The 144,179-nt window shown below is 42.0% G+C and overlaps 2 protein-coding genes and 1 long non-coding RNA gene across 5 annotated transcripts; 2 read left to right on the forward strand and 1 right to left on the reverse strand.

Moving 5' to 3' along the window:
- Positions 1 to 1,175: 1,175 nt before the first annotated feature.
- Positions 1,176 to 69,263, forward strand: NPHP1 (nephrocystin 1). Of its 3 annotated transcripts, XR_008379718.1 has the most exons (21): positions 1,176 to 1,403; positions 4,857 to 4,930; positions 12,826 to 12,886; positions 13,945 to 14,069; positions 16,927 to 17,137; positions 18,556 to 18,657; positions 30,777 to 30,880; positions 31,197 to 31,239; positions 32,399 to 32,486; positions 33,145 to 33,239; positions 35,587 to 35,715; positions 44,573 to 44,647; positions 46,453 to 46,563; positions 47,683 to 47,765; positions 49,545 to 49,621; positions 50,442 to 50,541; positions 60,139 to 60,251; positions 63,347 to 63,420; positions 66,534 to 66,649; positions 67,021 to 67,065; positions 67,904 to 68,801. XR_008379718.1 is itself a non-coding variant. In XM_053589879.1 (20 exons), exons 1-20 carry the CDS (start codon positions 1,335 to 1,337, stop codon positions 69,090 to 69,092), a joined length of 2,052 nt encoding a protein of 683 aa, XP_053445854.1. In that variant the 5' UTR covers positions 1,176 to 1,334; the 3' UTR covers positions 69,093 to 69,263. The 3 variants fall into 3 exon arrangements, 2 of the variants coding, with proteins under 2 accessions (XP_053445854.1, XP_053445855.1); XM_053589879.1 differs by lacking the exons at positions 66,534 to 66,649; positions 67,904 to 68,801 and adding an exon at positions 68,820 to 69,263; XM_053589880.1 differs by lacking the exons at positions 66,534 to 66,649; positions 67,904 to 68,801 and adding an exon at positions 68,820 to 69,263 and having other exon boundaries at positions 32,402 to 32,486.
- LOC128584742 (uncharacterized) lies at positions 61,560 to 84,735 on the reverse strand. The gene is made up of 4 exons (XR_008379719.1): positions 84,650 to 84,735; positions 65,526 to 65,640; positions 62,069 to 62,116; positions 61,560 to 61,670 (listed from the first exon to the last, which is right to left on the reverse strand). It is a non-coding gene; the product is annotated as an uncharacterized LOC128584742 (long non-coding RNA).
- A 10,795-nt stretch (positions 84,736 to 95,530) lies between these two features.
- On the forward strand, positions 95,531 to 118,673 carry MALL (mal, T cell differentiation protein like). The gene is made up of 4 exons (XM_053589562.1): positions 95,531 to 95,715; positions 113,929 to 114,096; positions 115,080 to 115,202; positions 117,116 to 118,673. The coding sequence occupies exons 1-4, from the start codon at positions 95,611 to 95,613 to the stop codon at positions 117,176 to 117,178; spliced, it is 459 nt and encodes a 152-aa protein (XP_053445537.1). The 5' UTR covers positions 95,531 to 95,610; the 3' UTR covers positions 117,179 to 118,673.
- Positions 118,674 to 144,179: the final 25,506 nt, after the last annotated feature.

The raw sequence follows: 144,179 nt of genomic DNA on the forward strand, positions 1-144,179 counted from the left end.
TTTATTGTTACAAACTTTTTCAAACTTTTTTTTTTTTTTAATGACAACTTTGTTGCCCTTGGTAGTGTGCTATGGTGTCATAACTCACAGCAACTTCAAAGTCTTGGGCTCCAGCAGTCCTCTTGCCTCAGCCTCTGAAGTAGCTGGGACTACAGGCCCCAACCACAAGACCGGGCTATTTTTACAGAAGGGGTCTAGCTGTGGCTCAAGCTGTCCCCAAAACTCCTGAACTCAAGCAATCCACGCGCCTCAACCTCCCAGAGTGCTAGGATTACAGTTGTGAGCCTCTGCGCCAGCCTCAATTTATATTGAGAACAATCATTTATATTAATGAGGTTCATCATTTAGAAGGTTAGCTTGGATCATCATCATTCTTATTCAAATCCAGTTTAGGTGTTGTGGAGCTTGGGAATCGGATTTATAGGACATAATCCCGCATGGGAAAATATTACAACCTCCCTGAGAGTAGATGTAAACTGGCAATCATAATGAGAACTCATTAGTTGTTTAGACTTGCTGTAGAACAGACAGACTCACCATCCCCACAGAATTCGGGATGGACAAAGTGCAAAATTAGAATGAAATGAAATTTCAGCAATACTCCAAATGGCAAAGAATTGAAAACTGCCTTTTGAAGTGAGAGTATGCCACATCCGTTCCATGAAGGCAATCTAAGAAACCTGTCCTTGGGTGGCGCCTGTGGCTCAATGAGTAGGGCGCCAGATCCATATACCAAAGGTGGCAGGTTCAGCCTCAGTCAAAAACTGCAAAAAAAAAAAAAAAAAAAAAGTTTGAAAAAGTGTACAGTTAATAAGACTTCTCTTCAAACTGTTTTGCAAGAGGGACTTTACCTAACAAATGCAATCAGTGTAACCTGGTTTATTGTACCCTCAATGAATCCCCAATAATAAAAAAAAAAGAAAGAAAGCTGTCCTTTCGGTTAATGAAAAGATTTGAGAAGCTCAGATTTTGTCTTAAGATTACTTAGCAAAACTGCTATCATAAAACAAATGCCATAAGAGTACCCAACAGGAACGTCGTGGTAACACCGGTGCGTTGTGGGACATGTAGTTTCGGGAGTAGCCAGGCGTTCCCTAATTCTTAGGGATTGGCCAGGAAGAACGACTCCCTGGCCAGGACCTGCGGGGGACAACCGGGGGGTGCCGAGTGTGTGTACCTGTGTGACGACTCGAAGTCACACCCATCCTCTCTTCGCGACAGACCTGGGGACTGTAGCGACTCCGAGGAGGGCGCGCAGCGATGGCGTCACCATCCGGCGCCGCCGCCTTGGTTTCCTTGGCGACCGGCGGTCGCTGGGTGCCGCGGCTGGGAAGATGCTGCCTAGGCGGCCTCGCGACCCGCTCCAGGCCCTGAGGCGCCGCAGTCAGGAGCTGAAGCAACAGGTACGGTCAGGCTGTGAGGTAGGGGCCTGGGCACAGCGAGGGGGCCTGGGCTCCCTGCGAGCGCCAGGCCGGGCGCAACTGCGTGCGCCGCGCTTTCTTCACCCCGACTCCACCCCGATCCTCGGAGCCCGCCCCCACCCTCCTACCTTCCCGAGTTGTACCGCTCGCCTACTCCTCCATATCCTAGGGCCAAACTTGATTCTAACCCTTCCTGCTCCCAGCCCCGGGTCGTGAAGACCAACTAACTCCCTCCACTCCTGGCCAACCTCCTGCCCTAACAAAAACTCCCTCAACTCACCTCATCTTTCAGTCTATAAACTTTTATCACCAACCGTTTCCAGCCCAACTCTGGGCCCAGCTCCTTCCCTCCACTTTCCAAGCCGCTTCCTTTGAGCCTTCTTCCGGTGGAGGCTGCTGTTGCTTCCAAGAACCCAAGTGAAGTAGTCTTATAATGTAAGAACATTAAGATCCCATAAATGAGCAGAGGACGTGAACTAAAGAGGAAATACAAGTAACTCATAAACATACGGAAAAAAAATAACTTCTGGGCAGCGCCTGTGGCTCAACGGAGTAGGGCGCCAGCCCCACATGCCGGAGGTGGCGGGTTCAAACCCAGCCCCAGCCAAAAACTGCAAAAAAAAAAAAAATAAATAACTTCAAAGATAAGTAATTGCACAGGGAATAAAAAATCACGACACTCAGTTTTTGAGCAGATCTGATGAAGCAAGCATTTGCATTCACTGATGAAGTGTATAAAGTGCCCATACAGTACAGGGTCTTCCAAAGTCACCCTGAAAGTTTCCATACATAGGGAAAATGGGAAATTGTAGCTAAATGTACTTTTAGTTACAAAGTATTCATTACAAAATTTTATGAAATATTTACAAAATGTTCTGTGCGTGTTGGCCACCTCTTTGTAAAGTTTTGTAATGAATATTTTGCAACTAAAAGTATATTTAGCTACAATTTCCCATTTTCCCTATGTATGGCAACTTTCGGGGTGACTTTTGGGACACTTTGTATTTCTGGAAAGCAGCATGACAGGCTGTAGCAAATATGCATGCTCTTACCCTGGATAATTACATTTCCAGGAATCTGCCTTTTGTAATAATTAGAAATCAGGGCAGAAATTTATGTATAAAAGTATTCATCAACATTACTTAAAATAGAACAAAATGGACACAATTTAATAATGGGAAATGGATAAATTATAATGGGATGTAATACTGTGAGAAAAATTCTATTAAAGAGATCTTAATGTTAGAGAAAATATTTGTGATAAAATGTCAACTTAGAAAAGGAATATAGGGCAGCGCTGGTAGCTCAGTGGGTAGGGCGCTAGCCACATACACCCAGGCTGATGGGTTGGAACCAGCTCTGGGCCAGCTAAACAACAATGACAACTGCAACAAAAAAATAGCCGGGCGTTGTGGTGGGCTCCTGTATGTAGTCCCAGCTCCTTGGGAGGCTGAAGCAAGAGAATCTCTTAAGCCCAAGAGTTTGAGGTTGCTGTGAGCTGTGATGCAATGGCACTCTACCCAGGGCGACAGCTTGAGCTCAGTCTCAAAAAAGAAAAAAGAAAAGAAAAGGAATATAAAATAGAATATATGCTATTTCCATATGTGTTTAAATATACAAAATACATAGAAAAATATAGAAGTCAGCATGCTAAAATGATATCTGTGTGGTAAAATTTGATTATTATGTTTTTCTTCATAATTTTATGTTAAAAATGTTTAATTCACTAAATGTATATTACTTTTAAAAATAAGAAAAAAGGACCATATACTATTACAACTGTAATTCCAGCACTTTAGGAGGTCAAGGCAGAAGATTGCTTGAGGCTGGAAATTTGAGCCTGGGCTGGACAATGTAGTGATTTATCTCATTTCTACAAAAAATAATAAAATTAGCTGGGCCTAGTAGTTGTGCGTGTAGTCCCAGCTACTAGTGAGGCTGAGGCAGAATAGCTTGAGCCCAGGAATGATCATGGGGAGATAGAACAAGACCTTGTCTCAAAAAAAAAAAAAAAAAAAAAAATTAAAAAAGAAAAAAGTAAATAGCAATTAAAAAGTTATTTTCTGAAGTTCTTATTTTACTAATTTTATATTTTATGTGATCTATTACAGAATCTTTTTACACAAAATTAAATTATTTTATGATCATTGGCAGATGAGAGATTTACAGATGCTCATATTTTGTCCAGTTTTTGACCTTTATTTTAACCTAATTTTAAATTTAGTGAGAAATTAGGAGAACCAAGAAAAGTTTTAAAAGTAAACTATAAAAATGATTATTAAAACACTGTGGCTCCTGCCTGAAATCTAGCACTCTAAGAGGCAGAGATGGGTGAATTGTGTAAGCTCAGGAGTTCGAGACCAGCCTGAGCAAGGGTGAGACCCCGACGCTACTAAAAGTAGAAAAGCTAGCCAGGGCAGAGTGGCAGGTGCCTGTAGTTCCAGCTACTTGGGAGACTGAGGTAGAAGGATCTCTTGAGCCCAAGAATTTGAAGTTGCTGTGAGCTGTAACACCATGGCACTCTACCCAAGGCAACAAAGTGAGACTCTGTCTCAACCTCACCCCCCAAAAAATCCAAAATAAAAACCAAAACACCTAAACTATTGCAAAGATTATTTAACCAGGAGGCTGAGGCAAGAGAATTGCTTAAGCCCAAGAGTTTGAGGTTGCTGTGAGCTGTGATGCCACAGCACTCTACGAAGGGTGACATAGTGAGACTGTCTCAAAAAAAAAAAAAGTAATAATAAGGAATAAATGAATGATACAACAATATGGGAGTATCTCAAAAATACGCTGTGTGTAAAGTTACATGAGAGTACATATTCTGTGTGCAACTATGATATGAATTTAAAAATACAAAAAAGATATGAAAACTTTAAAATGCAAAAAGAGTACATATTATATGAATACAATTGTATAAAAGTTCAAGAGCAAAAAACCTGACTTATGGTGGAAAAAATCAAAACAAATTTTATCTGGAAGTATGGGGTTGGGATTTACTGGAAAAGGCATGAGGAAGCATTTTAGGGTGATTGTAATTTTCTGTATCTTGGTAGGGATCTGAGTTACACAGGTATGTGCGTTTGTTAAAAATAAATGTACATTTCAGGATAGTGCATTTCTCTGTATGTAAATTTTATATTAAATGATTTACCCATAGTACATTAGGGAGAAATGTACTGATGACTGCAATTTACTTTGAAATGCATAAAAAGCAAGATGGATTGCTACATAATTCAAATAAGTATGGTAAGATGTTAATGGGAGAACTTAGATAGTGGGTGTATTGAATATTCAACTGTAAATATCTTTCAATTTTGATGTTTGTTTAAAAATATTCGTTAGAAAATATTGGAAAAAGAATTAAATGTTTTTTCCCTGACGTGATGTGGTATTTAACAATGTGATATTTTAAACTGTCTCTGTTTGTTGTAGGTTGACAGTTTGCTTTCTGAGGGCCAATTGAAAGGAGCTCTAGAACCCAATAAAAGGCGAGATATTTACCAAAGGTAAAATATGCTAAGTTATATAAGTTTCCTAGGAGCTACACGTATTGTTTGAGACTGGTGTTCTTTCTTTTTATTAATATAATTTCCAAGAAGACAATATAATACTGTAATGGGAAATAGTATTAAGGTAACATTGAGGCCGGGTGCGGTGGCTCATGTCTGTAATGCCAGCACTTAGGAGGCCGAGGTGGGTGGATTACCTGAGCTCACAGGTTCGAGACTGGTCTGAGCCAGAGCAAGATGTCATCTCTAAAATGAGCCAGGCCTTGTGGTGGGCACCTATAGTCCCAGCTACTTGGGAGGCTGAGGCAAAAGAATTGCTTCAGACCAGGAGTTTAAGGTTGCTGTGAGCTATGATGCCACAGCCCTCTACCGAGGGTGACAAAATTAAGACTCTGTTTCAAAAAAAAAAAAGTAACAATGAATTAAATTTTGTAAAATGTACTCAAAAATATTTCTTAGTTATCCTTATCTATCAGGTCTAGATAATGTAAAGGTCAGATTAAATGAGGAATTGTAAATGTTGAGGAGGAAGACAACTTACAGTCCTTTTGTACTCTATGTGCCAAGCATTGTGCTCTGTACTCTATAACCTTTTACTTAATTAATCTTCGCAGTAACACTGTGAAACACTTACTAAGACAGATGAGAAAAATTAAGTTTCACATAGTCAATAAGTCTAATATTACTGTAAGAAAAAGTGAAAGACAATACAAGTGTCTTAAGACAGCTAAGAAATGCAAAATCAGTCAAGTAGGGGAAGGCACTTAACTATAATCTCAAAGGGGGTATAGGCTTTGGACCTTTGGAATCATGTAGAACAATTATATAGTGACTAACTTGAATTTAGAAGGAACCAGTCTAGACACTCTAAATATGATAGTTGTTGTTGCGATGGCATCTATATAAACTGCTTAGTGTGAACATCATAGATTAGGCAGAATGACCCTACGTCCTTGGCTCAGATCCAGTGGTCTGATCACAATTATGTCTATAAACTATTGGCCCTTGCTTGTAATGGTGACTTTAACTTCCTTGAGATGACAATACTATTCTTTAGGTGGGTAAGAGTTTTTGTTTTTCCTTTATTTATGTGGAAATAAAGAGTTTATTGGGAGAGTTCAAAATTAAATAGACATGGGCTTGGCGCCATAGCACAGTGGTTATGGCATCAGCCACATACACCGAGGGTGGCGGATTTGAATCCGTCCCAGGCTAGCCAAACAACAATGACAACTTCAACAAAAAAATAGCCAGGCATTGTGGTGGGCTCCTGTAGTCCCAGCTACTTGGGAGGCTGAGTCAAGAGAATCGCTTAAGCCCAAGAGTTTGAGGTTGCTGTGAGTTGGACGCCACAGCACTCTACCAAGGGTGACATAGTGAGACTCTGTCTCCAAAAAAAAAAAAAGAAAAGAAATGAAAATTAAATAGACATGAACTAAATTTAATTGAACTATTAATACATTTAGGACATCATTAAGAATCTGTGTGTTTGAGATATTTGAAGAGTTTATAGCATTCAAAAGAACATGAGAGTTGTTCTATTAGTTTAAACAATTCATTAGAATTGTTCGGAAAAATTTTACTTAAGTCAGGCATTCAAAGTGCTTAAAAGCAAAATTGACTTTTAAATGACTTTTAAAATATCAAATGAGATTTAAGTTATAATTATTAGTAGGACTGTTTAAGAAATTTAGCTTAAGTTGGATTAATCAATGACTTTAATAAAGGTGAAAGTGATGGTACTTGCTTTACTGGATTTAAAAACAGAGTAAGATTTATGGAATAAATTTGAAGTCCCAGGGAAAACTAAGTTTTTAAGTTTTATTTTAGCAACTATTTTTAAGCCCAAGGAACCATAAGTAGTCTTCTCTGTGCCTAAAAAGGTGCCCTCACAGTCATTTAACAACTCATGTTGAGGCTGGGCATGGTGGCTCACTCCTGTAATCCTAGCATTCTGGGAGGCTGAGGCAGGTAGTCTGCTTGAGCTCACGAGATCAAGATGAACCTGAGGAAAAAAAAAAAAGTGAGATTCCCATCTCCACTAAAAATAGAAAAACAGGCAAGAGGATCACTTGAGCCAAAGTTGGAGGTTTCTGTGAGCTATGACACCACGGTACTCTACCCAGGGCAATAGCTTGAGACTGTGTCTCAAAAACAACAACAACAAAAACTCATATTGATATTTGCATGTCTGAAAATGTTGTGTCATCCTTTCATTTGATTATTAGCTGGTTATAGGACTCAAAATAATTTCTGCTTAAATTCTTGAAGACATTGTTCTATTTTCTTTGTAGGCAATGATGCTGATAAGTCTGATTATCATTTCTTTACTGTGCGTCATTGACCTGGTTTGGATTTTCTCTTTGGCCTTAGTGTTTTAAAAGGTCATCATGATATATTTAGGTGTATTTTTTTCTCTTCAACACTCAGTATGTCTTTCAGTTTGAAAACTTACGTCTCATGAGCTTTGGGAGGGTTTATTCTACAAAAGATAATTTCTTTTTTTTTTTTTTTTTAACAATGGGTATTTTTTTTCTTTTTTTTTTTTTTTTTATTGTTGGGGATTCATTGAGGGTACAATAAGCCAGTTACACTGATTGCAATTGTTAGGTAAAGTCCCCCTTGCAATCATGTCCTGCCCCCATAAAGTGTGACACACACTAAGGCCCCACCCCCCTCCCTCCATCCCTCTTTCTGCTTCCCCCCCCCCGCCATAACCTTAATTGTCATTAATTGTCCTCATATCAAGATTGAGTACATAGGATTCATGCTTCTCCATTCTTGTGATGCTTTACTAAGAATAATGTCTTCCACTTCCATCCAGGTTAATACAAAGGATGTAAAGTCTCCATTTTTTTTAATGGCTGAATAGTATTCCATGGTATACATATACCCTTCTTTTTGTTGTTTTCTTCCTGAAATATCTTTGAATCAGGTGTTGAACATCCTGGACTGTTCCTCTAGCTCTCTCTCTCTCTCTTTTTTTTTTTGAGATGGAGTCTCTCCCTTGTCCTCCTGACTAGAGTGCAGTGGCATCATTATAGCTCACTGAAACTTCAAACTCCTGGGCTCAACCAATCCTTCTCTCTCAGCCTCCTGGGTAGCTGGGACTACAGACATGCATCACCATGCCTCGCCAATTTTTTAAATTTTGATAGAGAGTCTTGTGAGTCTTTGGCTGGTCTTGTGAGTCTTTCTTTCTTTTTTTTTTGAGACAGAGTCTCACTCTGTCACCCTGGGTCGAGTGCCAGGACATCATAGCTCACAGCAACCTCAGTCTCCTGGGCTCAAGAGATCCTCTTGCTTCAGTCTTCCAAGTAGCTGGGACTACAGACATGCACCACTACACCTCATTAATCTTTCTATTTTTTAGTAGAAACAGGATCTCACTCCTGCTTAGGCTGGTCTCGAACTCCTGCGTTCAAGCAGTCCACCCACATCTGCCTCCCAGAGTGTTAGGATTACAGGCGTGAGCCACTATGCTCAGTCTGGGCTCAGATTCTTTTAATTAATTAATTTTTGGTTAGTCTTAAATTTTATCTTTCATGTTGCTGGTTTTCTTTATAATTTTTGATGGTCCTTGTTATCCATTTGTGGTTAAGAATGAGGAACTAGGTTGATTATCCTAGGAGCTTTCCTAAGTTCTTACATTATTATATGTATAGGTGTCTTTCCTCATCCCCTGAATGAGAATGGAATTCTTTATGTGTGGGCAGGGCTCAGTGTGGGCTGGGAACCAGCTTTTAGTCTTAGGAGCTTCTAATCTCAGAATGGGATGGATTTTAACCCCAGTGTACAGGAAACGTCTTCAGCCACCATGATTCTTTCCAGGTCATTAATTTTTTCTTAGAGAAGAATCCTCTGGTAAGGACAGAAAACAGAGAGTTAAGGTAAGAGAAAAAGGGGGCTAACTGTCAGATTTTTAAAAAAATCACAACAATTATTATAAAAGGGTCTTAACTAAATCTAAATGTAAATCAGTGTCTTTACTCTTCCTCCCATCTGCTGAAACATCTTGGTATCCACCATTAGTGACATGGATGATGGAAGAGAAGAGTCAGTAGCTCATCTGAGAAGGGTCACGTTCCTCCTCTGGTGATGGATAAAAGCAGTTTCTTTGTTAGCAGCAACCCTCCCTTATTGTCATGCAAGTCCTGCAGTGGGAGCCAACTGTGTTTTTTTTTCCAGTTTGCTCAAGTACAGTGACACATCCATTCCACCCGTGATAGATTGCTGCAGGAACGACTCCCTGTCCCTAAAAATTGTATTTCAATGTGTGTTGTAGAATCTTCTTCATGCCACCTTTGACTGGGTTTAAAGATTGACTTTCCTTAAAAGCCTAGAAAGTATTTTAAATTCCTAAATTGGAAGGGAGGAGAACTGGATTCTAGCTGTGTGAGTCTCTAGACAACTAGGTAATTTTGTAAAAGCAATTTGGTCACTGTATGGCTCTGTCTCCTCAGATACTTATTTTAAGGGCTTTAAAAATACATTTACTATATATATGCATTATATATATAGTACATCACATGTGAAGGTGTGGGAAATGAAACAAAAATAAAAAGTTGTTGCTGTTTCAGCTTATAAAAATGTAAAAGAGTGTCCAAACCAATCTTGGAAAATAGCCATATGTGACTGAACTGAAACTATCAAAACTGGCAGCTTCAAAGGAAGGAATGGACACTGCTAAGGAGCCCCATGATATGCCAAACAAAGACTTTGGATTTGCATACTGCCTTATCTAATACATCTCTGATATTATCTCACCTTAATACACTAAAATAACTATTTTATTATGCTACTTTATTTCCAAAAATCTGTTACACAGAAAAGACCTACAGAAATTCTACAAGAGGGTCTACGGTCTAGTAACTTCAACTGATTTGCTCCTGTGTTATACCCACTCAGTACTCCAACAAGACTAACCAAGAGACTTCACTAAGAAACTCACTTCCATCTAGAACTTTATGAAACATATGCTTCTCTTTCTTCTTTTTTGCTTCATAGACTGATAAGATCCTGACCAAGAACCACTTTATCCTCAAGTATGTAAGAGGTGGCCCAAAGTCCCAGTGACTGCTTCCTCGGTAATATAACTGGTCTGGCCACTGTGGAGTATCCATATATAAGAAAATATATGTACAATAAAGACAGAGGTCTTACAGGTAGCATGACACTCTGTAAAAAGAGAACAGAACTAGAAGGTCACCCTAATAAGGGAACCTCAGGACTAGATGTGGAAACATAAGTTGATTAAAATTGATCATAAGTGAGAAGAAATGTATGTGAAGATATCAACTAAGACATTAGTTTGCAATGAATAGCATGTTTTCCTTCTGTGATTTTTTATTATTTACTCTCTGATTCTTTATTATTTACCCTTTCCCATATTTTGCTTAACTTTTGAATATCTGAAAATTAGAAAACATATTAAAATATGAGTAAAAGTCTATAATGTGCCTAAAACAATGCCCAATGAACGGGGCCAGAGGGGATAGAGAAAGAATGATAAGGCATTATAAGTTATTTATAAATTAACTTTAAGCCATTTTGCAAAATCATGGCAAGCATTCTAGAACACATTTCTTTAGTTCCTTTTACTCTACATCTCTTTTAATGAATACTAAAATCTTAGTCATCTCCCCTTACTTTTGACTCTAACCAGTATTTAAAATCACTGTCTCAAGGCAATTACTGGTGCAATTTTATTCTAACAATTGCTATGACTTTTTACCTATTATAACTACATGTAGGCTACATCAGTGGGATGTAGTAAGGTGATTTATTACACAAGTATTTTTCCTTCCTCACACAGTATTCATAAAACAACATAAATACCATTTCATTGCCAAGGAACTTGAGTGATGATTTTCCCTATCTGCAAAGCTTATATTAAATAACCTGACTCATGTTATTTCTAAATTGTAAATGATAATTAGATTAACATTACATCTGTCATAGTATAAGTCATTCATTCTCTCATCTTTTTTCTCAGATCTGTAGCTGTTCTGTTACAGAAGAATGTGGTTCTAGCTTTTAACTATGCAGGAGAAATTAGTTGAAATCTCTTTCTGGATAGTCATCCCTCTTCTCAGTGTTCAGAGTTTATTACCTTTTAAAATGTTTTAATCATTTTTGTGGTATTTCAGGAGGCAGTGAAGATGAATATGTGCCTAGTTCTTATCCTGAACCAGAAGTCTTAAAATATCTGAACTGTTTCAGGGCTTCAGTGATTTTATAGATAAATAGGGGATAATTCTAATACATAATTTAAAAAAATTGTGTACTATATAAAAATAGCTTTCCACTCCTGCCCTTAAGTGAAATTTCTGAGTCTACACTTCAGTAAAGATTTCTTTTTTGGTCAAGTAACAAGACACCTGTGAAAATAAGTGGGTTATACTGTCAGTCTCATTTGGTAAGAGCCTGAAGCTAGGTTCTCCCAGGGTGGCTCAGTGGCTTCTGATATCCTCAAAGACCAGCCCTTGCTGTCATTCTGCTGTGCCATGCTTGGCTTGTGATGTCTCTTCTTACAGTTACAAAGTCCTTGGGCTTCAGTATCTAAGGGCAAAAAGGGAGGGAATCTTTTCATGCTTGGTAGGGGAGAATAAAATGGGAGGCAATCCTTAGCATTCTTTCTTATGTTTCCTTGGCTAGCCCTGGGCCCCGTGCCCATCTTAGCTGCAGTGGGGCTGAGAACAGAGATGCCAGTGGGAAGCCAGCAAAGAAAAAGGGTGGGAGAGGGACTTTTGCAGAGGCGGCTAGCAGGATCATCCTCAGTTTGGTTCTCTTTTTCTGCCCTCTTCAGAAAAGCTGTTATCCTCCATTTTTCTGCATATTTCATTTAACATTCATGACTCAAATGGTATAAAAAGTACTGACTTTTGTAGTTTATTGTTTGATAAGAAATTTTTTTTTTTTTTTTTTTTTGTAGAGACAGAGTCTCACTGTACCGCCCTCGGTAGAGTGCCGTGGCGTCACACAGCTCACAGCAACCTCTAACTCTTGGGCTTACGCGATTCTCTTGCCTCAGCCTCCCGAGCAGCTGGGACTACAGGCGCCCGCCACAACGCCCGGCTATTTTTTTATTGCAGTTTGGCCGGGGCTGGGTTTGAACCCGCTACCCTCGGTATATGGGGCCGGCGCCTTACTCACTGAGCCACAGGCGCCGCCCAGAAATTTTATTTGTTTAATGATCTCTCGTCATTAACTGTAGCCCATTTTTGTTGACTTTTTTACTTCTCATTTGGGTATTTAAGGCTTAAGCTAAATTACATGATTTGTCTATGGAATAACTAAAACATTGCACCTGCATGGACAAGCCAAGTTCAAAAGGGCAATGCTGTGGTGGGAAAACACCAGCTATGGAATCCTAAGCTGCCCTCATATTGTTACTCTACTGTTGGCTAGTTATGTGAACTTGGACGCTTTATAGAATTTTACTTTGAACTGGAGTGAAGGTTGTTACACTTAAATGGGGTGATGCTTATAAAATGCTTAACATTATGGTTGCCACACAATAATTTTAGCTATTATTATCAATGTCTCTGTAGCTAGTTCCTAGGTTTATGGAATTTTAGAGCTGGAGAAGCATTTTAAAGTCCAGTGTTCTTCCTTATTTTAGAGGAAACACGCCCAGAGGCACAGAAGATTTCTGAGCCTTAGTTATCATGTCTGTGTACTTTAGATCTTGGCTATGAAAATCATCTGTGCTAAAGAGTGGAGAAGCATTGACATGTGAATTTTTTTTAATATTGTCACTGGGATATTGACGTGCGATGGCTAATTGCCTTGCCTGCTCAAAAATTGTAAACTGGGAATGATTTCTAAAGTAGCTTTCTGGTTCTGACAATAGAAAAATCAATATATTTTCTTTCTTTTTGAAAATTTAGATGTATCCAGATAAAACAGGCAATAGATGAAAATAAAAATGCTCTTCAAAAATTAAGTAAAGTAAGTATTATGGTTAATCATATTAGAAAAATCTTTTTATACAAATATATTCATTAAGTGGGAATTAATTTAAGTTGGTAAGTTCCTGGGTTTGCCTTAATGACAAAGTCTACCTGCAATCAGTGCTGACTTCTCAAACAGGCTTGCGTCAGAGTCTGTGTGTCAGAGCAAAAATGCCAGGACTCCAAATACTGAAAAGTATTTGGTGAACTCTCCCACTCCATTGAGGACTCAGTCCTGGATGGAAGGAGCTATCTTTTATTTTTGCACTTTGTAAGTTTTATATTTTACAGTTTAGAATTGTTTTTAAATTCACTGTGGGAAAAGAATAATGTGGTCCTGAGGGTAAGTGGTAAAGAAACTTCTTATATCACACAGACAGGGCAGCTCTGATATCAATGACTGCAGAAATAAGAAGAAAGAGAATTTATCCTTGGCAATCCTTTCAGTATCTTTTTTTTTTTTTAAATGTCATGAGCCTTGCCCTAGGAGACCAGGGCCAAGATTCCGTTTAAAGTGGAAGACTCCTGGCAGCTCCCTGGCCGTTTATTAACCCCCTTCACTGCATCTTAGGACACTTGGTCCCTGAGCATCTCTTTTGAATTTCTCCAGTGACTCAAGACTTTTCAGCATAGTAGACCCTACGTTTGAAAACCTAATTATTCTTTTTTTACTAATGAGGAAACTGAGGCTCTCAGTGATGAAGCAACCTTATCTCTAGTGTCAGTAAGTGGCAGAAGATGCGTTTGGTGCCTTTGCCTCTAAAGCCAGTGTCTTATCAAAACCTGTCTCTTGCACTCTATGGAAAGTCTTCAAAACTTAGCAAGAAAACAAAACAAAAACCAAAAACAACTGAGATAATTTTATTTCTTTCTTGGTTTTCATTCCAGCTTAATAATCTTTATTTCTTTTATAAATTTTATTTATTTCCCTAAGGTAGGTATAATCTCACAATGATATTTACTTTGTCTTATAGCACTTATGGGAATTTTTGTTACTCTTTTAAATAGGAAAGTGAAAATAATTTTTCAATGAAATAGGTCTGTATTCTCTCATAGGCTGATGAAGTTGCACCTGTTGGAAACTATAATGAGAGAAAAGAAGAGGAGTATAATCTTTTGGATAAGCTTACCCTCCAGCTACAGGAACTTGCTATAGCCATAAATAGAGAAGAGATAACTAAGTAAGTTTCGTTCCTTCCTTCCTTCCATCTTTCCTTCCTTCCTTCCCTCTTTCCCTTCCTCCCTCCTTTTCTTTCTTTCTTCCTTCCTTTTTAAAAAGATACTATGTCACCAATAGTTTTTATGTTTCACTCAAAATAAGGGCATATAACAGTATAGATATAAAAAATGACTCTAATATTATAATCTGCCACCTTGTATCTATAATGTCTAATGTAAAATGTTCAATCCTAGACCAGGCACAGTGGCTCAGGCCTGTAATCCTAGCATTCTGGGAAGCCAAGTTGGGAGTATCACTCAAGCCCAGGAATCAAAATCAGCCTGAGTAAGAATGAGACTCCATTTATATTAAAAATAGAAAAATTGGCCTTGGGAAGCTGAGGCAGGAGGATTACTTAAATCCAGGAGTTTGAGGTTTCTGTGAGCTAGGCTGATGCCATGACACTCTATCCTGGGCAACAGAGCCAGACTTCATCTCAAAAAAAAGTATTCAATCCTATGAAAGATGTAAAGAAAAGTAATTTGTAGTTTCTGCTCTCAGGTACTTTATAATGTAGTTGGGGGAACAAAACAGAGATCTGAAAAGGTAAATGAACAACTGTTAGAAAATAAGGATGATTCCTTTATGTCAGTGGTGATGTGTAAAAGGAAAATGATTTAGATTGTCTGTTTGTATAGTTCCTCCTTTTATAAATATCCTTGAAAGATTTCAAGCAGAAACATGCATTATTTTTTCTGTTGGGGTGAATGCTAATAATACACAAAGAAAATTACAAAGAAGACTTGCAGATACAGAGTATCCCTTATCCAAAATGCATTTTAGAATATTTACATTATACTTACTGGTTGAGCACTCCTAATCTGAGAATCTGAAATTAGAAATGCTCCAATGAATGTTCCCTTTAAGAATCATGTTGACACTCAGAAAGTTTTAGATTTTGGAGTATTGTGGAGTATTTCAGATTTTTGATTTTCAAATCAGGTATGTTTAACCTATATGAATGCATCCAATTTGTGGGAAGCAAAAGAAAAAAGTCAATTATTTAGACTCTTCAAATTCTGTTCCTTAAATCTTATACTGTATTTAAAGGATGCTGAAGGATGTAGATGCAAGCATTCTGGAATATCCTCTGATTTCCAATACTGAGAATGACAGAATTGCTGGTATCAGACTTAATGTCTATCATAAATAACCATAAAGTCTGGACAGAATATCCAAAACAGCTGTTTGAAGGCACCGAATAGCAACTGAGCAGGGCTAATATTCTTGATAGAGGAAGACACATGCAGTAAGTCCTACATTCACCCAAACTTTCTCCCTGGGGATAATTTGTGGGCTAGGACATAGGATAGTGGATCCTAGGCTGGGAACAACAGTCTCACTAGACTGAGGACTCAGAGATCACACTTTGAAGTTGCTGAGCCCACTGGGACTTGTGGAGCATGGTGCCATAGAGAGAAGGAAGTAGTAGAGAGACAGCTCCAGAAATTTGAAGGGGATATGTAGGGCATGATTCTGGAAGGTGTAGCCAAAAGTGCCTGCTGAGAGCCCCATAGATTCTGGAGGTCTGCTGTCTCACATCTGTGATGCAGTCCTGGAAAAACATTGGAGTTTATACCTACTTAGAATAAAGACACCTTGGTGAATGCTTCAGGAATTTAGTGGGGATCGTAGAAGACCCATGCCCTAAGAGTAAAAAAAACACCCTAAGAATAACCGTGATCTAGGAATAATGACAAACCAAAGTAGATTTTTTCCAACAAAGCCTAAAGGAAGACCTGACCAGGAACAAAATAATTTAACTGTGTACCATTAAAAAAATCAAAACTTTTTAGAGGAAAGTAAAAGTATTCAAAGCCTCTAAATGTGTTCAGTAATATGTCCATCACAATGTCCTGTAATAAAAAAAATTATTAAAAATGGAGAAAAAGCCCAAGTGGGCTGGGTCACCTAGGCAAGATGGTGGACTACAGTGTGTAAGACCACATCGAGGTGTCTGACGATGAGGGTAAGGCACACCCCCACACTGACATGGCCAGCTTCTTCCACTGACAGCACCAGACCCAAGTGAAGCGCATGGAGCAGTTCCACAAGGAAAACGAAGAACTGGACGGGAGCTGCCTCGAGGGCAAGTGCGAGATGGGGCGAGAGGAGCTGGAGGCGGTCAAGGTCAGCAAGGTGAAGCTGGAAAGGCTACAGGGTGAAGCCCAGCAGCTGCAAAAAGAGGAGCAGAGCTGGGAGCAAAAGCTGGAGGAGATGCACAAGAAAGAGCACTTTTGTATTCACTGTGTCTGATATGGAGCCTGATAGACAGTGTCATTGTCATCATCTTAACTGACTTGTGGGAAACTTGGTATGGGGAGGCACTTTTCCAAACACTTTGCAAGCAGTAACTCTTCTTAATCCTATGACAACCTTAGGAGGAAGAGCCTATTATTATCTCCACTTTACCAAAGAGGAATGGAGAGCTTAAAAGAAACCTACGCAAAGTCACCCAATCAAGAGGGGATAGGACCAGAATTTAAACCCAGAGCCTGTGCTCTGAGCACTTGGTAATGCTGAAGCAGCATTTGCTGAACGGATGAGTTCAGGACCTGAATACAAGTCTCCTGGTCTCCAGTCCAGTGTAGGAGCTGCTGTCTCACATCTGTAATGCAGCTCCTCCTTCCTTCTTCACCGTTGGTCTCTCCACTTCTGTATTCCCAGCTAGGTGATAGAAGCTGTTAGTTGTACTTTCCCTTATTTCTTTTATTGCCAGCTCCATATATGGTATGGGACAGCTCTATAGATAAAATTATACTCAGTCTGTTCTTGTATGTTATTTTAAGTGATCCTAGTCATAGAAATGTTTTCTTTAGAGTTGAGGCCTTTTCTGAAAGAGAAGAATGTGACAATCCTGCTGAAGAAGAAGAAGAAAGTGAAAGTGGAGAAAGTGGTGTGGAGGAAGAAGATTCAGAAGAGGAAGAAGAAGACAAGCAGGAAAATGAATCTCACAAACAGGCAACAAGTAACAAATACATTGCGATTGGAGATTTTACTGCCCAGCAAGTTGGAGATCTCACATTTAAGGTACGTAGAATAAGACTGCAACCTAATCGGAGGATAAATGTGCGTACCTGACGGAATAAGAAAACTCTGCATGTACTACTGTATTACATATTCCTGAAATTAAACCTTTTAAGACTCAGTCTACTTAAATAAAATAAGTAATCATGATTTACAAGCAGTAATAATGTGATCTTCTGTTTTACAATTACCTCTTCTAAAGATTTTTTGAAAATAACTTTAATGTTAGTAATTCCTAATGTCAGGGTAATATTTTATAATTTCTTTTCGAATGTCTAGATATAAATTTATTCAGGTGAGTTAGGCAGTGTACATAGCCAGAGATAGGAGGAAATACTTTCTGCTGTTATGCACAAAATGTTTCTGTCGACTCAGAGGTGAAGGGGGCTTGCATCTGTGCTAGTTTGGCCTGGGCGTAAATAAATGGCAGCTGGGATGAAAGAACAAAGTTGTGGGGTCAGCACCTGTGGCTCAGTCAGTAGGACGCCAGCCCCATATACTGAGGGTGGCTGGTTTGAACCCCGCACCAGCCAAACTGCAACAAAAAAATAGCCGGGTGTTGTGGCCGGAGCCTGTAGTCCCAGCTACTTGGGACGCTGAGACAAGAGAATTGCCTAAGCCCAAGAGCTGGAGGCTGTTGTGAGCTGTGATGCTACAGCTCTCTACCAAGGGCAACAAAGTAAGACTTTGTCTCAAAAAAAAAAAAAAAAAGAAGAAGAAAGAACAAAGTTGTGGTTTTTAAAGGAATATGAAACTGTTCTTTCTCCTAGAGATATTAACCAAGAAATGTTAGTAAATATAACCAGTTATGTGGTTTAATTTATAGAATTTTTCAAATTCCCTGGAAAACACTATCAATATTAGACAATAATATGTATTTTAAGAAAATGTTTGCTTTTGAATGTCCTCAGCAGTGGAAATTATTTGTTCTTTAAAAATGGGTTATATTTTTATATTAACATAATTGAGTGTTATCCAAAATATACCTGGTGAGTTAGGTGAGTAACTAATTATATCCAGAAAATTCTGGTTTTGCTTCCAAAGAGTATTTAATAGAATTGATTTTCCTTGGGAATTAATATGCTGCTTCTCAAAAACATTTTCTAGAGAGATGAAAACATTCAAAAATATTGTATACAATAATTAAATTGCTAGAAGAATTATGGGTCCCTGAAAATGACTGTAAAAAATGATTTACATTGGAATATATGGTTCAAATGTAAGGTGACCAGAAAGAATGATTCATTATGGTCATATTTATGGTCACATAGGTTTAGAGGTAGGGAAGCTTTTGATAAAAATTAGGATAAATAATGGATTAAGAAAAGACTTTACCTTTTTCAGCATATATTTTGGAGGATTAGTAATGAAATATACTCATGATTATTTAAAAAAATTTTTTTACTGTGTTTTGCTTTAAGAAAGGGGAAATTCTGCTTATAATTGAAAAAAAACCTGATGGCTGGTGGATAGCTAAAGATGCCAAAGGAAATGAAGGTCTCATTCCCAGAACTTATCTGGAGGTTAGTTTTTGTTGTTTATGCTTTCCTTTTCTTTCAAAATATGTTTTTCATTATTTATATTTGTCAGATACTTTATTTTTTTATTTTTCTGTTAATTATTTTTAACATAAATTTTACTGTGTCTGTTTAAGGTATACAGCATGATGTTATGGGATGCTTATACACTGTAAAATCGTTAGTATAGTGAAGCAAGTTAACATAGTTGTCATCTCACATGGTGTTTTGTATGGCAAAAGCATCTAAACTCTACTCACTCAGAAGTCCTGAATGCAGTATAATATTACTAACTATAGTCCTCATGTTGTGCATTAGACTTCTAGACTTGTTCGTCCTGTGTATCTGCTGCTTTATCCTTTGACCTGCATCTCCTCATTTCTTCCCTTTTTCTCCCTAGCCCCTGGTAACCACTATTTCATTTTCTATCTCTGTATATTTGACTTTATTTTACATTCCCCATACAAGTGATGTTATGCAATATTTTTCTTTTTTTCTTCCTGTGTTTGATTTATTTCACTTAGTATGATGTCCTCCAGATTCGCCCATGCTATGGCAAATGGCAGGGTCTTCTTTTTTACAGCTGATAACATCCCATTGTATATACACATGCACACACACACATATAATATATATATATATATATATATATATATCTCCCATATTATTTATTCAAATACTTAGGTTGTTTTCTTTACATATTTTTGCTGTTGTGAATAATGCTGCAATGAACATGGGAATGCAGACATTTTTATGAGGTGGTAATGGTTTCATTTACTTCAGTTATATACCCAGAAGACGGATTTCTAGGTAACATGGTAGTTCTATCTTTAATTTATCTAGGAACTTTCTTTTTCGTTATTATTATTATTAAATCATAGCTGTGTACATTAAAGTGATCAGGGGGTACCATACACTAGTTTTATAAACAGTTCGACACATTTTCATCACACTGGTTAACATGGCCTCCCTGGCATTTTCTTAGTTATTGCGTTAAGACATTTATATTCTACATTTACTAAGTTTCACATGTACCCTTGTAAGATGCACCACAGGTATAATCCCACCAATCACCGTCCCTCCGTTCATCCTCCCCCCTCCCTCTCCTCCCTTTGCCCCTTCCCCCTATTCTTAGGATATAACTGGGTTATAGCTTTCATGTAAAAGCCATAACTTAGTTTCAGGTAGGGCTGAGTACATTGGATACTTTTTCTTCCATTATTGAGATACTTTACTAAGAAGAATATGTTCCAGCTCCATCCATGTAAACATGAGAGAGGTAAAGTCTCCATCTTTCTTTAAGGCTGCGTAATACTCCATGGTATACATATACCACAATTATTAATCCATTTGTGGATCGATGGGCACTTGGGCTTTTTCCATGACTTAGCAATTATGAATTGGGCTGTAGTAAACATTCTGGTACAAATATCTTTGTTATAATGTGTTTTTTTGTCTTCTGGGTATATATAGTAGAGGAATTATAGGATTGCATGGCAGAACTATTTTCAGATCTCTAAGTGTTCTCCAAACATCTTTTCAAAAGGAATGTATTAATTTGCATTTCCACCAGCAGTGTAGAAGTGATCCCTTTTCTCCACATCCATGCCAACATCTCTGGTCTTGGACTTTGTGATTTGGGCTAAGCTTACTGGAGTTAGATGGTATCTCAAGGTAGTTTTGATTTGCATTTCTCTGATGATTAAAGATGTTGAGCACTTTTTCATATGTCTGTAGGCCATGCGCCTGTCTTTTTCAGAGAAGTTTCTCTTCAGGTCCCTTGCCCAGCCTGCCAGGGATCACTTGTTCTTTTCTTGCTTATACATTTGAGTTCTCTGTGGATTCTGGTTATTAAACCTTTGTCAGAGACGTAATCTGCAAATATCTTCTCCCATTCTGAGAGCTGTCTGCTTGCTTTATTTACTGTGTTCTTGGCTGTGCAGAAGCTTTTTAGTTTGATCAGGTCCCAGTAGTGTATTTTTGAAGCTGCTTCAATTGCCTGGTGGGTCCTCTTCATGAAATACTCGCCCAGACCGATTTCTTCAAGGGTTTTCCCTGCACGCTCCTCTAGTATTTTTATAGTTTCATGTCTTAAGTTTAAATCTTTAATCCAGTGAGAGTCTATCTTAGTTAATGGTGAAAGGTGTGGGTCCAGTTTCAGTCTTCTGCAGGTTGCCAGCCAGTTCACCCAGCACCATTTGTTAAATAGGGAATCTTTTCCCCACTGAATGTTTTTAATTGTCTTGTCAAAGATCAAATAACGGTAAGTAGCTGGACTCATCTCTTGGTTCTCTATTCTGTTCTAGACACCTACTTCTCTGTTTTTGTGCCAGTACCATGCTGTTTTGATCACTATCAATTTATAGTATAGTCTGAGGTCAGGTAGCATGAATCCTCCTGCTTTGCTTTTATTTCTGAGTAATGTCTTGGCTATTTGAGGTTTTTTCTGATTCCATATAAAACGAAGTATTATTTTTTCAAGATCTTTAAAGTATGACAGTGGAGCTTTAATAGGGATTGCATTAAAATTGTATATTGCCTTGGGTAGTATGGACATTTTAACAATGTTGATTCTTCTCAGCCATGAGCATGGTATGTTTTTCCATTTGTTAACATTTTCAGCTATTTCTTTTCTTAGAGTTTCATAGTTCTCTTTATAGAGATCTTTCACGTCCTTTGTTAGGTATACTCCCAAATATTTCATCTTCTTTCGCACTACTGTAACGGAATAGTGTTCTTAACTGTTTTTCAGCTTGACTATTGTTGGTATATATTAAGGCTACCGACTTATGAATGTTGATTTTGTAACCTGAGATGCTGCTGTATTCTTAATCACTTCTAAGAGTTTTATAGTAGAATCCCTGGTGTTTTCCAGATATACAATCGTATCATCTCAGAAGAGTGAAAGTTTGATCTCTTCTGACCCTATATGGATACCCTTGATCGCCTTTTCTTCCCTAACTGTGATGGCTAAAACTTCCATTACAATGTTAAAGAGCAGTGGGGACAATGGGCAGCCTTGTCTGGTTCCTGATCTGAGTGGAAATGATTTCAATTTAACTCCATTCAATACGATATTGGCTGTGGGTTTGCTGTAAATGGCCTCTATCAGTTTAAGAAATGTCTCTTCTATACCAGTTTTCTTAAGTGTTCTGATCATGAAGGGGTAATGGATATTATCAAAAGCTTTTTCTGCATCAATTGAGAGAATCATATGGTCTTTGTTTTTTAATTTGTTTATGTGCTGAATTATACTTATAGATTTACGTATATTGAACCAGCCTTGAGACCCTGGGATAAAACTGACTTGGTCATGATGTATAATTTGTTTGATGTGTTGCTGGATTCTGTTTGTTAGGATCTTGTTGAATATTTTTGCATCTATATTCATTAGTGATATTGGTCTATAATTTTCTTTTCTTGTTGGGTCTTTGCCTGGTTTGGGGATCAGGGTGATGTTTGCTTCATAGAACATGTTGGGAAGTCTTCCTTCCTTTTCTACATTTGGAACAGGTTGAGTAATATAGGTACTAGTTCTTCTTTAAAGGTTTGGTAGAATTCTGACGTGAAGCCATCTGGTCCCGGGCTTTTCTTTTTAGGGAGAATTTGTATGGTTGATGCTATTTCCGAACTTGATATTGGCCTGTTCAACATTTCCACTTGATTCTGGTTAAGTCTTGGAAAGTGTCGTGCTTCCAAGTATTGGTCAGTTTCCTTCAGATTTTCGTATTTCTGAGAATAAAGTTTCTTGTAATATTCATTAAGGATTTTTTGAATTTCTGAGGAGTCTATTGTTATTTTGTCTTTGTCATTTCTGATTGACGAAATTAGAGATTTTACTCTTTTTTTTTTCTGATTAGGTAAGCCAAAGGTTTATCTCTTTTATTGACCTTTTCAAAAAACCAACTTTCGGATTTATTGATCTGTTGTATTATTCTTTTGTTTTCAATTTCATTTAATTCTGCTCTAATTTTGGTTCTTTTCTTCTACTGGGTTTGGGGTTGGAATGTTCTTCCTTTTCCAGTTGCGTGAGATGTCCCATTAAGTTGTTAACTTCCTCTCTTTCTATTCTCTTGAAGAAGGCTTGCAGTGCTATAAATTTCCCTCTTAGGACTGCCTTTGTGGTATTCCAGAGGTTCTGATAATTCGTGTCTTCATTGTCATTTTGTTCCAGAAAGTTGGCAATTTCCTTCTTAATCTCATCTCTGACCCAGCTATCATTCAACATAAGGTTATTTAACTTCCATGTTTTTGTATGAGTAGGCAGATTCCTATTGTTACTGAGTTCAACTTTTAGTCCATGGTGGTCCGACAAGAGGCAAGGAATAATTTCTATTCCTTTAAATTTACTGAGGTTAGACTCGTGACCTAAGTTGTGATCGATTTTGGAGTATATTCTGTGAGCTGATGAGAAGTATATGTATTCAATTTTGTTGGGATGAAATGTTCTGTAGATGTCTGCTAAATCCAAATGTTGGATGGTTAGGTTTAAATCTAAAATTTCTTTGCTCAGCTACTTATTGGAGGATCTATCCAATACTGCCAAAGGAGTGTTGAAATCTCTGACTATTATGGAGCTGGAGGAAATCAAGTTGCTCATGTCTGTTAGAATTTCTCTTATAGATTGAGGCACATTCTGGTTGGGTGCATAAATATTAATAATTGAAATCTCATCATATTGAGTATTACCCTTAACAAATATGAAGTGACCATTCTTATCCTTCCTTACTTTTGTTGGTTTAAAGCCTATTGTATCTGCAAATAAAATTGCAACACTTGCTTTTTTCTGATTACCATTTGACTGAAATATGGACGACCTTCCTTTTACCTTGAGTCTATATTTATCTTTTAAGGTAAGATGTGACTCTTGTATGCAGCAAATATCAGGCCTGAGTTTTTGTAGCCAGTCAGCTAACCTGTGCCTCTTTAGAGGAAGTTTAAGCCATTCATATTAATGGAGAATATTGATAAATCTGGTAAAATGTTGGGTACCAAGTTTTTCGAAAGTCCAGTGGACATTTTTAATCCTTTCATCATTGTGGAAGTTGGAGTTTTATCCAAAGTTTCTGAGTGAGTTTACTTTTGTGGTAGAGGATTGGGCTGGTCATTTTGGAGGATAGGTGTGAGAATATCCTGAAGAGCTGGTTTGGTTATGGCAAATTTCTTCAACATATGAATGTCATTAAAGTATTTAATTTCTCCATCATAGATGAAACTGGATACAGGATCCGGGGTTGAAAGTTATTTTTTTTAGGAGATTGAAAGTCAATAACCACCCTCTTCTGGCTTGAAAAGTTTCAGCAGAGAGATCTGCAGTCATTCTAATATTCTTCCCTTTGTAGGTAATGGATTTCTTACCATTAGAAAGTAAGAAAGTCTTACCAAAGTCTGGCTGCTTTCAGAATTTTCTACTTCATATTAACTTTAGTGAAGTTACTTATGGTATGCCTGAGGGATGTCTTATTTGTATTGAGTCATGCTGGGGTTCTGAATCTGTCTGCTATCTGAATTTCAGAATCTCTTGGCATGTCTGGAAAATTCTTTCATAATTTCATGGAGAAAGGCCTCTGTGCCTTGCGAGGCCACTTCATCACTTTCAGGGATTCCAATGAGGCGGATATTAGCCTTCTTTGAATTATCCCAGAGCTCTCTGAGAGAATGATCTGTTTTTGTTCTCTATTTCTCTTCCACTTTGAGAGTTTGGGAGCATTCAAGAGCTTTGTCTTCAATGTCAGAGATCCTTTCTTCCAATTACTTCACTCTATTACTGAGGGATTCTACTATATTTTTCAGATATTTGAGGGCTGCAAATTCTTGCTTCAGTGCATCAAAATCTTTGGTGGTTTTGTCTTTAAAGTTGTTAAATTCTTGAGACAACTTTTGAATTTCTCCTCGAATTTCTAATTCTGACTTTTGATTTGCTGCTTGAATTTCTAATTTAAAATTTTCCTCCATTCTATTAATCTTCTTTGCAATCCAAATTCTGAATTCGATTTCTGACATCTCGGCCAGCTGTTAATGAATGGGATCTTCACTTACATCTACCATATCTTTCCTTTGGGGGGGGGGTTGATCTATTCTCATTATTCATGTTACTAGAGTTTTTCCGCTGATTCCACCCCATATTATTTTACACCGTTTGACTTTTCCCCTGGAGCTTTGTCGAGGACCTGTACAATGCTACGGCCTGAGAAACTGGGGACCTGTTTTGTTTGGTGGGGCTAAGTGCTTCTGTCTTGTTTTCAGTTGATCTCTGTCCGACCCTAGTGAAACAGTTACTCTGGGTTGAAGTCTCAGCTGTGGAGAAATACCAGCAATTAAGTCACCCCGCCCCCCACAGGCAACAATTGGAAAAGGAAAATCAAACCTTCCTGCAACCACATACCCAGGGCACCACTTGAAATGTCCTTGGGCGATTGGCTCAGTCAAAAGGTCCGAATCAGTTGTCTCAGTCAGCACCTGTCTCAGGTGGGAGAGCTTAAAATGTCTCTGGCTACTGAATGGCAGGGGTCTGTTGACAACTCAAATATGACTTTCTCTGGTGCTCTGTGAAGTCAGGAGGACCCACCCAGCAAATAGATTAGTCTGGGAAGTTTGATGTCTTCTTCCCCACCTTGCACCTCTGTCACATCCAGTCACTGATAGCCCCGCAGGGCTGTGACCCAGTTGTCTCCACTGAGCAGATACTCCAGGAGTTTGCACCTGCCTGAATCACAAGAAAATCTATGTCTGCTCAGCCAGGCTGCTGCTCTCTGTCTCTATCCAGCAGGGAGAGGTGAGGCCTGACAATCTCGGGCGCTTGATGGAGGCTGGGGGCTGTTCACTCAGTTCCAGCCCCGCCCCTGATTGATGTTACTGACAGAACAGAACAACTTTGTGGGAGTTTGTTTCTGTCCCTGCTAAATTCTCCTGCAGAAGAGAAGCTGTTTTGAGTTCCCAGAACCTGTGCCTCAGGCCCTGTCTTTACTCCTGCAGGTTTGTATTTGCAGCATAGTTAGCTGTCAGCTCTAGCCTCCTGCTTGTTCTTGTTGGATGTGAAAATTGGAGTTAGGGAAAATAGCCAACCTGAGGATTTAGCAAAATGCCAAACTCATTGAGGCCAAATGAGCAAATAGACAGATAAAAAGGCTACCAGACACACAAGCCCACAGATGCACAAACAATCAGAAACACATAGACATACAGACAACAATAACAAAAACAACTACAATAAAAATAATGATAATCGTAAGATAATTTAAAAATTGGTAAAAAACAAAACGAACAAACAAGAATACCTCTAAAAATCTGATATAAGCACTCTCAGAAACCATAAGAAGGGAAAAAGAGGAAGAGAGAAGGGAAAAAGGGGGGGGGGAAGTGGTGTTCATAAAGAAGTTAAAAAAGAAGAAAGAAAAAATTAAAAATAGAAACAAAAATAAAAAATATATAAAATAATAATAGTAATAAAACATTAATAATAGCTCCTCCAAGAAAGTGATGAGGAAAAGAAATAAAAAAGGCACCAACCACAAAAATATTATTCTTGTATATATAGAAATATACATCTATATGTATGATGTAAGGATCAACTTTTGTAGGAATATATTTATAATGCAATACACTTTTTGGAAACCAGGTGGTGCTGTGGGTGGTTCCCAGGCTTATACCTGGTTCACAGTTTACACTGTTACCATGGTAGCCACCCTACTTGGCCGATTGCCATTTTGCAGTTTCTGTAAATGTTTATTTCATAATTATTGTCCAGCGTCAGCTGCTCTGTTCCAGACAGCACTCCTATCCGACCTCCCAACTCGGTGCAGGTGTCCATGCTTCACAAATCTTTCCACTCTGCTCCCACGTTCTCCTGTAAACTGGCAACTGCAATCAGCTGTGGGGGAGGGTGCTTTCTGCCACCTGCTTTAGCTGCTGCCGGCTCCCGCTGCTGCAGTGCATGGAGACCTTATCCTCAGTTTTTGTGGCTCGGAGTCTCACTTTTGAATCTGGAATTTTGAGTCCAGCCACCCACCAGTTCACCACATAGCCTGAACTGCCATCCCACACCAATATTCCACACCAGGAATACTCCAGTCTGTTTAATCACTCCTGTTGTTCTTGGGGAAGGTGTCCGCTATTTCGGACAATTCAAGATGTCTGTTTCCCAGGCGGGATCCCTTCCCTTCAATTTTCCATCAGGTTACCTAGTCCCTTGTGGCTCTGAGTGGGACACCTTTCGGGTCGTTAAACTCAGCTCAGGAATAAATTTTCTTCAATTGGTTTTGCCAGAAATTGCAAGCTGCTGTCCTCCGTGAGGGAGGGGCCTGCTGGCCAGCACAACTAAACAGGGAAAACCTCTACAACAGAGTCCGTGGTTTTAAATTACACCTCATATACAGCGATCTGCCAATTCACTGCGCATCTCCAGCTGTCTGTCCACACCAGCAATCCACGCAGGGTAAAGGTCCAGACCCCCTTTCCTCTCACCTGATGACCTGGGAGTGGTGGGCTACATGTCCTTCCCGTCCGCCATCATGCTCCGCCTCTATCTCTAGGAACTTTCATACTGTTTTCCATGATGGCTATATCTTGTGATATATTTTGTATACAGTTTGCAATAATGTTTGATCAATTGACTAGTGAGTGATTTGAGATACAGAATTTGCTTTAATTTTAGAGGGACAAGGTGTGGGGAAAGCATTGTATATTAATGGTACGGGGGACCTGTGAAAGTACTCTTATGACTAGAGGTTATCTCACAATAAGGGTGCTTCGTGGATTAATGCTGGTCATAACTATTAGTAGGTGTCTATTGTTCATTGTGAAATCTAACCACAGTTAACTTTATGTTAGCTTCCACAAATATATAATTCCCTTACTAAAATTTGAACATGCTGTACATGCCTGTTTGTAACCCATTTTTTCTTATTTCATGAGATAGTATGGTCATTTTCTTTGCCAAGAAATGTAGATATGTGTCTGGATTGGCACCATGCATCAGGAATATGATGCAAGCAACACATGCAATTTAAATTTTCCAGTAACACATTGACATGTCTTTTTTCTGATACCACTTATGACACCAAGTGTATGGTTTTTCTTTGACACCAGATATGTGTCATTTTCTACATCAGTTCTCCAACACCAACCAGGTATACAATCATTCAGTTCAATTCTGATACTAACTCCTGGAGTTGACACAGACCCTACAAATTAAAGGTGCAGTCTCACAGGGCTGCTCCACTTCAGACATCAGCCACAGATGCCACCAGTACTTCTGACTAGCTATAAATTCAGAAGTTCTCATAGCCCGTCCTCAGGGGTTCAGTAATTTACTAGGGTGGGTCATAGAACTCAGGAAAACATCACCTGCATTTACCAAGTTATTATAAAGGATACCACCACTCAGGGATAGCCAAATGGAAGAGATATCTAAGGCAAGGTACTGGTGGGGAGTGGCTTGCGTGCTCTTTCTGGGCATGCTAGCCTCCCAACACCTCAATGTGTTTACCAACCTAGAAGTTCTCCAAACCCTGCCAGATGGGGGCTTTTGTTCATTTCATTAGCTAAATCATTGGCCAATAGTGGTTAACTTGATCTTCAGCTCCTCTCCCATCCCCAAAGGTTGGAAAGTGGAGCTGATAATTCCAACCTCTAACCACAAAAGGTTGGTGGTTCTGGCAAATAGTCCCCTTCCTAAAACGGTCTTGGGGTCCACCTAGACTTGTCTCATTAGCATAAATTCTGGAATAGTTGAAAGGGACTCATTATGAATAAGAAAACACACTTCTAACATTTAGGAAATTATAAGGGGTTAGGAGTGCTGTGCCAGGAACCAGGAACAAAAAACAAATATAAACTTTTTTTTTTTTTTGCAGTTTTGGCCGGGGCTGGGCTTGAACCTGCCACCCCTGGTGTATGGGGCCGGCGCCCTACTCCTTGAGCCACAGGCACCGCCTAAATATAAATTTTTTGTTACACATATTTTTAAAAAGTAAAAAGAAACAGGTAGAATTATTTTTAATAATATATTTTATATTAACCAATCTATCAAAAATATCATTTCAATGTATAATCAATATTTTTAAATTGAGCTGTTTTACTTCCTTTTTTTATATTACAGTCAACATCCAAGATGTAATTTGGTCTAATTTCAAAAGCTTACTGGCCATATGTGACAAGGGGCTGCTGTATTCACAGGACAGCCCTAGATCAGTAGGCTCCAGTCAACCTTTTTGGCACCAGGGACTGGTTTCATCAGCATTACCACTGACTAGGGGTGAAGGGTGGTATTCGATTCTCATAGGTGCATGCAACCTAGATCCCTGTGAGAATCTAATGCCACCACTGACGTGATAGGAGATGGAGTGCAAACCATGAGGGGAGTAACGGGGAGCAGCTGTAAATACAGATGAAGCTTTGCTTCACTTGCCCATCACCCACCTCCTGCTGTGCAGCCCTGTTTCTAACAGGCCACAGCTGGTACACTGGAGGTCCAGATGTTGGGGACTGCAGCTCTAGATCATCTTTTTCACTGGCAGCAAATCTCATGTAGATTGACATTTAGCTTGTTTTCAACCTATAATCGCCATCAATTATGTTGTGAAGAATATAGGATTAGCTTTCCTTATAAGTTACAAAAGATTAGTATGACTTAAATAAAATGAAAGCACATTTCTCTCGAGTGTGGAAGAGTATAGAGAAAAACGAGGCTTTATCTAATATTACACTCTGTAGTTAGATGTGAAGCTGCTGTTTCTAGAGTTAACTCTTTAGTTTTAGGATGGCTACTATTTATTTTAATGATTCCAAGCCCCAAAAAGGGAAAGGGAAAAAAGGAATCAAAAGCTGCTGCCTTTTTAAGAAAATTTCCTGGAAAAGTTACACAAACAACTTTTAATTATAGCCTGTTGACCAGCATTTAGTTCTCTGGCAACACCTAGTTGCAAGGAAGGCTTGGTGTTAAAATCAGGGCTCTTGTTAGGAAAGAAGTGGAAAATAGGTGGTAGCCAACCAGCAACCTCTGTTGTGATCAAGCTGTACCTACAACTTTGCAGACATTCCTGATTATTCCACTGAGATAAATTCATAGATGTCCATCACTGGTTTAAAGGGTTTACATCTTATTCTGATTTACCAATCTGCCTCTCAGAAAAGTACCAACTTATACTCCCACCCCCAACATATGACGGTGCTTTGTTTTTCCCCACACTTGCCAATGTTTTCCACACACTTACGGCTCTTATTGGTATTTTATATTTTTGCCAATGTGACCAGCAAAAAGATGTCATTGTTGTTTTGATTTGCAATTGTTGTACTCCTAATGAGGCTGAGCAGCATTTCAGTAGTATGATCAGTATTGCCATCTTAGTGACTTGACTTTTTTAGTTTTTGGGACATTTTTTTCTGAGGGATTTTTTTTCTTTTTTTTTGAGACAGAGTCTCAAGCTATTGCCCTGGGTAGAGTGCTATGGTATCATAGCTCACGGCAACCTCCAACTCTTGGGCTGAAGTGATCCTCGTCTCAGTTTTTCTGTTTTTGTTTTTTTTTTAGTAGAGATGCTATCTTGCTTTTGCTCAGGTTGGTCTCGAACTTGTGAGCTCAAGCTGTCCACCCCCCTTGGCATCCCAGAGTGCTAGGATTGCAGGCATAAGCCACCGTGCATGGCCCTTCTGAGGGAATTTTAAAACATTTTTCTCTTTTTGATTTATAAGAACTTTTATAATACTTTAATAATAAAGATAATAACCCTTAGAAACTTATGTTAGATATTTTCTTTGTTGACTTTTACCTGTACTTATTTTTTTATAGCTAAATCTATCAATGTTTCTACTCACAGCGTTTGCCTTTCATATAATAGGAAAGGGCTTTCGTATCTCAAGATTGTTTTTTTCTAATACTTTAATATTTCTAATATTTCTATCTTCTTTTTTATTTGAAAAAAATTCTCCATTTGGAATTTATTTTTGATTAGACCTACTGTCTACCTCATTTCTTGTCATTTTCTTCAAATTGTGAAATTATCGACCGTGTGTTGAAAAATTTTTTCCACACATATGCTAAATTCCTATTTATGCTTGAGTCTTTCTGAAATTACTGATTGATATTTTGCAGTAGTTAAGAAGTATGTATTTTAATGATTTTTCAGCCTTGTGATAAAGAAGAAGGAGGCCAAGAATCCAGTGAGGAGGGAACTGAAGAAGATGTCGAGGTAATGGATGAAACAGCAGATGGAGCAAAAGTCAAGCAAAGGTACAGAGGTGTGGGAAGATTTACCAAAGTAGGTTTAGGAAACTATCTTTTTTTTCCATTATAAGTAATTCAAGAATGTCTTAAAACGGGGACAATGTGCACCTTGAGAGCTTTTCATGTTATTGTTTGCTTAAATATCATTATTAATTTAATATTTTTAGTGTTATTTAGTTCTATATTAGTTTCATCTAAAGACCATTAGATTTTCAGAATTTATTGACAATTACGAACTTTGTTCTTTCATAAGTGAAGTTCTCTAATTGAGTGAATGGGTGTAACCTGCTCTCTCACTTACCTTGCTATTTTGTCTCCCCAGAACTGATTCCCACTGGAGTGCTGTACAGAAAGCTATCTCAGAAGTTAGTATCTTCTGTCTTGCTAATGACGTCTGGTTTTGTTACCTAAGAGTTTTGACTGAGCTCAGATGCAGAACCAGGAGATAGATATGGAAGGTTGCAGTGGATTTTTTTTTTTTTTTTTGAGACAGAGTCTCACTATGTTGTCCTTGGTAGAGCGCTATGCATCACAGCTCACAACAACCTTAAACTCTTGGATTTAAGCAATTCTCTTGCCTCAGCTTCCCAAGTAGCTGGAACTACAGGTGCCCACCACAATGTCCAGCTATTTTTTATTGTTGTTGTTGTTGTTTAGCAGGCCTGGGCCAGGTTCAAACCCACCAGCCCTGGTGCATGTGGCCGGCACCCTAACCATTGAGCTATAGGCACCGAACCATAGCAGTGGATCTTAAACAGGGTGTAGAGCATAGAAAATACGGAGTAGAAGAGATGTATTTCTGGTTTAGTAAGCCTGTGCTCCAAGTAACATTTCTTTTAGGCCTTTTGTAGAAAAAAAGTAGATAATCTCATTCATGTATGATTTGAGGGTTTGGATATATTCTCATTGATCCTACCTGAAATTTTTGTCATTTGGATGAAAAATGGTATTAAATTTCAGTTACTATTATCTGTAATCTTATAATTTAAAAAATTGCATAGGATGGCAAATTTTGTTACATAAAATGAAAATTCTTTCCTTCACTCTTGTAATCATTATTTAGCAGTTTAGAAAGTATCCTTCTTAACCGTTTTCTCTCCTTATTACTTACAAGAATGTGTGTGTGAGAGTGTACATGTACATATACATTAAAAAATTCATTACTTCTTTAGTGCATATCAGTTATTAGCATATCAGCTACGAACTTAAAATGGAAGCACTTTGTGGAGTAACACAAGAAAGAGCAGGGACATTTTGGTTTCAGCTGTACCTGATACAGCTGGTTTGAAACACACAACTCTGCACTTTGGGGCACTGTGTAGAGCTTAGGTCTTTGGGAGAGGCCAGGATTTGGTGACAGCATCTTTTCAGGAATTTGGGATTAAATTGTAGTGTTTTTCCACTAAAGTCTGTACATTGGGATTTTCCTTATTTAGATTATAGTTGCTCTACTGATAAAGAAAAAGTATCACAGAGGTGAAGAAACATGAGTGAAAACATCCATTTTGTTTTTATTATCTTCAGCAGATAAGTACTGTTGATGTGTTAACTTCAATGGGAGCTATTCCTGCAGGGTTCAGGCCTTCCACACTCTACCAGCTTCTGGAAGAAGGTAACATGTGCTTATCAGCCACTACACTCTTAGTTAAGCAGTCAAGGAGAGCATCTAATTGCTCTATTGTAGGCAAAACAGGTTGTCCACAAAGGTGTTGAATCAGGCATGTCTTTGATGCTCATATTTTCTTTGTCCTTCCTGTGACAATAAGGAAGGATCCCTGATCCTATCAGAGGCCAGACCTTTTATGTGCTCTGAGTTTCAGCCCCTTTCTTTTTTCAAACCAACTTCTTTGATTATCAGCGTTTTTCTGTATTTTTAGCTGGTGCCTTTCCCCACACAGGTTCATTCCCCCATCTATAGTACCAGCCCTAATACCTCCCACCCTGAAGAACTAGCCCCTCCAACCCTATCCTACTCTAGCCAAAGCCACCTTTTCTCTGCTTCCCTTCTTAGCACAATTTTTCCAAAAAGTTACCTCCATTTGGCCTGTTTCTTTATTCATTCTTAGATTTTCCTGTACTTGGCAATTTTTGTCTATGAGCTCATCTTATAGAGGAATTGCCTTGGGAAGGTCCAAGTTCTCTTGTACCTGAGTTGTTGATTATTTGTGGAAGGGCTGCTTCTGTTTTTTTAGTATGTCTGTTTTTTGGTTTTGAATTCCATTCTTTTTTTTTTTTTTTGTAAGAAAATAAAAGAAAAACTATTTCTGCAGGTAATCAATTTCGAGCAAATTACTTCTTACAACCAGAGCTCACACCTTCACAACTGGCCTTCAGAGATCTGACATGGGATGCTAAAGCAGGCACTGTAAGTGTAAAACTGTAACTTTTCCAGATTTTGTCATGGTTGCAAGTAGGCAAATAACATGTCAATTGATAAATTGTAGAAAAGAAAACTTTATTTATGTGTTATAATTTTGCACTAGTGGTATTTTCAGAACTAAGGGACCACTTGGACTTGGACTTGTTACCTTCACTTTGTCTTCTCTAAGGCCATTGCTCTTTTATCCATTGTTACAAAGAAAATAATACTAAGTTTCTATCTTAATCATTTGCCTCAATTTCTTCATCTTTAAAAAGGGAATAATAATAATAATAATAATACTTCTAAGATAGAATTATTGTGAGAATTCCATTATATGTGTGAATGGCTTAGAATAATGCCTGACAGGTGATAAGAACTCAGTAAATGTTAGCCAGTATCATCATCATTGTTATTAACAGGAGTACTATTATATTCTAATTAGACAGGAATAAGGAAGTGGGAAGTGCTTTATCTTTAGTAAACCTTTTTCTATAGTGCTAAAAGGATTCCTGGTATCCCAAAAAGTTAGGAACTTTTGATATTTAATTCTACTGTCCTCCTTTTTAGACAGACATAAACTACATGAGAGCACATCAGCCCCCTTCTTTTTTGTTTTTTTGAGACAGAGTCTCACTATGTCACCCTTGGTAGAGTGCGTCACAGCTCACAGCACCTCAAACTCTTGGGCTTAAGCAGTTCTCTCGCCTCAGCCTCCCAAGTAGCTGGGACTACAGGAGCCTGCCACAATGCCTGGCTATTTTTTGTTGCAGTTGTCATTATTGTTTAGTTGGCCTGGGCCAAGTTCGAACCCACCAGCCTCTGTGTATGTGGCTGGCGCCCTACTTGCTGTGCTACAGGTGCCCAGCCAGCTCCCTTCTTATTTACTTCCTACTTTTTCTCCCTCCCTTCTCTATAACCTCAAGGCAATGATAAGAGGACAGCGTGATCAAGTTTGGTGGGATGTGGTGTAGAATTTTAGTACTCTTTTCCCTTTTAACCTGAGCATTGCCTGCGACCATCTTAGTGTTACATAAATCTCAAAAATTGTTTTTTAAATGTTTTTATGATAATGATTATTATTACTATTATTAGAGATATAGGCTCACTCTATCACCCCAAGTAGAGTGCTGTGGTGTTAGCCTAGCTCACTAGGATCTCAAACTCCTGACCTTAAGCAACCCTCCAGCTTCAGCCTCCCAGAGTGCTAGGATTACAGGTTTGAGCCACTGCAGTAGCCTAGTGTTAGGTATCTTTTATTGTGAGTGAACAAATATGTTGTGTTTGGTCTGTTTAGTGTACTAGTAATTGAATAAATGGCATTTAATTTTATGAACTTGTGCCCAGAGAGCTCTCAAATTGAAAAGATGACAGACTTTTTGATATTGTTTTACTTTTTTGCTACCATATAAGGTACTTAAATCTAAAAGCTTGTGACCATAAAATAGAATGTGATTAAAGCTGTTCTTAAAAAAGTAACAGCTGGCCAGGCGTGGTAGCTCATGCCTGTAGTCCCAGCGCTTTAGGAGGCCAAGGCAGGTGGATTTCCTGAGCTTGGAGGTTTGAGACCAGTATGAGAAGGAGTGATCCAGAATGAAACCCAATCTCTACCCACCCCCCCCAAAAGAAAAGCCAGGCATTGTGGCAGGCACCTGTAATCCCAACTACTTGGGAGGCAAAGGGCAAGAGAATCACTAAAGGAAGAATGGGGAAAAAAACAAAACAAAACAAAACAAAACTTCGAACTAAGAAGAATGAAAGCCAGCTGAAAGTGAAAGCAAAAAAAAAAGAAAGAAAGAAAGAAATAGCTATTCGTAATATGAGCTACACCTGTGAAGGAGATTTGAATAATCCCATCAAACAGTACATTCTCTCTGTCAAATCATCTATATAAGAAACCAAGGAACACTGCAAATAATTGCTTGGAATAAAAACAAGGAGGAGTTAGCTAAATAATATTAATACCAGATGTCACTGGTTTATTTTGCTGGAGTAACCTACACTTACCCACTTCTGTAGACATGAACCCAAGGACAGAAATACAGTGATTCTGTGATCAAGTTATACAATTGACTGATAGTACTAGCTATTTTTATGTATTTAAGAAAAAATGCAAATATTTCAAATGTAATTTTATGAAAAATTTACTTGCACTGGCTGGTTTTGATTTTAAATGAACAAGATATTGAATCCTTTCCTGTGTCTGTGTATTTGTGAAAAGTTTTTCTTTTTCCTCTTTTTTTCTTAACTCTATATACATTTTATTAAGTTTTATTTGTAAAAGGTGTTTTGGAAAATAGATTTGTGTTATAAGTCAGAGAAATGAACTTTTTTATAACTAATTTTCTTTCAGATTAGGTCAAGACCTAGTCGTGTTTCATTGATTTTGACCCTATGGAGCTGCAAAATGATTCCTCTTCCAGGAACAAGCATACAGGTTCTCAGCAGACATGTACGCCTCTGTCTTTTTGATGGTAATAAGGTGAGATTATTGGGGAATTAAATCAATTCACACCAAGATGATAGAAAAATGTTTTGTTAATGCCACATATTAAATATGTACTGCATTAAACACATACTGTCTGTCACTTGTTCTTTCTCTCTCTGTGTATTCACGTACACATGTATATGTTTGCACATGTATATGAATATATAAAAAAATAACATGTGGTAGAGTGGAAAGCACACTGGTTCTGACAATATAGGCTTAATCCCTGGCTCTTTCAGTTGTCAAGTGTGTGATGTTGGTACATGACAATTAACTCCTCCGAGCCTTATATATTTTTTTGCTTATGAGAAGGTACCTATCTTACAGTGTTATATACAGTTCAGATCATAGGTATAGAATGTTGCATTTTTGACAAATGTATGCACCTGTGTAACCAATGCCCCAGTCATGGTATGGAACATTGCCATCACCTTACAGAGTTTCCTTTGTATCCTTTTTCATTCACTCCTCCCTGATCTCAGTTCTAAACAATAGTTTGAATGGACTCTTAAATAAAACTTTACTTTTTATGAAATATAACCTAAACAGGGCGGTGCCTGTGGCTCAGTCGGTAAGGCGCCGGCCCCATATACCGAGGGTGGCGGGTTCAAACCCAGCCCCGGCTGAACTGCAACCAAAAAATAGCTGGGCGTTGTGGTTACAGAGAGCTAGAATCATACCATGGCATTCAAAAATAAAAAAACAGGGCAGTGCCTGTGGCTCAAAGGAGTAGGGCACCGGTCCCATATGCCGGAGGTTGGGTTCAAACCCAGCCTGGCCAAAAGATTTAAAATCAGTAATCTAAGCTACCAGTTCAACAGGTTAGAAGAACGGTGAGTTAAACCTGATAAAAGCGGAAATGAGATAATAAAGATAAGAGTAGAATTTAATGAAATGAAAAACAGATGAACAAAAGAGAAAATTTAAAAAAGGCAGAATCCAACTCAGTGCCAGTGAGTAGGGCATCAGCCATATACACTGAGGCTGGTGATTTGAGCCTGGCCTGGGCCTGCTAAACAACAATGACAACTGCAACCAAAATATAGCCGGGCATTGTGGCCGGTGCCTGTAGTCCCAGCTACTCGGGAGGCTGAGGCAAGAGAATCACTTAAGCCCAAGAGTTTGAGGTTGCTGGAGCTGTGACTCTATATCACTCTACCGAGGGTGACATAGTTAGACTCTGTCTCAAACAAACAAACAAAAACCCCAAAACAGAATCTTACTATTTGAAGTCATTAATAAAATTGAAAGATGCCTAGTACGACTGACCAAGAAATTTTAAAAAGAACAAAAGAAAAACAAATTATCAATATCTGAAATGGAAATATAGACATTATCATAGCTCCTGCAGCATTAAGAGGACAAAAAAGGGATATTATAAACAACCCTATGCTAGTAAATTTGACAACATTGAAGAAAGGTAAATTCCTAGAAAACCATAATTTATAGAAACTGGCATAAGAAGAAATTGAAAATTTGAATAACATCTGTTAAAGAAATTAAAGCTCTCATAAAAAGTCTTTCTACAAAAAAATCCTTTAGACCTAGATGGCTTGACTACTGAACTCCTCCAGATAAGTGAAGGAAGAAATAATACCAATTTTATACAAACTCTTCCAAAGAATAGATAAAGAGAAAATGCTTCTCAACTCATTTCATAAGGCTAAGAAAAGCATGATACTAAGATATAATAAGACATTACAAGAAAGAGAAGTTACAAGACCAGTATCTCTGATGCATATAGAAGCTAAAATCCTAAACAAAATATTATCAAATTAAATCTAGCAATATATAAACAGGACAATATATCATGACCAATTGGAATTTATTTCAGGAATTCAAATGTACACAGCTGTGTAACCAACATTTAACATTTGAAAACTAATCATTGTAATTTGTCATATATAACAAAGAAGAAAAATCATGATCATCTCAATAGATATAAGAACATTTGATAAACACCCATTTATGATTTTTTAAAAATTCTCTACAAACTAGGAATAGAAACAAACTTCCTCAAATTGGTGAAATGCACTAAGAAAAAACTAAAACTAGTATCATCATACTTTATGGTAAACTATTGAACACTTTTTTCCCTAACATTAGGAAGAAGTCAAGGATGTCCAAAAAAGAAAAAGGTAACTCAGTCTTTTTAAATGAGCAAAAGACAAATAAGTACATCAAAAGAGAAAATATATGAAAAACTAATAGAAGTTAAAAAAAGATATTCAACATTAAAGTAAGTTACCAACGCAATGCAAATTAAAACCTATACTGAGTGAGACCCCACTACAATAGAACCTCCATAGTTGACCACCTCCCGGCACTGACCACCTCCTTAAGTTGATTTAATTTTCACAGATGGACATTTACCACTCCTACATATCAATATACTGGGCCTAGTGCCTGATGTTGAACACCTCTGTATGTTGACCAGTTTGTTATAGTCCCTTGGGCTGTCAACTTAAAGAGTTTCCACTGTATATGTTATGCATAAGAAGCCCACCCTAAATATAATAATATGGGTTGGTTAAAATAGAAGAATGAAAAAAGTACACCATCTAAAAAAATTAGTATCAGACAAGGTAGACTTCAAATATTACCTGATGATAAAGGGATAGTTCACCTATAAGACATAATAGTCCTAACTGTGTGCATATCTAACATCAGGGGTTTAACCTTCATGAATAAAAACTGGTAGAAGTGAAAACAGAAACAGATAATACCACAATTATAGTTGGAATAATGTAAAACAAGCAGACAGAAAATTAGTAACATGTAAAAAACCTGAATAACATATCAACAAATTAGATCTAATTGATATTTTTATACCACTTTACCAGAAAAATGGTAAAATACACATTCTTTTAAATGTGTATAGCGTAGAATGCTTGCCAAGATAGATGGTCTTAAGTCAGAAAACAAACCTAAATAAATTTAAAAGAATTAAAATCAAGAAGGGAATGGTGGTTAACTGGGGATTGATTTGGGGCCCTTTACCATTCTGTCATAGCAGAGACCAGTCTAATAAGTCATTTAATGTACACTAGTGGAAGGTTGTTTGCCTAGAATCTTTTGAGATGATAAGAAGTGGGAAGTCAGGTTTAGTATCCCCTCCCCGCAGAGCACAAAATAAAATTACTTTAAAAATACAAATAAAAGAATTAAAATTATACAACATATGGTCCTTGATCACATAGAACTAAATTAGAAATCAGTAACAGAAAAATAAGTGGAAAAAACATGGAAATTAAACAATAGACTTCTAAATAATCAATAGGTTAAAAGGAAATTTCAAGAGAAATAAAATATTTTGAGCTGAAAAAATGAAAATGTAACATAATTGGTGGGGTGTTAGTAGCTAAAGCACTGTTTAGAGGGGAATTTGTAGCATTAGATGTTTACATTAGAAAAGAATCCTCAAATCAGTAATGGAAGCTGCCTCCTCCGGAGCTGAGATCTGAGGCCTGAACAGGCCTTACCAAAGTAGATAAAACGGAAGTCTGTACCTGGCTGAAGGCGTGGCACAGGCAAAGGTCCCATTGAGAGAGGACTTGAGAAGTGGGAGGCCAGTGTGCCTGTCACCTGGGTAGAGTGCAGTGGCATCATCATAGCTCATTGCAACTTCAAACTCCTGGGCTCAAGCAATCCTTCTGCCTCAGCCTCCTGAATAGCTGGGAGACTATAGGCATGTATCATGACACCAGCTAAGTTTTCTATTTTTAGTAGAGACATTAAAACACTCTTGCTCAGGCTAGTCTCAAACTCCTGAGCTTGTGTTCTCCCACTTCAGCCTCCCAGAGTGTGAGGATTACAGGCATGAGCCACCACACCTGGCCAGGAGTTTTGTCATTATCCTAAAAGCAATAAAAGTCATCGATGGAGATGACATGATTAGATTGATGTCTGGGGACGATTTCTTGTTCCTTTCTGAAGAGAATGGATTAGAGGGGGGCCAGAGAGAGCATGAGCAAGCCACTGGAGGAGCTATGCCATAGCATCGTGGTCAAAAGATAGCCAAGTGTCATCTTCAAGAGAACAAAATCTAGAGCCAGCTTGTTTAAGATTTACCCCATCTCCACCATTACTTTACCTTACTCTTTCTCACTTTCCTCATCTGATATACATCTCTTAGGGTCAACATGAGGATTAAATGAGTTAAATATGTGGAGTACTTAAAATAGTACATGGAACTTTTAGAGTGACTGGTGATAACTTAGAGAGGTGGAGGTACAGATGAGAGATGTGGATAGAGACATATTTTGGAGGTAAGAATCAACATATTTTAGTGATGGATTGGATATGGAGGATAGAGGAAGAATGGAGGATCCAGCATGTCACTAATTCTCTGACTTCTATATCTGCATGGATCGTGGCAACATTCAGTGAGATAGAGAACACTGGAAGTGGATAAGGTTTGGAGGAGTTGATGTGGGTTTCATTTTGCTCATGCTGAGTATACTTCTCATGCCCAGCATGAAGAAAGTGCCTTTCTTTCGTCTGAACTTGGAGTAAGTGAACTTGTGGTACAGTGATCCTCCCTCACGTCTACGTTTTCTGCACAAAACCACTTCCATAAATAAGCCAGTAGGTGTCATCAGTGACACAAGAAGAGCTGAGTTGCCTTTTCTCTTAAACTTGTTTTGATACTTACCTCCTACCTCTCCCTGTTCTCATATGTGAGAATATAAAACAAAAACTGGAATTTAATTTTAAATAACATGTCAAAATAATATAAACTTATTTCATATCAAAATAAAGAAGTTAATTTATGAAATGAGTTTATATTGAATTCCCAAATTGTGAAGTTAAAGAACATATTTAGTAGCTATACAAATACTCATGCTGTTTACTTAAGAGTGCTGAGTGCTTATTTAATAAATCTAAGCCTGGTTACAAATGAAAAGTATTGCTATTAAAACTGATTAATGAGATACCACTTCCAGTAATGGCTGATTAGGTTCCTCTTGGGCCAAACCGCCCAGAGTTTACAGCTGTAAGCTCTCAGGCGTCCTCAAACTTTTTAAACAGGGGGTCAATTCACTGTCCCTCAGACCGTTGGAGGGCTGGACTATAGTTTAAAAAAAAAACAAAACTATGAACAAATTCCTATGCACTCTGCACATATCTTATTTTGAAGTAAAAAAACAAAACGGGAACAAATACAATCACACGGCCTCATGTGGCCCACGGGCCGCAGTTTGAAGACCCCTGCATAGAAAACAGCCCCCTGGAGGCCCTGCCCAGCATCCAGAAGCAGCAGACACTGGAGAGGAGCCTCTTCTGCTGCTTAAGTTTTTGCTTTCTTTGTTCCCTCTCTTTCTCTTTGTTTTCTTTTCTTGCCTTCTTATGAGTTGCTTGTTTTTAGAACTCGTTCTGAATGATCTGTAGTGTACAGATCTTGTACATCTTTTTGGCTAGCTTTCCTAGTGGTTATAGATCTTATTTTACATGTACAGCACTTAGCATAGTCTATTAGTATCAATATTCCAGCTGGGGTGATGTATAAGACCTTTCCTTCCTTTAAGTCTCTTTATCCTACCTTGTTTATAATGTAATTATCTTAAATATTTACCTCCATACATTGAGAACCATATTATACAGTATTATAATTTTTTTATTAAATCATAGCTGTGTACATTAATGCAATTATGGGGCACCATACACTGGTTTTATATACCATTTGACATTTTCATCACACTGGTTAACATAGCCTTCCTGGCATTTTCTTAGTTATTGTGTTAAGACATTTATATTCTACATTTAGTAAGTTTCACGTGTACCCTTGTAAGATGCACTGTAGGTGTGGTCCCACCAATTACCCTCCCTCCACCCATCTTCCCTCCCCTCCCCTCCCTTTCCCCTTTCCCCATATTCTTAGGTTATAATTGGGTTATAGCTATCATAGGAAAGCTATAAATTAGTTTCATGGTTGGGCTGAGTACACTGGATACTTTTTCTCCCTATAATTTTTATTTCAACCATTACATATAATTTAGGAAAACTCACGAGAAATTCAATAATATTTACTTATACTTTTACTATTTCCTTTGTTCTTTCTTCCTGTCTGACATTCTAAGATTCTGTCTTTTATTGTGTCCTTTCTGTCTAGGGAATTTCCTTTAGCTATTATTTTAGGGTAGGTTTGCTGGTAATAAATTCTCTTAGACTTTATCTGAGAATGTCTCTGTTTCCCCTTCATTCCTGAAGGATATTTTCACTAGATACAGAATTCTAGGTTAACAGTTATTTTTCTTCAGCACTTGAAAAATATTGTGCCATTTCCTTCTGTCCTGAATGGTTTCTGATGATATTCACTGTCATTTAAATTGTTTTCCCCATAGTGGTTAACCTAGGTATTATTTCTCTCTCATAGCTTTCAAGATATTTTCTTTGAGTTTAGTTTCCAGAAGTGTATGGTGTATCTGGCACAGATTTTTTTGGTTTGTCCTGTTTGGGGTTTGTTCAGCTTCTTAAATCTGTAGGTTTATGTCTTTTGCCCAATTTGGGGATTTTTCAGCCATTTCTTCAAATACCTTTTCAACTTTAGTTATTTCCTTCAAAACTTTATCCCTGTATCTGGTAGTGTTGTGGTTGCTATCACACTGTCACCAACAAAGGACCCCCACAAACCCAGTCCAGGACCAGATCTTATGGAGGTTAGAGTTCTTAGTCTCAGATGACATCAGAGATATCACTGATTCATCAAAAGGCCCATTCACTTATTGACCTGATTCTGATCCTGGTGTCATGGCTAATGTCTTTGTCCTTTTACCTGCTTAGGCTCACAATAGTTGGCAACATTTTTTTTTCTTTTTTTTTTTTTTTACCCTACTAGCTTCAAGCAGTAAGGCTATCTCTAGTCCTGTATTCCTTTTAAGTAACTTTAGTCTGTGACATACAAATCCATCTCCTTGCCACTACATGTTCTGCTAGACTCAGAGCCCAGGAGACCCCTGGTTTCTTGCTTACCGTCTTCTTTGTTTTTCTCTTCCCCTGGTTTCTTGCTCACCGTCTTCTTTGTTTTTCTCTTCCCCTGGTTTCTTGCTCACCGTCTTCTTTGTTTTTCTCTTTTGTTTGTGCTCAATTGATGTAGTCATCTAACTTTTAAATCGAGCTCTTTCTTTTTAACTATTAATGCTTCACTGCTTTATATCTAGAGCAGATAGTTGTTTGAAGCATACACTAGTTCAGCAGAAGTTCTTGTGTGTTCCTTTTTATTTATTTAAATGGAGATGGGCTCTTGCTTTGGTCTTGAATTGCTATGCTCAAGAGGTCCCCCCACCTCCACCTCCCAAGTAGCTGGGTTCTAGGTGGCGCCACCACACCTAGTTCTCCAGTTCTTTATGCATTCTGAATGTAGGTTGCAGAATGACATAGCTCTGATTTTTTTTTTTTTTGAATCTTTGATAACTTCATTCTTGGCATCTGGTTTTATGCTGTATGCACAGTATGATTCTGAGCCAGTCATTCACCTTCTCGGGTTTCAGTTTGCTCAAATACACCGTGAGATGGTTGGACTAAGTCTTTTTTAGCAATCGGAATCTGTACATCAAGAAAGATATAAAATTATAAGCAGTAGAACTTAACACTGAATCTAAACTTCAAAATCAGGATTCTCCAAGTTAAAAAGATAAAAGAAATAGTATGGGATTCAGTTTCAGTGATACAAAGGACATCTTCCTACTAGAAGTAGGAAACATTCCTTGAAAAACCAGAAGGATCTTAGAATAAATAAAACACAGTCTTACAGAAGTCACCAGGTAGTAATCAGAAGGATTTTGTAAGAGTCCAGATTGAGAGTATATATTATTTTAGTAAAAGTTTAAATAATATTAATTAATTAATATTAAGTATAAGTTGTTGAAGCAAATGAGGTTTTGTTAATGTGGACAATTTGGCTGCCCATCAAAGACACCTGGGTGCCAACTAAGAGGGAATAGAGGACAGTGAGTTGAATTTGACCTAATTTGACACATTTAGGATTATTTTTAAGCTTGATTTTAATAATGTTGTAATAAGATATTTTCATCTAAAATAAAAATTACGTATTTTTCATTCCTTTGGAAGATGTCCATTTTGGTCAAAAGTTTACAGAATTTGAACTCTTCCTGACATAAAGTTTTTGCTTTGTGTGTCGTTGTTTTATGTAAGATAAATTACAGGGAAAATATGATTTATGAGCCTAGACATCTTTTTTAAAATTTCAGATTAATATGAGTGTACAAATGATTAAGTACAGTGTGTCCATTTGGTAGGTAAGGTCCCTGTTGTACTTGTGCCCCTCACCCGGCAGATGCACCATATACCCTCACATTGTCCCCATTAAGTGAGAGCACACCCACCCTGCTTTCTTCCCTTTCTCCTCTCCCTCCTCCCACCTCTCCCCAGCTTGAATTAAATTGAATTTTTCTCTTGGGTGGCCTTGTATTAGTGCTAGGCCTAGACACCTTGAGAAAAATATTAGTGTATCTAAATTGTTAGTATTGTCTGCCTCAGTGACAGGACGAGAGGGCTGTTTTTACCCGAAACTACTTACTTTCTGGTAAACCTATCCCTGATATTAAAGATTTCAAAGAATATGATTTATTACTAGCATAAGGGTCCAAGTCTCATTCATTTTATCAGTTCTTTGATTGTTTTATTAATAAGTACTGGAACACATGTTTTTCACTAATTATTTTTAAAGTGATATCATATTCTATTTAAAAAGGAAAACATTACAGTATTGCATGAAGTAAAAAGTGGAAGTTTCCCACACCCTATTTGCCCTACCTGATACAGCCACTGTTAACTCCTTCAAAGAGCCGCTACAACATGATCTCAACAGGGAAAATCTATCTCATTTCAGGTTCTGAGCAACATTCATACAGTCAGAGCCACATGGCAATCTAAAAAGCCCAAAACATGGACCTTTTCTCCCCAAGTAAGTAATCTGCTGAGTGACTGGAATGAGGAATGAACTTAAGTGTTAAGCAATTAATTTCTAAGACAAAGCTGTCAAAGTGTAACATTTATTTTTATAAATGCTATTTATATTCAGCACAGAATATGTGAAGCTAGATTTAAATTGTATTCTTTGGTGTTCCTTGAGGACTTTGATAAAAATTACTCATGTTTCTGACTCACCAAAGTTATAATTCCTGTGAATCATCTCATTCAATGGATTTGAGGGTTCAATTTTAGAAAATGTTCATGTGGTTAAAAAAAAAAAACAAAAGATAAAATTTAGGAAGTGCAGTGTTTTTAAAAAATGAAGTTTTCCAACTGTGTTAATGAGAGCTGTGCTTTCTTCAGATAGAGTCAAGGGTGACACCTAGGGGACTATACGTTACACCCAGGTACTGTTAAGAGTGGATTGAGGTTAGGTGGGTTCAGATCACCGAGTCAGTATTACTGAGTCAATATGGATGATAGTGAAGATGTCTTTATGTTCTTTTTATACAATAAATTGTCTATAGTTTATTTTACATACTTTTTTCTACCTCCAAGTTTTCATTACTGTAGTATTTACTTCCCTCCCACAGCTAACTCCCTTATATACCTCTAAAAACCCTTAATTGCCCTTCCTTCTATTATATTAAAAGGTCTTAAAACAAGATAGATATTCCATGAGAGGGCTTAGGCTGTGGGTGAGGCCCAGCCCCTCACTTGTGGACTCTGTGTGTCCACACTCGGTCTGAGCACAGTTCAGAAAAGGCCAGCTAGCTTCATTGAGCACTCTGCTCCCAGTGAGAAACATGGCTTGTCTTTTGGTACAGCACTTCACGATTCTGCTGTTGGATCTCTGCATATGCAAGGTGCTTAGGTAGAATTTTCTAGTGTTTTCTCAGGGTCTAAAGATGTTGGGGAGGATAAATAATAAGTATGTTTTACTTTGTTGAATGAAATTAAGCATCTGTTATGTGCAGTGTACAAGGCATTCTTCCTAGGTATGTGGGAACTTACATGTTAGTAGGAAAAACACATATGCACGTATGTGAATAATGATATCCTCTATTTATAGAGCTCTAAATAGGTGCCATGCCCTCTGTCCAGTCCTGATGTGCATTGTCTTGTGCATTCCTTAGACTAGCCTGTTGATAAGTATTCAGGCAGATTGTAATGGCTATGGGGCTCTAAGTGCTTTGAAGCATAAAGGAGAGGGAAGTTGATTCTAGTCCTTTGACTCAGGGAATGTTTTGTAGAAGAGAGACTGGACCTTGAAGGATGGATAAGATTTTACAGACAAGAAAGAGGGATGTAGTTGTCTAGGGAGAGGGAATGGAATGAACACAAGGGAAGTGAAAGGAACATTTACAAGGCTCACATTAGGAAAATTGAGCAAATATGTGTACTCAGTCTTTAATTTTAGCTCTGTTTATGAAGAGCAGTGAATAATATAAATGTATTTTATGCAAACTATTTTTAATACACCTCTGAGGAACTAGGTACAGTGCTTATATTAGCCTCTACTCTAAGCAAAGAGTAAATGAAGGTAAAAATGTTTCCCTTAAACAGAGAACTTATTTTTGTTTTAAATCATTGGTATAGATGAATCCAATCCATCTGATTTTTATTTTCCTTAAAATATTTTTATTATAATATAATGCAAAGGTAAAAACCATTTACTAATGAATAGGGCTAAAACCCTCCTCCCATTTTTAAAATTTTACTTACTTTATTTTAATTTGTTATTTTATTTTATTTTTAAAATTACTGATGAGTAACATTAATTTCTTATCATTTCAGGTTACTGGCATTTTGCCATGCTTACTCGATGGTGATTGTTTTATCAGGTCTAATTCTTCATCTCCAGATCTTGGAATATTATTTGAACTTGGAATTTCTTATATTCGCAATGTATGTCATCAGTTGAAAGATAAGGCTTTCTAATGTATAAGTTAAAAAGGAAGATGAAAAAATGTGTCTGTATTTACAAGGAAAATAATTAAGGTTTTATGTCTAATAGAATTTTAATCCCTTGAGGAATAGAATGGCAATATTTCTAATTTTACATGTAGTTCTGCTTTTTAGGTAGCGTTTAAAATAAAAGGGTATTTATTTACATTTACATTTATAGCTTATATTTACAGCTTGCTTGAAGTCCAGTGCTTTTAAAACAATGAAAATTTGGGACTTTGCAGAAAGTGAGAAAGGGTCCTCAGTGACATTCCAGTACTGTGGTCTACCTCTCTCTCTGTTCTCCAGAGGCTGAGTACATTAAGCCTTATAAGTGAGGAGTATAATTAAGGGACCTGACAAAGTGGTAATTTTTATAAGAAAACACCAGAGACTTGGGTTAATTTATGCCATATAAACTGTTGAACCAATGGCTCAAGTCTGGGGCTCAATAGCTATTAGCTATTCTACTAATAGCTTGAGAGGTGTAACATATATACCTGGCCTCCAGGTAACCCAGAGATCCATTACAAAGAGGTTACGTCAATAGTATTACACCACTTCTTCATTTCTTTAATACAAATTTATCCATATATATTATAGGTAGGTAGGACAGGGAGAGATATAGGCCTCCCACAAGCTCTGGGAGCTGGCAAAAACAATTAATAGTGCAGGTAAAATTCCAAGCAAAAAGGCCCTTAAATGAGTAATATCTGTATTCCATCTCTTAATGTAACAAAGCTTCATGATCTATGTAGTATTGATGTGATTTGAGATCACTCTGCAAAATGTTTATACACATATATCACTCCTGAGATAATAGCAACAGTTGCCACATATCCAGTTTAAGGAATTTTCAAGAGCAGTTTTGACAAAATATGATAGTTGCTTGACATACTACCTTTAACATCTAACCTGCAAGTAAAATGGGAATCTAATATGTTCCATTTTATTTTCTTGTGGAGAACTTTTTATTTCTACAGGTGAATACTAATTTTATTCCTTTAAAAGGACTGGGTATGTGCTTATAAATTTGATTAATACAGACATTAAACTTCATATATTTGTTTTATTTCCTAGTCAACTGGTGAAAGAGGAGAGCTAAGTTGTGGCTGGGTGTTTCTTAAACTTTTTGATGCCAGTGGAGTTCCTATCCCAACAAAGTAAGTTGGCTTTCCTTACAAATGAATAATTTTATAGAAATTCATTTTTTAGAATCTAGACACCTCAGGTTTGTCCTATTATCATTTAAATAACTTTGGGGGAAAGGGCTTTTAATATTGATTTTAGGGTTTAAAGTAATATGTGAAAGCAGCATGCATAGTCTCATCCTATGGAGGAAGTAGGGACACATTTAGAAGAGGTAATTTAAAAGATGTTTGCACCGGCTATCTGCTGAGAATACTCTTTCAATTATTTTCTATGGTATTATTACATTTCACCATAATGAAAACAGAATCTAATTCTTTCCAAAGAGTGGGAAAGCTAAGTCTGGGGTCTCAAGCTAAGTCTGACTGTCTCTGTCTTCTGTAAATGGGGCGTTGAAATTATAGTGGCAACCACTGTAAACAACTTTAACCTTAAGATCAAAAAACCGACTGTAAGCAAATATTTGTAATATATACAGAAGAATGCAAAGATTGTTATATCTGATATAAAAAGAACTCTCAAAATTAATAAGACAAAGATGATCCCAGCTTTAAAATGGGGGGGGGATAAAAGATTCAAGTATAGGATATGAAAAGAAGTTCACAGAATGGACACAAATAGGCTAGCAGTAGGATTACTGATTAAGATCCCAAGATTGGAATTATAAAATTAAGGGCTCTAATTCCAGCTCTGCCTGAGTAACTAAAGGTGGGTTCCTTAAGGTCTACAAACCTGAATTTCCCCCATCTTTAATCTGGAGGATTGTAATAATTCCTACCCCACAGGTTTGTTGCAAGGACTAATTTAGATAACACTCCCTGCATGGCCTTCTTACCATTGGGCAGAGAGGCAAGTCCTGATTCCACTAGTCCTCTAACGCACCCCAGTGGGAGGGGAGGACACCTCATTACTGTGCATGGATGTAGAAACCTAGGTTTCTCATGATCGTTTTTTGTTTTTTAATATATTCTGGGTTTTTAGTAGTGCATAGTAGAAGTAGGGAAAAGTACATCTACTCCATCTTTCTGAAAGTGAAGTCACAGCTACAGAAACATTTTCAGTGTATATAATTATATGAAAAAAATAAGTTGCTATGACTCCACTTTTGTTCATTAAAAGCTATTTGTTAGCCTACGTGGGTGGGTCTAGGTAACCTGTTCCCAGAGGTTGCCTCTGAGGAGCAGAATTGGGAAGGTAGTACAGTGGGATTTTACTGTTTCATACACTTAGTATGTAACTTCAAGAGAAAAGCATGTTATCTTTGAAATTCACTGTGTTTATGCATGAATATATGTTTGCATCTGTATGGGAAAAAATAGGGCAGAAGACACACTAAACTAGAGGGGAAGGGATGGGGAGGGAACTTTTTACTTATCGTTTCTATGCCATTCAAACTTTTTATAATAATCTACATGTAACTTTTACATTTTAAAAAGAAGATAAATTCATAATGGCTTTATTTCAAATAATGATTCAACACTTTGAAAACTACATCAAAAAACAGTTATTACTTGTCATTAACACTAGTCATTAAAGTCAAAACACTTTAATGACTTAAGTTAACCTTTCTCATTTTGGTGTGGAAAAATGTATCTTTTACCTTAGATAGGGAACAGAGAGACTGAGATGGTACCTCACAGGGGGATCAACAGCTATCATTGTCATTTGTAATGAAATATAAATAAAATATCTGTGACTATATGTATTTGTGCTAAAGGATATTACACTACTGACTCCAGTGTTTATAAACTACTCACAACATACATCCATCATGGCATGTGATTCTCTTATAGGACTTATGAACTCTTTTTGAATGGTGGTACTCCTTATGAAAAAGGTGTTGAAGTGGACCCATCAATACCCAGGAGAGGTACATCTCTTATGTGCTGTCTTCCTTTTCTTAAAGATTAAACCGATAGCAGATGCATCAGAGAAGATAGCTGTATTCTAGTAAACAACATTTTTACTTAGGTTCACATTTTAAAAATGCCATTTGAAACTAAAATCCTAATATTTTTATCTAAGTGTTTACTTTTTTAGTAGTGTACATGTGACTTAAGAAGTGATAAAGAATGAGGACATTGTATTAGTTCCTTTTCATTAAATACTGGATCAGCTTGGGCTGATGCAGAATTAATAGAATAGACTAATTTAGAGATTGCTTATTGCCAGGGTAAAGGGTACAGATGTTTGAAATGGTGATATGCCTGCTGCATTTGCCCTCCCAAAATACTGAGTGTCTTTTAATATGTTCACTGACCAGGCCTTATGCTAGATAATGGGAAAATGGAGAACAAGACAGATGTGGTCAGTGCCTCGTGGAGCTCAGAGTGGGACAGATTTGGAACTCCATTTTCACTCCTCAGCCATCCATCTCTTTGTTTGGTTGATTCAGGACACATACCATTGCTGCTGCCCCCACAATACCAGTTCTGTCTTCTTGGGACAGGAAGGAGTTTGGGGCCTGGAATGCACATCCTTTTAAGTTCCCTTTTTTTCCTATGTAACGTAGCAGCAGTAATGCTATAGAGCATCTGATGTGGTGGCCAATCAACTCATTCAGGGTGTGGGTGACTCCTGGCTTTCAATTCAGCACCACTAGTGGTATATGTTCATAAAATATTTGTTTTATTATACTACTGTCCTAAAGCACTTCACGTTTTGAGATGTATTTTCAATTTTTTTTAAAGCACACGGAAGTGTTTTCTATCAGATCATGACAATGAGAAGGCAGCCTCAACTTCTAGTAAAACTGAGATCCTTGAACAGAAGTTCAAGAAACTTATTAAGGTTGGTACCTCCTTCCCATGAACTTGGAATCATTTAGCATTTATAGGTCATCTCTCCTTTTGGCTTCTCCTCTTGCTTGGTCATCTTTGGTTGGTTATTGTTTTCCCCATCAACTCTTCTACCAAAGATCAGTAAGGAAATGAAACTGTAGTAAAGCTTGTATCAGCTTACTCTTCTATTTATTAGTTAGCTCAAATGATAAGTTTGGTCAGACTAAAAATTTAGACACTTTTGACTAAATGGGGCTGACAGCTGCATGATCCTACCTTTAGGGAACTATTTTTTAATGTCGAGTTTATTGAGATATAATTTACATGCAGTAAATCATACCCTTTTTAGTCTACAGTTCTTTGTATTTTGACAAATGGATATGGTCATGGAACTACCACCACTATCAAGATAGGGAATATTTCCTCTACTCTCATTTGCCCCTTTGTACTCAACTCCCTAGCCCCAGGCTCAGGCAACTATTCATCTATTTTCTTTCCCAACAGTCTTGCCTTTTCCATAATGTCATGTAAATGGAATTATGTACTGCATAACCTTTTGAATCTGGCTTCTTAGCATAATGCATTTGAGGTTCACCCAGGCCACTGGATGTATTAGTAATATGTTTGCTTTTGTTCTAAATAGTACAGATGGCCTCTGACTTATGATGGTTTGGTTTAAGACTTTTCAATCTTAGCATGAAACAGAAGCAATACGTATTCAGTAGAAACCATATAGTACAGTATTCAATAAATTACATGAGTTATTCACTTTATTATAAAATAGGCTTTGTGTTAGGTTTTGCCCAAGTGTAGGCTAATGTAAGTGTTCTGAGCATATTTCAGGTAGGCTAGGCTAAGCCACGATGTATGGTAGATTAGGTATATTAAATACATCTTCAACTGATATTTTCAACTTACTGTAGTTTTTTCAGGAAGTAACCCTACCATAAGTTGAGATGTATCTGTATTCCATTTGACAGATATAACACAATTTGTTTATTCATTCACCAGTTGATGGGCATTTGGGGGTCTTTGTAGATTTGGATAGCTATGAGCGAAGCTGCTTTAAGTATCTGCATCCAAGTTTTCTGTGTGTGGATAAAGGTCTTCCTTTCACATGGCTATCTGGAAGTGGGCTTGCTGGATCTTCTGGTATTTGTTTAACTTTATAAGAAACTGCTAAAGTGTTTTCCCAAATGACTATACCATTGTATACTCTCATTAGGAATATATGAGAGAATTCCAATTATTCCATGTTCTTGACAGACTTCGTATTATCAGTTTTTCGTTTTGGCCATTCTACATGAGAGTTGTGGCTTCTCATGGTGGTTTTAATTTTCATTTTCCTCAGGGGGTTTTTACACTAGTAGAATCTCAATCTGTCAAGTTCTCACTCAGTGCTGTCTTAGACAAGTAAATTATCCATTTCTGTCAGGGTCTCAGTGTCTATATCTTTAAGATGGACATCATGATAATAAGTACCAACCCTATAAAGCTGTAAAGAGATTTAATGGAAAGAAAGCATATAGAACACTTAGCCAATATTTATAGTGGCACATAGTAACTAACACTGTAATGTTTGCTATCATTATTACCTATCATAATTATTTATATATAGACAAATGTAAATATAATGCCATGTAAATTGTGCTATGTCATCAAATGTTCAAATGTGAAGACCCCATGGGCAACTGAAGCAACACCAAAAATAAATAAATGGAATGTGATCAAGTTAAAAGGCTTTTGTACAACTAAGGGCACAATGGCTAAAGCAAACAGACACCCTTCAGAATGGGAGAAGATATTTGCATGCTAGTACTCTGACAAAGGGCTGATAACTAGAATCTACAGAGAACTCAAACTAATCAATAAGAAGAGAGTAAACAATCCCATTTATCACTGGGCAAGAGACATGAGCAGAACCTTCTCCAAAGAAGACAGATAAATGGCCAGCAAACACATGAAAAAATGCTCATCATCCCAATTCATCAGAGAAATGCAAATTAAAACCCCCTTGACATGTAACCTAACCCCAGTAAAAACAGCCCACTTCTTAAAGTCCCAAAGTTGCAGATGCTGGCACGGATATGGAGAGAAGGGAACACTTCTATACTGTTGGTAGGATTGCAAACTAATACAGCCTCTATGGAAAGAAGTATGGAGAATCCTCAAAGAACTAAAAGTAGACCTTCCATTTAATCATTCAGTCCCATTACTAGATATCTACCCAGAAGTAAAAAAAAAAACCATTTAACCATAAGGACATTGGCAATAGAAATTGTAGCTCAATTCATAATCTTGAAGATGCGAAACCAACCCAAGTCAACCATAAATGGATTAATAAACTGTGGTACAGTTTGAGATTTATTTTCATTTTTTTTTTTATTCCTTGTATACCAAGGAATACTATTCAGCCATAAAAAGATGGAGACTTTATATCTTTTGTATTAACCTGGATGTAGTTCTAGAACATTCTCCCTAGTAAAGTATCACAAAAATGGAAAAGTGAGTATCCAATACACTCAATACTAATATGAAACTAGTAGATGAACACCTATATGCTCACACAAGAGAAAAACTGCATTAAACTCAGGTCGGGGAGAGTACAGAGTGGGGAGCAGGGAGTGGGATTGGTGTGCTCTCACCTAATGGGCACAATGTAGTGGTATATGGCACACCTCCTGGGTGAGGGGCACAGCTACTACTTGGACTTTACCTAACAGATACAAACAATGTAACCTAATCATTTATACTCTCATAATAATCTGAAATTTAAAACAGATTTATCATTTGCTCAAATGAAAATATGATGTGTATGTAGCTGATAAGGTGGAGGAAGGATTTGAAATAGGCTTTGAAGGATTGGAAGAGTGTGGCCAGGGGAAGATGTGGAGGGAAGGAACTCCACAGAGGGCACAGGGGGACAAAAAGAGGGGTCAGAAAAGCATCACAGGGAACAGAGATTAATAGGATTGAATTGGCCCATCACAGCCTGCCCATGGCTCACAGATTACCAAGAAGTAGGGAAATAAATGAAGACTGGGCACACCCCTTTGAGTGGCTGCTTTTCTCAATTCAGATCATGGTCTTAGCTTAAATATCCCTTGTTCTCATCTCTAGTACTGAAATGTAGTTTATAATTATAGTATTAACAGTTAAATCTGTCAATAGCCCTTAATAACTTGTTCATGGGTATCATTTACCTTTGACTTTTTCTCCCTGGATGTTCATAGAACCTGTAAATTCCTTTTTTGGCCAATCTTTCCTTGGAATGTTGTTATTTTTCAAGATTAGGAAAAAAGTAGCATAGTAGCAGTCTTTATAAAAGAAAAGCTAAAACTTGTTTGGCTTCATTCTTCCTACTTCTTTGGCTTCCCCATTACTCATCTCGTTTGATAAGCCTCTGAGAGTCCTAGTGCACTCCCAAGAGTGTCTTTCAACTATAGCTCCTAATAGTGTTTCTTGGCCCCAAATACTGGTTTTCAGATTCTTTGTATATCAAGATCAAATTTGACTGCATGCTGCAGAGGTCATTCTTCTTAAGCAGTGAATGTTGTTCTATGCTCTGGATTCTTTTTTTTTGAGACAGAGTCTCACTTTGTCTCCCTCTGTAGAGTGCTGTGGCATCATGGCTCACAGCAACCTCAAACTCTTGGAATCAAGCAGTTCTCTTGCCTCAACTTCCTGAGTAGCTGGGACTATAGGTGCCCACCACAATGCCCAGCTATTTTTAGAGACGGGGTCTCACTGTACTGAGGCTGGTCTTGAACTGGTAAGCTTAGAAGATCCACCCACCTTGGCCTCCCAGAGTGCTGGGATTGCAGGTGTGAGCCACCATACCCAGCTATGCATGGGCCCTTGAAGGTCCTGAGTCGTCATCCTTTAGATTTCAGGAACTGAGGCACTTGTTTGATTACAGTACACATTAGGCACCAGAAAAACATTTGCGAAATAATTGCTAAGTGAAAATCTCCCTCCTAGCATAAAACTACTTCTCAGGAGCTCTACTTGGCCTCTGCTGTTCCTGGCACCTCCCTGCCTTGTCTTGGTGAGTACTCTTCTGTCTTTCCAGAGTCCACAGAGAGACGTGAGCACTGTCTTGAAATTGCCTCTCTACTTTGCATGATTCTGAAATGTACACTCATGGGAATGTCATGTGTGGGTTGGGGCACACTGCTGTTGCCAGACATAGCCTGGCTGTCATAGAAGCGAGGCTATGGACGCAGTGAAGCCAGAGGCCCTGGCTTACAAATTTCCCTCTCTTAGAAATTTCACCTTTGCTTATCCAAACTTCTCTGCTGAAAGGAGATAGGATAGGGCCTCTTTTCTTTATGCCAAGTGACATATAACAATGGAGACAAGGCCAAGGATGGAAGTTTACATCAGTGCCCATTGTTACACTGTACCCTGGCTGGTTGGCTTTACACTACCCTTTCACCCAGCCATAGGTACGTAGTATGTGTATCTCCTATGGGTGTCAGGAGAATTATCATTTGCCTTTCTGATGCATTCCATCTTTTTTGTCTTTACTTTCATTTTATTGTTACTAAAAATACATAATAGTGTTACTTGCCTGAAGCCCTTTCATTGTTTTTCTGCCACCAGAGTTTGCTGGTCTGTGTGTAAAGTAAGGAAGTATATTTTTACTTATTCAGCTCAGCTAACCTTTAGCAGCCCAGAACTTTTTAGTCATCTTGGGCTTGAGAAAATCAGAGGATTTCCCTAAATAAAATGTAATAAAGTACAAGTAGCATTGCTTCATGTTTGGGAATGTGCCAGAAGGAAAGGAGTGCTCACACTATGGGAGGACCAGTGTCTGCTTGACAGATAGGGTGGGCAGGTCTGTGAAAAAGGAGAGGGCCAAATGGAAGGAAGGAAGGTTCCACCCCTTCCTCTGCAAAAATCAATGACTGTTAGTCAGTGTGAGCCCTAAGTTTGGGCATGCAGCTGACACTGCCCACAGGGGCCATGGTCCAGAGGGCAGGATGTAGAACACCCTTGGGAATCATAACATGAGCCTTGACAAGGCATGTGGTAGCACTGAGAAAGCTAAATGGTTCCCTGTATCTAGCGTTTGAAATCTAGGTCAGGTAGATGGACGGTCCAGATTTTAGCAGGGTTGGAAAGACACCTTCTGGATTTGTATTATCAAATGCTGTATGTGAACATAAATGTAGTAGGAGAACTTGTCTTACATTTTTGGATGTTTCTAGAAATACAGGGTTTAGGGAGTGGTCAAGGTTACTTATCTAAATTCCATGAAACTAAGTATCCATGGAACCCATTGCTCTTATACCATCATAGGGGTCACTTTCATTCTGTTCTTTTCCAACAGGCTCTTTTTTAACCTTTGGTGGTTTTTCTTAGCCCAAAATCATCTTCCTCTTTGATAGAGGACATCATATCATTTGCAAGGTTTTCAAGATTTTCTGTATGGTAATTCTTCATGCTTAGTGACAGAGTTCATGTATTTCTAAACACAGTATTTGGAAGATACATATTTAGAGATAGCCAGAAGAGAGCACGGAGTGGGGGGAAGGAAAAACATAGAAAAAATACATGTAGAATGATCTAAGACATTTTCTTGAGTATTTTCTAAGGTTAACTCTTCTGCTTAACATATTCCCAGTAAGTATTTAGTGTATGTCATTTGTGACATTCACTTTTCATGTTTGCAGACTGTCATTTTGAAATGTAATCATTGAAATTTTTTAAAAAATTTATTCCTACGTATTTTATTCTTTTTGATGTTATTGTAAATGGAATTATTTTCTTAATTTCCTTTTCAAGTAATTCATTGTTACCATGTAAAAATGCAATTGATTTTGCATGTTGATTTTGTTTCCTGCAAATTTGCTAAAGTCAATCGTTAGTTCTAACAGTGTTTTGTGGAATCTTTAGGGTTTTCTACATATTTCTTCATCATGTTGCAGGCAAACAAAGATAATTTTACTTCTTCCCCCCGCCCTCATATTTCCATTACTATATTGAATAAAAGTGGTGAGAGCAGGATCCCTGTCTTGTTTCTTATTTTAGAAGAGAAGCTTTCAGCGTTTCACTGTTGGGTATGTTAGCTGTGGGCTTTTCATATCTGGCATTTATTATGTTACAGTAGTTTCTTTGTATTCCATCTTAGTCGAATGTTTTTATCATGAAAGAGTGTTGAATTTTCTGCTTACACAACATCGTTTAAAAAAATTATATTGTTTTTTTCCCTTAATTCTGTTAATATGGTGTACAACATTGATTTTTATACATTGAACCATCTTTAGAATCCATAAATAAATCTTCCTGGGTCATGAGGTATAAAAGCTTTTTAATGTGTGGTTGAATTCAGTTTGCTGGTATTTTATTGAGGATTTTTGCATCAATATTTATTGGGGATATTGGCCTATAGTTTTGTGAAGTTTTTTTTTTTTTTCTTACAGGGTCTTGGCTTTGGTATCAGGATAATGCTGCCTCCATAAAATAAATTCGGTAGTGTTCCCTCCTCTTCAATTTTTTAGAAAAGTTTTTGGCGTCAGTTCTTTTCTTTTTTTTCTTCAAGACAGAGTCTCACTTTGTCACCCTTGGTAGAGTGCCATGGCGTCATAGCTCAAAGCAACTTCAAACTGTTGGGCTCAAGCAATTCACTTCCCTCAGCTTCCCAAGTAGCTGGGACTATAGGCACCCACCACAATGCCCAGCTACTTTTTAGAGACGAGGTCTCGCTCTGGCTCAGGCTAGTCTCAAACCCGGGAGCTCAGGAATCCACCACCTCGGCCTTCCAACTGCTATGATTACAGGCATGAGCCACCGCGCCTGGTGCGTTCTTTTTTAAATGTTTCATAGAATTTTCCAATAAAGCCATCTTGGAAAATCTGGGCTTTTCTTTATTAGGAGATTTCTGATTACTAATCCATCACTTTATTATCACTCTGTTCAGATTTTCAATTTCTTTATGATTTAGTCTTGATACATTCTGTTTTTCTAGAAATTTAGGGTTATCCAATTTGTTGATACACAATTATTTATAGTAATCTCTTATAAACCTTTTTACTTCTATAAAATCAGTAGTGATGTCCCCTCTTTTATTTCTCATTTTAGTTATTTGAGCCTTTTCTCTTTTTTCCTTAGACATTCTCACAAAAAGTCAGTTTTGTTCATTTTTTTAAAGAATCAACTCCTGCTTTCATTAATTTTCTCTGATTTTTCTGTTTTTTATTTTGTCGGTCTCTGTTCTAGTTTGTTCTTTTCTAGTTTTATTTTTGTTTTTTTTTGTAGAGACAGAGTCTCACTGTACTGCCCTCGGGTAGAGTGCCGTGGCGTCACACGGCTCACAGCAACCTCTAACTCTTGGGCTTACGCGATTCTCTTGCCTCAGCCTCCCGAGCAGCTGGGACTACAGGCGCCCGCCACAACGCCCAGCTATTTTTCTGTTGCAGTTTGGCCGGGGCTGGGTCCAAACCCGCCACCCTCAGCATATGGGGCCGGCGCCCTGCTCACTGAGCCACAGGCGCTAAGAGATAAAGTTAGGTTGTTGATTTGAGCTCTTTTTTCATTCTTTTCTTTTTTTTTTTCTTTGTGAGATCAAGTCTTACTCTGTTGCCCTGGGTATAGTGCTATGGCATGCTATGAAGCTCACAGCAACCTCAACCTCTTAGGCTCAAGAGATCCTCTTGCCTCAGCCTGCCAAGCAGCTGGGACTACAGGTCCCTGCCACAACGCTTGGCTAGTTTTTCTATTTGTAGGAAAGATGGGAGTCTGGCCCTTGCTCAGCTGGTCTCAAACTCCTGAGCTCTGGTGATTAACCCACCTCGGCCTTCCAGAGTGCTAGGATTATAGGCGTGAGCCCCCATGCTTGGCCTGAGCTCTTCTTTTTTAATGAAGGTATTTAAGCTCTAAATTTCCCTCTTAGCACTGTTTTCACTGTCTCTTATAAGTTTTGGTATATTGTGTTTTCATTTTCATTTGGCTCAAGATATTTTCTAATTTCCCTTGAGATTTCTTCTTTTAAGTCATTGGTTATTTGTATGTATGGTTTAATTTCCACACATTTGTGTATTTTCCAGTTTTATTTCTGCTTTTGATTTCTAGTTTCATTCCATTATAATTGGAAAAGATACTTTGTATGATTTCAGTCATTTTAAATTTACTATGACTTGTTTTGTGACTTAACATATGGTTTGTCCTAAAGAATATTCTGTGTATACTTGAGGAAAATGTTACCTGTGTCATTAAGTAGAGTGTTCTGTATTTGACTGTTTGGTCCACTTGGTCTATGGTGTTATGATCATCTGTTCAGTTACTCTAAGTTACTCTGGTGGAATATCTAAGTCTCTACTATTATTGTAGATTTGTGTATTTCTCTTTTCAATTCCATTAATATTTATTTCCCATATATAGGAATTCTGATGTTTGATGCATTTATGTTTATAATGTTATATGTTCTCAGTGAACTGTTTTATCATTACAAAATATCTTTCTTTGTCTCTTAACAGTTTTATGGCTTAAAGTCTATTTTGTCTGATGTTATTATAGCTAACTATACTCTCCGTGATTACTGTTTGCATGAAATGTCTTTTTATGGTTGGCCCTTCCTTCAAGTGTCCTGGGTCTTAATTGATCTCTTATAGATAGCATATGGTTGAATCTTGTTTTTTTTCCTAATACATTTCTGCCAATCTATAACTTTTAATTGAGGAATTTAATGTATTTACATTTAAAGTAATTATTATAGTGAAGGACTTACTTTTTCCATTTCGTTACTTGTTTTCTGTATGTCTTACAGATTTTTTTGGTCCTTTTATTTCCTCCCTCCTTACTTTCCTTTGTGTTTAATTGATATTTTAATAGTAATACATTTTGATTTCCCTTTTCATTTCCATTTGGGTTTATTTTATAGATATTTTCTTTGTTACTATCCTGGGAATTACATAACAACCTAGTAACAAAATCTATTTTAAACTGATACCAACTTAACTTTAATATTGAATTTTTTTTCTATTTTTAAGCCCTTACTATATACTAGGCACTGCATTAAGCACTCTATACTTACCTCATTTTAATCCTTTTGGTAACCTTCTGAAATTCAGGCATACTATTCTACAAATGAGGAAACCAAAACACGTGGAGATTAAGTAATTTAAAGTCACATAGCTAGGAAGGAGCAAAGTCAGGATTTATTCCAAGTTTGTCATGCCCTGCCCTCCCCTTATTCCATCCAGCACTATGAACAGTCTGAACTTGTATTTCCTCTGTGTTCACCATATCAGGCTTGGCAGACACATGCTTTTGTTAAAACTTATAGCTGACTAGTCCCTTTCTTTCTAAAACATGTAATTGATGACTTCTCTTTTTTATTTCATATATAACATAGATGTATATGCTAAAATGGAAGAACAGCAATGGCTACACTGAGTTCAGATTTGAAAGTGTACACAAAAAAATCTAAGTGACTTGAAGTTTAATGTAGTGTAAACTTTTCTTTAAATTGTTAAAATTATTTTCAATAATGAAGCAAAACTTGGACCTGTTCATTAATGTAATATCATAGAAAACACTGTAGGTTGGATTGTAGGGGATTGTCTGAAGACTGTCATGAATGCATTGTTTTCTTCTTTAATAGTCTACTTCCAGAAACATTAATTGGAAGTATGTGTACTGTTCACTTGTTGATATTTTATCGACAAATTCTTGGAGATGTGCTCCTAAAAGACAGGACGAGCTTGCAAAGTGCTGGTAAGAAGTCTTTTTCATTTCTTATATGCAGTAACACGTCATGTTTTGAGTAAAGGCAGCCTATGTTAGCCTATATCTTCTGCTTCTGAATGTAACATTTGGAGTCACATATTTAAAATAGCATTGATGTCAGTGTTATGAGACACCTTTAGACGCAAGGCATTGAGCTTTGTGAGCTCAATACACATTCAGTTCTTTCAAATATACACATTTTCACATTTCAAAATCTGTAGAGTTGAGATCCTAAATCTCAGATATAATCATATATTCCCTTAATGTCTCTGAAAAATCTGTTTTTTCTGTGTGTTTCATGTGCATATCATTTTGGGGGGAAGAAATTAAAATTGACCAAAATAGCTGCTTCTTAACGTATGAAGTATAAGTATTAATAGATGAGTTAAAATTAATGAATCTAGATAAGGAGTATTTAGGCATTCTGCATACTGTTTTTATTCTTGCAACTGTTTTATAAGTTTGAGATTTTTACCATGTTAAAAAATAATTTTGAAAATCAATGAATCATACATGATTGAACTTACAAGGAGAAATTCAAATAAAAAAAATAGTTTAAGTTTACTGGCTGTCTTTGAATTCAGTGAATCAATAAGCAGATATGTGCCGAGTGCCTGCTTGTGCCAGACATTGTGCCAGGCCCAGTGATGAATAAGAGAAGCACAGGCATCCCTGTGCTTGTAGAGCAACAGACCTCAAACACATAGTTGTCTGAATAATCCATAATCCTTTCCAACCTTTTAGAATAAGTGCTCCAGGAAGACCTGAATTAATGGATAGGCCAAGGAAAGGCTTGTTTGAGCAAGTAATAGTTAAGATAATACCTGAGGGAGCAATCAGACCTTATGGGGAAGGATCCTTTCTGGGTGGAGGGACCAGCATGTCCCTCCTGAAGATCCAAGGCAGGGAAATGTGCATGTGGGAGGGCTTCAAAAGGAAGGCAGCACAGTATGGATGGAGCAGAGTGAGTGAGATGGCTTAACGCTTGTGAACATAGTCCTCTCCCAGGGACTTACCACCAGGATAGGTAGATAGAAATAGAGCTTAAAGTCAGACACACACAGACATTTCTCAAAGAATAATTATTATTCTGAGGGGAGGACAGTTAAACTTTTAAATTACTTTTTGCCTTTGAATGTATGTTTAATGACTAGGAAAACCTCATGAATGATAGGATTTCTTAAAGAGGATAGTCCTTCTGTGATGGTTCAGGCCTATAATCCCAGCACTTTGGGAGGCCGAGGCAGGAGAATCATTTGAGCCCAAAAAATAAAAGCCAGGTATAGTGGTGTGCACCTGTAGTCCCAGCCACTTGAGAGGTGAACACAGGAGGATTGCTTGAGCCCAGGAGGGTAAGGACCATTGAGCGATGATCATGCTACTGCACTTCAGCCTGTGAGTGAGTCTCTAAAATGGAGGGCAGGAAGACAGAGAGGGAAAGAGGGAAAGGAGGGAGGGAGGGAGGAATTGAATTTAATCATCACAATAAAAAGTCCTAAGAATATCTAGAGAGGATTTTTCTCTACTGAGGACTCAAGATTATAGAATATATTGCCTTTGATGTTTTAAAAATGTCTGCTGATTTGATTGTGTTTCTTCCAAAATTCAGCTGTTGCTAATGTGATGGTATTAAGAGGTTGGGCCTTTGAGAGATGATTAGGCCATAAGGGCTCCTCCCTTGTGAATGGCATTAGGGACCTTGTACAAGGGGTTGATGAAGGAATTGTCTCACTTGCCCTTTTGCCTTCTGTCAGGTGAGAACAGTGTTCCTCCCCTCCAGAGAACATAACAAAGAAAGCTCTCACCAGATGCTCAATGCCAGCACTTGATCTTGGTCTTCCCACACTCTAGAACTATGAGAAATAAATTATTTGTTTATTAATTATCCACTCTCAGGTATCTTCTTCTTCTTTTTTTTTTTTTTTTTTTGTAGAGACAGAGTCTCACCTTATCACCCTTGGTAGAGTGCCATGGCATCACACAGCTCACAGAAACCTCCTACTCCTGGGCTTAGGTGATTCTCTTGCCTCAGCCTCCCGAGTAGCTGGGACTACAGGCACTCACCACAACACCCAGCTATTTTTTTGTTGCAGTTCGGCTGAGGCCGGGTTTGAACCCACCACCCTCGGTATATGGGGCCGGCGCCCTACTCACTGAGCCACAGGTGCCGCTCTCAGGTATCTTCTTATAGCACACGGACAAAGGCACATCACATTCTTCCTTGTATACTTTGCAAAGGTATTTCATGTGCTATTATTTATTGTGAAATACTAATATTCTCCTACACAGTAGTTATATGGTCAGAACCCCAGTTTCTAATTATTTCCAATTTCATCCACCACTGTCTGCTGGCTCCAGATATAAGTCTGGGTCCTTCCTGAGCATTGGAAGATGAATCAGACCTGAGCAGCCTGCCCTCTGCCTCCTTTTCCTGGTGCTTCCTGGTTCCTACTCAATTTTCTGAGACCAGGCTACTTTATAATCGTAAAATTTCTTTTCTCCTAAATTCCCAGCACTATGGGAGACCAAGGCCAGTGGATCGCTTTAACTCAGGAGTTTGAGACCAACCTGAGCAACAGTGAGACCCTCTCTCTAAATATAGAAAAATAGCTAGGTGTCATAGTGGGAGCCTATAATCCCAGCTACTTGGGAGGCTGAGGCATGAGGATCACTTGAGCCCAAAAGTTTGAGGTTGCTGTGAGCTATGATGTCATGGCATTCTACCCAGGGTAACAGAGTGAGACTCTGTTTAAAAAAAAAAAGATTTCTTTTACCCACACCACAGTCATAAGAAGGAAAAAGAGCTTAGACAAAATACAGAGCACAATTTTCTAGTCTTATTCTGTTCAGAGCCACTTCACGTCTCACCCTAAAAGTGCCATCTATTTCAGATAGGGGTGTAAGAGCAGATGAAGGATGAGGGGACAGCTTTGAGTTCTCCTAGAGGTTATGATGTGTAAATGTGTTACCAAGAAATCATTTGAGATGGTAATTTTAATCTGAATGAATACATTTATATCTATTGTGGTAAAATTGATTAGGTGAAGTTTGCATAAAGTCCCTTCTGTTCTTTTGCATTTCAGATTTAATTAGTCATCCAATGCTGGCCACCTTCCCCATGCTCTTAGAGCAGCCGGACGTGATGGATGCTCTCAGGGTGGGTAGCATGTATCATGATGGGAGCGCTTGCTTTGAAACTTGTTACACACAACTGTGTTAATGAGTTCTGTCCTGGGCTCTAGACCTGCATTTTTCCTACTAGGATGATGTCTCCCCACTCTTGTCTGCTGTCTAGTTAAATCAGTCTCATCCTTCTGATCTTAGTATGGATATTACTTTCCAGAGGCTGCCTTACCTGACCCAATAGGCAGATGGAGTGTCTGCTGTGTGCACTGTTGCAATCTTTGTTTCTTCCTTGACTTAAGATGGCTCTGCTTAAGTCCAGAGAGCAAAAATCCAAAATGGTCTGTTAGGTAAATTAACTGAGTTTTGGGGGGAGAGTCATGGCATGCATATCCTTTTTAATTTAACTCAACATATATTTCCTGCTGTCTGAAATAGCAGCTGGGTATTAGATTGAACCATATGAAATCTCCAATTTTCCACCATTTTTTGCCTTTAAAAATGGCAGTTTCACATGGTTTAATCTAATACATCAGGGTTAACAAGTATAAGAAGACCTAGGCAGGCAGATACACAGATAATATGACTAGTGCCATGGGGGAAGTAGAGCCTAGGACCTTAAAGGTTTAAAGAAAGCAGCAAAGGATGATTAGAGCTCAGTTTCCTTGGAGAGATTCTGGTGGAGATAGGCCTTATAAGAGTCTGGGATCTAGAAGATTTTGATATGGTGAGTTGGAAGTTAAGATATTTCAGGTGGAGGAGCTACATGAGCACACGTTTGGGGACAGCAGGGAATAGAGTGTGTTGCTGAGAAGAGCAAATGATCCAGTTTGGCACATCAGATACATCTAAGGGAGTGGTTGTTAGATGGGCAAGGGTAGTCTGAGTCCCGATGTGGGGTGAGGACTGTGGTAGTGGGCGGATAACCTGGGAAGGTTTTGCTTTAGGCAGACTCCTCTGTCAGCACAGAGAGGGAGAACGGCACACGTGCAGGAGGGGTGAGCCTGTTAGGGGGTAACTCCTGCTGATAAGAGGGAGCCTTCTGTGCTCCCTCAGCCTTCTTCTGATAGTAGAATTGGAAGGAGGAAGGGGTCATCTACAACACTTTTTTTTGGCTTTGAAACTCATTAATGTGCTGGCTGGGCTGGGGTAGGGGATGTCAATCGTAAAACTGAGTTTTTGGTGAGGAAGTTTAAGAAAATGTTCGTAGTGCATATGATCACCTATAATTCTAGATAAGTTCATCTGGCACCAAAGCTAGGTAATATAGGATTTTTTTTCTTCTCCTATAAAGTCATTAGTATCATATTTATTCATTACACAGAACATACATACATTGATTCATTTAACAAAAATTTTTTAAGAGCCCACTATGAATAAGGCACTGTGTTGGACACAGGAATATTATCATAGGTGTGCAATAGTCATGGAATCTGGATGTTGGTCTTAACCTTAGAACCCTAGTCCAGTCTAAAATCTTCATTTCCCTGATGAGCAGATGGCTCAGAGATGTGTAGTGACCTGGCTGCCTTGGACCTCATCAGGGCCACACCAGGACAGTCCCTGCAGGCCATCTCTGGGTGCTTTCAAATATGCCACAGGATCTTCAAGAAAAGGGTCATGGGCTCAGCACCCATAGCTCAGTGGTTAGGGTGCCAGTCACATACACTGGGAGCTGGCAGGTTCGAACCCAGCCCAGGCCTGCTGAACAATAACAACTACTACAACAAACCAGTGCCTTGGGAGGCTGAGACAAGAGAATCACTTAAGCCCAAGAGTTTGCAGTTGCTGTGAGCTGTGATGCCACGGCACTGTACTGAAGGCAACATAGTAAGACTCTGTCTCAAAAAAAGAAAAAAAAGAAAGAAAGAAAAGGTACATGGGTAATGTCCATGTAGATTAAATATATATATTTATATTTGTATATCTGCCTGTGAAAAGATCTGGAAGAAATACTCCAGAAAGGTATCAGTGAATAATACCTCTGGAGCATGGGTTTATTTTACCTGTATTTTCTTAATTGTTCCACAGTGAATTTTTTGTACTCTTGAGCCTTCTCTCCATGGCATGCTGTATTAGGATGAGCTTGGCTGTGCTGTGGCAGCTAACAGAGGTGTATTTCTCACCCATGGTACATACCCAGCATGGATCAGTGGAAGACTCTGCTCCATAGTCACCAGGGGGTGCAGGCTAGAGCCTCCGCTCTTTCATAGCATCATCTGAAACAAGTTACATCCACTGTCGGCAAGTGTCTCTATAAGAAAAGAGGAAAATTGTCCCTGGGCTTTGTATTGTCTTTGCCCCAAAGAGGCCGGGACACTTCGGCTCACATGGCATAGCTAGAACCAGTCATGTGGTTCACTTAACATCAAGGGAGCTCCAGAAATGAAGTGGGTTGTAGTGCAGCAGCAGTGACCCCACACATGTGCTCTTCCTGGATGAGTCACTCTTAATGAAACATCCTACTTCTTTCTGGTGACTCAATGAAAACTTAAGTGTGACCTTGACATGTAATTAACCAATAACAATAGGCAAATCTTACCAGACAGTAAGTCCAAAGTTGCTAAGTGATATTCACATTAAGCCATATTCATATTTAAAATTTGTGGTATGAAAGCATGTGAACCTCCAGCTGTTTATTTAGCTAAAAGTTCAGTTTGTGGTTGGTATTTAATAATAACTATTGGCACCTAGACTGTTTAGTAAAACACTCTGGTTCTTGAAGTGTCCTCTTCAACCTCTCAAGGACACACAGGTGCAGCAGTTGATAGGGAGGAGAACCACAACCCCATGAGTACTAGAAGTATGTAATAAGTACTAAGTATGAACACTCCGAGACATTCTCATCAGTGGCAGAGAAGCGCTATTTCAGTACATTCTTTATTTCATGAAAAGTCTCTTTCTTGCTGCTAGAAAGAGACTCACATTCACCCAGGGCCCCTTTTCTGAGAAAGATCTAATGCTTCAAGTTACCCATGATCTCAGGAGCCAACAGGAGGACACCTACACACATGCACAAAACCTAGGCCCTGAATGGGCTTGATGGCATTCTACCCAAGCTCAGTTTGCCAGGAACTGGCACTGTGAAGGTCTCAGCGCACACTTCTGTGGGACTAATTGGACCCTGGGTTTTTTATTTCTTTAAAGAAGTTTTTGTGAAGCCTTATGGACAGCTTGGAAATATTCACTTACAAAGCTGTACTTCAGTCTATCTCATTATGACCATTACATCATCATGGAAGACAGAATTGTAGAGAAATATGGTATTTGGAAGTGTTTTCTCTTTTTCACTACTGTGAATCCTTAAAAGCTTAATACTATTTTATTTTGGGGTGCTGTGTTTGTGTGGCTTGCATGCATGCCTTAGTGTTCCACTGATTCTGCTCTTAAATTAGTTTTGGTTTATAATAATCATGGGTTTCTAAGGTATTTCTCACTGACGTATCTGCCTAGTTAGTCTGGTACTGGGTCATTAGCAATAGTTACCTAATTACAGCTTTACTTCTTGCATGTGTAGAATCTATACAACATTTTTAACCCTGTCAGTTAAGTTTAAATACCGAGTAAAGTTGCAGGAATGTTACAAGGACTTATGAATACTTGGACTAATGTAATATTTCCATTTGCTTCTTAGAGTTCATGGACTGAAAAAGAAAGTACATTAAAAAGATCTGAGAAGGTAATGTGATCTTTCTGCTGAACTTAGTATTTGTAGTGCTCTGTGTTTGCTTGGCCGTTCTATTTCCTTTTTTTTTTTTTTTTTTGAGACAGTCTCACTCTGTCCCCTCGGGGAAGAGTGTTGTGGCATCATAGCTCACAGCAACCTCAAACTCTTAGGCTCAAGTGATCCTCTTGTCTCAGCCTCTCAAGTAGCTGAGACTACAATACCTGTCTAATTTTTATATTTTTAGAGATGGGGTCTCCCTCTTGCTCAGGCTGCTCTCTAACTCCTGAGCTCAGGCAGTCCTCCTGCCTCAGACTCTTCAAAGTGCTAGGATTACAGGCGTGAGCCAGTGAGCCCAGTCTGCTTGCCCATTGTAATAATGTCTCCTTTTTTAGCTGAAGTAGCCATAGTTGTAATCACTTTTAACCAGATAAACTGTGTCTTTATGGTTGCAAAGTCTCATTCCAAGAAGGGTATGCATAACTGTTCTCTAATGTGAAAGGGAACCATTGGTCAAGATTGTTATTTCGGATCACTGAGTTTTATGTAAATGGAGGGAATTTTCTAAACCATAGTCTGCCAGTTGGCTATCAAATTTCTCTTAAAAAAAATAAAATTCTGTAGTGCTCAAAGTGCAAATCAGGCTAAGAGAGGAAAAAGGGAATTGACCTGATCTATATATAACCCATATTGAAAAAAAAAAAAAGCATATATTGGCTCATGCTTGTATTGCCATGATAATTACCAAACAGAACTTGCTTTAATCAGTGTTTGGTAACTGGACTGCTGTAATCCAGGATTTGGCAAATTTTTCCTTTATGGGGCCAGATGGTAAATATTTTTGGCTTTGCAGGCTTTATGGTCTCTGTCACACTGCTCAGCTCTGCTGTTGTGATGCAAAAACAGCCACAGACAATTTTGGAGTAAAAATGTATGGATAATGTATCCTTATTCGAGCTTCTGTATCATCTACACATAGGTTTAGTGCCTTCTAGTATAGCAATTGGCAAGGTGCAAGGCCTTAGGCCTGTGGACATCGCCCCCAGGCATGTGTGGTTGGAGGGCGATGTCTTTGTGTAGACGGTTGTGTGTAGGTATCTCTGCCCTCAGCCTGCTATTCTCTCTGAGATCCCCACCGCACCCTGCTGGCGTCAGGGCTTGATGGATATTGTTGAGATTGCACCAGTTATCTGGAAAGGGTCTGGCACCCTTTGGACCCAAGAGTCCCTCATGCATCACCAAAAGCATTGCTGGGGATAAGCCAACCATTCTTACTCCTTAGATCTCCTGTCTCTGGATCCACTGCAGAACGTTTATTGCCCTTCTCTTAGAAAACACGACGGTTGTCCCTGATATATTTTAATTGAATTAAGTAGATATATAGTCAGCTTTACACTGTATTTTAGTTAGATTGACACAGCAATATCACCAGAATTAGACTGCTACTGCAACCCTTTTGTCTCCTTGACAGAAAGTGTGAGATACTCTCAGTAGAGCTTAGCAGATACCTCAGGCTCAAGCAGCCTCTTAGAAACTCTCTGAGGGAGAACCACTCGGCCCTGCTCCGTGCTGACTCCTGCTTGCTCCCACCTCCCAGGTGCTGTGTCCTGACCGAGCTCCGGCTCAGAGGTGATTCCTGCCACGCATCAGTGGCACCCTCCATCCTGCTCCTTAGATGGCTTTTAGTTAACCGAATTCATAGAATTTAACACGTTAAAATAATGACCTAGATCTATTCCTGGTTATTTGTGGTGATGGTATTTTTCCAGAGAGACAAAGAGTTCCTGAAGGCCACGTTCCTCCTGGTGTACCATGATTCCGTGTTCCCTCTCCTGCATTCTACACTCCTCCCCCCATTCAGATGGGCAGAAGAAGAGACGGAGGCAGCACGATGGAAGGTTATCGCAGACTTCCTTAAGCACAACCGAGAAAACGGGGGTGCACTACAAGATCTGCTGTCACCAGACAAAATTCATGAACCTTTTGACATTTCAGAGCAGACCTATGACTTCTTGGGTGAAATAAGAAAGAATGTGACCTGACAGGGGCAGCTGTAGGCCTCAGCTTCCTGCTGAAACTGGTGGATTCTCCTTGATGAATAAAATAACAGAACCAAAAGTCACTGTCACAATATAAGTTAGGTTTTGCTTTTTGGGGGGTACAGACCATATTTTTAAAGATGTATTTATGTATTAATTTGAATATGTTTTAAAACCATAAAATAAATTTTTATAAAGAATATTGTTATATCTATTATAAACTTAAAGATAATTTTTTTTCTAAAAACCAACTGAGTTTTAAGTTCACAAATAGATTTATATAAAAGTAAAATTTTATCAAAAGCTAAATTTATGGTTCTCAAGAAATGAAGAGACGGGGGGCGGAGCAAGATGGCAGCCGAGTAACAGCTTCCTTGCATCTGGGCACCGTGAGTCTGGGGAGATAGGACTCCAGGCATCTCTGGCTGGTGGGATCTCCCTATCATCACCCCTGAGAGGATACAGGGAGTCAGCGAGAGACTTCTGGACCCCAAGAGGAGGACTAAAACAGTGGAAAACCGGCAAGTGGTCGCGTGTGTTCAATCCATCTAAACCCGCCCGCAACTGTAAGTTCAGTAGCAGCGAGACTGCAAACCAGAAAGGCCTTACCTGTGAACTGTTTTGGTGTCTTTGGACTTGGCACTCAGCTGAACTGCCTTGGGGAGAGCCTGAGCGGGAGTGCGGAGAACTTGGCCTTTGTCTAGGGCCCCAGTCTGAGCCGCTGAGCCAGACGGAGCTAATAGTGTTTGGCTCTGGGTCACAGGCAGACATTGTGAGCGATCTGCCCCAGCAAGCTCCGCCCTCAGGGTCGCAGAGCTGGAATTGGGTGGGAGCTGGTAACCCAGTGACCAAGTAGCCTAAGGGCGGGGTCTGAGCCGCCTTGCAGCCCTAACCCTCGGGGGCAGAGGGAGACCAGTTTTGACACACGGGGTAAGTGGATAGCCACTTCAGCAGTGATTCCAGCGACAAGCACTTCCCTGAGAAAGCTTCTGCTCAGTAAGTGAACAAGTTCAAAGTGCCTTTTAAGTGGGCTGAAGAGAGATTTAGGGTGTCTACCTGCTGGGGTTTGAGAAACTAGCAGCCTCCAGTCGTATCAGAACTGTGATTAACATCTCATACGCCAGAAGACCACGTGTTGCCCAGACAGTATTCAATAACATATACATACTGCTCTGTTTTTGGTTGTGTTTTTTTTTTTTTTTTTTTTGGTTTGGTTGTTTTCTTTGTTTATTTTGATGTTGTGGATAGTTGTTTTGTTTTTTAAGTTCAACCTTTTCCATAAAGATCCTTTTTCTTTCTCAATTTTTCTAGTTTAATTATAATTTCCCATTGCTGCCTATTTCAATAATTAGAACTTCATTTTTGTTCGTGTTTCTACCGCTATTATTTGGTTTTTCCAGCCAATTTTATCCCGTAAAGTTTTCTGTTTGCTTGTTTTGGTTTGATTTCTAGCATTTTTGTCTTTCCTCTCTACTTGGTGGAGGTGGGGTACTGTGTCTGATCAGGTTAGCAAAGACCTGCTGACCTCAAGGGAACCACCCAACTGGGCACCCACAGAAGGTGGTTTTTCTTTTAAGGTTGTATCAAAGTACCCTACTGTACACCTATATTGCTCTGTCTCCCTCTCTCTGTGCCTCTCTTCTTTTTGTCAATAGTCCTTTTACCCACCCCCTCTCCTTTCTCTATTTTTCTTTTTTTTTTTCTTATCACTCGGTCCTCCTTTCTTTCATCCCTTTTTTGCTCCTCAACCTTCTCACCCTTCTGGTCCTGTAACCCTTAGTCCACAGGCACGAGAACTTAAAGAGCAAGAGGAAGTGAAAGGAAAATTAGGGCAAGGAAACAGATAAAAGAAATCACCCATGAGGAAGAATCAGCAGAAAACTCCAGGCAACATGAAGAACCAGTCCAGAACAACCCCGCCAAGGGACCATGAGGTAGCTACTGCAGAGGATTCCACCTATACAGAAATGTTAGGAATGACAGAAAGGAAATTTAGAATACACATGTTGAAAACAATGAAAGAAATGATGGAAACAATGAAGGAAACTGCTAATAAAGTGGAAAATAACCAAAAGGAAATCCAAAAACAGAATCAAATCAGAGATGAACAATATGAAGAATATAAAAAGGATATAGCAGAGCTGAAAGAAATGAAACAGTCAATCAGGGAACTTAAAGATGCAATGGAAAGTATCAGCAACAGGTTAGACCATGCAGAAGAAAGAATTTCAGAGGTAGAAGACAAAGTTTTTTAGATAACTCAGATAGTAAAAGAGGCAGAAAAGAAGAGAGAGAAAGCAGAACGTTCACTGTCAGAATTATGGGACTTTATGAAGCGTTCCAACATACAAGTTATAGGAATTCCAGAAGGGGAAGAAGAATGCCCCAGAGGAATGGAAGCCATACTAGAGAATATTATAAAAGAAAATTTCCCAAATATCACCAAAGATTCTGACACACTGCTTTCAGAGGGCTATCAGACCCCAGGTCACCTCAACTCTAACCGAGCTTCTCCAAGACACATTGTGATGAACCTGTCCAAAGTCAAGACAAAAGAAAAGATTCTGCAAGCTGCCAGGAGTAAGCGACAGTTGACCTACAGGGGCAAATCCATCAGATTGACGGCAGACTTCTCTAATGAAACTTTCCAAGCAAGAAGACAATGGTCATCTACCTTTAATCTACTTAAACAGAACAATTTCCAGCCCAGAATTCTGTACCCTGCTAAGCTAAGCTTCAAAATTGACGGAGAAATCAAATCATTTACGGATATACAAACATTGAGGAAATTCACCACAACAAGACCAGCTCTACAGGAAATATTTCAACCTGTTCTACACACTGACCACCACAATGGATCAGCAGCAAAGTAAGAACTCAGAAATTAAAGGACAGAACCAAACCTCAACACTGATGCAAAAGATAAAACTAAGCAATGGACTCTCACCAAATAAGACGAATAGAATACTACCACACTTATCAATTATCTCAATAAATGTTAATGGCTTGAATTCCCCACTGAAGAGACATAGATTGGTTGACTGGATTAAAAAACACAAGCCATCCATTTGCTGTCTACAAGAAACACACCTTGCTTCAAAAGACAAATTAAAGCTCCGAGTCAAGGGTTGGAAGACAATTTTTCAGGCAAATGGAATTCAGAAGAAAAGAGGAGTTGCAATCTTATTTTCAGATACATGTGGATTTAAAGCAACTAAAGTCAAAAAAGACAAAGATGGTCACTTTATATTGGTCAAGGGAAAAATACAACAAGAAGACATTTCAATTCTAAATATCTATGCACCCAATTTAAATGCTCCCAGATTCTTGAAACAGACCTTACTCAGTCTGAGCAATATGATATCTGATAATACCATAATAACAGGGGACCTTAACACTCCTCTTACAGAGCTGGACAGATCCTCTAAACAGAAATTAAACAAGGATATAAGAGACTTAAATGAGACCCTAGAGCAACTGTGCTTGATAGACGCATATAGAACACTCTATCCCAAAGGTAAAGAATATACATTCTTCTTATCACCCCATGGAACACTCTCCAAAATTGATCATATCCTGGGACACAAAACAAATACCAACAGAATCAAAAGAATTGAAATTTTACCTTGTATCTTCTCAGACCATAAGGCACTAAAGGTGGAACTCAACTCTAACAAAAATGCTCGATCCCACCCAAAGGCATGGAAACTAAACAATCTTCTGTTGAATAACAGATGGGTGAAGGAAGAAATAAAACAGGAAATCATTAACTTCCTTGAGCATAACAACAATAAAGACACAAGCTACCAAAACCTGTGGGATACTGCAAAAGCAGTTTTGAGAGGAAAATTCATCGCTTTAGATGCCTACATTCGAAAAACAGAAAGAGAGCACATCAACAATCTCACAAGAGATCTTATGGAATTGGAAAAAGAAGAACAATGTAAGCCTAAACTCAGTAGAAGAAAAGAAATATCCAAAATCAAATCAGAGATCAATGAAATTGAAAACAAAAGAATCATTCAGAAAATTAATGAAACAAGGAGTTGGTTTTTTGAAAAAATAAATAAAATAGATAAACCATTGGCCAGACTAACGAGGAATAGAAAAGTAAAATCTCTAGTAACCTCAATCAGAAATGATAAAGGGGAAATAACAACTGATCTCACAGAGATACAAGAGATCATCTCTGAATACTACCAGAAAGTCTATGCCCAGAAATTTGACAGTGCGAAAGAAATGGATCAATGTTTGGAATCACACCCTCTCCCTAGACTCAGCCAGGAAGAAATAGAGCTCCTGAACAGACGAATTTCAAACACTGAGATCAAAGAGACAATAAAAAATCTTCCAACCAAAAAATGCCATGGTCCAGATGGCTTCACTCCAGAATTCTATCAAACCTTCAAGGAAGAGCTTATTCCTGTACTGCAGAAATTATTCCAAAAAATTGAGGAAGAAGGAATCTTCCCCAACACATTCTATGAAGCAAACATCACCCTGATACCAAAACCAGGAAAAGACCCAAACAAAAAGGAGAATTTCAGACCAATCTCACTCATGAACATAGACACAAAAATTCTCAACAAAATCCTAGCCAATAGATTACAGCTTATCATCAAAAAAGTCATTCATCATGATCAAGTAGGCTTCATCCCAGGGTTGCAAGGCTGGTTTAACATACGCAAGTCCATAAACGTTATCCACCATATTAACAGAGGCAAAAATAAAGATCACATGATCGTCTCAATAGATGCAGAAAAAGCATTTGATAAAATCCAGCATCCTTTTCTAATTAGAACACTGAAGAGTATAGGCATAGGTGGCACATTTCTAAAACTGATTGAAGCTATCTATGACAAACCCACAGCCAATATTTTACTGAATGGAGTAAAACTGAAAGCTTTTCCTCTTAGAAGTGGAACCAGACAAGGTTGTCCTCTGTCACCTTTACTATTCAACGTAGTGCTGGAAGTTCTAGCCAATATAATTAGGCAAGACAAGGAAAGAAAGGGAATCCAAATGGGAGCAGAAGAGGTCAAACTCTCCCTCTTTGCTGACGACATGATCTTATACTTAGAGAACCCCAAAGACTCAACCACAAGACTCCTAGAAGTCATCAAAAAATACAGTAATGTTTCAGGATATAAAATCAATGTCCACAAGTCAGTAGCCTTTGTGTACAGCAATAACAGTCAAGATGAGAAGCTAATTAAGGACACAACTCCCTTCACCATAGTCTCAAAGAAAATGAAATACCTAGGAATATACCTAACGAAGGAGGTGAAGGACCTCTATAAAGAAAACTATGAAATCCCCAAAAGGAAATAGCAGAGGACATTAACAAATGGAAGAACATACCATGCTCCTGGATGGGAAGAATCAACATTGTTAAAATGTCTATACTTCCCAAAGCAATCTACCTATTCAATGCCATTCCTATCAAAATACCAACATCGTACTTTCAAGATTTGGAAAAAATGATTCTGCGTTTTGTATGGAACCAGAAAAAAACCCCGTATAGCTAAGGCAGTTCTCTGTAACAAAAATAAAGCTGGGGGCATCATCATACCAGATTTTAGTCTGTACTACAAAGCCATAGTGCTCAAGACAGCATGGTACTGGCACAAAAACAGAGACATAGACACTTGGAATCGAATTGAAAACCAAGAAATGAAACTAACATCTTACAACCACCTAATCTTTGATAAACCAAACAAGAACATACCTTGGGGGAAAGACTCCCTATTCAATAAATGGTGTTGGGAGAACTGGATGTCTACATGTAAAAGACTGAAACTGGACCCACACCTTTCCCCACTCACAAAAATTGATTCAAGATGGATAAAGGACTTAAATTTAAGGCATGAAACAATAAAAACCCTCAAAGAAAGCATAGGAAAAACACTGGAAGATATTGGCCTGGGGAAAGACTTCATGAAGAAGACTGCCATGGCAATTGCAACAACAACAAAAATAAACAAATGGGACTTCATTAAACTGAAAAGCTTCTGTACAGCTAAGGAGACAATAACCAAAGCAAAGAGACAACCTACACAATGGGAAAGGATATTTGCATATTTTCAATCAGACAAAAGCTTGATAACTAGGATCTATAGAGAACTCAAATTAATCCACTTGAAAAAAGCCAACAATCCCTTATATCAATGGGCAAGAGACATGAATAGAACTTTCTCTAAAGACGACAGACGAATGGCTAACAAACACATGAAAAAATGTTCATCATCTCTATATATTAGAGAAATGCAAATCAAAACAACCCTGAGATATCATCTAACCCCAGTGAGAATGGCCCACATCACAAAATCTCAAAACTGCAGATGCTGGCGTGGATGTGGAGAGAAGGGAACACTTTTACATTGCTGGTGGGACTGCAAACTAGTACAACCTTTCTGGAAGGAAGTATGGAGAAACCTCAAAGCACTCAAGCTAGACCTCCCATTTGATCCTGCAATCCCATTACTGGGCATCTACCCAGAAGGAAAGAAATCCTTTTATCATAAGTACACTTGTACTAGACTGTTTATTGCAGCTCAATTTACAATCGCCAAAATGTGGAAACAGCCTAAATGCCCACCAACCCAGGAATGGATTAACAAGCTGTGGTATATGTATACCATGGAATACTATTCAGCCATTTAAAAAAATGGAGACTTTACATCCTTTGTATTAACCTGGATGGACGTGGAAGACATTATGCTTAGTAAAGCATCACAAGAATGGAGAAGCATGAATCCTATGTACTCAATTTTGATATGAGGACAATTAATGACAATTATGGTTATGGGGGGGGAACAGAAAGCGGGAAGGAGGGAGGTGGGTGGGGCCTTGGTGTGTGTCACACTTTATGGGGGCAAATCATGATTGCAAGAGGGACTTTACCTAACAATTGCAATCAGTGTAACCTGGCTTATTGTACCGTCAATGAATCCCCAACCATAAAAAAAAAAAAAAAAAAGAAATGAAGAGACAACCCATAGAATGAGAGAAGATATTTTCAAATCATATAACTGATAAGGGTCTGATATATAAAATATTTAAATTTATGAATGTTGGTAATAAAATTTATCTTGTGAAATGAAGGAGAAATCAGAGTGATCCATTTCAGAAAGTTGTTAATTGCTAATTTAGTCTGATATTTGAATGTGCTTTAACCCATAGTTAGGTACAAAAACAATCATTTTTGCTTTTTCAAATCAATATATTAGTAATAAGTGCTCTGACACACACACACCAAAAAGCAAACTTTCAGGTAGGGGAGACTAGGGTTGACTCACCCTCTCAGAGAACAAAGATGAGCTAATCAGGTTTTGTTGCATTTCAAATAAACTTGTGACTGCTAAGATGTCCAGGCCTTTACTGTTAATAGTAAGTTTAGCCCTGCTGTTAACTCAGTCCCTAGTGTGTCTGGCAGTGTTCTCAGTTAATCAGGTTCCTCACCACAACTACTGTAGGAAGCAGGCACTGGGTTTGGGGTTTTTAAAAAATATTTTACTATGGAAGAAACAGGCCAAGCAGGTTAAGTAATTTGCCTAAGGTCAGAGCTAGTGTCACAGCTAACATACGAGGGTGCCAAAAAAAAAAAGTATAAATGTTTTAAGAAAGGAAAAAAACGGTATTAAAATTGTAATACTCAATATATACCAATAACAAAACATGAGCACAAGTTATGTTGAACACCTCCTGTAATTGCAGAAGTCAAATGTGACTCGAGTATTATAATTTGAATATAGTTTTTTTCCTTTCTTAACATGCATATACATTTTTTTGGCACCCTCTGTAGTTAATACAAATATACCATGTGTGATTTTCTAGACTCTAGGATGTTCTATCTTACCAGTGCAAGCCTATTAAGAATTACATGTGAAAATAAAATATGAAAAGGCTGTTTGAAGAAAAATCTGAGTGAATTAGAAGACAGTTTAAGCAAAATAATTAGAGTCCTCTGAGAGATACTTTTTTTTGATAGTAAACTGCCTTAAAAGAGGTCTTTATTTTTAGAGATCTATCATAAAATTGCATCTTACTTATCTTAGATCCTTAACATAAACTTAACTTGAGCCTCAATTTTATAAATTAACATGGCATGAAAGGGCTCACAGCTATAAATATGACAAGAACTTGGACTTGGAAGAGATTTCCAAAAAAGAGCTTTCTGGTTTTGAGAGGTGCTCTTTCCTTTTTTTTTGAGACAGAGCCTCAAGCTGTCACCCTGGGTAGAGTGCTATGGCATCACAGCTCACAGCAACCTCCAACTCCTGGGCTCAAGCGATTCTCCTGCTTCCGCCTCCCAAGTAGCTGGGACTACAGACGCCCGCCACAATGCCCGGCTATTTTTTGGTTGCAGCTGTCATTGTTTTTGGCAGGCCTGGGCTGGATTTGAACCTGCCAGCTAGCACCTTAGCCACAGGCACCAAGCCAGCCCTGTACTTTCTTTTGCCCCTCAGCATGCAGCTGCCTAGACATACTTCCAGGTGGTACCACCCCTTCTTCAGGACCCTGGCTCCCGCCAGCTCCTGCTCCCAGGGAGAGGGCTTCTGCCTTTTTATATGGAGGTGGCAGGTGTGTTCAGGGGCATTTTCCTACTCTGTTCTTGAGTTGTCTCTTAGTCCTCCGCAGTCCTGGTTTTTTATTTATTTATTTATTTATTTTTTGTTTTGGGGGTTTTGTTGAGACAGAGTTGTACTCTGTCACCTTGAGTAGAGTGCCGTGGCATCATAATTCACAGCAACCTCAAACTCTTCGGCTCAAGTTATCCTTCTGTCTAGCTAGTACTATAGGTGCCCACCACAACACCTATTTTTTCTATTTTTAGTAGAGACTCGATCTTGCTCTTGCTCAGGCTGGTCTTGAACTCCTATGCTCAGGTGATCAATCCACCTTGGCCTCCCCGAATGCTAGGATCACAGGCGTGAGCCACCACACCCAGCCTACAGTCCTGGTTTTTTTGTTTGTTTTGTTTCTGAGACAGAGTCTCAAGCTGTGGGTTGTGGCATCACAGCTCACAGCAACCTCCAACTCCTGGGCTTAAGCAATTCTCCATATTGTTTTGTTGTTTTTTTTTTTTTTTGTAGAGACAAGAGTCTCACTTTATGGCCCTCGGTAGAGTGCCATGGCATCACACAGCTCATAGCAACCTCCAACTCCTGGGCTTAAGTGATTCTCTTGCCTCAGCCTCCCGAGTAGCTGGGACTACAGGTGCCCGCCACAACGCCCGGCTATTTTTTGGTTGCAGTTCAGCCGGGGCCAGGTTTGAACCCGCCACCCTCGGTATATGGGGCCGGCGCCTTACCGACTGAGCCACAGGCACCGCCTGGGGCTTAAGCAATTCTCTTGCCTCAGCCTCCCAAGTAACTAGGACTACAGCGCCTGCCACAACGCCAGGCTGTTTTCTTTTTGGTTATAGTTGTCATTGTTGTTTGGCAGGCCCAAGCTGGATTCGAACCCACCAGCTCCAGTGTATGTGGCTGGCGCACTTAGCTGCTGAGCTACAGACCTGTTTTTGAAGGAATATGAAACCATGTCACTCCCCACAATAAGTCATTATTCTGTAAAATCTTTAATTCCTAAGTTCTACCTTTTAATTTTTTTAGTTATTTTTTATTAAATTATATCTTTGTACATTGATGCATTTATGGGGTTTAGGGTACTGCTTCAATATACAATGTGAAATGCTTACATTGAACTAAGTAACACATTCATCACAATTATACTCATTTCTTGATAGTTTTGAAATGTACCATTGCATCATGCACATTAGGTGAGGTCCCCCCAAATACCCTCCCTCCTACCATGTCCTCCCTCCTCTCCCCTCTCTCTCTTCCCTTCTATTTTCTGGACTATAGTTATGTTTTACCGTGTGTATGAGTGTGTAGGTGGTTATATATTGATTTCATAGTAGTATTGAGCACATTGGATACTTTGTTTTCCATTCTTGAGATGCTTTACTAGGAAGAATACGTTCCACCTTCTTCCAGGTAAACATAAAAGATGTGAAGTCTCCACCTTTTTATGACTGCATAGTATTCCATATGTACATATACCACAATTTGTTAATCCATTCATGGGTCGATGGGCACTTGGGCTGTTTCCATGTCTTGGCTATTATGAATTGGGCTGCAATAAACATTCTGGTGCAAATGTCTTTGTTGTAAAATAATTTTTGATCATCTGGGTATATACCTAGTAGAGGAATTGCAGCATTAAACGGTAGGTCTACTTTTAATTCTTTGAGTGTTCTCCAAACTTCTTTCCAAAAAGGTTGTATTCGTTTGCATTCCCACCAGCAGTGTAGAAGCATCTACACTGCACTTCTCTCTGCATCCACGCCAACATCTGTAGTTTTGAGATTTTGTGATGTGGGCTAATCTTACTGGAGTTAGATGATATCTCAAAGTGGTTTTTGATTTGCATTTCTCGGATGATTAAGGATGATGAGCATTTTTTCATGTGTTTGTAGGCCATGCGCCTGTCATCATCAGAGAAGTTTCTGTTCAAGTCACTTGCCCACATAGAAATGGGGTTATTCTTTTCTCATTGATTAGTTTGAGTTCTCTGTAGATTCTAGTTATCAGACCTTTGTCAGAAGCATAACCTGCAAAAATCTTCTCCCATTCTGAAGGGTGTCTATTTGCTTTACTTACTATGCTCTTGGCTGTGCAAAAGCTTTTTAGTTTGATCAGATCCCAGTAATGTATTTTTGGTGTTGCTTCAGTATTCTCCCAGGCCAATTTCTTCAAGTGTTTTTCTGCACTCTCTTCTAGTATTTTTATCGTTTTGTGTCTTGAGTTTAAATCTTTTATCCAGTGAGAATCAATTTTTGTTAATGGTGAAAGGTGGGGATCCAGTTTCAGTCTTCTACAGGTCACCAGCCAGTTCACCCAGCACCATTTGTTAAATAGGGAGTCTTTCCCCCCACTGAATATTTTTGATAGGCTTGTCGAAGATCAAATGGCGATAAGTAGCTGGGTTCATCTCCTGGTTCTCTATTCTGTTCCATAACTCTACCACTCTGTTTTTCTGCCAGTATCATGCTGTTTTGATCACTATAGATTTATAGTATAGCCTGAAATCCGGTAATGTGATAACTCCTGATTTATTCTTATTTCTGAGTAATCTATTTGCTATTCGAGGTTTTCTCTGATTCCATATAAAACGAAGTATTATTTTTTCAAGTTCTTTAAAGTCTGACAATGGTGCTTTAATAGGAATTGCATTAAATCTGTAGATTGCTTTGGGTAGTATGGACATTTTAACAATGCTGATTCCTCCCAGCCATGAGCATGGTATGTTTTTCCATTTGTTAACATCTTCAGTTATCTCTTTTCTTAGAATTTCATAGTTCTCTTTATAGAGATCTTTCACGTCTTTTGTTAGGTAAATTCCCAGATATTTCATCTTTTTGGTACTATTGTAAAAAGAATAGTCCTTGATTATTTTTTCAGCTTAACTATTGTTGGCATATATAAAAGCTACTGACTTGTAAGTATTGATTTTGTATCCTGAAACACTGCTGTATTCCTTGATCACTTCTAAGAGTTTTGAAATTGAGTCCCTGGGATTTTCCAGGTATAGGATCATATCATCAGCAAAGAGTGAGAGTTTGATCTCTTCTGACCCTATTTGGATATGCTTGATCATCTTCTCTTGCCTGATTGCAATAGCTAAGACTTCCATTACTATGTTGGATAGCAGTGGAGACAGTGGGCATCCTTGCCTCATTTCTGATCTGGGTGGAAATGTTTTCAATTTTATACCATTCAATATGATATTGGCTGTGGGTTTGCTGTAGATGGCCTCTATCAGTTTAAGAAATGTCCCTTCTATACCTGTTTTCTTAAGAATTCTGATCATGAAAGGATGCTGGATATTATCAAAGGCTTTTTCTGCAATTGAGAGAATCATATGGTCTTTGTTTTTTATTTTATTGATGTTATGTTATTTATAGATTTGTGTATGTTGAACCAACCCCGTAATCCTAGAATAAAACCAGCTTGATCATGGTGTATAATTTTTTTGATGTGTTGTTGAATTCTGTTTGCTAAGATCTTACTAAATATTTTTACATCAATATTCATTAATGATATTGTTCTATAATTTTCTTTCTTTCTTGGCTCCTTTCCCAGTTTGTGGATAAGGGTGATATTCATAGAATGTATTATGAAGTATTCCTTCTTTCTCTATGCTTTGGAAAACGTTGTATAATATAGGTACTAGTTTCTCTTGAAAGGTTTGATAGAATCTGGATGTGATACAAGCTTGTATCTGGTCCCAGGTATTCTTTTTTGGGAGATTTCATATTATTGATGCTATTTCAGTGATTGATATAGGTCTATTGAAGATTTCTAATTCTTCCTGGTTGAGTCTAGGAAGGTCGCATGCTTCCAGGTATTGGTCCATTTCCTTCAGATTTTTGTATTTCCAGGAATAGAGATTTTTGTAGTAATCATTGAGGATTTTTGAATTTCTGAAGTATCTGTTGTTATTTCTCCTTTTTCGTTTCTGATACATGATATTAGAAATTTTACTTTTCTATTTCTGGTTAGGTTAACCAAAGGTTTATCAATTTTGTTAATCTTTTCGAAAAACCAACTTTTTGTTTCGCTGATCTTCTGAATGATTCTTTCGTTTTCAATTTCATTTAATTCTGCCCTAATTTTGGTTATTTCTTTTCTTCTGCTGGGTTTGAGGTTGCAATTTTCTTCCTTTTCCCATTGCTTGAGATGATCCATTAAGTTGTTGGCTTCCTCCCTTTCTGTTTTCTTGATGAAGGCTTTCAGTGATATAAATTTCCCTCTTAGGACTGCCTTTGCAGTATCCCACAGGTTTTGATAATTTGTGTCTTCGTTATCATTTTGTTCCAAAAATTTGGTGATTTCCATTTTAATCTCATCTTTGACCCAGCTATCATTCAGCCTAATATTATTTAGCTTCCATTACTTTGTTTGAGTATGAAGATTCCTGTTGCTGTTGAGTTCAACTTTCTTTCCACAATGGTCTGAGAAGATAAGGAATAATTTTCTACACTTTTAAATTTGCTGAGGTTGGACTTGCGTCCTAGAATATGATCTGTTTTGGAGGATGACCCATGGACTGATGAGAAGAATGTATGTTCAATTTTATTAGGGTGAAATGTTCTGTAGAGGTCTGTAAAGTCCATTTGTTCTAGGGTCAGGTTTAAGTCTAATATTTCTTTGTTTAGTTTCTTCTTGGAGGACCTTATCAAAACTGTCAAAGGGGTGTTAAAATCTCCAACTATTATAGTGTAGGAAGATATCAAGTTGTTCAGATCCATTAGGGTCTGCTTTATGAATTGAGGAACATTCTGGGAGGGTGCATAAATGTTAATTATCGAAATCTCTTCATGTTGGGTGTTTCCCTTGACAAATATGTAGTGACCTTCCTTATCTTTCTGTATCTTTGTTGGTTTAAAGCCAATTGTACCTGCTACTAAAATTGAAACCCCTGCTTTTTTCTGGTTTCCATTTGCCTGTAATATGCAAGTCCATCCCTTCACCCTGAGTCTATTTTTATCCTTTAAGGTAAGGTGAGATTCTTGGATACAGCAGATATCCAGTCTGAGTTTATGTATCCAGTCAGCCAGCCTGTGCCTCTTTAGAGGACAATTTAAACCATTCACATTAATTGAGAAAATTGATAAGCCTACTTGTGTTTTGGGTGTCATGATTTTTGGATGTCCGGTGGACATTTTTAATCCTCTTACCACTGTGGAAGTTGGGTTTTGTTCAAAAATTTCTAGGTGACTTTACTTTGGAGGTAGAGCATTACACTGGTTGTTGTGGAGGATGGGTCTGAGAATATCCTGGACTGCTGGTTAGTTATGGCAAATTTCCTCAACATGTCTATGTCATTAAGGTATTTGATTTTTCCGTCACAAGTGAAACTCCATTTGGCTGGATAGAGGATCCTGGGCTGGAAGTTGTTTTGTTTTAGGAGACTGAAGGTCGATGACCATATTCTTCTGGCTTGAAACGTTTCGGCTGAGACATCTGCAATTATTCTAATATTTCTCCCTTTGTAGGTGATGCTTTTCTTATGTCTGTCTGCTTTCAGAATTTTCTCCTATGTCTTAACTTTGGCAAAGTTAATCACAATGTGTCTAGGAGATGGTTTATTTGGATTGAGTCTTGATGGGGTTCTGAAACTATCTGCTATCTGAAGTTCTGTATCTCTTGCAATGCTTGGGAAATTCTCCCCCAAAATCTCTTGAAGTAGAGCATCTGTACCTTTAGGACCATCCTCTTCTCCTTTGGGAATTCCTATAAGAGGAACGTTTGATCTTTTGGAGTGATCCCACAACTCTCTCAGGGAATGATTAGTTTTTGCTTTCCATTTGTCTGTCTCTTTGAGTGTTTGGGAACATTCAAAAGCTTTGTCTTCAGTTTCAGAGATTCTTTCTTCTGCCTTGGCAACTCTATTACTGAGGGATTCTCCTCAACTAACTTTTTTGTTTCCTTGAGCTCTGCTATCTCTTTTCTCATTATGTCCATATCTTTGGTGACTTGGGCTTTGGATTCATTAATTTCTTGAGAGAACTTTAGAACTTCTCTTTGGAATTCAATGTCTATCTTTTCTTCCATTCTATTTATCTTATTTGCAATCTATATTCTGAATTTGATTTCTGACATTGCTGCCATTTGTCTATGCATGGCATCTTCAGTTGTATCTCCTTTGTCATTTCTTGGGCGGGGGGGGAGGGTTGTTCTACTCTGGTTATTCATGTTGCCAGAGTTCTTCTGTTGGGTCTGCACCATGTTTATTTTCCACCATTTGGTTATTAGAACTGGTAGGGTGAGATTGAATTGGTGTTCCCAGGTAGTAGAGATAGCATAGCCCCTTACCAAAGTGCTAGGCTTTGCAATTGTGGCTTATCTCCTACAACCTTATAAAGGCCCCTTCCAGAGTTTTAGCCAGAGACCCTGAGGACCTACTTGGTGAGAAAGCACAAGCTAGCTCTGTTTTGATATCAGCCAACCTCCACCCTATCCTAAAAAAACACTGTATTAGGTTTAAATCTCAACTATGAAGAGATACAAACAGCTGCAGCACCCAGCCCCCACCCTTCAGTTCTTTTCCACTACAGAACTTCAAAGGTCAACCTCAGAATGTCCCCAGTGGACAGTCCCAAACATGGGCTCCAACCAACTGTCTCAGGCAGTGCAAACATTCCCCAACAGAGAGGGATTCAAGGGTCTCCAACAGCACAATTGGAGCCAGGGATCCATGCCCCCACCCATCAGACTCAGTCCACACTGTTGTCCACTTCTCTGCTCACAGGCCCAGCTAGAGCCAGGGGCCACGCCCCACTCACCAGTCTCAGTCCACACGCAGCTAGCCTCTGCTTGCCAGACCATTTGGAGTCAGGGGACCACTCCCCCGCCTGCCAGTCTCATTCCACTGCCTGGCAAGCCGCTATTTGCAGGCTCTGTTGGAGTCAGAGCCCCACCCTCTGGTCTCAGTTCACACACAGCTAGCCTCTGCTTGCCAGACCAGTTGAAGTCAGGGAACCATGCTCCCACCTTGCCAGTCTCAGTCCACTGCCTGGTAAGCCTCTGTTCACAGGCTCTGTTAGAGTTAGGGCACCACACTCCACCCGCAGGTCTCAGTCCTCATCTGGTAAGCCTCTGCTCCGCCTGGAGACATTGGACCACACCCTAGCCCTCAGGTCTTGATTCACACCCTGTAAGCCACTGCTTTAGGGTTCTGTTGGAATCAGCGGACCACGCCCTTGCTCTCAGGTCATAGTCCATGCCTATTAAACCTCTGCTCCCAGGCCCAGCAGGGGCTGGGGACCTGCCCTGTCTGCCAAACTCAATCCACACAGGGCAACCCCTCTCCCACTGTGGGTGCCATCAGAGCTGGGGGTTCTGAACCCTGACCCACCAGACACATCCCAAACCGAGGGTCAACACTACCACTGGCCGGGCATAGTCATAACCAGGGGACTGCTCCTCCCCCTGCCAAGTGTCCCTTTCTTCCCACACCCTCTTTCTTCCCCATCAGTCACAGATTCCATCTTGATGGTTGGTAGTCCACACTATGCCCAGTTCTCTCAGGACAAGGCCAAACACTCTGTGCTCTGCCGGGGGCAGAACTTCAGATCGCCATGTGAGGAGGAAGCCTGGACTGAGAATTTGGACTTGTGGGGGAAAATATAGGTTCAATTTTATGCCTGGCAGAGTGGTGTCTAGGTTTGTAAGTGGGACCTCCCTGGAGAAACAGACCTGGAGTTTAGTGGCTCTCTCCAGCGAGGTAAAATGAGAGGTCTTTTTTTCCCTGCTCCTTCACAGATAGCCTGCGGCAGGCCCCCTGCTTGGGGGAGGGGCCTCCCATCCTCTAGTCCATAGGCTTTGTACCTGTAATTTGTTTTCTTGAATGCTCTTCCTTGGAGTTACAGCTTGCTGAACTTCTTTCTTGGCTCATCTCCCCATCTTTGACTTCATAGAGTCCGATTCCGTCCAGTTTTTCTTCTTCTGCTCAGGAGCCTCTGCCAAGGGTTGCTACCAGTCAGCCATCTTCCCAGAATTCCTCATTCAAAATAGTAATCTTCAGTCTCTAGAATCCATGAAAAGAACATGGTAATGCTGTACCAACCATGGAGAGATAACTTGCCTTTCCTTAAAATAACTCACAAATAAAAATATTTCTATGAGCTGAAAGTAAAAGAGGATGGCAAAGGTCATTTAACACCTGTGGAGTTTTCACCATAAATCAACACCTTCGCAGGGGTTGCTTTCTGATACTTCTTGACACTTCCTGGACCTTGAAATCAAAACTGCCTGGCAGAAGACATGGAAGCGACCCAAGGGCCAATCAACTCATAAACTGATTAATGAACTGTCCTTTTAATTTTTTTTTTTTTTTTTAATTTCAGTGTGCTTGTTCATGTTTGTTTGAAGTACTCCTTTTTTGTTGATTTTCTTCTTTCTCCTGCGGTGCTGGCTGTTTTTGATGTTGTTGGTAGAGACGGGGTCTTACTCTGGCTGACTGCTGCTCATATGGGTTTTGAACCTCTGAGCTCAGGCAGTCCACCCGCCTCGGCCTCCTACAGCGCTGGGACTACAGGCGTGAGCCACCACTCCCGGCCCCTTTTAATTTTTTTAACCATTTGGCTTATTCTTAACATTAAGCCAGGATGAGACATTTTGAATGAAAGAAGATGCTAGTGAGTTTTTTCAATGGTTGTACAGCATGAAGGAAGAGGGAAAGCTTCTTTTCAGAGTGTGTTTTCAAAGACTGTCTTCATTATTAATTTGAGAACACGTCATGAGTTGACAAATGTGAATGACTTCGTAGTTCCTGACACATGAGAAAAGTATAAGGACATGAGAAAAAACAGCTTCAGTGACACTTAGGCCAGAACGTGAGGGTGTATGGAAGAGAGAGACTCACAGGGGTGGGGACATCTCTGCCATTAAGAGACTCCACCTTTAGTCAGTGGAAGCTTTTTTTTTTTTTTTTTCAAACAGAAAAACCTCTATAACTTTTTAAATGTGACTTTCTAGCTTCCAAAACAGGAAGAGGTTGTCAAGTAGCCAGAAACATCCTGGAAATGAGTCCTGGGGTGGAGGATGTCGTCTATGGCAAGGATTGTGTCTTAGCACTGAATTGTGAGAGCTGTAGTGGGTGTGGGGAGGGAAGCAGTGGCAGGGTGATCAGTGGGCCTTTGCCAAGTGACCCTTGAGGCCAAGGGGACTCATCGGAGCCATGGGGAGAGGGCAGGACAGGGCTCCCTGCACTGTTAGCTCTATGGCTCCCTTCTCCCTGCCTTCCTGACCTCTGAAAGTCATTGTGAGTCATATACATCCAGTCCACCAGAGGAGAGAAATATTGCAATTCCCTCGCCTTGGGATGTATGGTCACATCAGAGGCGCATAATTAAAGAGCAGGTACAATCTCAGTCTTCGGTGGTTTTATGGTCTAATGTGTGAGGCCCGAGCAACTCAGATGGAACCGGCCAAGACATAAAACGCCACGTACAAAGAGAGCAGGTTTGACTTGCCAACCCGTTAGCAGTTGGGAAACCCATCAGTTTAACAAAAGAGGGAACCAGAAGTGTCCTTTGTCAGTGGAGGGCTTTGTCTTGCAGCATTATATGATATCCTTTGCTATGGACTGACTCAGCTTCCTCTTGTGTGAAGCATTTCAAGTTGAGAGGTTTTCTCGGGGCATGGAGGTGATCAGAACTAGCTGTCACCCAGCTACTGAGTGTTCTGTTTTCTCAAAACAAAGAGGCAGAGACTGAACCCTACTTAATTACGGCACAGTACATGTAAGGGTTGTAACTGCCCATTCACTGATTCACTTACTCACCATGTGTTCATTGAACACCTACTATACCCCAGGCACACCTAAGGATTTCAAGATACAGTGGATGCAGCCCTGACATGCTCTCTGTCCTAACTTACAAATTGTGAGCTGGACAGTAATCACACACAACAAGGGAGGGAAAGGTACAGATGGCTCTGAGAACACATCAATGCATCTTTTTACAGTTGTCACAACATCCCGTGGCCTGGGATGTTAGCATCCCTGTGGCATCACAGTCGGCAGTGAGTTCATGGGTGTTCCTCCTGCCTAGCCTCACTTTCCCTTTACAAACTCCACTATCTGACATTGGGGACCAGCTAGATTCAGATGAATTTTAGGATGAACCCCCTCACTATCTGAACTCTCATAGCCACTGTCTGAAACCCAGGAACACATGGATTTGATAACACTGTATCCCTCAAAACACAGAACTGCTGTCTGAGCAGCCAATATTTGGATGCAGTAACCAAGTCAGTTCGGACAGGGAGGGCTGGGCATAGGGATAAGTGAACGGTGAGTGCAGGCTGTACCATCTCGTTGGCAGGAAATTGGAGGCCTCTGGTTTTCTGACTCAGTGATGACCAATACTGAAAGAGGGAATGCAGGTTGGCATGAGCAATATAAAGTGGAAATCATTAATGGAATACAGCTCACATGCAGGACTTTGGCAGTGTGTCTATTGTTCAGTACATTTCTCGTACTCTGGAGACTGGACCTTAACCTGCTCATTTGTGTCTGATTTTGCCAGCAAAGATTAACTTTGCAGAACTTTGTTCTTTCAAAGAGGCCACTTTGGGGGATGAAAAATGGCTCCGAGTTTTCTGAGTTCTTCTCCAGGTGGGTACGTTGGGATGGCCTAAACGTTATCCCATTGAGTTCTCTTTCCTGGCAGCCGTGCTGAACCTACCCAGACTCCAGAGAGTAAGAGCCTGCCTCCTCCTGGCCTCCTATGGCTGCAAACATGACATAATCACACCTCTTCCCCAAACTATCAGTACATACATTCTATCTACCTCATTTGAGAACTGACATGGCCTTGCTTGTTGAGACAGTAGCTGAAATCTACTTGCATCTTAAATAGCAGGCTAGAGCCAGTGGGGCAGTAAAAAAGGGAGAGTGCCATGTTCCTGTTTCTGTTACACAGTGGGAACCTACCGTAGTGGGCATCTGGTGTTTCTGCTGCTCAGCATCCATGCTCATCTCCCCTGGTAACCTCACCCTGCCTTGGGTGGCATTGTTTGAGTCACTGGTTCAAGTCTTACCTGAAGCCATCAGGATCTCTGAATTTCTACTTAAATGAGCCAATAAATTCCCTTCATTATTAAACCCAGTTGGAATGGGTTTTTGTAACATTTGCTATTGAAAGAAGCCTAATGGAAACAACCGCCTATTCTTTCCCCCAGGTATCTCTGATTTCTTCTGGCCTACCGCCTATTTGTCAGACAGCCAGTAAATTGTTTCCAAAATATACATAAAGCAATTTATTGGTGAGTAAAGAGTTCAGAAAAAGAGATAAGCTGTTGCCTCCAGAGTCTTTAGGACTGAGAGCATGGATTCCATCATTTGATAACATTTATTGAGGACTTTCTGTGTACTAGGCAAGTATTCAAGACAGTGGAGATGACTGTGGTTCACCACATGAACATAGTTATTGCTCTCCTGAAGCCCACATCCCAGAGAGGAGCAGGGGCAGGGAGATAAACTACAGGGAAATGAATCAATAAACAAGAAATATTAAGTAGCGATAAGTATTTGCAGAGAATTAAAGCAGGCTGGTGTCATTTTGGCTCTGGTCAAGTAGAGAATGATGTTTCACCTCTTCCTCCTACTGAATGAAACTAAAAGTCTTGGACAGAATACATAGAGCAGCTATCTGAAGACTCTAAAAAAAAAAAAAACAAATGGGAGAAGGAAGATTTGGAAGGAAATGAGAATTCACAATACTACACAGGTCAGGTACTACATGGGCTCACATCTATATAATCCCAGCACTTTGGGTTACTGAAGTGGGAGGCCAGGAGTTTGAAATACGTCTGGGCAACAAGTGAGAGCCTTTCTTTTCACTTAAAAAATTATCCAAGCATGAGCCTGTAGTCTTAACTACTCAGGAGGCTGGTGAGGGAAGATCACTTGAGCCCAGGAGTTCAAGGCTGCAGGGAGTTTTGATGGCACCACTGCGCTCCAATCTGGGTGACACAGCAAGACCCTGTCTCTCAATAAAAAACAGCAGTGATCACTAAAACACTACCCAGCTAGTCTGACTCTCCCATTTTCTTCCCTCTGATAGTGTCAGCCTGGGCTCAGCGGCCACCTAAAACCTGGCACCATACACAGGATGCAAAGACATTTCCAAAAGAAGACCTCTGTTTCTGGTCTAAGGAATGGGAAAGAGAGCCCCTCTGGTCATACAGAGTATAGAAACCCCTATTTATTTTTATTTTTTCCATTCTTTTCTGCCCCAGCCCCTGGGACATCTAGTGGTTGTGGTGGTGGCAATGGGAGTGGCAGCCGGGTAGGGAAACCCTTCCCTCTGACCAAAGGAATTATGCTCCTGCAAGCCTGGGGGGAATCACTGTTTCTATGTCTGTTGCTCAGTCTCTTTCTCATTGCTTTTCAGCTCTGAAGATAGACACAGTCAAAGGTAGTGCACAGTGGAGCAGGGGAAAGGAAAATCCAGGGAACCAAGGAAGCAGTGAAAAGAGAAGAGTCTCCTGGGATCTAGAAAGTGTTGAGGACATCATGGTCCTGGCAAGAAGGGAGCTCAAGAAAGTGAACTATGAAATAGTATATGAATGACTGATCTTACCCCAAAGCTGTCCTAAATAGAATACCAAAGCTATTTGGTTACTGAATAGTAACCAAAGTTACTTCAGAACTGAGTAACAGGGACCCAGACTGGTCTCATGTCCAAGACTAGTACACACATCAAATAAATCCAAATAGCACTGCAAAGCCTGAAAAATGAAACTGACATTGGAACCACAGCTCAGAAAAGGCAGATAGGAACATGCATCCTGAACCCAATCAGGCTGATGGCCTGCTAAAAGGAATACAAAATTCAACATTCTCCACAGGATTTAATTAAGACCTATACTCCCATAACCCAATATTGATAATATCCAGGATACAATCTAGCATTATGTGGTATTTCAAGATCCAGGAAAATCTCAACATTTCTAAAGACAAAAAAAAAAAAAAGACAATCAAGAGAAAATACTCCAAGAACACACAGTTGTTGGAATTGAGACATTTAAGCAGCTATTATAATAATCATGCTCTAAGAAGTAAGGGCAATGCCCTCTAGAAATCAATAGAAAAAAAAGTCTTAACAGAGAAATAGATAATACAAAGAATGTGAAATTTTAGAAATAAAAAATAAAATGAAAAAGTTCAGTAACAGACTCAATATATTGATGGATTCAATAACAGGATGGAGACAGAGGAAAAAGAGAACTCAAAGATAGACCAGTATAAGTTATTCAGCCTGAACAACAGAAAGGAAATAGACTGAAAAAATAAATAAGATCCTCAGGAACTTGTAGGATAATACCAAAAGGTCTAACGTTCTTGTCATCAATGTCTTAGAAGGAAGAAAGAAAGAATGTAGTTGAAAAAAATTCTTTTGAAGAAAGAATGACTGAAAACTTCCCAAATGTGGCAAAAGATATAAAGTTACAGATTCAAGAAGCTCAGTCAACACCAAACAAGACATGCCCAGAAAAATTCATGGCCAGTCTTATCATAATCAAACTACTAAAACTAAAGAAAATTAAGGCACTAAATATAGGAACAAGAATTTGAATGACTGCAAATTTCTTATCAGAAACCATATATGAGAACATGCTTAAAGTACTGAAAGAAAAAAACCTGTTAACCTAGAATTCTATTTTCCATAAAAGTATCCTTTTGGAATGAAAGTGAACTAAAGACATTCTCAAATGGAAGGGAACAAACTAAGAAAATTCATCGCCAGCAAATTTACTTTAAAAGAAATTTACTCTAAAGAAATACTACAGGAAGTTCTTCAGAGGAAAATTATACTGGAAGGAAGCTTGGACCATTAGGAGGGAAGGAACAGCCAAAGAAATGGCAAATATATTGGTAAAGATGATGTTTTTCTCTTAGGCCCTTAAAACATGTACAGTGATTGAAAGCAAGAAACATAGCATGGTCTGTTAGGGTTTTCAGTTTCTGTTTTTTTAATATGTATGACAACTACTGTGAAAGGCAAAAAGGTAAAGGAACCCATATGATGGTAAGGTTTCTATGTTTCATTTGAAGTGGTAAGACACTAAATCAGAGTAGACTGAAAAGTTAACTTGTTTTTGTCTGTTGGTTTTTCCTCATAGCTCACTACAACCTCAAACTCATAAGCTCAAGTGATCCTCCTGCCTCACCCTTCTGAGTAGCTGGGACTACAGGTGCATGCCACAATGCCCACCTAATTTTTCTATTTTTAGTAGAGAGGGGGTCTTGCTCTTGCTTAGGCTGGTCTTGAACTACCAACCTCAAGACATCCTCCTACCTCAGCCTCCCAAAGTGCTAGGATTATAGGTGTGAGCAACAGTGCCCAGCCTAACTATGTATATTGAACCTTTCATAGCATCTTCTAAACAAATAACACAAAGAGACAGAGTCAAAACTTAATGAATGTGCTAACATGGAATATTTTTAAAAGTCCCCCAAAATCCCAAAAGGTGCAGAAAACAGGAAACGGAGGAATGAAACACAGAATAAACATACCAAAAAATGAAATAGTCTACCTAAATCCCAAAATATCAGTTTATATCAAGTGTAAATGACACCAATTAAAGTTAGCACATTTCAGAATGGATTTTTTTAAAGGCCCAACTATATCACAGCTACAAAAAAGGCCCCAACCCCTTCATTTGTAAATATAGTGACATAGGTAAGTTAAAAGTAAAAGGATACAAAAAATGCCATGTAGGGTGGCACCTGCGGATCAGTGGGTAGGGTGCTGGCCCCATATACCGAGGGTGGCGGGTTCAAACGCGGCCCTGGCCAAACTGCAACAAGAAAATAGCCGGGCACTGTGGCGAGTGCCTGTAGTCCCAGCTACTCAGAAGGCTGAGGCAAGAGAATCATCTAAGCCCAGGAGCTGGAGGTTGCTGTGAGTTGTGACGCCTCAAACAAACAAACAAAAAATAAAACAAAAAAACAAAGAAAGTTTCTACAAAACAAAAGAAACAAAAACAAAGAAACAAAGTTTTTTGTTTTTCTAAAACAAAGAAAAAGAATACCATGCAAACTCCAAGTGTATTATAATATACATGCAAACACTAATTGGAAGCAACTGTAACTTGTGTACATTCTTAGTGGAGAAAGAAATGATTCAGCCACTTTGGAAAATAGCCTGAGATTATCTGCTAAAAACACATACCAAATGACCCACAGTACCACCCCTAAGATATTCCCAAGGGATTGTATACATCCAATAGACATGTTCTAGAATGTTCATATTTGTGTTATAAATAAGCCCAAATTGAAAGAACCCAGTGTGCATGAACAATAGAATAAAGGGTAGTACGTTCATGCAATGGGATACTACCCAGTAGTGAATGAACTACAGCAACATAGAACAACGTGGATGATTCTCACAGACATAATGTTGACTGAAAGAAGCCAAACACAAAGGAGTCCATTCAAAAATGGGCAAAACCGATCTGAGGGGTTCAAAGTCATTAGAGTAGTTATTTTGAGAGGAAGAAGGAAGAAAAGGATGGACAGTAGCCTGGCAATGTTCTATGTCCTGCTGGGGTGGCAGTTTCATGGCCTGCACGTTTTATACACCTTTTCTGCAAGTGTATTTTATATCAATAAAAACTATTTTAGAATAGTTTTAGAATCAGTATTCTAAATTGATAAGTACTTGTTTACCTAAATCTAATACCAAAATGGCTTTTCTTCCGGCTCTCTTTCCTTTCCACAATGAGACCAGCTGGAAAGGAAAGAAAGCCAGGAGAAAAGCCATTTCAGGATTAGATTTAGATAAACAAGTACTTATTAAGCATCTTTTGTGTACCCGAACTGTCCTAGATATTTTCATGTCTATTCTCATTTAATCCTCCCCAACTAACAAATGAGAAAACAGATCCCACAATCATAATAATCAATAAGTATTGTTTGCATGGTTTTCAGGATTAATTCACCTAATCCTTAGTCCCACGAGGTGCAAACCGGTAGGCCCTTTGCAGAAGAGTTCAGAAGGCTCATCTTCTGGATCACACCAGACTTTTGAGCTTGTGTTCAATCCACAGCCCTAAAGGTATATTGGCTGGATGGTAAGGTGAAGATGTCCTTCTTACCTTTCTAAAATAATGTCGCTTATGAGGCCTCACTGCCTGTGCTGCATTATAAATCATATTGTTTTCTTACAAATAGCCCAATTAGAGTATAGACTGTATACTTGGTTGCAAAGAACAAAACATTACTTGGTTAAGTATAAACATATAAAATATCCCAAACGTTTTATACCCTTCTCTTATCATACCTTTGTTTCTTAATAAACTAATTGCTTCAGATAATGGAAGTGGCCCAGGCCCTTTCAACCTAAAAGCCTAAGGGGCTGTGGGTTGTATTATTATCTTCATTTCCTAGATGAGATATGAGCCTGAGAAAGGTTATTTTTCTTCTTATTTTACTGTAAGTTTTCCCCACTATTCCATGTTATCCATGGTCAAATCACAGGTCACCTGCAGCCCATGAGAGTGGCACAGTGCTTATTTGCAACATTTCAGAGAGTGGGATTCCTGGGGAAATGTGTGCTTTGCTTGGGCTAATCCTGCAAACAAGGTGGGCCCAAGCAAAGCTGGCAGGTGGGATTAGGGGCAACCTTCCTTCCTAGTTCCCACAGGCCTTGGAGAAGAGGATTGCCAGGCTGGTTTGAAGATAACTGGAGTACCTATTGCCTTTCCTTGCAATGCCTTGCTTTTGGTTTCATTTGTTCAAACTCCTCTCCCCTGGCTCTCCGAGACCAGGGAAAGGCCTAGCAGGCTGCTCTACCTACCTGTGGCCTTGAGGCAAGCCCTGGCGTTTCCCTGCTCTTACTCATGAGGTCAGGACCCTGGCTCCTCCTAATTAACACAGCATTCAAGGCAGTCTTCCCCCACATCCTCTCTACAACAGGGAGCAGCTTCCCAACTGGTCTGCCTAGGGCCGGGGAAGGTAGGAAGAAGGGGCACCACCCACAGCATCCTGAGCAGACTCTTGGATGCAAGGCCTTTCTTTAGGGCAGGACAAAGGAAGGTTAGCCCATTCTAAAGTAGAGAAGAAAAGGCTCAGGCTCCAGGACCTGTCTCTAAGGGGTAGCTTACCTTGGGTCACACTCTGCAGCCAGTCCCCAGGCTCCTGCGGAGTCAGGAAGGAACTGCTTGGCCCCAAGCCCAGCTCTGGGTGAAGTCCTCACTGAAAGGGAGGGCAAGGGAAGGAGGGTCTTGATTTGGGGCAGCAGGCAGCAGGAATGGGGCTTCCATCCATCCGCCCAGTGAGGAGGAGAGGAAAGGAAAGGAGGACCATGAGGGGGGATCCAGAGAACCAAGGAAACATCAAGTCCTGCCGGTGGAGCTGCAAGTGAGAGCTGCTCCTCTCCTGGGGTTGGGAGCTGAGGGTTGCCCCAGGAGGGGACAGTGAGAAAACCCCATATTGCTAGTGACCAGCTCTGGGACCTTGACTTGATTCTCAGTCCCCTTACTAGGAAAAGGCCAAAACAGCCACCGGTAAGCTGTCAAAAGCACCAGGCTGTCTGCAGAAGGCTCATAGTAGGTGCTCAACAAACGGTTTTTGCCGTGGCAGAGCAGCCTTAGCCTGTGCTCCCCGCACAGGGTTGGGGCAGGGAGGGGCTGTAGCTGGCATCCCTGGAGTAATATGCTCCGGGAGTAAAATACTCCCCCGGAGGAGAAGTGTAGAGAGGACTCCGGCCCTGCCCGCCTGCTGCCCCAGCCCCGTCCCCGCTGGTGGGGCAATTCACATCTGACACCACTCGCTGAGGATCTGTTGGCTGCTGTGAGTGGAAGGACCTGCTCTGCTGGAACAGATTTTTCCCCTCCCAGGCGACGTCGGATGGGTGTGTCTGGCAGGAGGTAATATTTGACGGGGCTGCCGGCACCAGCGAGCTGCCGCTGAGCCAGGGGCGCAGAGCAGGGCAGCAAGCATGGCCTCCCGCGACCCGCCCGCCACCACCTACGCCCTGCCCGACGCGCCCTCGGGGGTCGCGCTGTTCCTCACCATCCCCTACGCCTTCTTCCTGCCCGAGCTGGTGAGTGCGGCCGCCGGCCACCTGCAGAGACGGAGGGGCGGGAGCCAGCTGGGGCGGCCAGCGCCCTGGCCGACGGGGGAACCCTGAGGGCAGCCCGAGCAGTCGCGCGTGTCCCGCTGGGCTCAGAGCGGGCGCTGTCGCAGGCCGGGCGAGGCTCTGCGCGCTCTCAGGCAGTGATGGTGGGTTCCCTCAGAAACCGGACCCACTGTGGGGGAGGGGCTGGCAGGCCACCTGGTCCTCTGAGGCCCGAGAGCATTTGCTACCACACCCAGGGTCCTGGGAAGGTGTTGGACATGTACTCTCGCTGTTGGGTTTCTTTTCTCCAACTATTTGTGCCTTGTAAAGTTCAAAAGCAGGAGACTCTGTCTTTCCTTCTGAGAGGAGGTCTTTCAGTTTTTTCTTAATTGTCAGGTCAGCTGACTTTGAACTTTGACTTATGCCCCCACCCTAGGTATCTTATGGCGGCATGTGCCATTAGACAGTCTGTGGGATGTGCTGGTTATGAATGAGAGCCTGTCACCCAATTACCCATGGGGACCCTTCAGCTGGGCTGCAGGGCTCAGCAGAATTCAAGTCCCCTGTGGGCTGGCTGTCATACCCTTTTCACTGAGGGGGACGCTCAAGGCTGGTGACCTACTCAGTGCAAAAAAAGTGTGTTTTGTTTTCAAACACCTTCTGAAATAGCCTACCTTGTAAGTGATATTTTCTTACCTGTCCTGAATTTGGCAGTGTTGCCCCTGGGCAGGGAGGAAAAGATAGAGAATGGATCTACCTTTAACTTGGACACGACCTGCCCTTCTCACTCTAGTCATCTGCCGGGAAGGTTGGGCCAGATTGAATGACTTTTAGGCAAACCAGTTAAAGGACAGGCATTGATGTCAACCAGAAAGGAAAGCCAGATTGGGTGATCCTAGCATTTGGGTCACTTTGGCTGAAACCCCACCCAAGGCAGGTTTCTGCCAGGGCTGCCACCTCTGGGGATGGGCATGGGCACCCTGCCAGACTTTTGACATCATAGTGCTCTTCTGAGTTCTCTGTGCCAGGACCTGGGTGTGTCCTTCATCTTGGAACAGCCGCATGGATTGTGGTTGGCTCCACCTCTTTTTATTGAGCCTGTGCTTGGTGTCATCCGTGCAAGCCACAGTGACAGGGCCGGCCACTGCCTCCAGGGTTCCCTGTCTGCGGGGGAGAGACTCGCCAGCATTTCCTCTCCATGGTCATTGGACTATCACCTCAACAAGGAGAGACCATCTGACCTCTGCAGGTCAGGGAGGGGGCCAGGCCTGTCCCTGGGAGTGAGACCTCAAAGGACAGACGTTTCCAGGCTGAGGGGGCAAGAAAGAGAAAGGCCTAGAGGCTGGAGGCATGGAGCTTCCAGACTCAGGAACATACCCAGGGTGAGAGTTGTTTGAGAGGGTCATCCTGTGCCCCCACCCTGCTCCTGTCAGTGGAACTCCTGGAAGAGCCCCAAGTGCTTCAGCGGGTGGAGATATTGTCAGTTCAACTTTCTTTCTTTATTTTATGTAATTTTAGAAATACATTTAAGCTGTAGGAATAGTGCAGAGTTCTATGCCCTCGTCCCTCAGTTTCCCCTAATGTCCACATCTTCCAAGGTACAACTTTTTTTTTTTTTTTTGTAGAGACAGAGTCTCACTTTATGGCCCTCGGTAGAGTGCCATGGCATCACACAGCTCACAGCAACCTCCAACTTCTGGGCTTAGGCGATTCTCTTGTCTCAGCCTCCCAAGTAGCTGGGACTACAGGCGCCCGCCACAACGCCCAGCTACTTTTTGGTTGCAGTTCAGCCGGGGCTGGGTTTGAACCCGCCACCCTCGGTATATGGGGCCTGCGCCTTATCAACTGAGCCACAGGCGCCGCCCCCAAGGTACAACTTTTAAAATCAGAAAAGCCGCATTGATTCTATGCCATTCACAATTCTATATACTTTATCCAAATTCTGCTGATTTCCCCATCAATGCCGTTTTTCTAGTCAGGATCCAGGATCCCATGGTGTGTTTAGTTGTCATATCTCTTTAATCTCCTTTTATCTGGAACAATTTCTTAGTCTTTGTCTTAAGACTTTTGAAGAGTACTGATCAGTTATTTTGTACAACGTCCCTCCATGTGGTCTTGTCTGTTGTTCCCTCATTACAACTTGGTTTCTTTTTAGTTCGTAAGTAATCTTACTGTTGAAAACTCAGAAAGTACGGAAGTAACTATAATCCACAAATGTGCGTACATTCACATACGTACATGTGAGTATTTAATGGAGTTATTCTGCAACTGCTTTTCCCTTAAATGAGCATCCCTAGCAGGGCACCTAGAATCATGTGTGCCTTACATTGGAGTGGGGGACTGAGCCTGTGCTTGTGGTTTCAGTCATGCAAGCCACGGTGACAGGGCCGGCCGTGTTGTGGTTATGGGTGATTCTGATCCCAGTGAGCAGAAGACATGCTGGGCTGCAGAATAGGCCTCACAATGGCTCCTTTCTCTGGCCCAGGGCTTCTGGGCCTGTAGCCACTGCCTCCCCTGGGGCTGACCACAGGGCATCAGGCCTTGGGTGGTGGGTAAACATATTCTGTCTTGGGGCCCAAGGAGTCACAGACAGGCTTATGTTCTCCTAAGGACATGAGTCCAGAGAGTGATTTGTAAAATGGGGAGCTCTGGCCAGCAAAGAGGGACAGAGAAAGTGCAGTAACAGGGACAGAGAAGTCCAGTAACCAGATTCTAATGGTGGACATTTCCCTCCAGCCACTGTTTCTGAAGCACCCAGTGAGACCCCAAGAGCAGACTTATGCTGAGGATATTCCTATGTATACAAGGGGCCAAAATGCCAGGAAAGCCAAATTAGACAAAGGCTCAAATGAAGCCCAGGCTCTCTCCTTGGCTCCCCTTATGCCCTGTGGCACCCCCAGTTGGAGAGCCTGGTTCCTTTGCATTTCCAGATGGTGACAGGCTAGGATGACCCAGATCCCACAGGGATCTGCAGTTTCTCTGTCACCTCTGCTCCCCCACAGCCTGTTCTTATAGATCTTTGCCTAAGATGGTTTATTTTCAAATCTTTGACATCAAAATTCACATGTTTAACTTTTTATTTTGCAGTTATAATAGATTCATTGCAAGTTGCAAAGATAGCTCAGAGAGGTCTCCTGTACCCTTCTCTGAGCTTCCCCCAGAGTTTGCCTCTTTTCTAAACATAGTGCATATCAAAAGCCACCATTGGTACCCTGCAACTCTACTTTCAGGACATTTTCTCACTTGTGGAGATTGGGGTAATGATTACCTTATTGAAGTACAGAGCTGTTCTCTCACCACAAAGAGCTCCCTCATGCTCCCTTTAGAATGCCCCCTCCTGAGTGAACCCCTGAAAACCACTACCTCCATCACTATAATGTTGTTATTTCCAGAAAGTTACATCGATCAATGGAATCATACAATATGTGACTTTTTGAGATTGGCTTCCTTACCCTTACCCTTATCAACAGTTGGCTCCTTGTATCCATGTTACGGGTTTACTGTAGTTTGCTCAACCATTCACCTGTCAAGAAACAGTTGGGTGTTTCCAGTTCTTGGCTGTTCCAGATAAAGCTGCTAAGAATATTTATGTGCAGGTTTTTGTGTGTATGTAATTTCTGCTTCTCTGGGGAAAATCACCTAGTGTGATTGCTGGATGGTATGATAGGCGTGTGGTTTGTTTTCCTTAAGAAACTCAGAAGCTGGGTGGCGCCTGTGGCTCAGTCGGTAGGGCGCCGGCCCCATGTACCGAGGGTGGTGGGTTCGAACCCAGCCCCAGCCAAACTGCAACCAAAAAAAAATAGCCGGGCGTTGTGGCGGGTGCCTGTAGTCCCAGCTACTCGGGAGGCTGAGGCAAGAGAATCGCTTAAGCCCAGGAGTTGGAGGTTGCTGTGAGCTGTGTGAGGCCACAGCACTCTACCGAGGGCCATAAGGTGAGAATCTGTCTCTACAAAAAAAAAGAAACTCATAAGCTGTTTTCCAGAATACCTAGAAAATACTTTTTGCCTTTTATATTCCCACTAGCAATGTAGGAGATTTTTGAGACTTTAGCATTAAAATTCATATTTTATTCAGGTTACTAGTGAATTCAAATTTCTTATTATTAAAAGAAAATAAGAAAAATATGTTAATTTCAAAATATAATATCCAAGCTTGCAGAATCTTTGAATCAATGGATTTTAAGATGAGAACAGACCCTGGTCTATTCTCTCTCTCCTTCACACAGCAGAGAGTGTGGATGTCCAGGGGGCCAGTGCAGAAGGCCTGAGCCGTGGGGGTGCATCTTGTGGCCCAGCCTTGAGTGGCTTGAATTGACACTTTTTTATGAGCTGAAAGGTGGAAGCTGAGAGCTCACCCAGGTGCTGATGATCAAGGACATGCTTTATGAGTAAGAATCCAAGGAAGTCTTTTAACTTTCAACCTTGTCACTAGTTGACTTAGATTTTTGACTAATTATAAAGAAACAGCTAAGAGACTCAGCTAGACACTCTGTTTGATGTTTTCCTTTCAACTTCTTTTTTTTTTTTTGTAGAGACAGAGTCTCACTGTACCGCCCTCAGGTAGAGTGCCGTGGCGTCACACGGCTCACAGCAACCTCTAACTCTTGGGCTTACGCGATTCTCTTGCCTCAGCCTCCCGAGCAGCTGGGACTACAGGCTCCAGCCACAACGCCCGGCTATTTTTTTGTTGCAGTTTGGCCGGGGCTGGGTTTGAACCCACCACCCTCGGCATATGGGGCTGGCGCCCTACTCACTGAGCCACAGGCGCCGCCCCTCCTTTCAACTTCTTAACTTGGCTGCAGTTGGTCAGGAGGAGATACTCTAACACCCTCAGAGGTTCATCCCAGGCCCTTCCAGCTTAGGAAATGCATCTTTATGTCTTGCCCAAATCCCTAGTTTCCCCTTCATTTCAACCTGCTTCTTCTCCTGTTTATATTTAAAAGCCCCAGATCAGTGCCCGTCGCACAGTGGTTATGGCGCCAGCCACATACACTGGGGCTGGTGGGTTTGAACCCGGCACCAGCCTGCTAAACAATGGCAACCATAACAAAAAATAGCTGGGCATTGTGGCGGGTGCCTATAGTCCCAGCCACTTGGTTTTAACGTATTTTATTTTGTTGAAGTTTGGCCGGGGCCAGGTTTGAACCCGCCACCCTCAGTATATGGGGCCGGCGCCCTACCCACTGAGCCATAGGCGCCACCCAGTCCCAGCTACTTGGGAGGCTGAGGCAAGAGAATTTTTTGAGCCCGAGAGTTTGAGGTTGCTGAAGCCAGGCACAAGGGCCTCTAGGAGCCCCTTAGGGCCAAGTCTGTGTGGACTGAAAGTGAGTGGGTGGGACTGGGAGAAGGAACTGGGCTCATCTTAGACCCAGGCTCAGGACAGGTATCCTCCCTTCCTTGTAACTCTTTCTCAGAAGTAAAGGAAAAGTCCTCTCCCTAGCTTTTCCTCTGCTCCCCTGTCAGTTCTCCGGATTCTGGGTGCAGCAAGTCAGCTCGCCTCTCCCCAGTGTTACGTCATCCTTTGCCTTTCACACTGCCCCCTTCGTTGTATCTGTCCCTCCATCCACTCCTCCTCACCACCCGATGGCCTCTTCCTGATGTTGTCCCTGGCTCCTCCAGGGCACTGCCCTTCCCCTCTGTTCTCCTACAGGACTCAGGAGCCACTACCCTCTGAGCACAGAGTACCACTGGGTCCCATCAGAATAATTCGGGGGATGTCCCTGGAAGGCACGTGAACAGCAGGAATGGGAAGGTCTCAGGCTGGGGAAGAACAAGACCTCTGGGAGAGGAGATTGGAGGGGCCTCATGGAGGGGTCAGATGTGAGCTTCTCAGCACATGCCTGGGGCCACCTTGGTTTCTGTGCACCAGTCCCAGCCTCTACTGTGGGAGACCCCAGTGCATCAGGGTCAGTAAAATAAGAGCCAGCCTGGCTCAGCTTCTTAGTCACTATGAGACCCTGAGCAGGTCACTTAACCACTCTGAGCCTGGATTTCCTCAAGAAAGGAAAAAATGATAGTAAAGGGAAGCAGTGATCCTGTGACAGCTGTGGGGTTAGAACAAAGACCTTCACAGCAAGTGTCAGTAGACCACGGAAAAGCGCTCCAGAAATGTCAGCCATGCCACTCTATTGTTGGTGGTCAAGTGGCCTCTGCAAAGCTCAGATCTCTTGCAAGCAAGTTGCAATTGTAAGTGAACGGAGTTTACTGAGATGCTATCACTGCTCTGGCCCTGCGCTCTGCTCCTCAGGGATACAAGAAAAAGAAGGCAATTGAGGGGCTAAGCTCCATCATGGCCCCAGGTTTGAAGGAGTGATGTGACTAGCACACACGGACCATGCAGAGAGCATCCCAAGACTGGAGATGAGTGAAAAGGAGAAAGTGTCCAGCCATAGCTGCTCAGGCCTCAGGGGCCAGAGTGGTTGTCAGGACAAGCTCACTCAAGGAGGAGCTGGGCGTTCTTGAGGGGTTTGGATTGGGGGCTGAGACATTTGCTTGTTCAGACTAGAACTGCATAGGACTAAGTAGTTACTATTTGGGGGTATAAGGAAAGAGGAAGACATTACCACACTTAACAACCCATTTGACCCATATCAAGTGAGCACCTGCTCTCTGCAAGTGCTGGGGATGTGAAGATGAACAAGGCAGACAGGGCCCCTGCCTTATGGAGCCTGCTGTCTAATGGCGGAGACGGAAAACAGCCAAGGAGAACAATAAATGGTGCCATGTCCCTCGGGGTCCTGTAGGAAACAGAAATCACGATAGGTGTCTCACACAGAGGGGATTCAATATAGGGACTTGCTGACACAGTCACGGGAAGGCTGAGAGAACAGAAAGGAGGTGCTGAAGCCAGCGGAGAGTAAGGAGCACGGGGAGCAGCTGCTGCCACCCCCGGAGTCCAAAGGGAACAAAAGTGAAACAAACAGGACTGATGCCCAAACCTCTGGACAAAGCGCTGCCTCGCCGGTGCCCAGACTCTGGAGGACGCGTGCTGTGAGACAGAGGTCACTCAGAGAAGGGGCCCAGGGACTCCAGGATGGAACTCGCCACCGCGGCTGCTGGAGGAACAGTGGGTGGCAAGACCCGGAAAAGGCAGCAAGGAGCCCTCACGCCTCTCCTGGTCTCCCTCAAGTCCTCCCACAGCCAGAACTCAGCCAGGGTCTGCTGCTAAGGGAGCCCAGTGCAGGAGGGGACGGGAGGCTTGGGCCACTTGGAACTGACCAGCACAGGCCAGCATCCCTGACCCACTTCTGCGTCTGACCATCCAGCTGGACCACGAGCACCCTCCCCTGAGCCAGTGGCCTCTCTCAGTTCAGCCAAGACAGGTGAGGAAGCACAGGCCAGCCCCCAGGAGGCGTTCTCACAAATCCCAGGTGCTCTGCAGGAATTAACCGGGTGCCCTGTGCAGGCAGCAAGGAGGGGCCAGTGCGTTCTGACCCACTGGCTCCCGTGAGCCCCAGATAAGCAGTTTCACCAGTAAGAAGTGCTCACCTGGGCACTTACTGGTTCTTCCTGCCATTCCTCGGGGATTTTCCCTGGAGAACTTTCCCCTGGGCAGGGCAGATCTGTGGGAGTCAGGAGAGGTTTCGAGAGTGTTGTCCAGATTGGCAAGTGGTAGGAAGCAGGCCAGCCAAAGGAGGCGTCGAGGGCCTGGCCTTTGCCTGCTAGTCTCTCAGCCCCACCTCTCACCAGCCCCGACCTCGCCCTGGATGGGCCAGGCTTGGCTAGGACACTTCACCTCCTGCAGAGACCAGTCTGTCCTCAGTCACCCCCTGATCAGGTCTTCCCTGTCTCACCCCTAATGGTCACTGCCCAGAGGCTATACACATGGACCCCTCTGGAGCAGGGCTGACTTGTGCTCACATCTCACAGTGCCAGCTCTGGGAGGTACCACTTTCCACCTCCTGGCCACATGCTATCCCTGGGAGATGCCAGTTGGGTCCCCTCCACGTTCCAGACATCATGGATCTGGGACTTCAGGGTCTTCAGTCCTATTCAGAGATGCTTCTCCCAGCCCTGGATTGTCTGAGCTTTGTTTTTCTACCTTGGCTTTGGACACACACACATCATTATTTGGACATTGGACACACACACATCATCACTTGGACACTCTCCCTGCCTGAGTGTCACTGGGGGAGGTGCACTGGGAGGGCACATGTATTTATTTGGGCACATGTATTTATCATCCTCCTCTCTGATAGCATTTTTGTGTAGTCCATCCTATATACCGGGGCAGTGGGATGTCCCATGTTGACATAGTAGGGTCTGGAGCAGGGTTGGAGAGAGGCAGGAAGGTAGGAAAAGCCTCCCCAGGGAATCCTGAGGGAAGATTGCTCTGCCACTTGGAGAATTTCTAGGGCCTGGGAGGTGATGGAGCAGGAAATGGGTGGGGATGAAACACATGGGCGTTTGTCTCCAGGCTCCTGGCAGACATGCCAGTCTGCGGCTGGGCCACCCTCGTGGGCGGCAGGCCCAGGAGCCGAGACTAAGCAGCCAGCGAGTGGTGTGGGCAGCAGCCCGACTTCTCCTTTCTCGAGTGGGTTGGTGATGTGTACCGAGCACTTTCTTCATGCCAATCCCTGTGCTACAAACTGGGACACACAGCTCAGGACACAGTCCTGCCTCCAGGAGTCCAGGCATGAGGCAGCAAAGAGAGAAAACAAAAGTGGAGAGTGAACAGACAGGAGTTGTGCTGGGGGGCTTGGTAATCAAGGGTGGCTTACTTGAAGAGGTGACATTGGTCTAGTTCCTTCCCTGCAAGGTCTGGTCATAGATGGGTTCAGGGTGGGCTGGTGGGAGCCAGACAGCCAATCAGGACTAAGTGACCCAGCGCCTAACGAAGGGCAGGAACAAGGTCACTGATCACAAAATGTCTGTGGGTTCCTGGGGGAGGACGGAGGGTATGGGGCCTTCCCCTGAGTCCCAATCCAGAGTTCATCTGGTGACTTCCTGGGGCCATGTGAAGGGCCATGAAGTTAGTTGATGTAGTGGGGGCCAAAGAGGAAAAATTAGAAAGGGGAAGCCAGGTGGGAGGTCAGGCCAAGAGGCCTAGGTGTGTGGGGAAGCCTTCCACGAGGCCATGGGGACAGGATACTTTTGTCTTTCTGCTTTACATCTCTTTTGTACTTTCTAATTTTCCAAGGTGCACAGGTAAGGAAACAAAATAAAACTATGCCCCCCAAATGTTCAGTGTTTGGTTTGTTCTTTTTTTTTTTTTTTTTTGAGACAGAATCTCACTCTATTATCCCTGGCTAGGGGTTGCCTCAGGTTGCTGTAGCTCACAGCAGCCTCAATTCCTGGGTCCAAGTGATCCTCCTGCCTCAGCCTCCCAAGTAGCTGGGACTACAAGCACCCACCACAAAGCCCAGCTAAATTTTCTACTTTTAGTAGAGATGGGGGTCTTGATCTTGCTCTTACTTGGGCTGGGCTCAAACTCCTAAGCTCAAGGGATTCTCCCGCTTCAGCCTCCTAGAGTGCTAGGATTACAGTAGTGAGCCACTGTGCCTGGCCTGTGCTTTTATTTTTAAGAGACGAGAAGCCAAAGCCCTTTAGACTTTGGGTGGATAAGAATATTCTTGGTCCATTTTATGTGACATTGTAAATCTGTGCTGTTTAATCAATAAAAAGCTGGGGCAGTCAATGTGAAAGTGTGGCGTGGTCCTGGGGGGAGGAAGCAGCAAAGGGGTCACGGCCCTAACACAGAGCCCCTCCCAGGCCACACTTCCTGCCGCCTGCTGCACACACCCATTGGTGGCTCAGAAAGGCTCATGTGCCAGTTTTCCTGGGCCTGCTGCCAGCCCAGGCCTGAGAGCACATACAGGTACCAGGGACCCTGTTCCATGACCTGCCAGGAGCAGCTGTACCAACTTGCTCTGGTGTGGACTGGATAAGGCAGTGACCCTCAAAACAGGCCTGAGGGGACTGGGCCAGCTATCCTATTTTCCGCTATCCTTAAAGCCACAGAAAGAGGAAATTCTCCCTCCATGAGTGCCCTGCCGTGACTTGGTGTGTGGATGTGTACTAACTTCCACGTAGTGCTAGCTGTTTGGGGGTTGTCTTAGGGTCCTGGATTCAAGCCCCCACTGGGTGACTTTGGGGAAGTGCCTTGGCTAACCCTGTACACAGGAGGTAATGATGCCTGCCCTAAAGCTTCACAAGGATTCAAGCTGCCTTGGGGGTTGTGAGCCGCACCCACGTGGGTGCTGGGATCCCTGAGCTTCCCACAAAGGCCTGCAGGCAGGGAAGGCCTGGCTGGGGCCAGCTGTGGCACCTGGGCGAGAGCATGCATGCAGAAGGCCCAGGCTCAGGGACACTGAGGACCAGTCCTACAGTTACAGAACACTCTGGGCTCCTCCCACTCAGCCTGACAACTGTCCCCTCTCTGCAGCATGTCTCTTTCCCTTATCCTTGGTGGCACCTGCTCCCACTCAGGCCCCAGCATGCCCCCTCAGAGCAGTGACTGACCCACGGGTGTTGCTGTAGCAGGAAGGAACAGGGCAGGCGAGGACCCCAAAGGCCCTTGGCTAGAAGACGGACCGTGTGCCAGAGCAAGGGCTTTCACTTGCTGACTATGATCTGCAAAAAGAAAGATCTTCACTGCAACCTGGTATACCATGTGTGGGGCGGGCTGTGTTTCAGTGAAACAAAAGATTTAGTAAATACTATATCCCCTTCCTATAGACAATGGACTCCTCTAATTTCTATTCTAGTCTACTTAATTTCTTAATGCTGTAGTAATCCACTAATTAGAGTCACAACCCAAGAATGCGTCTCCCCCATGGTTGGGTGCCCAGTGCTAGGGGACACGCCACAGAGGGGGCAGGCATGGTGGCTTGGGCCTGGGGCTGTGGCTTGAGTTTGGCCGGGTTTGTTGGGAGCCAGTGGAGGAGTGTTCTAAGAGTGGCGTGAGTGACATGAAAGACTGTATCCCAGGGGGTCGTCATGGGGCTGTGACAAGGGCTGTCACTGGCTCTGACTGGCCTTAATAGGAGAAACGGACTCTGTGTCCGCAGATTCTGGAGCTCAGTGGGCTGTCCCTTAGGTAGCTTCTCTAGCCACTTGGGTGTGTCCCCAGGGATCCAGGCTCTTTCCATCTCTCTCCTTCTCCATTTCCTGGTTCCAAGTTTACCTAAACACTGGCCAGAGCAAGAGGAAGGGCTGCTGTGCCCTGTGCCTCCTTCTTGGGTGCACGGAAACCCTTCCCTCCAGTCTTGTTGGCTATGACTAGGTAGGTCGCCCATGTGTCCCCAGCCAGGGAATGTGATGAGACGAGACAAATATAGGAAGTCACCCGATATGTCCCCTCCATGCCCACACCTCCCACCAGTAAGCCTAGTCAGGGAATTTATCCCAGAGAAATAGTTCAAAAGAAAAAAAACTCTGCAACAGGGCACTTATGACAGCATCATCTCTAACAGGGAAAAGCTGGAGACCCCCACATAACCTGCACTGGGGCCTAATTGAGTAAATAAGTCTTTATTAATGTGATGAAATATAATTTGAGTGTAGAAAGTACAGTGGACCCTCATTATTCCTGGATTCCATATTTGCAAATTCATCCACTTGCTAAAATGTATTTGTAACACTAAAATTAATGCTGTCAGCACTTTCAGTCATTTGTGGACATGCACAGGTTCGTGAAAATCCCCAATCCTAGCACTTTGAGAGATTGAGGCCAGAGGATCAATTGGGGGAGTTCAAGACCAACTTGGGCAACACAGCAAAAACCCATCTCTAAACACTTTTTTTGTTTTAAATTAACTATGTGAGCCAGGCGAAGTGGCTGACATATGGAATCCTAGCACTCTGGGAGGTGGAGGCCGGTGGATTGCTTGAGCTCAGGCGTTCCAGGTCAGCCTGAAAAAGAGTGAGACCCCCATCTCTACTAAAAATAGAAAAATTATCTTGGCATTGTGGTGGGTGCCCATAGTCCCAGCTACTTGGGAGGCTAAGGCAGGAGGATTGCTTGAACTTCGGTGTTTGAAGTCAGCCTGAGCACGATGAGACCCTGCCTCTACCAAAAATAGAAAAATTAGCCCGGTATCATGATGGGTGCCTGTAGTCCTGGCTACCTGGGAGGCTGAGGCAGGAGGATTGCTTGAGTCCAGGAATTGAGCTTGCTATGAGTTAGGCTGAGGCCATGCACTCCAGGCGACATGGCACTCTGTCTCAAATAACAATAACAATAATAATAAGTTTAAAAGGGAGGAAGCAGAGGGACCCTAGGGACAGCCAAGGGACCCTAGACTTAGACAGCATGCACTGTGCATGCCTGAAAGTGAAGGACAATAGTTTCCTTCACCTTGAAACATCACCAGGTCAGAGGGAGTGTTCCAGGCGTCCAGGTTCCCAGTGTGGGCAACACCTGAGTGTGTCCTTTATGGAGACCAGGACCTCCCAGCTCACTCTGTGCCCTGACTAAACAGGCCTCACTTGTCTTGATGTGGGCCTTTTCCTGCAAGCCTGAAGGTTTTGAGGCTTTGTGGCACAGCAGCCTGTGGGGAGCTGAGTACCAGGAACGGAAAGGAGAGGCAACGCTGTTGTGAAAATTAAGACAAGTAGTAAGAAAAGGAATGTGGTGTTGGCAGGACATGCAACCTGCCATGCTGATACAACACCCAGCTATGTAGAAAAACCTGTCACCAGGGTGCCCGCCCAGTGCTCCTCCCTAGTTCTCAGCCCCGTGTCCATCCCACCTCTAACCCACAACTCCCAACCTCAACCAGGTGCCCGGTCATGTGCATCAGAGACCACCCATCTTTTTGGTGCCTCCTTCACCCTCCCCTGGGGTCATCAGTCAGGTAGTGTCTGCCTCAGAGCCTCTCAGTGTGTGAGAGGCAGCAGCCCGGCCCCTGCACCTGCCCCTCACCTGCCTGTGAGGGGCTCCCAGCTGCTCTGTCCAGGTGGGAAATCCATCCTCTGAAAAGGCACTTCCCTTCTTGTCTCTTATTTAGAATTCTCTAGTGCACGTTCATCATCCCACACAGCTTCTTCCTTTTTAAAATTTACATGTTCTCTGTTTTGGATTAGTTCCAACAGGAACAGAGTCCTACATTCAACACCCTGTCTCCAAGCCAAACAGTTCTCCACCCTGGAGGTCAAGGTGCTGATTGGTTTATTGGGTCTCCTTCCAGAAACATTCCATTCATCTACAAACAAATGCATGGGTGCTCAAACACCGGTGTGCATTTTTTTCTTTTACTGCCTAAATCACAGCACATCAGTCACATGTGCCTTTTCAAACTCTTGGGTCCCGTTCCATTGAGGGATTTAACAAGTTTTCTCATTCTTTGTGAAGGCTGCAGAGTGTTCCACTTTGCAAACATAATTGATTTAACTGGTCTCTTCTGGAGGAACATTTAGGTTGTTTCCTATCTTTACTGTAATCAAACTCTTGGGCTCAAGCCATCCTCTTGCCTCAGCCTCCCAAGTAGTTTTTAACCAACTTTCTATGTATGAGGGACTTCTCCAGGTAAGCCTGGAGAAGTCAGGTAAGCTTTCAGGTAAGCCTTTTGGAAAATGTATACATGAATATGTATGTTTGCTTGTAAGAAAAAGACCTTGCCGAAGTTATACTTGAAATGTACTTGGCTCTGAGTGTCCAACTGCAGTAAAATATTCCTCTACTTTGAGAGTCAGCCCCAACCATCTAAAAATATCTCCTGCTCTTGGGAAATACAAAATGAACATTATAATGGGAGAGCAGTTTAGGCTGCCAGGAAAATTTGGAAAGCTAAACATGAGTTTTTAGAAAAGAGTAATAAAAACAAATACTCAAAAGTTCTCACACTTATAAAGAATCCAACCTAGACTGCTTGAAACAGAAATGAGATAACAAACTCTGCTGGGTTTCAATTCGCCTGGACTTAGTTGTTGACCAGGATCCTTCCTAGTGTTTAGAAGGTGGAGGGGTGTGGAGATACAAAGTGAGTGACAGTTCTCTGTGTGTCACTGATTATACAACACTGAAGTCATTTTAAAAGACTCCCATGTATTTGTGTAGATTCTCAAAGGCTCAGAGGCCCTTGGCTTGTCATAGAAGGTGGGAACATGGATTCCTAAAGCACAACTAATGCTCAGAGCGAGAGGGCCACTCACCTCTGGGCTCCTTGAGACCATGGGTATGACGTCCCCCTGTAGGCCCTTAATTCCCCCAGCAGATCTAATAGCAGACCTGCAGCCCTTGTAGGCCATCCTCTAGGCACATCCTAGGATCCTGTTTGGGGAAAGACCCACAAGTGTCCCACCCCATGTCTGGGCCCCCCATGCACTGCCTGTGTGACCTCAGGCCCCAATTCTCTCTAGTACATCCCCACCCCATAGACGTGCTGAAGGCTAAATATGGAAATGCAAAATAATGTGCATATGGCTACATCTAGTCAGAGCAGCCTCTGATGGCAGGAGGGGGACAGGGACCCCTTTGCAGATGCTCACACTGTGGGGCTGAGCAGTGGACCGTAACAGGTGGCAGCTCTCCCATCTTTCTAAGGAGTTAGAATTGTTGTGTGGATGAGATAAGGCAGTCAAGTGAGTGAATTTTATAAACTGTAAAGTACTTTGTTAATGTGAGGTGATGGTGGTATTATTATAGATTCATTCAGAAGAATTGTTCTTTGGCCTCCTTCGCTCCCCATCTGCTTTCGTCCAGACCCTGTGCTGGGCGACAGGGATACAGTGATAAATGGCACAAACAATATTCTGCCTTCAGAGTTCTAATGTGCTTCTAAAATATTACAAACCCTGGTGCAGTCACTAAGTCCTGAATCCCATTCCCACTAATGACTAGTGTTGTTTGGATATTGACCACGTAACAGCATTTTTATTCACTTCCCATGGCTTGGTGAAAAACAACCACAGCATGCAGAATCACGCTACTAAGACAAAGTTAATAGAATTATCAGATATTGAATCTAAAATGAATACTAAGCAGAAAGTAATAAAAAGATACCCACATCTCAACACATTGTGTTGCTTATTACACAAACTGCAGAACACCAAGGGGAGAGAGAGAGAGAGGACCCAAAATGCAGCCAGATACTAAAGACGGATTCCTACAAAGCAACAACAGTTCAACAGGCAGCTGACCTTGCAAGGGCAATAGGAAGCCAGAATGCAATGGAATAAAGTAAAAACTGCAGTAGGAATTTTTTTTTAACTTAGGACTTTTTTTTTAATTTTATTTATTTTATTTTTTTATTAAATCATAGCTGTGTACATTGATATAATCATGGGGCATCATTCACTAGCTTCACAGACCGTTTATCAAGTTTCACATATACCCTTGTAAGATTTTTTAAACTTGATAAAAAGCATAGTCTATAAAGGGACATATTGACATAATCAACTGCCTTAAAATTGAGGACTTTGTTCATTGAAAGGCACCGTAAAATATGACACGTGTGCTGACAGAATATATCTGCAAAGTTTGTAACAGTCAATAAACCCACACTATCAGAAAGAATTCCTAGGACTCAACAAGAAAAATACAACTCTATTAAAAATTTGTAACCAATAAAAGCAATGAAAAGTTCACAGAAGAGGAAATATTAATGGCTAATAAATGCACACAAGCTCTATCTCATTAGTAATCATGAAAATTAAAATTAAAATCTAATGAGACACATAGAAAACCCTGAGAAATCTACCTGAGAAAACACACCAAAAAAAATCTTTAAACTAAAAAGTAAGTTTACCAAGTTGCAGGATGTAATATCAACACACATGCCAAAAAAAAAAAAATTATAATGGGAAATGAAATGTTTAAAAATCAATACTATTTACAACAGCTCCCCCCAAATAAAATGCTTAGGCATAAATATAATAAAATGTATAAAGCCACTGTATGCTAAACACTACAAAACATTGACATAAAGAAGTCAAATAGGGTGGCACCTGTGGCCCAGTGAGTAGGGCGCTGGCCCCATGTATTGAGGGTGGCAGGTTCAGACCTGGCTCTGGCCAAACTGCAACAACAGAAAAAAAAAAAAAATAGTTGGGCATTGTGGCAGGCACTTGTAGTTCCAGCTACTCGGGAGGCTGAGGCAAGAGAATGGCCTAAGCCCAAGAGCTGGAGGTTGCTTTGAGCTGTGACGCCACGGCACTCTACCAAGGGTGACAAAGTGAGACTATCTCTAAAAAAAAAAAAAGAAGTCAAATAACACCCTATTAATTGGAGAGACATACCATGTTCATGGGTTAAAAGACTCAACATAGTAAGGATATCAGTTCTGCCCAAGTTGACGTATAGATTTAACACAATAAAATTTCTCAGCATACACACACACACCAGAGAGTAAATATTGTAAGCTGATTCTAAAATGTATGTGGAAAGGCAACAGAGCTTAGGAGGAAGATGAGTTGTCTCCTAAGATGGACATAAATGTGAGTCACTTGCACTGACAACTCTTTTGATTACCATAACTTCATAGAAAGTTTTAAAATATGGTAGTGTGATTCCTCCAAACCACAAATTCAGAGTCATCTTTGGATCTCCCTTCCCCATTACTCCAAATTTCCAATGGTTTCACAGTCCAAGAGGCTCTTCTTTTCAAAATTATCTTATTGCTTTATAAAAGATAAATCCCTGTGTATCCATTATGAAATAGAAATACAACATTATCATTACCTTTGGAGGCCTCAGTATACCCATTCCCAATCCTAGAACTGTCTCTCTCTCAGCTAGGTCATTCTTGGCAGAGGCTGAAGAGGGTGGATTCTGAATGAACTTGGGGTGGCAATAAGTTCAGATTGTGTACCTGTTGAATGTAAAGAGTTTGAGGAACGGGACCAGGACTGGAGTGAGGAAGTGAGGTGCCTAGGGTGCAAAATTTAATAAGGCACTCCCTCGTGAGGTCAGGCAAGTACAGGGTCAGCTCCTGCAGAGAAATACACAATTAGAGACATTTGGTGAGCAGGCAGACGTGTAGGGCTGAAAGCCACAGAGAGAAGTGGGCTGCAGGTGGGTTCCTGGGATCACTAGCCTACATGGTGCTTAAAAGCACAGATTTAATAGGAGTTAGGAGAGAGAGAAATAAGAAGGGCTACAATGACATCCTAAGAAGGCCCCAGAAAGGAGAGGAGCTCAGAAAGTCAGAGACAAACTAATAACGAAACCCCTTGGTGTTCGTCCCAACCCTATCCCTCTAAGCCTCTAACTGGACATGCCATCTGCTGGACATTTAGGTCCTCCCTGAGCTCACTAACAAGGGTGCAAAGCCAGCCTGAAAGCAAACCAAGGCAGAGACCACGGAGAAGGGCTGGGAAAAGGGTTGGTTTCTCCACCAAAAGGATAACAAATAGGTGGACAGAGGTGAGAGGTAATTAAGCTGGAACCGCATTGCCCAGTTGGTATCTAACTCCTGAGCATCAGGTCCAATGACCTGGGGACTCGCAGGGCCAGCTGCCAGGCATTGTCAGTGGGCCCAGGGAGCTGGAAGGACAGTACTATGAGCAGGCCACAGGATGGCATCAAGTGGGTGGGTGGGGTTGTGGTCCAGTAAGAACCCCAGATCCTTTGTTTGTTTGTTTGTTTTTGTAGTTTTGGGCTGGGGCTGGGTTTGAACCCGCCACGTCCGGCATTGGGGCCAGTGCCCTACTCCTTTGAGCCACAGTGCCTCCCAGAACTCCAGATCCTTTTAAAAAGGATCAGTTACAACTCATTCCAGCCCACTCTGGCCTAGGCTGGAACAAGTGGCCGGGACCATGGACTTATAAAGAAATGTCCCAAATCTGAACTTTTCCTGTGCAATATCCTGTTTTAAATGTTGGCAACTTGGCCAGGGGTGGTGCCTGTAAGCCCAGTGCTTTGGGAGGCTGAGGTGGAAGGATCTCTTGAGGCCAGGTGTTTGAGACCGGCCTAGGCAAGACAGTGAGACCTCATCTTAAAAAAAAAATAAAATGTCAACAACTTATTCAGAATTGTTTAAAATTGTTTTGGCCGACACTGCTTTGGCTGAGAAGACACATCCACAGGCCAAACTTGGCTGAGAGTCCGTCCATTCTCAACCTCTTGGATTTTCTAACAATAGGACCCGGCTTTACGTGACGCAGAGGGACCAGACTTCCTTCCTTATTTCCCTCTGGGTTCACCCCTAACTTCACTTGAGCTTTTAACCAGAGACAGAGGAAAAAGAAACCCCCTGCAAAGGGAAACGTGCCCCACACAAGCAAATGAAGCTGCTTGTTTTATGTTTTTCCCTTACAGGTATTCGGGCTTTGGGTCTGGATCCTGGTAGCCGCTACCCAGGTAGCAAACCCATTGCTGCAAGGATGGGTGTTGTACGTCTCGCTCACCTCATTCCTCATCTCCCTGATGTTCCTGTTGTCTTACCTGTTAGGATTTTATACGAGATTTGAGTCCTGGAGAGTTCTGGTAAGAACCGGTGGGATGGCTCCTTCTAAACTAATGTCCTGGGTGGGGTGAGGACAAAGGACCCTTCCAAGCAGAGAGGAAGAACCAGAGACCAGGGATCAGAGACACAAAGAACCAAGGCTTGATTGTAGCGTGTTTATCTTTAAGCCAACACGAAGACATTTCTCTGCAGCAGTGAACCCTTCCTACTCCTCTCCACCACCTTCCCTGTTCGGGATATACACAGTGCCCTGTGATCAAGCATGTTCTAATGGGTTTCCCCTAAGTTTTATTCATGGCATATTTATTCACTGGAGCAACACTGAAGAATTTTCCACTTAATGTTTCAGAAAAATTCAAATAATAAAATATTTTTAAAAATGCTCATCATGGGTGGGTAACTGAAACCATGGAAAATGAAACAGTTTCCCTGACAGACTTGAAAATGGAAGCCTGGAGTCAGATTAGCCTGACTCTACTGACTCTCCCATGTACTAGCCAAGTGTCATTTCCTAACCTGCAGCCTGGGAATAGTAATAGCAGCCCTAAGAAATAAGCTGTGAAAGTGAAATGAGCTAGGACAGTGCCCGGCACAGAGTAGGTCTTTATAATTCCGCTGGCTCAGAGGATAGGCTGGAAGTTAATGAGGCCAGGGTTCAAATCCTATTTATTCATTGGTCTTAACCTCCAGCTTCCACCGACTCAAAACAAGGCTAGTAATAAATAATACCTACCTCACCGTGGACAAGGTTAAATGGGATAAATGAGAAAAGGGCGTGGCATGGAGTTTGCCATAAATGTTAGCTGCTATTGATACTGTTACTGCTATTCATGAATCCGCTGTGGTTTGCTACATAGATATTCCATAACAAACACTGCAGAAAGACAGTCAGAGATGAGGGTGCGGGCTGTCCCTTTTTCTCGCTCTTCCCAGCTCTAGCCAGGAAGGAAAGTGGTCACCTGAGTAACGGTGGCCGTGGCTGGCCTCTGCTCTGGGTTTCCAGGACAGTCTGTACCATGGGACCACCGGCATCCTGTACATGAGCGCAGCTGTCTTGCAAGTGCACGCCACCATCATTTCTGAGATCCAGGACCTGAACAACTACTACATCAACACGGCAGCCTCGGTGAGTGGGTAGCAACCCTGCCAGCCACTGTCACTGAAGGGCCTTGACTAGACACTTAATTCTGCATCGTGGGTGTGGTAGGGCTGGCCTGTGCCCTCCTACCAAGGAGCTGTGGGGGCTGGGGAAGGGGGTGTGTGAACACCCCCACCATGACAAGTCCTCTTCCACCCCTGTTCCTCCCACCTCAATCAGCCCTGCTCCCTCTCACACCCACCACATTGTCTGCAGAGCATTTTGTTTTTCCAAAACACAAATTGGAACATGTTCTCTCTTACTAAAAATCTGCTGATGGCTCCCACCACCTATGACTGAGCTGTTCCAGTGTCCTCTCATGTCAATGACAAGCCCCCCAGGGTGGTATGTTGGCTCTGACAGACCCTAAGGCAAGACTGTCCGGCAGGAGGGAGGGAGGCCTCGGGACTGGGGGACCTCACCTGCCCTCCCCCTGGCACACCAGCCCTCCCCCTGTGGGGTGTGGCTCGCGTGTCAGGGAGCACAGATCCTCCTCCACAGTGGCTTGGCCTTCTTCCTTAATCTTACCTTAAAAACTCCCCACCAAGGACTCTAACACCAGGCCTGAGTCCCTGCCTCCCCCCAGACCAGTCACTGAGGCCAGAAAGTCCTTTGTCAACCTAGTGGCTCCTGCAGGAATCACGTGGCCACGGAGGGAGGAAGAGATGCATATGGGGTGCTCTCCGAGTGAGAGTGGGGTTCTAGGCAGTACTGTGACCCTCCAGGGTGGCTACAAGATACTTCAGCCACCTTATAGCCTGTCTGCCTCCCGTCCCTCCTCACCAGGTTAGATTAACTTCCTAAACAAACAACTCCAGTAATGGCCCGAGGTCCCTCTGTGGCCTGGTGGATCCACAGCGAGGCCCCTTCCTGCTGCTGGCCCCTGGTCAGCTGCCCCAGGTGCACTGGCTTCCTTGCTATCACTTGGGGCCTTGGCAGGGAAGCCCGTGCCCCAGGGCCTGTGTGCCAGCTCCTGGTCTCCTCCTGTCCTCAGGGCTGCCTTCCCTGGTCCCCTCCCCCACCGGCATTCCCTTTACCCTTTATCGGCCTCATTTTCTCCTGGTTCTTATCCCCATCTAACCTGGATATGCTCTACCTGTTCATCTTGGGTTTTTTCTGCTTCTTACCACTCGAATGAAAGCCTCATGGGGGCAGGAAGTTTTGAACACTTTGTCCGCTGTTACAGCCAAAGTCGTTCTTGGAGAACGGCAGGTGTTCAGCGATGTTTGTGGAGCCGATGAATGAATGAGAAGAGGGTGTGTGAGCAGCAGGGCAGTGGGAGCTGCAGCAACTGGGGGTCTGGAAGGCAAGTTCAGTGTGACAGTCCCTTCCTGAGGAAAGAAGAGGCTACCAGAGGCTTCAACACGGGAACATCATGCTGGTGTCTGCCCTGTGGGCAGGTTAGGGATGGAAGACCAGGCAGGAGTGAGGTCATGAGAAGTGCTGGTGGCCAGGACGAAGGAGAGTGGGTGTCCCCAGAAATGGCTAGGCAGTAAAATAGCAAGCTTTGGGGGAACTTTGGACCCCTCAGACAGGGGACGGGAGGCAGGGTCCATAGGTGTCTGGCGTGGGTAGTTGAATGAGATGAGAATCTGGGGTCACTGAGCTTGTGAGGCTTATGGAGAGATGGCAGGAGTTCAGGAGCTTGAGGGGTGTCTGAGCATTCACAGGAGGCTCACAGTACAATAGCAGGCTGTGGGCAGGAGGTCAGCATGGGATGAGGGCTCAGGCCAGGTTAGAGACAATTGAGACAGCGTGGTCAGGGCATGATAAGGAAGGACAGCTTCCAGGAGGAGGGTGTCACTGGGCAGGCAGGTGGCGGAGGCAGGTCAGCAGCTCCCTGGGGCCGGGGGCTGAGCAGGTACTAGCCGTCTCTAACATCACTCTGCGCCTCCTTCCAGTTCTTTGCCTTTATCACGGCACTGCTGTACATCCTCCACGCCTTCAGCATCTACTACCACTGATGCAGCAGGGAGCCGCGCCGAAGGAGAAACGCCCATCTGAAGCCGGGTTATCAGCCCCCAGGCAGCTTTCGACATCTGCCTTCTGAATGATAAATGGAAGATCTGAAATATCCACGGGATTAACAGACCATCTTTCCAAGCTGAGTGATATACCACATTTTGGCACATTTGTTTGGACATATTAATTCACTATGATAAATATGACAAAGCTATTACTTTCTTTTCCCTGGGAAGCAGCTGTCACTTGGAATTATCTGACCATGCTAGCCCTTCTAGAAAACTCAAATTGAACCCCTTCCTGTTGAGAGTTCCAGCTCCACTGTTGCCATGTTTATTTGGGGATTTTGCCTCAGCCATGGGGCTCCCTATAGGAGGTTCTGATTCAGTCTGATTTTCTTAAAATGGAAAAGGTGCTATCAAGGCCTTCAGATCCAATGCAGATGTGCAGACCTCGTTCCTGTCCTCGGTCTGCCTCTGCTGCAGCTTGGAGGCCCGAAGTCCCCCAGGAAGCTGGCAGGGGCAAGCTGTGCTGCCCACCTTCCCGCCTATTTCTCCTCCCCCTTCTTCCCAGTCATTGAGGTCCAAGGAAAATCTGCATAAAACCAGCTTGGAGGGCAGATTTGTGAGGAAAATAAATGACTGACTCTACAAAATGATTATACAGTGAGAGCTGGGAAGGGGGAGGCCTTCTCCACGCGTCAGGCCTCTTAAAGCTGTGCAGCTGCAGTGCGCCGGTTCCAGCGCTCCAGGACCCCACCGCCTAAGGACTAGAAGCCGTCCTGTCCCTCAGAACTGACCCTCAGTGAAGGAGGCTGGGATGTTACATCCACAGATTCTCTTGCCACAACCACACGGGAGGAAGAAGCTGTTGCACAGTCTCCGGGGACAGCGTGAGGACCCATCCTGGGGACTGTGCTGCTCTGTGCACGCTCGCTCTTAAGTGACACTTGGCTTAAGGCCTTGGGGACCAGTGGCACTACTCTCTGGGTGGGGACCAAGGTCCTCATCTGGGCTCGAAAGGGCCTCAACGTGCAAAGGCAAGGCATTTGCACTTTGGGCCCATTCATAAAGCGACGGCTGGCACTATGCACAGAGAAATGCCAAATTGAGATGCTTGGTTTCAAAGAAAATGTTTTTCAAAGGAAACCTGCACCCCTGTGCTGACCCAGGCAAGCAGGGCACAGCCCCATAACTGTAGGTGCCGCTGTCGTTTGAAATGAAATAAACAATGACATAAAAGGGACTTATTTTAACTGATTCTAGTGCTTCCAGTTTTGTATCAACTGTTTTCTGCTCCTAGGGAGGGGGGACGATGGGAGTCACTGGAAAGAAAACTGGCTCCACTGTTGTTTCACTGCTCACTTTCTACTTGCCTTGCTATCTTGAAAAGCCACCACGTGTCTCTTATTTTCTTGCCTGGCAGCTGCCTGGGGTCATCACTGTTTAATATTTACCAAATAGCCATGTGCAAATAAAAGTCATTTGTACGGTAAAACGGTTTAAATTGGTTGCCTTCGTCTTGTTAGTAGCTTGAACTGGCCATCATTTCCTAGCTCCTGTCACCAGCGTCACCCGAAGTACCTACTAACCCTTGCAGCTCTGACAGCCGACATTCCCTGACCATGGAAATCCAGCTCACCAGCCCTGCTTCTGGGGCAGCAGGGAAGGGAGGTCAAGTTTGTCTCTGGGGCCTCTGGCTTGTACTGTAATTTCTACTTAGTAAGAATGGTTTGGGTGAAAGTCCCAAAATTTGAAAAACAAACATCTGAACCTCTGGGGTTGGCCACAGCTGGACCGGCTGCCTCTCCTCTGGCCCTAGAATTCATCACTGACCTTCCGGTTAGAAATTTGAAGGGAAGCACATCTCAGGGAAAACCAGATGGTGGACTCAGAGTCACAAGTGAGCTCAGGTTCAACAAGAGGGACTCTAAGGGAGCATCGTCAGTTCCTCCCCCAAACCTGTGAAGCTCAGATCCCAAGTCGTGCTGCTAGACTCAATCAGAAGGGCCCAGTCCTCCCCATGACCCCAGCAGGTGACAAGTCCCCTTACCTTGAGCCTCTTTGTCCCCCTGTCTGTCATCTCCAGGACTGCATGTGCCTCTAGCCAATCCTGATTCCCAACCCAGCACCTGCCCCTTCCTGGGCTGGGGGAGGATGTAGCATTTCTATGGTGATGCTGGACCACTACCCCTGCAGAGGCCTCACCACCAGGAACTTTTAGGGATGCAGTGGACCAGGGCTGCATTGTGTTGGGGTGAATCCCTGTGTACAGGTGTGGAAGCAGAATTATAAACCCTTCTACGTCTTGTGTGTGTGTTTTTATCAAAGAAAAAGTTAGTGGCAAAATACCTGGGGTCAGTCAAGACCGCACCTAGATGCCTCTTCTGTTCTAACTTACCTGCCAGGATATCCAGGAAACATGCTGGTTTCTGTGCCACATCTGGGGTCCCCACCCCCTGGAATGTGATACGGCTCTGCCCTCCAGCCTGCATTCAGCTCAATTCCCGAGTTCCTTATCCTATGCCTGCTCCTGCCACACCTCTTGGGGGACCCAAGCCAGGTGAGGCAACGCTGGCACACCCTCCCCTCCCTACTCCTGCAGAGGTCCCCCCGTGCCCCAATCTTCTCTCCCCAGCCCTGTTCTGCACAATAACGCTGCCTCCTGTGCTCGGTCATGGCCACTCCTCAGAGGCATCACATCCTCCACCTCACAGGTAAGGAAATGGCCCAGATTTCACATCCAGAACACAGCGCAACCAAGGCTTAGATCATACCCTCTTAAATACCAACCCCAGTATTTCTCCATGTTTTCTTCCTTGTGTTAGCTCTTAGCTATAAGGAGACATTTTCAAAACATAGCAAACAAAGAAATGTGGCCTCATTTATGGAAACATGCAAAATATCACCCCAGGAATGCTTATCATCCTTGAAGCACACTGTCTTCCCACTTTCCTGTTAGCTCTGGGCTGGTAAATTAAACATGTGGTTTTAGTCTCTGACACTTCTGTGACACATATTTCTGCCTTCTCCTTTGCTGCCACACTCTTGACCTTGCCCAGGGCAGTACTACACCCTAGCCCCCTTGCAGTGAGGGCTCAATTCTGGCCATTGGATGAGAAGAAAAGGTCTGCTTTCAGGGTGGGGTGGGACAGGGGGTCTGGGAATGCTTTTGCTTTCCTGATAAAAAAAAGTCAGACATAACTGGCTTTCTTAGACTGACTTCATAGGGACAGACTCTGAGATTGGGAGCTGTGTGCATACAGGAAGTTTTTCGGAGAGGGCTTTTGGGAGATGTGGAAGAGGGTGTTCCAAGAATTGGAGATTTGATTGGTGTGGGAAAACCCCCAAGCATCTGAGATAAGAAGAGAAGTGCTGAGAGCAGCAGTGGGAAGGACACAGGGCTTACATGTCAGACACACATTCTCACCTTTAAGAAGAAGGGAGTTCAGGTAACAACTCTCTCCGGGCCAACTTCATCAAGTCACCAGACCCAGCCTCAAATGTAGGGATTGGGAAGGGCAGGAAGGAAAGCGTGGAGGAGGCTGTTTCTGCTTCTTTCTAGAAAAGCAGACTTGCCAACTCTGGAAAGTCATGTCACTGCTCCAAGACTCAAATTTTTGTCCATATATTGGAATTCATGAGGATCCCTACACCATTATGTCAAGACGTAGTTATGTCAAAGTGAGTTGCATCACTTTGCCAAGGGGTTAGACCAAGGTTAGATTAACATCAAGGTGCAATTAGATTAGGTATAATTATAACAAGATGTAACAATGTCAAGGTGCATTTACACAAAAATTTAGATATGGCAAGGGATAATTAAGATGTAGCTATTCCAAGATGGAGCTATGTTGAGGTGGGTGCTATAGACAGGATGTCCCACCCCCAACATTCATCTGCTGAAGCCCCGTCACCCAATGTAACTGTATTTGAACATAGGATTTTTAGGAGATAATTACTGTTAAATGAGATCATAAGGATGAGGCCCTAATGCAATAGGGCTGGTGCCCTTATAAGAGGACCTGGTGAGAAGGTGGCCATCTGCAAGCCAGGAAGAGAGCCCTCACCAGGAGCCCAATTGGCTGGTGCTTTGATCTTGAACTTTCATCCTCCAGAACTGTGAGAAATAAAGTTCTGTTGTTTATTTCTCTTCTGTGGTGTTTTGTTAAGGTGGCCCTGGGTGACTAAGGTGGGTTGATGCCAAGGTGCAGTTGAGAGGGATATGCAGAAGTGTGCCTGCTGTAGGTTAAGGAGCGGAAGACATATCGTCATTACTGACCTGCCTCATGAAACCAGGTAGGAACCTACAAGGTAACATTCTTTCAGGCATGAGATAAAACAATCCCACCACCACTAAGATCATGGAACTATTTCTTCCTTTCTTTTTTTTTTTTTAGAGACAGAGTCTCACTTTGTCGCCCTTGGTAGAGTGCCTTGGCATCACAGCTCACAGCAACCTCCAGCTCTTGGGTTTAGGACCAAGATTCTCTTGCCTCTGCCTCCTGAGTAGCTGGGACTACAGGCACTCGCCACAATGTCCAGCTATTTTTTTGTTGTTGCTGTTTGGCCAGGGCCAGGTTCCAACCCCACACCCTGGATATATGGGGCCAGCGCCCTACTCACTGAGCCCTAGGCGCCGCCCCATGGTTTGCTGCAGAGTTGAGTTTTTTTTCTTTTTTTTTTCATAGAGAGAGAGTCTCATTTTACCGCCCTCGGTAGAGTGTCATGTCACAGGACTCACAGCAACCTCCTGCTCTTGGGCTTTCGCGATTCTCCTGCCTCAGGCTCCCAGGCTTTTTTGGTTGCAGTTCAGCAGGGGCTGGGTTTGAACCCACCACCCTCGGTAAATGGGGCCAGCGCCCTACTCACTGAGCCACAGAGTTGAGGTTTTTTTTTTTTTTTTTTGTAGAGACAGAGTCTCACTGTACCGCCCTCGGGTTGAGTGCTACCGCCCTCGGGTTGAGTGCCAGGACGTCACGCGCAGCAACCTGTAACTCCTGGGCTTATGCGATTCTCTTGCCTCAGCCTTCCAAGCAGCTGGGACTACAGGCGCCCACCGGCACGCCTTTGTTGCAGTTTGGCGGGGGCTGGGTTTGAACCCGCCACCCTTGGCATATGGGGCCGGCGTCCTACTCACTGAGCCACAGGCGCCGCCCTAGTTTTTTAAAGATAAAATAATTTGAATGCCCTATTGAGGTGGGAAACGGGTTCAGAAAGAGCTCAGGCCAGTTCCTGAGTATTCCACTGGGTGGCGTGTGAGCTCCACTCCAATGCTGAACGGAGTAGTCCTCAGTACAGCCCTGGGGTGATCACGGGTGGGCAGAGCTGGGAGCGATGGAGGCCTGACCCAGGCAGGACCGTGGGAAATCGTAGCACGGAAGGCTGCCCCTGCTACGAGGATTACATATAAGCAATCCCTCAGAGGCTGTTGTCTCACTCGTGGGGAAACTGAGGTCAGGGACAGACTGTACCTGGCATAGGTTGCACATTGGGTCAAGGTTGAAGGAAAGGGAACAAGTGTCACTCAGGAGGCCCTCTCTGTCTGTCCCAACACCGGCAGCTGGGGGGTGGCTGAGCCCAAGCCTTGGAGAAATGGTTGCTCTGCCTGGAGGGAGGAGAAGGGACTTCTGTCTGAAGCTCCATGTTACTCAGTCATGTTCAGCAGCACCACAGTGTCCCAGGCTCTGGGCAAGTGAGCCTGGAAAGGGCCAGGAGCTCATAGTAGTGGCCTCGGGGCAGCTGAGAAAGGGCAAGTGAGAACTCGGGATCATGGGGCAACAGGCAAAGAGTGATTCCTTGCCTAGGTCTCCAGAAGTTTCCAGTGGCACCCTAACCTGCCCCAGCTCCCCACCTCCCTCTCCAGTGCCCTCTGCAGATAAGATCACATAGGCATTTGCAGTGCCGGGGCTCTACTACACGGCCCCACCTGCTGCTGAAATCCTGCCACTGGATGTGACGCCCACAGCCTTGGGCAGGCGCCTTCTCTCTGTGCCTTGGCTTACTTCTCTGTACACTGAAGGGCAGGCAAAGATGACCTCAAAGGCTCTTCCAGGCCACTACCCCCTCCTAGAGAGGGGAACAGGGGGTGGAGAGAAAACCAGAGAGGCCTCAGGCCACTTCTGTGCTGAGAGAGGGCAGGCCCCAGGGCTCTTCCTTGCCAGGCTCCTGTGCTGTAGACTCAGGAGGGAGATTTGAGACCTCTAGGAAGGGCACAGACCACAGAACACATGCCTCCTGGGGGCAGCATGATGCTCACTTTTGGCAAAAACTCAAAGGTTTAGCTCTGCCGCATGTATGTCGGCTGAGTGCTGCTCCCTGGCCCTGGGCCAGAGCCTCCTGCCTTCAAGAATCTGGAAGCCTGGAGCCAGGCGGGAAGGGGCCAGAGGCCTCACTCCTTAGGGCAAGGGGGCACCAGCCCCAGCTGGAAGTGGAGGAGGGGGATTTCCAAGGGGCCTCTAGAGAGCTATGAGAACAGTCAGGGGTCAACTACAGTGACCCCTGATCTAGAGTCACCCTGGCTGGAGTTGGAGAGAGGATGCGGTGTAGCCAGTGAGGAGGGCAGGGGGCTGGGGATAAGCATTAGGAAGGGCACAGAGGCATAGAGGCAGCCATGCTTGCAGGAGCCCACAGCACCCAGGTGGAGGTGCTGGGTGCAGGGCCTGGGCCAGTCCAGTTCACAGATACTGACTGTCATTGTGACATTCCTACAGGGACGAGGTACTCCAGGTGGTGGTGGGGTAAGCAGATCCTGTGCTTGCCCTGACCACTTCAGGGAAAGGACCAGAGTCTCTTTGGGGCCTGTGTCCTTCTCAAGAACCTGGGAGGTATTCTGAATTCTCTAAGAACTAAAATTGTCATTTTGTATTCCACATCATGATACATATGGAGATGGTTACATTTTTTATTACAGTCAGTAATTATTATAATAGCAACAATCTCAGAATGCTTTGGAGGATCTAAGTCCTCGCACAGACATTTTCTCTTTGGCCATTGGGATATCTACCTGTGAGTAGATGTGACAGATTAAAAGTGCCACCCTCACTGTTTCCCAGGGAATGAGCAGAAGATGCTGTCTTCTGGGTGGAGGGGATTTAAGGAACAGGGTGGATGTGTGGTGGCTGGCCCTGGGGCCACCAGCCCAGAGCCCTGCAGGCCCAGAGGTTATATCTCTGAGAGCTCCTGGGCATTCTTCCTAATGACTCCAGCTCCAGACACCAGCCTCTACCCCCTGCACAGAGCCCACATCTCCAAGGAGGCTGAGAGGCCTTGGTCCTGCCTGGCGGTCACTTGAAATATTAAGGAGCAGAATAAGGAGAGCTTGGGAATCCAAGGAGGGGACAAAACAGAATCAGGGCTTATGTTATCTCCAGGACTCAGGTGCAGATGCTCTTTGACAGACAATTGCTGGGCACCTACTCACACCAGGCTGGGCACTGGGTGCAGGATGCTGGGGCAGGGTGGTAAGAAATGGCCTCTGCTCTCAAAGTGCTCACAGATACCGGGAAAGTTAAATTCAGGGAGCTAGACAGAGGCCAGGCAAGGTCCCAGGGCTGTAAGGGTGAGCACCCAGACACACCAGCACTGGCCACCACGTCCTCTCAGGCCATGAGCCACGATCCCCATCTCTCACCCGTACTCCCCCCTGCACGTCATCACTGGACAGGATTTGTCTCCATGCTGCACCTGTACTGAGAGGCAGCTGGAGTTTCTTAGGAGAACCCAATTTCATAGAATGTAAATCCTTCTTTTTCAGAGGTGATCCACTAAATCTGTAACTTAATACAATTTCATTTTCATACTTCTGTAAAATTGTTTCACATTAAAAAAAGAAAACAGGAAAAGTCAAATTTCTTTTGGCAGTCATAGCCTGCATGGCTAACACACCTGCGTACACACACACACACACAGAGGCGTGCACACAGGCGGACCCATATGCGCACTCACCACCGCTACCCACGCGCGCGCATGCGTGAACACACGCACTTGCACGCTGGGCGCCAGGTGCTGCCCACAGCAGGATCTCAGCCTGCGTTCTCGCACATCGATGCTGACCACCTTTCCACTTTGGCTCAGACCCCAAGCAAAGACCAGAAGAGCAGCTGTCACTGTGTTGCGAGGATTGACTGGAAACCATAGGGAACACTGTAGGAGATGCTGGCCAAGCCCTCTTGCCTCTGGTTGCTTCTGTTAAGGTGGGTCAGGTGAGAAGCCCTGAGGAAAGGTGGAAAGATGTCAACCAAGCAGAGCCTGCACTTCCCTGCTGCTTCCTATGGGCCATTTAAAAGGTGCCACGTCAGTCACTGGGGGCCTGTTTCCCTGGGGCTGAGGCTTGGACCTAGCTCAGCTGAGGGTTTGTGGAGGGTGAGGGAAGGAACATGTGAGATTCAGCATGTGCCAGGCATGTGACACCCGTCCCTCCTACCCACATCCCCCTTCCCCCACCCCAGTCCTCGGTAAAGTTCTTCGCCCACTTTGGTGCAGGAAGGCAAGCAGCCAGCCCACAGCTTACAAAGTGGTTGGCTGTTGGGGCCACATTCAGGCCTAGGTCTGACCGCCTGAGGCTCCCACGGCCTGTACTGCTGAGGTCAGGTATGGGCAGGGCTCCTACTCTGACCCTCACAGGCTCCTGAGTCCTCCAACAGCTTGTGTGAGAAATGGGGCTAGTAATTTTCCCCATGTGGTCCGGAAGAGGGTGAGATAAAACAAGCTTCCCCCTGAGTAGCCCCCAGTTCTGGGGAATCACTGGCTGCAAAGCACGGATTTCTCTCCTGCCCAAGTTCAGTCACAACCCCCAAGGCAGAGGGACTCCTTGGCGCAAGGCTTTTGTGTTTTCAATGCTCAAAGAGGCCAGAATATTCTGCAGCCCCAGAGAGAACACTTCTGTGGTTGAAACTAGCCAGCTCCGTAGGCTTCGCTTACTGGTACAGCTTAAATGAAACATCTCTTATTTCATGAGTAGAGTTGAAGTAATGCTGTAGAAAACAATTCACACAAAAATGTAAACTGTGGGCACAGGCCATTCTTTCCTTTGTCAAATATTTATTGAGAGCCAACTGGACAAGAATTAGAGGCTGTGTCCTGAGCTATTTGCTCATTTTCTTAACGTTCTGCTGGGAGAATTAAGTAAGGAAATGCAGGTGCAAGGGTTGGCGTGGAGTAGAACCAGCCACCTTCTCAATCTGCTTCACATCGTGGAACGCATAGAAAACGATATGAGTTTTTGTACATTGGGATAAACTGCAGCAGCTATATGGGTCTCAGTGAAAAAACTCTTTGCACTAAATTTCTCTATACATTTAATTATAATAAAAATAAATTTAAAAGCATTGGTGGAAGTATTAAAGGTGGAATTGATAGGAAATATCAAAATGATGTCTTTTTTAAAAAACTTAATGAGAAACTTGAACTTGCCTTTATGGATATGCTTTCTTGGTTCAAATTTGTTTGCTAGAACTGGTTATAATTACTGATAAAGACTTTTGAGTTTGGCTGGGAGCAGTGGCTCAGGCCTGTAATCCTAGCCCTCTGGGAGGCCAAGGCACGATGATCTCCTGAGCTCAGGAGTTCAAGATCAGCCTGGGCAAGAACGAGATCCTGTCTTTACTAAAAATAGAAAAACTAGTTGGGCATTGTAGAGGGAAACTGTAGTCTCAACTGCTTGGGAGGCTGAGGCAAGAGGATTGCTTAGGACCAAAGAATTTGAGGTTGCTGTGAGCTACCCAGGGTGACAGAGTGAGACTCTGTCTCAAAAAAAAAAAGAAAGATTTTTGAGATTATTCCTTAGGTGAGTTGGTGGAATTGCCAAGGTCTGTTGGCAGCTGGGATGGCAACTGACCCTCCCAACAGGCAAACATATGCCAGTCTCAGAAGGATTGTGCACGAGTTCAGAAATGCTTAGGTGTTGGTATCTGAGTACCAAGGAATGTGCACATTTGGAATTTTATTCAGGTAATGTGTTGGAAATTTGGAACTCCTAGACAGGTGTGTATTTTAAGTTGAAATCTGAGTTTATAAACAGTGTTGGAACATTTAAGGAAATATAAAGTTCATCACAGTTCAAATTCACCTTATTATAATGTAAGGACTCTTTTAAGAGATCACTTGTCATTTAAGACATACTTTTTTAAAATTTTGCTTTCAATTGTCTGAAGTTTTTTAAAAATTTTCTTGTCTTTTCTTTTATTTATTTATTTATGTATTTATTTTTTATTGAGACAGAGTCTCACTTTGTGTCCCTCAGTAGAGTGTGGTGGTATCACAGCTCACAGCAACCTCAAACTTTTGGGCTTAAGCAATTCTCTTATCTCAGCCTCCCAAGGATCTGGGACTACAGGTGCCTGCCACAATGCCCAGCTTTTTTTTTTTTTTTTTTTTTTTTGTAGAGATGAGGTCTCCCTCTGGCTCAGGCTGGTCTCGAACCTCTGAGCTCAGGGCAAACCACCTGCCTTGGTCTCCCAGCATGCTAGGATTACAAGCGTGAGCCACCACACCCAGCCCATTTAAGACATACTTTAAAAAGAAAAAGTATGTTAAACTTATAAAGGCAGTCTAGAATGTTCGAATGTATCTTTAAATGATTTTGCAATTGAAATCAAATGTTAATCAAGGGCAAAGTGATTGCTGATATGTTACAGGTTGCTCTCCAGAAAAGAGAAAAATAGAAGTTGGTCCAGGATAGAGGCTCTTGCCTGTAAGCCTAGCACTTTGGAAGGGTGAGGCGGGTGGATTGCTTAAGCCCAGGAGTTTGAGGTTGCTGTGAGCTATGATATCACAGCACTCTGCAGAGTGACAAAGTGAGACTGTTTCAAAAGAAAAAAAAAAAAGAAAGAAAAAGTTATTGCTGTCTTAACATTAGCAATGTAATAATTCAAAAATAAAATTAAGAAAATAATTTCTGTAAATAGCACCAAAAGGAATGAAATACTTAAAATCAACAAAAAGGTGTAAGATTTATAGCCTGAAACCTATGAAACATCATTGAAAGAAGTTTTAAAACTCCCGAATAGATGGAAAGGAATTCATGTTTATGGACTGGAAGACCCAATGTTAAGAAAACTAAATTTCTCAAATTATCTACAGATTAACGCAACCTCTGTCAGAATCTTAGTGGCAATTTCTATGTGGAATTCATATTGAAATGCAAAGAACCCAGAATAGTCCAAACAATCTTGAAAAAGAAGGACAAAGTCAGAGGACCCACCCTTTCTAGTTTCAAAACTTAGTACAAAGCTATCTACAGTAATACAAGTACCAGCAAAAGTGTAAACATCTGGAACAACCGAGTAGAATTAAGGGTCCAGGAAACAACCCTCACATTCACGGTCAATTGATTTTTGACAAGAATGCAAAGACAATTCAAAAGATAAAGAACAGTCTTTTTTTTTTTCCCTTCTTCACTCAGCATTTTGAATTATTTTTAATTTATTTTTTATTTCAAATTAATATGAGGGTACAAATTTCTAGGTCACATTGTTCTCACGTCCAGGGTAAAGTTCCCCTCCCCCAGGGGGCGTGTTATACACTCTCGCAATGTGCACATTAGGTGAGATCCGGCCTCATGCCCTCCCTCTCTCCCAATCATCCTCCCCCTCCTGCCTCCCTCTACCCTGTACTAGACTACATTTGTGTTTTATTGTAAAGAACAGTCTTTTCAACAAATGTTGCTGAGACAACTGGATATCTATATGCAAAAGAAAGAAGAGGACCCTTACCTTACATCGGATACAAAAATTAATTCAAAATGGATAAAAGACTTTAATGTAAGAGCTAAAAATTTAAAGTCTTAAGAATAAAACGTAGGAGAATAAAACAAATGTTGGTGACCTTGGATTAGGCAATGATTTCTTAGACGTGACACTAAAAACACAAGTGACAAAAGAAAAAAAATACATTGGACTTCATCAAAGTTAAAAACTTTTATGCTTCAAGGACACAATGGAGAAAGGGAAATGGAACTCAGAATACAGGAGAAAATATTTACAAATCATATATCTGATGAGGAACTTGCATCTAGAACATATAAAGAGTTCTTACAACTCAATAATGAAAAGAAAAAAAATCCCATTCAAAGGTAGTCAAAGTATCAGAATGAGGAAAATATACAAATAGCAAATAATCACATTCAAAAATGTTTTATTTCATTTACCAGGAGGGAAACACAAATTAAACCACAAATAGACATCGCATACACCTATCAGAATGGTTAAAATAAGAAAATAATGATAACACCAAATGCTGGCAAGGAAATGAGAAATGAAAGCTTAGAACTTGTACACAAATGTTCATAGCAACTTTATTCCTAACAGTCTCAAACCGAAGACAACCCAGATGTCTTTCCACGGGTGACTGGAATACACTGCGGTACATCTCAGCAACAGAAGGAATGAACTACTGATATGTAGGACTTGAGTACATCTCTGGAGAGTCACGCTGGGTTTAAAAATCCTATCCATAAAGGTTACATCCTACTGCAAAGGATGCATTAGTCCACTTAAACAATATTTTTGAAATGACAAAATGATGCAAAGAGAAAACAGAATATTGGGTGGTGCCTGTGGCTCAGTGAGTAGGGCCCCATATACTGAGGATGGCAGGTCCAAACCTGGCCCCAGCCAAACTGCAACAACAACAACAACAAAAGTAGCTGGGCATCATGGCAGGTGCCTGTAGTCCCAGCTACTCTGGAGGCTGAGGCAAGAGAATTGCCAAAGTCAAAGAGCTGGAGGTTGCTGTGAGCTATGAAGATATGGCCCTCTAGCAAGGGCAACAAAGTAAGACAGAGGAGAGGAGAGGAGAGGAGAGGGGAGGGGAGGGGAGGGGAGGGAAGGGGAGGGGAGAAGAGAGAGAGGAGAAGAAGGCCAGGGTGGGAAGTGGAAGGAACAGGAGGGACATGGGTGTGATGACCAAGGCAGCACAGGACTCCTGAAGGGAAAGAGATGTTCTGCCTGGTGTCTGGTGGTGAATACTCGAATCCATTCTCCATGGTGATACCATTGTACAGAACTAACACACACACACACACACACACACACACGAGCACAAGTGAGTCAAACTGAGCTTATCAGCTTTCAGTTCCTCATTATCTTTTGCCAGGTGTTACTAAGGAGGGAAATCGGGCAAAGGGTACACAGGCTCTCTCTGTATTATTTCTTACAACTGCATATGAGTCTACAACAATCTCCAAATAAAAAGGTGGGGTGTTGTTTTTTTTTTATTGTTGGGGATTCATTGAGGGTACAATAAGCCAGGTTACACTGATTGCATTTGTTAGGTAAAGTCCCTCTTGCAATCATGTCTTGCCCCCATAAAGTGTGACACAGACCAAGGCCCCACCCCTCCCTCCATCCCTCTTTCTGCTTTTCCTCCCCCCCATAACCTTAATTGTCATTAATTGTCCTCATATCAAAATTGAGTACATAGGATTCATGCTTCTCCATTCTTGTGATGCTTTACTAAGAATAACGTCTTCCACTTCCATCTAGGTTAATATGAAGGATGTAAAGTCTCCATTTTTTTTAATGGCTGAATAGTATTCCATGGTATACATATACCACAGCTTGTTAATCCATTCCTGGGTTGGTGGGCATTTAGGCTGTTTCCACATTTTGGTGATTGTAAATTGAGCTGCAATAAACAGTCTAGTACAAGTGTCCTTATGATAAAAGGATTTCTTTCCTTCTGGGTAGATGCCCAGTAATGGGATTGCAGGATCAAATGGGAGGTCTAGCTTGAGTGCTTTGAGGTTTCTCCATACTTCCTTCCGGAAAGGTTGTACTAGTTTGCAGTGCAAAAGTGTTCCCTTCTCTCCACATCCAAGCCAGTATCTGCAGTTTTGAGATTTTGTGATGTGGCCATTCTCACTGGGGTTAGATGATATCTCAGGGTTGTTTTGATTTGCATTTCTCTAATATATAGAGGTGATGAACATTTTTTCATGTGTTTGTTAGCCATTCGTCTGTCGTCTTTAGAGAAAGTTCTATTCATGTCTCTTGCCCATTGATATATGGGATTGTTGGCTTTTTTCATGTGGATTAATTTGAGTTCTCTATAGATCCTAGTTATCAAGCTTTTGTCTGATTGAAAATAGGCAAATATCCTTTCCCATTGTGTAGGTTGTCTCTTTGCTTTGGTTATCGTCTCCTTAGCTGTACAGAAGCTTTTCAGTTTAATGAAGTCCCATTTGTTTATTTTTGTTGTTGTTGCAATTGCCATGGCAGTCTTCTTCATGAAGTCTTTCCCCAGGCCAATATCTTGCAGTGTTTTTCCTATGCTTTGTTTGAGGATTTTTATTGTTTCATGCCTTAAATTTAAGTCCTTTATCCATCTTGAATCAATTTTTGTGAGTGGGGAAAGGTGTGGCTCCAGTTTCAATCTTTTACATGTAGACATCCAGTTCTCCCAACACCATTTATTGAATAGGGAGTCTTTCCCCCAAGGTAAGTTCTTGTTTGGTTTATCAAAGATTAGGTGGTTGTAAGATGTTAGTTTCATTTCTTGGTTTTCGATTCCATTCCAAGTGTCTATGTCTCTGTTTTTGTGCCAGTACCATGCTGTCTTGAGCACTATGGCTTTGTAGTACAGACTAAAATCTGGTATGCTGATGCCCCTAGCTTTATTTTTATTACTAAGAACTGCCTTAGCTATATGGGGTTTTTTCTGGTTCCATACAAAACGCAGAATCATTTTTTCCAAATCTTGGAAAAAGTACGATGTTGGCATTTTGATAGGAATGGCATTGAATAGGTAGATTGCTTTGGGAAGTATAGACATTTTAACAATGTTGATTCTTCCCATCCATGAGCGTGGTATGTTCCTCCATTTGTTAATATCCTCTGCTATTTCCTTTCTAAGGATTTCATAGTTTTCTTTATAGAGGTCCTTCACCTCCTTCATTAGGTATATTCCTAGGTATTTCATTTTCTTTGAAACTATGGTGAAGGGAGTTGTGTCCTTAATTAGCTTCTCATCTTGACTGTTATTGGTGTATACAAAGGCTACTGACTTGTGGACATTGATTTTATATCCTGAAACATTACTGTATTTTTTGATGACTTCTAGGAGTCTTGTGGTTGAGTCTTTGGGGTTCTCTAAGTATAAGATCATGTCGTCAGCAAAGAGGGAGAGTTTGACCTCCTCTGCTCCCATTTGGATTCCCTTTATTTCCTTGTCTTGCCTAATTGTATTGGCTAGAACTTCCAGCACTACGTTGAATAGTAAAGGTGACAGAGGACAACCTTGTCTGGTTCCAGTTCTAAGAGGAAAAGCTTTCAGTTTTACTCCATTCAGTAAAATATTGGCTGTGGGTTTGTCATAGATAGCTTCAATCAGTTTTAGAAATGTGCCACCTATGCCTATACTCTTCAGTGTTCTAATTAGAAAAGGATGCTGGATTTTATCAAATGCTTTTTCTGCATCTATTGAGAGGATCATGTGATCTTTATTTTTGCCTCTGTTAATATGGTGGATAACGTTTATAGACTTGCATATGTTAAACCAGCCTTGCATCCCTGGGATGAAGCCTACTTGATTATGATGAATGACTTTTTTGATAATAAGCTGTAATCTATTGGCTAGGATTTTGTTGAGAATTTTTGCATCTATATTCATGAGTGAGATTGGTCTGAAATTCTCCTTTTTGTTTGGGTCTTTTCCTGGTTTTGGTATCAGAGTGATGTTTGCTTCATAGAATGTGTTGGGGAAGATTCCTTCTTCCTCAATTTTTTGGAATACTTTCTGCAGTACAGGAATAAGCTCTTCCTTGAAGGTTTGATAGAATTCTGGAGTGAAGCCATCTGGACCAGGGCATTTTTTGGTTGGAAGATTTTTTATTGTTCCTTTGATTTCAGTGCTTGAAATTGGTCTGTTCAGGAGCTCTATTTCTTCCTGGCTGAGTCTAGGGAGAGGGTGTGATTCCAAATATTTATCCATTTCCTTCACATTGTCAAATTTCTGGGCATAGAAGTTTCTGTAGTATTCAGAGATGATCTCTTGTATCTCTGTGGGATCAGTTGTTATTTCCCCTTTATCATTTCTGATTGAGGTTACTAGAGATTTTACTTTTCTATTCCTCGTTAGTCTGGCCAATGGTTTATCTATTTTATTTATTTTTTCAAAAAACCAACTCCTTGTTTCATTAATTTTCTGAATGATTCTTTTGTTTTCAATTTCATTGATCTCTGATTTGATTTTGGATATTTCTTTTCTTCTACTGAGTTTAGGCTTAGATTGTTCTTCTTTTTCCAATTCCATAAGATCTCTTGTGAGATTGTTGATGTGCTCTCTTTCTGTTTTTCGAATGTAGGCATCTAAAGCGATGAATTTTCCTCTCAAAACTCCTTTTGCAGTATCCCACAGGTTTTGGTAGCTTGTGTCTTCATTGTTGTTATGCTCAAGGAAGTTAATGATTTCTTGTTTTATTTCTTCCTTCACCCATCTGTTATTCAACAGAAGATTGTTTAGTTTCCATGCCTTTGGGTGGGGTCGAGCATTTTTGTTAGAGTTGAGTTCCACCTTTAGTGCCTTATGGTCTGAGAAGATACAAGGTAAAATTTCAATTCTTTTGATTGTGTTGCTATTTGTTTTGTGTCCCAGGATATGATCAATTTTGGAGAATGTTCCATGGGGTGATGAGAAGAATGTATATTCTTTATCTTTGGGATGGAGTGTTCTATATGCGTCTATCAAGCACAGTTGTTCTAGGGTCTCATTTAAATCTCTTATATCTTTGTTTAATTTCTGTTTAGAGGATCTGTCCAGCTCTGTAAGAGGAGTGTTAAAGTCCCCTGTTATTATGGTATTATCAGATATCATATTGCTCAGACAAGTAAGGTCTGTTTCAAGAATCTGGGAGCATTTAAATTGGGTGCATAAATATTTATAATTGAAACGTCTTGTTGTATTTTTCCCTTGACCAATATAAAGTGATCATCTTTGTCTTTTTTGACTTTAGTTGCTTTAAATCCACATGTATCTGAAAATAAGATTTCAACTCCTCTTTTCTTCTCGATGCCATTTGCCTGAAAAATTGTCTTCCAACCCTTGACTCGGATCTTTAATTTGTCTTTTGAAGCCAGGTGTGTTTCTTGCAGACAGCAAATGGATGGCTTGTGTTTTTTAATCCAGTCAGCCAATCTGTGTCTCTTCAGTGGGGAATTCAAGCCATTAACATTTATTGAGATAATTGATAAGCGTGGTAGTATTCTATTCATCTTATTTTGTGAGAGTCCATTGCTTAGTTTTATCTTTTGCGTCAGTGTGGAGGTTAGGTTCTGTCCTTTAATTTCTGAGTTCTTACTTTGCTGCTGATCCATTGTGGTGGTCAGTGTGCAGAACAGGTTGAAGTATTTCCTGTAGAGCTGGTCTTGTTGTGGCGAATTTCCTCAATGTTTGTATATCCGTAAATGATTTGATTTCTCCGTCAATTTTGAAGCTTAGCTTAGCAGGGTACAGAATTCTGGGCTGGAAATTGTTCTGTTTAAGTAGATTAAAGGTAGATGACCATTGTCTTCCTGCTTGGAAAATTTCATTAGAGAAGTCTGCCGTCACTCTGATGGATTTGCCCCTGTAGGTCAACTGGCGCTTACTCCTGGCAGCTTGCAGAATCTTTTCTTTTGTCTTGACTTTGGACAGGTTCATCACAATGTGTCTTGGAGAAGCTCGGTTAGAGTTGAGGCGACCTAGGGTACGATATCCCTCTGAAAGCAGTGTGTCAGAATCTTTGGTGATATTTGGGAAATTTTCTTTTATAATATTCTCTAGTATGGCTTCCATTCCTCTGGGGCATTCTTCTTCCCCTTCTGGAATTCCTATAACTCGTATGTTGGAACGCTTCATAAAGTCCCATAATTCTGACAGAGAACGTTCCGCTTTCTCTCTCTTCTTTTCTGCCTCTTTTACTATCTGAGTTATCTCAAGAAGGTGGGGTGTTTTTAAATTTTTATTTTTTTAGAAGTGCTTTGGAGCAGGAGGGGAGAGGCGGGAGGGGATCTGGCTGTGGTCACTGTATGACTGAGCAAGATCACTTTTCCTCCCTGCTTCTGTTCTACTTTTATTTCCCTATCTGGAATATAAAGGTTTAAATGTCCCAACAGCGTCCCTCAGTGTGGACAGCCTGGCATCAAGGCTGCCATGCTGGTGGCCTGAGGGCATAGGTGAGAGGCTGCTCCTTGGGTACACAGAGCAGGTAGACCTCCAGGCCATTCCCTGTCCCCCAGAGGGACATCCATGCCAGACACAGCACAGGACGATAGGTACCACAGCCCAGTAGTCCTCAGAGGGGACTTGCTGCTACAGGCTGGGTCCAAGCTGGCCTTGGGTCAGACGCTCCATATTACGATCTTGGACTTGCACACCATGGGAGGCAACAAACACAGCCAGTGGCAAAACTGGGTGGCATAGGGTGGGGGGGGCAGTCAGGAGCTGAGGTGGGCAGAGAGGAGAGGGAGGAACATGCTATGTCTGCGGAGTTGGCAAGGATGAGGTCAGAAAGAACTTGGTCAACTGCATCAGTCAGGATCCAGCCTGGAAAACTGAAACTATGTGAAGTATTTCACAGAGCAGGGATTTAATTCAGGGACTGGTTACAAATGGTTTAAGGGCTGCGAGAGTAAATAGGAGTACAAGACGGACACAAGACAGGATGCCAGATGGCAGAGCTCAGGAGGGCCGGGCTACTCATGTGCTGCAGTAGGACTGACACCCTGCAGGCCACCCAAGACCCTGGAGCCCAGAGCTGCCTGCCACAGCCAGTATCCCCATCAGAAGCAGAGAGCAAGCAATGGCTTCCTCCTCCACCCACCTCCCAATAGCCTGCCCCAGCCCACTGCTGGCCAAATGTAAAAAAACACTAGTGGCAAGGCACCTAGGAAGTGATGCAGAGCAGAAAAGGAAATGGGCAGAAAAGTATGAGAAGTTTGACTCTCCAAATACACCACATCCTGTTTATACGTAAATGTGAGCAGACACATGTGTGCAAATACCTGGTGATTGACGTCATTCTTGGTGTATTTTTTTTTTGCAAACATTAAAATTCTTATTTTATTTGACTCCAGGGGGTTGTTTATTGGTTTTTCTGGGAGGAAAATCTATTTCTAGAAATAATAAATTGTAGACATTTTAAGAAATATTTCAGAAAATTCCAAGACTCACAAAGTGAAACTAGAAATCACTTGGAATGTTCCTCTACCCAAGGAAGGCCAATGTGGATATATCTGGGGGCTGGCTTGTCCTTCCTGGTTGGATTTGTAAAAGTCATGGGTGTTAAGTGGGGCTTGGCTCCTCTTCAATCCCAGCAATAAAGGTCTGACCAAGCAGGACCTGTTCTGCCACTCCACTAGTCCAACTTCTGCCCTGATATTGGAGGGGGCCAGGGGGACAACCCAGCCAAATGAGGGAGCATCAAAAGTGGCCAAGAGCACTTGGCAGGGTCTCTAGAGTAGGGGAACACTGGTTGGATGGGCAGCCCATAGCCCAGAGCTGAGCAGCAAACAGCCAGCAAAGAGCTCTGTCAAGGAGCGGCAGCACAGAAGCCCCCGGCAGGAGGGCATGCGCTGCCCAGGGCATCTCCCAGGAAGAGAAAGCCTCAGTGAGCCCCAGCCGCCTAGGATTCTGCCCGTTCCACTCACTGCATCTCCCCTGACCCTGGGCAAAGAAGTGGCCTGGAGTTGGGGCTGAGCCAAAAGTCGAGCTGCTGAATGGAAGAAAAGGCCTCTCCCCTGAGCCACCCCTTCTACTGAAGGTTTCCAAGCTGGGGCTGAGGAGGAAGATGATTTGGATTGGATAAAAGACCGCAGCTTTGGTTTCAGGCTGAACTGGATTTTCTAAACCTGAAAAACAAAATCATTCTTTAATAACTGAGAGCTTACTTAAGATGACGTAAATCAGGCCAGGTGGGGTGTTTATGCCTATAATCCTAGCACTCTGGGAGGCCAAGGTGGGAGGATTCTTTGAGGTCAGGAGTTCAAGACCAGCCTGAGTAACATAAGGAGACCCCCATCTCTACACAAAATAGTGAAAATTAGCCAGTTGTGGTGGCCGGTGCCTGTAGTCCCAATCCCTCAGGAGGCTGAGGCAGGAGGATGGCGTGAGCCCAGGACTTCGAGGCTGCAGTGAACTGTGATCTTACCACCACACTCCACCCTGGAAGGCAGAGTAAGCCTCATTTCTAACAATAAAAATTAAATTAAAAATAAGAAAGATCAAGTAGATTAATTGCAGCTCTCTCCCTGCCCTAGGGCTTGGCTGCTGACTCCCCAAAAGCTCCTTCGAATGTCGACCTCGGTCTCTCATCCTTTGATGTGAGTGAGCTCTCTTAGGAGTTTTCAGACTGATTCTCTTGCCATTCCTTCCATTGAAATTCTGTAGGTGGTTGCCCCAGGAGAAAAACACAACAGTATATCTCTCTTGGAATGCAGAATGTGGTTTATTTCACAGGAAAGGCTGTGCTAGTGGTGAGGAAAGCCAGAAGCACAGAGGATTTGGGGGTTCCTCTGAGAGACGCCCCACCCAGCCTGGCAAAATCTTCCTTATAAGTGTATCCTAAATCAAGGACGCTTCATGCAATCTCCAAAGGCCCTTTCTGGGTCTCATCAACCAGCAAACGTGTAGACATTGACTTCACAGTGCTGTGGTCACTCACATGAAGATGCTCGCCCTCTCAGCAGGAGTCCTGGTCCCTGTCCTAACACATTTTTGTTCTGCTGCAGCTGCGTCTGCCAGGTAACATCTGCCCATCCTCAGATGGTCAAGTCCAGAAGCAGGCTTCTCACCTTCTAGTCCATTGCACTTGGCCCCTCCTCTTTCCACATGGTGGGGGTCTAGCCCCTTCCTGAGACAAAAAATTCTGGGAGACAATAGACTCTGTCTTTGGCTACTCCATCGAACTTTCCCTGTAAGTATATACTGCAATCATGCAAAGCAAAATGGTTCACTCTCTTTCCTATTTATATATTTATAGAGTATATTTGAATATCTTTCCATATTATTGTTAAGAACACAATTATTGCAAGTCTTTCCCCATAATGGAAACCCCCCTCCCAGCTTGGCTTGAAGTCACCTGTTTCTATTACAGCTCAAAAAGTCATGTGGCACCTTAAGAGAGGAGCAAGCTCCCTACCTGGTGGCCAGTGATAAGCCTCAGGTGTCCTGTTCTCCAAGGGCCCAGGATGTCCCCTGACCACCACCTAATACAGGGCTACCAGCACCCAGGCCCCTAGTCACCAGTGTGGTCACTCCCAGACTTCTCTCTGCACTGCCCACTCTGTTCTTCCCTGTCTCTGAGTCTCCACTGCCCAAGAAAGTTTAGGATGAAGTACAGAATTGTTTGGGAATTAACCAAAACCAAAATAATATTTTTTTGTGTAAATTGAACACAGTTCACAAATTTTTTAGATTTAATCTATTAGATTCATAATTATTATTTAAATATTTCAGAAGATTTTCTATAAGCTGAATACATAGAATACATAAAAGGAAAATGGAAACTATTATATTTATAAATATAATTTTAAAGACTTAAGGGAATGTAATTATTAAGAAATAAAAATGACCTTAAAATGGGTGCTGAAACGCTGGGCATAGAGTCTCACTCCTGTAATCCTAGCACTTTGGGAGGCCAAGGCAGTTGGATCACCTGAGCTCAGGAGTTCAAGTCTAACCTGAGCAAGAATGAGAACCCATCTCTAAAAAACAGCCAGGCATTGTGGCAGGTGCCTGTAGTCCTAGCCACTTGGGAGGCTGAGGCAAGAGGATTGCTTGAACCCAAGAGTTTGAAGTTGCTATGAGCTATGACGCCACAGCACTCTACCAAGGGTGACAAAAAGAGACTCTGTCTCAAAAAAAAAGATTGCTAAAAATGTAAGATAAAATATGTAAGGTTTGAAAATTTGTTGGCTGAAATTAATAGGCTAAAAATTAGGTTTTTTAATTTATGAGTTTAATGAATGGGAAATTAAAATCATAAAGTAGAGTAACCTCTGGTTAACCTTTCCTACACCAAAAACTTTCAAGGATAGCAAAAGATGCCATGGAGGAGGCTTCCCTCAGGGGCTGGTCAGAGTGGGCCAGAATGACCCTGATACCCAAAGCACTGTGGGCAAAGAAGTAGAATAAAAGAATGAAAGGAATAAACATGATTGAAACAGGAAAAGTCTTACAAGTTAAGACTTGTTTAGCATTAGGCATCATAACTTTTATATATTACTCCAAATTTGCATTATCTGGGCAATAATTTCAAAACCCATTGTCTATCTTATTACATAATAAATCTGCTCTTCAATTATTTGTAAGATTTCTAGCAGACACTGTCAAGTCTCTACTTCCAGGCCCTTGCTTGCAGGGTCTCCTACATGGCCCTGAATGATGTCACAATCATTCACATCAAAACCTAAGCTTTCACCTTTTTTGAAAACTAGAAATTTCAGCCTGGTGCTATGCTGCACAGATAGTCTCATCTACTTAGGAGGCTGAGATGGGAGGACTGCTTAAGCCCAGGGGTTCTTTGTCTAGCCTGGACAATATCTCCAACCTGCCCAAAAGCTTATATTGGGAGAGAGTCCTGGCAGTCAGTGTATTCACAAAATTATGTTTTGTACAAATTTTGCAAACTCTGAGTATATAAAAAACAATCTTAAAATTTCAATTACTGAGACCCAGAGATAACTTTGTTTTGGGACAAAATAGAGCACTATAGATAAGTTTGTGGACTCTGGAGCCCTGAAGAACCAGACACTAAATCCCAACTCTACCATTTTCTAGCTGTGTGATTCTAGTCAAGTTATTTCATCTCTCTGTGGCTCTGTTTCCTTATCCTTAGAATGGGCATTCCAGCATTACTTCCCTGACTGAGCTGACATGAGCTATTGAGCTAATCTACGTCAAGACTTAGCCCATGGGCTACTGCACACAAAACATGGTAGTGCGTAGTGGTAGCGTTGCTGCTGATTTACAACTAAAATCAAAGGGTATGGGTTTTCACTTTGTGTCAACTCTGCTATAACAAAATGCCAAGGACTGGGAGGCTTAAACAACTGACATTTACTACTACAGGGTAGGGAGTCCAAGATCAAGGTGACAGCAGATTTGTGTCATCAGGGTGAGGTGAAGGATCTTTTCCTGACTTGCAGGCCACCTTCTCACTATGTCCTCAAATGGTAGAGACAGGGAGCTCTGGTCTCTTCTCAAAAGGGCACTAATCCCATCCTGGGAGCCCCATCCTAATTCAAAGTCTCCACCTCCAAATACTGTCACTCTGGGGGTTAGGGCTTCTACATATGCATTTGGAAGAACACAACTCAATTCATAGCACCTTTGGCAGCTGAAGACCTTGTAGAAGACAATTGTGGGGGAGGCCACCCCACAAGTGGCAAGATCATGCTGAACAAAGGCATGAAGAAGAGAGAGCAGGGTCATGTACTGGAGGCTGCATAGCCCATGTGGACAGACCACGGGAGGGTGTTATTCCTTCAGGAAACAGTCCCGTGAATCCAAACAGCTGGATTTGGCTCCCACTGTGTCTCAGGTGAGTGTCTGCGGTCTGTGCTCTGAGGCTCCCACAGGCCAGAAGGCTTACGGGGAGAGCTTGCGGGAGAAGCAGAATTTGGGTGTGGAGTGAAGGGGCAGCCCTGGGCCAGGACGAGGGAAAGGCCCAGCATAGAAATGCAGGTTGGGGTGGATTGCACAGAAAGAGGGAGAGGGGAAGCCCTTTCAGATGAGAACTAAGGCTGAGGCTATCCTTCATTAGCCACCCCTGGGATGTGCTCAGTGAAGAAGGGTTCCTTCAACTCCCAACAAGCCCCTGGGGAGGTCCCACCAGAATGTCTGCTTCACGCACTAGCAGCCTGGGGCTTCAGGTGTGCAATGACTTGCCATGGCTTTCAGGTCAGAGATGGACTGCAGCTCATGTCATGTGACCTAGCACCTAGGGGCCTCACGGGGCTCACCAAGGGCCTGTTCTTCAGACCCCTGCTGCTCCTGCCCTCTAACCACCATTCCACCCACCCTGAGGAGGCCACTGGAACAGGCTTCACATTCAGTGCTATTGCAAAGCTTCAGGGCAGAGCCCACCTCCCCCCTCCACAGTCAGCCAGTCCTGCTGCTGACTCACTGGCTCCTGCTGTGGACAGAGGGCTAGAGGGGCCCTGTTCTGGCAGCAGAGTGATGAAAGCCCAGATTACATTCCAGGGTTTCTCACCAGGCTATAAAACCTGGAGCGGCTGGCAGCATGCCCGCCCTCCCCCTCACCCCTGCCACACACACCCTGCTGCATGCATACCTCTAGCTCCAGCGCTTGGGGGCCATGGGGGTGAGAATCTGTGCCCTGGGCCATATGGTGGGGGAGGTGAGATGGTGGGGTTGTCTGTCACTTTCTTGAAAACCTGAGGCTTGTTCCATGATATCATCAGCATCTCTGACTTCTTTCCCTCCAGCCAGTGGAGGTTGATTTGAAAAGAGGCTACCTGACCAGGAGATGGGTCATGCAGAGGGGCTGGCATCAGTGGCCAAGGGCTGCCCTGTGCCAGGCAACTGATGCCCCCTTCTTGACTCTTGTGACCCCACTTTACAGAGGCTCCAGGATGAGCCCAGGCTGTCACCAAGGGTATTGCCCAAGATCTTGGCTACCCAGTGGCCACAGGAAGAGCTGGCTCTGCATTCTAGGATGGTCCTGGGGTTCAAGTCAGGCTCCACCATTTCTTTGCTGTGTGGGCTTACGGAAATGGCTCAGCCTCTTTGAGCATCACTTTCTTTGTTTATAAGGATGGTTGAAAGGCTTAGAGATCATGGACATGCTCTGTAAATGGCCGCTCAATCCTCTAATCCTCAGAAGGGTGGGTGGGGCTTAAGGACAGACATGCCCATCAGATGGCTCTGGCCACCAACTGGAAACTCAGCAAAGAGCTCCTTGTACCAATGACCTTGCATGTAAGTCAAGGGTTGCAAAGAAAAGCCCCCACCACCCACAGGTGAGTTATCTTTGGCCCTGGCACAGGCTGCCATCCATTACAGGGGCTTCCTTACCTTATGGTGAAGTGACCTTGTGGTCCAGGTCATAAGGACTAGTACCTTGGCCTCTTGTGGTCAGCACTTGACCATTCCTTGAGTTTCAGGTCAATAGTGACAAGAGCGGAGGAATGCCCCCTCTCCTACAGCTTCCTCTTCTCTGTCTAACTAGTATGAGTCCTTGACCCTGACCTCCCCTGCTGACAGTGTGGCCCATGACCCACCTCCGCCCTGCTGACCTCCAGTCTTGTCAGAGGTGAGACATCCCTCCCAGGGGAACCTACTCTGAGTTCCTTAGCACTATGGACTAAGGACCCCTGATACACACAGAATCCTTCAGCATGAGCTGCTTCTGAGCCCAAGGGATGTCATCCAAGCCCAGAGTGGCCTAAACAATGAGGAACTTAGTGCTGTATCTCACATAGCGGAAAGACTAACAGCATAGCACACCCAGGGCTGATCCACTCAGTAGCTCAACTCTGGTCAAGGCCTGAAGCTGCCTGTCTGCCCATCTCCATGGCTTTTCTCTGACTGTTCCAGAAAGGCTGCCACAGCTCCAAGTATCACATCTTCAAACAATAAAGCCCAAGGACATTAAAAAAAAAAAAATCCCAGGAGCACCCTTCTGTGGTATAGGCCTAAAACTTATATTAATATTATGTGCCACTGTGACAACTGGTGAAACTGAGAGGGCCTTGAATGGCCTGACTACAGTTCCCCTCCCATATCCTACCTTTCTTACCAAGGGGACCAAGCACAGCTCCTGCTTATGCCTGGAGTGGTGTTTTCAGTTCCCTGCCAGCCCACAGAATTATTCTAACAAGCCAACCCCATCATCAGGTGGCAATCAGAGGCGCTCCACCCTCTTAATACTACAAAGCCTGCCAACCTGCCCCTGCTGATTCACTCCCAAGCACCACACCCATATGGCCCTAAGTCTTCCTCTCCCAAGCAGTGAGTATATGTGATTAATAAACTGTTGACCTTCTTGTCTGTCCAGTGTGTCCATGTCGTGTGTTGGACCATCCCCACAACCCTGAGGCAAAAATCCCTCCCTCATCACCCAGGTGAGTGGAAGGTGATTAACAGACCACAGCAGCCCTCTCCCACTGCAGCATAAGCTCCCCAAGGAAGGGACTTTGTTCTATTCAGTGCAAACTTCCCCATACCCTTCATGGTGCCTAGTAAATAGCAGGTGCTCAGTGTAAGTGGAATAAATGCATGAATGAAAATTGAACAAATGAATTCTGCCATTGACTAGGGCTGTGTGGCAGGCCTGTGCCTGAACTAACAATTAGCAGGTGGAACAGCATTCCCTCCATTGGTCTAGACGTGAGCATTTCATCTGGTGTGAGGGAGTGAACAGTTCCCAGGGGTCCTGAGATGTTGCTCCCTCGTGCCTGGAAGAGGTCCCTGTCACCTGCACCAGTTGTAATATAATTTAAAATAATAATAATACTGTCTTGATCCAGTTTTGAGGCCCTGGCTGGGGGCCAGTTAGTTTACTTTCTTGAGCAGTTAAGACCACACCCCGACCATTGCTCTTGGGGAGCTCTCACTATGAGAGTCTCTCTAGACCACTATGCACCAGCCCTCCGTGCCTGAGGTCAGGTGACAGATAGCTAGGGATAGCTCCTTTCTTCCTGAGCCTGTGAAATTATTTAAATTAATCAATTCACAGAGAGCCCCTGAAACCTAGCTAAGCCCACTCCCCCACCCCACCCCCGCCCACAAGCTGCCCTGACAGCTCCAGTGTGCTACATACAAACCCCTGTATGGCCCTGCCTGGCAGCCAGTTCTCCTTTAGAGTTGTAAGTAACAAAGAGTTGTGCCTTTCATCTATCTGAGGGTCTTTGTGTTGAGTTCACTATCAAAAGAACCTTTAAATCTTATAAAAAATTGGTGCTGAGAGCAGGATGGCATGGCTGCGGCTGCTGACTCTTGGACAGCTTGATCGGGGACTGTCCTTGGCCTACCAGTTGGTTCCAGACCACCTGGAGCAGGGAGG

The sequence above is a fragment of the Nycticebus coucang genome, chromosome 4 (genome assembly GCF_027406575.1).
Source record: "Nycticebus coucang isolate mNycCou1 chromosome 4, mNycCou1.pri, whole genome shotgun sequence".
In the NCBI taxonomy this organism is placed as follows: domain Eukaryota; kingdom Metazoa; phylum Chordata; class Mammalia; order Primates; family Lorisidae; genus Nycticebus; species Nycticebus coucang.

What these genes read in the sequence shown, in the direction of transcription:
- NPHP1 (XM_053589879.1), top strand. Translation starts at nt 1,335, where the DNA reads ATGCTGCCTAGGCGGCCTCGCGACCCGCTCCAGGCCCTGAGGCGCCGC. An exon ending in TACAGAAAGCTATCTCAGAA is followed by an intron (nt 31,240 to 32,398) that starts GTTAGTATCTTC and finishes TATTATCTTCAG; the next exon opens with CAGATAAGTACTGTTGATGT. An exon ending in CCCATCAATACCCAGGAGAG is followed by an intron (nt 49,622 to 50,441) that starts GTACATCTCTTA and finishes TTTTTTTTAAAG; the next exon opens with CACACGGAAGTGTTTTCTAT.
- MALL (XM_053589562.1), top strand. Translation starts at nt 95,611, where the DNA reads ATGGCCTCCCGCGACCCGCCCGCCACCACCTACGCCCTGCCCGACGCG. An exon ending in TTGAGTCCTGGAGAGTTCTG is followed by an intron (nt 114,097 to 115,079) that starts GTAAGAACCGGT and finishes CTGGGTTTCCAG; the next exon opens with GACAGTCTGTACCATGGGAC. An exon ending in ACATCAACACGGCAGCCTCG is followed by an intron (nt 115,203 to 117,115) that starts GTGAGTGGGTAG and finishes GCCTCCTTCCAG; the next exon opens with TTCTTTGCCTTTATCACGGC.